The sequence below is a fragment of the Haliotis cracherodii genome, unplaced genomic scaffold, assembly GCF_022045235.1.
Source record: "Haliotis cracherodii isolate W230 unplaced genomic scaffold, xgHalCrac1.p SCAF_17, whole genome shotgun sequence".
NCBI lineage: Eukaryota > Metazoa > Mollusca > Gastropoda > Lepetellida > Haliotidae > Haliotis > Haliotis cracherodii.
Window position 1 is genome coordinate 3,632,834 of NW_027266272.1, and position 135,288 is coordinate 3,768,121.

At 42.2% G+C, this 135,288-nt stretch overlaps 6 protein-coding genes across 6 annotated transcripts in view; 4 read left to right on the forward strand and 2 right to left on the reverse strand.

Moving 5' to 3' along the window:
- The first annotated feature begins 3,023 nt into the window (after positions 1-3,023).
- LOC139464243 (polyunsaturated fatty acid 5-lipoxygenase-like) lies at positions 3,024-9,242 on the forward strand. The gene is made up of 5 exons (XM_071245766.1): positions 3,024-3,082; positions 3,966-4,051; positions 4,674-4,821; positions 6,543-6,645; positions 8,365-9,242. The coding sequence occupies exons 1-5, from the start codon at positions 3,069-3,071 to the stop codon at positions 8,494-8,496; spliced, it is 483 nt and encodes a 160-aa protein (XP_071101867.1). The 5' UTR covers positions 3,024-3,068; the 3' UTR covers positions 8,497-9,242.
- Positions 9,243-15,792: 6,550 nt separating this feature from the next.
- On the forward strand, positions 15,793-18,312 carry LOC139465117 (uncharacterized). The gene has a single exon (XM_071246805.1). It carries the CDS (start codon positions 15,793-15,795, stop codon positions 18,310-18,312), a length of 2,520 nt encoding a protein of 839 aa, XP_071102906.1.
- A 5,927-nt stretch (positions 18,313-24,239) lies between these two features.
- On the reverse strand, positions 24,240-73,733 carry LOC139464244 (uncharacterized). The gene is made up of 5 exons (XM_071245767.1): positions 73,564-73,733; positions 58,512-59,115; positions 28,277-28,363; positions 26,979-27,274; positions 24,240-26,357 (listed from the first exon to the last, which is right to left on the reverse strand). The coding sequence occupies exons 2-4, from the start codon at positions 58,638-58,640 to the stop codon at positions 27,020-27,022; spliced, it is 471 nt and encodes a 156-aa protein (XP_071101868.1). The 5' UTR covers positions 58,641-59,115; positions 73,564-73,733; the 3' UTR covers positions 24,240-26,357; positions 26,979-27,019.
- Positions 73,734-80,561: 6,828 nt separating this feature from the next.
- Positions 80,562-87,538, forward strand: LOC139464245 (INO80 complex subunit C-like). The gene is made up of 5 exons (XM_071245769.1): positions 80,562-80,648; positions 81,538-81,654; positions 82,337-82,445; positions 83,488-83,555; positions 86,943-87,538. Exons 1-5 carry the CDS (start codon positions 80,562-80,564, stop codon positions 87,072-87,074), a joined length of 513 nt encoding a protein of 170 aa, XP_071101870.1. The 3' UTR covers positions 87,075-87,538.
- A 6,989-nt stretch (positions 87,539-94,527) lies between these two features.
- Positions 94,528-116,238, reverse strand: LOC139464840 (uncharacterized transporter HI_0519-like). Its single transcript, XM_071246371.1, is given in 13 exon segments — positions 94,528-97,069; positions 97,739-97,919; positions 99,747-99,926; positions 101,535-101,703; positions 102,950-103,212; positions 103,627-103,788; positions 104,023-104,214; positions 105,638-105,779; positions 106,956-107,185; positions 108,841-108,953; positions 109,713-109,800; positions 109,802-109,907; positions 116,165-116,238. Coding segments are annotated over 12 exon segments (1,962 nt in total). The 5' UTR covers positions 109,892-109,907; positions 116,165-116,238; the 3' UTR covers positions 94,528-96,917.
- Positions 116,239-131,679: 15,441 nt separating this feature from the next.
- The window catches only part of LOC139464841 (ATP-dependent RNA helicase DDX42-like), a 39,312-nt gene continuing 35,703 nt past the window's right edge, over positions 131,680-135,288 (forward strand). Inside the window, exons 1-2 of the mRNA XM_071246372.1 lie at positions 131,680-131,765; positions 133,390-133,610. Of these exons, the coding sequence (XP_071102473.1) occupies positions 131,745-131,765; positions 133,390-133,610 (242 nt within the window). The 5' untranslated portion in view covers positions 131,680-131,744. The remainder of the gene's footprint in view (positions 131,766-133,389; positions 133,611-135,288) is intronic.

The following is a 135,288-nucleotide window of genomic DNA, read 5'->3' on the forward strand; positions in this document are numbered from 1 at the left end:
TGATTATGTTTCGAGAAGATATTACATATGTAAGATAGTTGGCATTGACAGTGCTTATATTTCATTGTGAGTTGTGGCTGAAAGAATATTCTTGGTTCTCGTACATTGACGTCCTTGCTTTAAAGCAGCTTAATTTGGTTCTACATGCCTAGACACGGCCATGTAGCAACATTTGGTGCAGCCTGTCTGCATCAAAGGCAATAAGTGTCGGGGCAATTTGAAACTTGGTATGTTTCTTACCCTGGATTGCACAGTTTATCAATCTAGGCCTTTATTTTTAGATAGTTAGTTTACATAAACAACTAATCTGTCATGCAGACCTTGAAACAGCCCATGCAAGTCTGTTATAGTTGGCAAGTCTAGATTACTGCAGTCTGTAAAGGAAGCAAGTCTCTGGGCATTTTGATTACGTTTTATTGAGATAATTTAAGAGTGTATTTTTTTCTGTAATGTTTTCATTTCAGTGACTTGATGTTCGTAAAAAAATGACAAACAAAAACTTAAATAACTAATACAATGACTTTGGGAGAAGATTTCTAGGTATGACTCATGTCACGAATGAGATGAGTACTAATAGCAGCTTTGAAGACAAGAAGGTTACTGTATGCCAACTGGTGACAGGGATTTATCAAGGATGCTGAACTAAGTGCCCTTGACAGGCAAATTCAGGAAGCATCATTATTTTGTTCAAAGTTGGGATTTTGTTAATGTTCTTATTTTCCTAAATTCTGAGGTATTACAGTGCAGTAATGTATAACTATGCTTCAAAGCCACTTTCTCTTGATTGGTCCTGTTATCATTGAAACATAAGTTACCTCTACAAAGTCATAACATGATTTGGGAATTTTGACTAACATTGACTGGAGACTTGGGTCCTAATATCGGCCTCTGGGCAGATGTGAACGACCCCTGAGTATCTCCTGAGACTACTGGATAGTCGGCCATCAACCCTCATCAACACAGGTTAGGGGGGTTAATGTCCTCAACTTTTGCTGCTAATTTATTGGTGTTTACGAGGATGACAGGTGCTGAAAATAGTGTCCAACCACCGACGTCCTCTTTGAACTTGGTTTTCATTCATTAATAATCAATTGTTTGGGGAGTTTGATTTTTTCGATATATTATTTCCAGCCACCTGCATTGTATTTTTTGTAAAGATTTTGTTAACTAACTAATAAAAGGCCTAACGATGAAAGTCCTTGCCAGGCGTGGTGTTGGTTTATTGTGTTAGCCTCTAGCAAGGCATTTCTGTTCTCCTGGAAGTTGTAGCCTTGCTGTGAGACACAAGGAGTAACTTTCAGTGATGAAGATAAATATCAGCGAAAACTTAAACGTATATGTTGAACTTCCGATGTATCACGTATAGATAAAAGGTCATGATCCAATAAAGAATTATTCATGATAATTTCATCCCTCTTTGTGTGGTGGGCTAGCCATGTGATTAAGGCTGTGGTTTAGCATGTCTTAAACTTGGGTTTAATTCCCGCCGTGAGTACGTCTGAGAACCATTCTGGTATTGCAGGAATGATGCTGAAAGCAGCGTGAGACCCCACTGTCCTCTCATTGGTATATTAAGCCTGGTAGACCCGTGAAGATCTTTCCATGTGACTAGAATACTGTCTATCCGTGAAGCTCCGGGTAGGTCATCAGCAGCCCATGCTTGCCGTTAAAGGCGACTATGCTTGTCGTAAGAGGCGACTAACGGGATCGGCTGGTCAGGCTAGCCGTGTTTAATCAATGTTAACTTAAAAGTAGTGTGCTCCTTATATCTTTGATGAAAAATATGATTTGTTGGTCCAGACTCGATTATTTACAGACCGCCACTCACCTTTTCAAGAAGAGGTACAAAGTGGGAGTTTCGCACATATTAAGGAATGCAGCTCGAAGTCAACACTTCGATTATGTAATGATTATGCGGAACTAAAGGGCTAAAACAAGGACTGGTCGGCTCTGAGACAGTATGCTGTATAAGCACTCACACAATAATAATCTTGAACGCAACGTCAAACCCTATTTCACCCCACCTAATAATCTTATGATTAAAATGTTGCAATTTTCTGAGCACAACGCAAGTGGGTGACAGCGGTGCTTCCATATTGATACTAAAACCTTTGAAACTGTCTTTTTAATGTTTACAATTTGCAGAGACGCTATGTTTGTAGTGAGTCTATTGTAAAAGAAATATTGAAGAGTAACGTCGGCAAATACAAGTCAGAGATGCAATTTATATTGACATTGGACGTTTTAGTGGACCAGTTTCTCCACTTGATACACGTTTGTGCCTATTTTGTGAAAACACTGACAGTTTAGAGGGCGAATTACATTTCTTTATAGACTGCCACATAAATCAGGCTATAAGACATGAACTCTTTTTTAAAGTATATTTTGCCTTTAAATTTTGCAAATCTCTCTTTCGCAGAAAAACGTATTGTATTGATGCAGTGTATCCTATGATCCTGTTAATACTCCCTCCAAAGAGAAACGCACGGGTGAAAATATTTACATTCGTCGTCTTTTCTGAATATTTCTGAACCGAAGAAAATATGTATCTATAAATGTCAAACTGCACGTGATGAAAGTCACAGTGTCTGTTGTCAAATCTGACTAACATAAATGTCACACAAACGTTTAAATGCTCTCAATCATTCAATCACTCTAACCACCAACACCAATATACTTGTCGTACGAGACCACTAAATGGGTCGGTTGGTAATGAGTTCGAGTTTTTTTTGTCATGGTTGAATGGAGATAAACATGTTGTGTTTTTAATGTAGAATTACCTGAAGATTTAACCGCGCTAAATTAATCACTGAAACCTCACTCTGCGCGTTCGGTTCCAAATTTAATTTAGCGGAGTTAAATTTACAGGTAACCTAGTTCTACTTTGAAAACACAGCATGTTTATCTCCTGATTCAGACATTATAAAGCAGAAAGAGAGTCAGCAGGTGAAGTCGTAAAGGTTTTTTAGATAAAAGAACGAAGGCCTGGTTTTATTGGCCACCTGCCTTTTCTCATCCATTCTATTTACCGGGTCAAGTGATATTCACTAAAGTGCAGACAGTATTTAATGGACAACACGTGGTAAGTGACAACTCACACCTCTCAGACTGTTCATATGTCCTCATATTGTCACGGAATATTACTTTCCTTCTGTAAAGTAAGCTCTCTGAATAGAAATATTGTTCGCTACAAGACTGAAGTTAGGGTTTCTAAAACGGATGTCACTACTTGTCACGAAAAAACACATGATTGTAAACCTTAACAAAATGTAGATTTACACTCAACTGACAGTTTGTATTTTGAATGTCTTGATTTTTAATAAATTTTATATTTGGGATAACACTTTCTCAGTAAAGTACAGATTCTTTTGGTTGAGTCCCATCCGGGATTCGAACCCACACTGCCAGACTGAGGCACCTACTCGACAGCACAAAGTCACCGATCTAACCCACACTGCCAGACTGAGGCACCTACTCAACAGCACAAAGTCACCAATCTAACCCACTCAGCCACCAAGGCTTCCACAAAAGTAAAATCGACAGTGGTAGTCTAGAGCACATACTTTGTGAAGTCCTCTGACAAGCGTACAGTTCTATTTAATTATAGATGTTTCCCCTTTTAAACAATACGTCTGCAACAAACAAAATACAATAACAAAAATTAAATATTGATGAAAAGTTTAATTAAAAAGAGACTTTTTTCCACATGTGTCCTTGCAAACTTGGGAAGATTAGAAAATTCATGCTTCGGGTTTTCTTAAATTACATGTATGTCTAAAATTCATTTAGGAAACAGGAACTGCTACCGTCTTAAGGATTCCATGCCATCCTGCGTTCCGTCGTCTAAGTTATCAAAATGCTTTTTGGCATCACATACGTCACCATGAAGTTATTTGTTCCATCGTTTATGTTACCAATAACATTCTTTGGCATCACCTTGGTTACCCTGACATCTTCTGTTCCAGCGTCATGGTTACGATGAGAGTCTTCGTTGTTCTGCTGAGCCTTTGGCTATTAACGGTAGCAGAGAGAAGGCTCATTATTGGAGATAGTAAGGATTTGCTTTGGAGTGTTTCTTCAGTACGATCCTGATAGTAAGGACATGCATGTTCTTTAAATTCCCATTAATAAGAGCGGCACGAGGGAATCGCTCCTCAAAGGCACCACCATTTGCTGTGCAGAGTTGCGTCCCTTTGCATGCAAGGAAACGTTTCCAGATTCGCTCTGATTATGTTTTATGTATGTCAGCACCACACACGTGCTTCTGAGTTTCACCAAAGTGGTAAACGTCTAAGACCTGCATCACGTCATGATATAACTGGAATACTGTTCAAAGCGGCCCTATCCGAGAAGATCCGGATTGGTCTTCAGCAATCCATGCTTCCCGTAAAAGGCGACTATGCTTGTCGTAAGAGGCGACCAACGGGATCGGTCGGTCAGGCTCGCTAACTTCGTTGATACATTTTATCGTATCCCAATTGCATGGATCGATGCTCATGATGTCAATCACTGTATTGTCTGGTCCAGTCTCGATTATTTACAGACCGCCGCCATATACCTGGAATATTTCTGAGTGCGGCGTTAAACAACAAACAAACAAAACAAACATACTCGTAACATGTGATTCCCAGCGTACGGGAAAGTAGGAGTTATAACGAACGTCTTCATTTCAGTGACGAAGTTCCAGGTAACCATAGCGACGGGCAGCATATCTCATGCCGGCACCCACTCCCACGTGTTCTTGGCAATGACAGGGGATGGAGGCGTGACGAATGACCTGAATCTTAATGCAGAAAACAAGCACATGTTCAGACAAGGACAGTTAGTACATTTCAAAATAGCTAGAGCCTATACTGGTCGAAGGAGGCGACACAGTGGATTATGTGGTCAGGCTCGGCAACGTGGTTGATGGTGCGTGTCAGCGTACCCAACTGCGTGGGTCCATGTTGATAGCAATCACTGTTTATTACAAACTGAAGTATTGCAGGTCTGGGCCACATAGCTGGACTATTGCTGAGTGCGTCCTTAAACAATCAGCAATCAGCAAAGTCACCGAGCCAGACGACACGATCTCTTTAGTCGCCTCGAACTACCATACTGGATTTTGACCTACCCTAAGCCGGAATCACCCGAGCCGTGAAGATCTGGGGTAGAATAGATCTTTAGCAAACAATGCTTGTTCTAAAACGCAACTGTGGTTGTCGTAAGAGGCGACTAACGGGATCGGGTGGTCAGGCTCGCTGACTTGGTTGAAGCATGACATCGATCCCAATTGCGTGGATCGATGATCATGATGTCAATCACTGTATTGTCTGGCCCAGACTCGATTATTACCAGACCCCCGTCATAAAGCTGGAATATTGCTGAGTGCGGCGTAAAACAACAAACCAACCAACCGGAATCACCTTGAATCCCAACCGGAACCCGGAATATTCGCAGAGTGTATATAGCTCATTATAACATGGGGTTGTGGTGCAGCCGTGAGATTAAAGCGTTGGTTCACAATTTTATTGAGTGAGTGAGTGAGTGAGTGAGTATGGTTTTACGCCGCTTTTAGCAATATTCCAGCAATATCACGGCGGAGGTCACCAGAAATGGGCTTCACACATTGTACCCATGTCGGGAATCGAACCCGGGTCTTCGACGTGACGAGCGAATGCTTTAACCACTAGGCTACCCGACAGACCCCAATTTTATTGAAATCAGACCTGGTACTCTGACTAATGGCGAGTATGGGGGATTTCAGTCATGTGAAGGCGTGTCAACATTTCGTTCCCCAGGGACATAACATTTTCAGATGAATACAAGTTTAGACCCATTAATAGTAAGAATACAAGTAAGTGACTGGGAGTGTTCATAGAAGTTTGCAATCTTACAGGCACCTGGATCCAGGGTGGTGGAGCAGCTTTGTGAATAAAGCGTTTGCCCGTCGCGCCGGAGACCTGGGTTTGATTCCCATCATCGGTACAATGCATGAAGCCCATTCCTGGTGTCCCACGTCGTGATATTTCTGGGATGTTACTGAAACGACGTAAAACAATACTCACTCAACCACTCACAAGCGGCCCGCAACACAACTCAAATCACTGGTCGATGGTTTTAGGAAACACCACTGGATCGGAGCACGGGGAATCCGACTCGGTGTATGACGCAATCTTTGACATCCACTGTGACCACCCGGTACCCCTTTAGTCGGCTCTTACTAAATACACAGGGTACCGACATCGAATCCTGACCCGGAATGCACAAGTACATTTCGCGTAAAAGGAAAATGTCGCCTACTTGTATCAATCTTGGTTTTGTCTTATATCAATCGTGTGTTCTGTCTTATATCAATCGTGTGTTCTGTCTTATATCAATCATCTGTTCTGTCTTATATCAATCGTGTGTTTTGTCTTATATCAATCGTGTGTTCTGTCTTGTATCAATCGTGTGTTTTGTCTTATATCAATCGTGTGTTCTGTCTTGTATCAATCGTGTGTTCTATCTTGTACAAATCGTGTGTTCTATCTTGTACTGACCGTTTGTTCCGTCCGTTGCAGAGTGGACAAAGTGGAAGTGTTCGCGCCCTCTGTCGGCCACTTACGAAGTATCCGTATCCGCCATGACACTCATGGAGACGACCCCAGCTGGTACATCGAGACGGTAGGGCCTGCATTCAATAATCTCTCGTCATCTGATTGATGGTTATCTCCGAAAACCTCACAGTCCCATGTGTATGTTACACAGTATCAGTACTCATTCTGTGTCGAAACCCTTGGTATGTCGACATAGGTCGTCTGACTTTGCGTACCCAGCAAAGGGACAACGAGTTTGGGACAACGAGTGTCCACTGTGTGAGATATGAGATAATCATTCTCCACTGTGTGAGATGTGAGGTAATTATTGTTTCCTTTATGAGATGTTAGCTAATGATTGTCCACCACATGTGACATGAGATAATGTTTGTCAACGATGTGAGATATGCAATAAAAAATGTCCAATATGTGAGATAATGGTTGCTTGAGAAATGAGATAATGGTAGTCTACAATGTGAGATATGAGATAACAAGAGTTCACTGTGCGAAATATCCGATACCGATTGTCCACTGTGTGAGATCTAATATAACCTGTGACTACTGTGTGAGATCTAAGATAACCTGTGACTACTGTGTGAGATCTAAGATAACCTGTGACTACTGTGTGAGATCTGAGATAACCTGTGACTACTGTGTGAGATCTGAGATAACCTGTGACTACTGTGTGAGATATCCGATACCGATTACCCACTGTGTGAGATCTAATATAACCTGTGACTACTGTGTGAGATCTAAGATAACCCGTGACTACTGTGAGATCTAAGATAACCTGTGACTACTGTGTGAGATCTAAGATAACCCGTGACTACTGTGTGAGATCTAAGATAACCTGTGACTACTGTGTGAGATCTAAGATAACCCGTGACTACTGTGTAGGATCTAAGATAACCTGCGATTACTGTGTGAGATTTAAGATAACCTGTGACTACTGTCTGGAATCTAAGATAACCCGTGACTACTGTGTGAGATGACAGAAAGTCTAAAGAAAGAGCTTAATGGTTGGAATGTACACAATGTATCCGCTTATGCCCGTCTTACCGAAATCTGTGTCATCAATACGCCACATATGTTGACATCATAACGTATAAGGTCACACGTAGAACACGTTATAATTGTAATGAAAAAAACCGATACATATACAATATACTACTACAGATTCACTGTAGTAATAGGAACACATTGGATGGTCCTTCTTTTTTCTAATAGTGTAAATTAATGTATCTTCGTTATGCGCTTACTCCTCGAGATGAGAACCGCCTCCGTGGTCTAGTGGTAGAGCGTCCGCCCGGAGAGCGGAAGGTCCGGGGTTCGATCTCCGGCCGCGTCATACCAAAAGACGATAAAAGATGGTACTTGTTGTTACCCTGTCTGGCGCTCGGCATTAATGGGCTAAAACAAGGACTGATCAGCTCGGAGTCAGTATACTGTGTCCGAGTGGGGTATTCATGTTAAACTGCGGCATGGTACCTCAGTGTGCTAGCATTATTAATCGTCATCAGTCCGGACTAGTACAAGCAGACACACACACACACACACACACACACACGTGATGCACGTCGTTATATAAGTGCAATAATCGCTAAACACCATTTCACCTGACCTCTTCGAGATGAGGACAACAGAGGTATATCTGAAATAATCTCTACCCAAATCCGGACAGGAGTCCATTTAATGTGAACAACCATGCATTATTCTCACAAAACATTTTTTCAATCTTTGTATTCACTAATAGGACAATCGCTATATAAGACAGCTGCTTGAGAAGATGTATGATCTCTGTTGCCAGATCACCATAGAGGATGGGGTTGGCGTGTACGAGTTCCCCTGTCACTGCTGGCTGTCCACGAAGCACGGAAGTGGATCACTGTCGACGACGGTGAAGCTGTATAAATACACACCACTTCCTCACAATGGCTGACCGACCAGAGGGACTAATCAAGACTTCATTGAAATCGACACACTTTTTCTTAAAAAAATCTTATTATGAAGGACACATTCATGTTGATGTAAATATTCACCTACCGCTTACTAAATAATATAATACAGTCAATTATCAAAATTTGGATCCTGTATTGAATTTTGAGGTTTTGCCAGGCAAAAGAAAGTATTTATATACGCATGTTTGATGGTGGCTAAAAATAAAACAGACACGTTATGGTTATTCGATGGTGATGTATTTGATACGGGTATTATAGTTGTGTTTTGGGCCTAAACTTTGTAGTGTTTCGGCGATTGTTTCAGCAAGGTGACGTTTTGATAACATTTGTAATTGTTTGATCAAATCCAATTTACAAGTGTATTTTTTTCTTTTGCACGGCAGTTTGGAAAACGAAATCGATTAACTGATGATATGTCTTGTTAACTGTCCCATAGCAATAGATATGAGAACATCCTCTTAATGGCTACCTCTGCTTCTTGGAATGATGTCCGACTCGGTACTTGCGACCATCGAGAGAAACATGCGGTGTTCTTGTGCCAACGTTTCCGACATTTATCAAATTATATGGATTTCAAAATGTAGATATGTCTCAAAGATCTATGTGATTTAGGTGTATTTGAAAATATATACTAAGTATACACTTATTTCCATGTGGGAACATGTCATGATTGTGTTAAACGTTGATATTATACAGTTGGTGGTTAATAAAGAAATATGTTTGAAGTCGGTGCAAAGTTTATTAAAAAAATATGTTTTGTAATATTTCAAGATAAGATACCACCGAAAGTGGACAGGCACTGAAAGTTGCCAAACATTCATTTGTGTTACTTAAATTTGTCTTCGAATGTGTTTTTTTGATTACCGTAACTTGTCCCCCGACTCCATATATCACAAAGCTTCTACAGCGCAAATACAACCAGGGACCAGTCTATTTAGGGGAGGTAGAGGCTCATTGCGGCGCCTATCGCTTTCATTTCTCAATGATGCGGGGTTGGCAGACAAATGTATCGACTCAACTCCGTGACGCCAATAATGCCAGGTTCATCAGCTGCTTGATAACGGTGTTGGAATCTACACCGAAACACTTGCTTGATAACGGTGTTGGAACCTACACCGAAACACTTGCTTGATAACAGTGTTAGAACCTACACCGAAACACTTGCTTGATAACGGTGTTGGAATCTACACCGAAACACTTGATTGATAACGGTGTTGGAACCTACACCGAAACACTTGCTTGATAGCGGTGTTGGAACCTACACCGAACCACTTGCTTGATAACGGTGTTAGAACCTACACCGAAACACTTGCTCGATAACGGTGTTAGAATCTACCCCGAAACGTCGCTCTTAATTGTAATATAGAAGTTGTTCATCCATAAATTCTTATCCTTACTTAGTAATCCAACTTCTAAACAAGCCAGTTTAGGATATTGGTTTAAAAGTTAAATTGAACATACAGACGACATATTTCTTATATAAGAAAACGCAAAGGCACATGGGTCAAAGAAAAACAATGTCGCTACAACTGTGTTCGTTTGACTTTAATACACAGTGTTGAAATACGAAATACAGTCGGAATATCCGGAAAGTACCAAACGATTGAGGATTTTTTCCTAGAAAGGACATAGTCTTCTAATAACAAATCCAAAACTGATTCTGGCATTAGCTGCTTCCTCTATTGTCTTATCTTTTTTCATCCAGGGTACGTGGGTGGCACAGTCGTCTAAGGCGCCGCAAAAGCCGTGCAGATTGACGTCCTTTAGTCATGCTTCATGATCTGATAATCGTGGGTCGAAACCAAGATTTGCCCTGGTTATGATAACTGGTTTGTCAGCTTCACCATAGGCGAGGTGACATGGCGTTGAACTCTGTGTTCAAAATTATTGAACTCACACAGCGACGATGATGCACCTGTGTGTATGGCTGGTTGTTCTAGACCTTTGTTAATGGTGGCCCACTGAGATACCATGCGGCAGTTTTAACTGACGGAGAGCCGACCAGTCCTTGTGTCATATTCTAAATGGCGCGGTAGAGGCTCGAACAATCGATACCCCACCCCACCCACCCCCTCCACACCCCCACCCACCCACCCATCCACCAACCACCACAACCACACCCAACACCCACCCACCCACCCACACCCAGACAATTTAGCTAAAGGGTCGTGAGGGAGTGATACAACTGACATGCTGTTCAAAGCCGACCAGTCCTTATGTCATATTCTAAATGGCGCGGTAGAGGATCGAACAATCGACCCACTAAAGTACTCACGGAAATGAAAAAAAACTGTTTTTCTCAATTTAAAAATCGACACAAAGTGTTACATAGCTGTAAATACGAAATACCCAAACAACTCGAAAAGTACTAGTATGGATTTGCTAGTTTGATCTCAGTGAACAATACAAAATGTACTTTACAGGAGGTAATTTGTCGGCACTTTCAACATTCAAAAATAAAACTAAGTCCAAATTGACATAGCAGAAACAGACTATAGGCATTATGCACCTGTTCTCACCTGTCGTCAAGGTGTCATAGGTCACCTAGAACTACTTACACCTGGTTATGCCCTGTTTCACAATAGTCTGTCTTATTCACATTTATACACACTTTTACCTGTAAAAAGGCATAAAAACATTTGATACGCTTTTTTTGTGCCACGGCCCAATTAGTACTAATTTAGTTGTTTGAATATTTACATATTTTGTATATTAACTGCATTTATTTAAGATCTGAGGTCGAAAAAAACAGTTTTTTTCATTTCCGTGGGTACTTTCTTTTTTTTATAGTCCCTTTAAACAACAAACAAACACTAAACGTGCCAGAGTTTATCATGACAACCCGGGCCAGCTCATAGTGAAATACATGTTCGTGAACAGAACACACACCTTTAGAAACAAGGCACTGAATAAATATCCATAAATAACTTGACATCGTCGCTTGCCGTCATCTGAGCAGGGGTAGTTGATGCTATTGAGTAACGTAGTTCATGTATTGTTCGCCGACATTCCGACCGCAAGTCGGAAAGATAGGGAATTCCCCCTGACTACTGCGGCAACGCGAACGCTGAAACTGACAGAACGACTGCAGAGGAAATTACACGAAAGCCTTGGGGAATATAAGGTAACGATTTGCTTCCTCCGTCTAGAATTTATCAAAGATTAAAATTGTATGATGTTTGTATTATTATGGTGGAACATTCATTGACTAAGTCGACACTCGTTCAATTGAACAAAAATGATCCAATTCGCCAAATATCCGACAAGGGCGTTTCCAAACTAATTTTACAAACTTTGAAATAGTCTGTCGCACAGTCCCGCTCAGTCCTTTATGTAATTCTATCAGCCGAAATTAAGCAAGTCTAGATTTCCCACATCTCCCATCTTGCTGTGGCTCGTTTTCATGTTATTGTTTGTTTCTGTTAAAATTATATCTGTTCAGAGACGAAGTGTTAGTCTACATGTACCTTTGATGCTGTCTTTTTAGTGTTTACAATTTTCCAAGACGCTATCCGTGTAGCGAGTCCATTTTAAAAAACAATGAAGAGCAACGTCGGCAAATATAAGTCAGTGATGCATAATTATGCATAATATTATATTGACACTAGACTTGACCAGTTACTCCACTTGAAGCTTTTCGTGCCCAATTTGTTTTAAAACTGACAGTGCGGGGATGAATTGTATTTCCTGATGGACTGCCACATATATCAGCATATAAGACATGAACGTTGTTGTTTTTTTAAAATGTACCTTAAGATTCTCGCTTCTGAGGGAAAAAATCTTAATGTATTGATGTAGTGTAATCTATTTCAGCAGCGGTTGACTGGTTGTTTATTTAAAATGTTCACAAGAAGACAGATCAATACAATCTGGGACATGCATCTCTCCCTTTCATAGTGATGATACTTATAAAGTGAACACAAGCCATTCCGCCGATAAGAATGTTAATTACAGTTATGACAAAACTTGCAAATTGCGCTTTTCAACAAATCCATTTTGCTAGCGATAAACATCGCTGAGCTTTAATCCCGTGATTACTACCCGGGTAAGTTACACCATGGTTGTAGTTATCCGGCTAAGTTACACCATGGTTGTAGTTATCCAGGTAAGTTACACTATGGTTGTAGTTATCCAGGTAAGTTACACCATGGTTGTAGTTATCCGGGTAAGTTACACCATGGTTGTAGTTATCCGGGTGAGTTACACCATGGTTGTAGTTATCCGGGTGAGTTACACTATGTTGTAGTTATCCGGGTAAGTTAAACCATGGTTGTAGTTATCCGGGTAAGTTACACTATGGTTGTAGTTATCCGGGTGAGTTACACCATGGTTGTAGTTATCCGGGTACGTTATACCATGGTTTTAGTTATCCAGGTAAGTTACACCATGGTTGTAGTTATCCGGGTACGTTATACCATGGTTGTAGTTATCCAGGTAAGTTACACTATGGTTGTAGTTATCCAGGTAAGTTACACTATGGTTGTAGTTATCCAGGTAAGTTACACCATGGTTGTAGTTATCCAGGTAAGTTACACCATGTTGTAGTTATCCGGGTAAGTTACACCATGTTGTAGTTATCCGGGTAAGTTACACCATGTTGTAGTTATCCGGGTAAGTTACACCATGTTGTAGTTATCCGGGTAAGTTACACTATGGTTGTAGTTATCCAGGTAAGTTACACCATGGTTGTAGTTATCCAGGTAAGTTACACCATGGTTGTAGTTATCCAGGTAAGTTACACCATGGTTGTAGTTATCCGGGTAAGTTACACCATGTTGTAGTTATCCGGGTAAGTTACGCCATGGTTGTAGTTATCCAGGTAAGTTACACCATGGTTGTAGTTATCCGGGTAAGTTACACCATGTTGTAGTTATCCAGGTAAGTTACACCATGGTTGTAGTTATCCGGGTAAGTTACACCGTGGTTGTAGTTATCAAGGTAAGTTACACTATGGTTGTAGTTATCCAGGTAAGTTACACCATGGTTGTAGTTATCCGGGTAAGTTACACCGTGGTTGTAGTTATCCCAGTAAGTTACACCATGGTTGTAGTTATCCGGGTAAGTTACACCGTGGTTGTAGTTATCCGGGTAAGTTACACCATGGTTGTAGTTATACGGGTAAGTTACACAATGGTTGTAGTTATCCGGGTAAGTTACACCATGGTTGTAGTTATCCCAGTAAGTTACACCATGGTTGTAGTTATCCAGGTAAGTTACACCATGGTTGTAGTTATCCGGGTAAGTTACACCATGGTTGTAGTTATCCAGGTAAGTTACACCATGGTTGTAGTTATCCGGGTAAGTTACACCATGGTTGTAGTTATCCAGGTAAGTTACACCATGGTTGTAGTTATCTCAGTAAGTTACACAATGGTTGTAGTTATCCAGGTAAGTTACACCATGGTTATAGTTATCCCAGTAAGTTACACTATGGTTGTAGTTATACGGGTAAGTTACACTATGGTTGTAGTTATCCGGGTAAGTTACACCATGTTGTAGTTATCCGGGTAAGTTACACTATGGTTGTAGTTATCCGGGTAAGTTACACCATGGTTGTAGTTATCAAGGTAAGTTACACCATGGTTGTAGTTATCCGGGTAAGTTACACCATGGTTGTAGTTATCCGGGTAAGTTACACCATGGTTGTAGTTATCCGGGTAAGTTACACCATGGTTGTAGTTACACCATGGTTGTAGTTATCCGGGTAAGTTACACCGTGGTTGTAGTTATCCGGGTAAGTTACACCATGGTTGTAGTTATCCGGGTAAGTTACACCATGTTGTAGTTATCTGGGTACGTTACACCATGGTTGTAGTTATCAGGGTAAGTTACACCATGGTTGTAGTTATCCGGGTAAGTTACACCATGGTTGTAGTTATCCGGGTAAGTTACACCATGGTTGTAGTTATCCGGGTAAGTTACACCATGGTTGTAGTTATCCGGGTAAGTTACACCATGGTTGTAGTTATCCGGGTAAGTTACACCATGGTTGTAGTTATCCGGGTAAGTTACACAATGGTTGTAGTTATCCGAGTAAGTTACACCATGGTTGTAGTTATCCGGGTAAGTTACACCATGGTTATAGTTATCCGGTAAGTTATAACATGGTTGTAGTTATCCGGGTAAGTTACACCATGGTTGTAGTTATCCGGGTAAGTTTCACCATGGTTGTAGTTATCCGGTAAGTTATACCATGGTTGTAGTTATCCGAGTAAGTTACACCATGGTTGTAGTTATCCGAGTAAGTTACACCATGGTTGTAGTTATCCGGGTAAGTTACACCATGGTTATAGTTATCCGGTAAGTTATAACATGGTTGTAGTTATCCGGGTAAGTTACACCATGGTTGTAGTTATCCGGGTAAGTTTCACCATGGTTGTAGTTATCCGGTAAGTTATACCATGGTTGTAGTTATCCGAGTAAGTTACACCATGGTTGTAGTTATCCGTGTAAGTTACACTAAGGTTGTAGTTATCCGGGTGAGTTACACAATGGTTGTAGTTATCCGGGTGAGTTACACCATGGTTATAGTTATCCCAGTAAGTTACACCATGCTTGTAGTTATCCCAGTAAGTTACACCATGCTTGTAGTTATCCGGTAAGTTATACCATGGTTGTAGTTATCCGAGTAAGTTACACCATGGTTGTAGTTATCCGTGTAAGTTACACTAAGGTTGTAGTTATCCGGGTGAGTTACACAATGGTTGTAGTTATCCGGGTGAGTTACACACTGGTTGTAGTTATCCGGGTAAGTTACACCGTGGTTGTAGTTATCCGGTTATGTCGTATAATTTGAACATTGGAACCCTGAATTGCTTCCTTGTCTTGGAGCTAATCCTTCGTGGCCGTCACGCCGAAAGATGTGCATGGAGTTTCATGGTATTGTTTGTTTGTGTGTTTGCTTGTTTGTTTGTTGTTTAATGCCGCTCTCAGCAATATTCAAGCTCTATGATGCGGTCTATAAATAATCGAGTCGGGACAAGACAATCCAGTGATTTACACCATGAGAATCGATCTACGCAATTGGGATACGATGAGATGCATCAACCAAGTCAACGAGCCTGACCACCCGATGTCGTTAGTCGCCGAAGACCAATTCTAACTCGAATCTTCACTGTTGCATTGCACTGAATATAGGTCGAGGGCCAAGTGAGTGTGTTGACATCTACCCAATCCTTTTTACGTATTCGCGTCTGTAAAAGCGTTGTGTTGAAACAATTTAAAAAAAGTTTATTTTAGTGACTCCTTTTTCCATCCATATTTATTTCAGATAAGAAATGCCAACCTTATACCAGGACCTGACTGTTTGGGTTTGCGTGTCGTTGGCGTGGAGTGTAGCGTCAACGTCTGTCACATCGGTAGGCACCATCCCTGCAGCGACCAGCGGCACGCCTTCAGTACTAACCAACAACTCTGAACCTGACACGGCAGATATTCCAGCAAAAACCACGGGAGCGTCGCCTACAACGTCGCAATGCGTCTTCACCGTCGACGATGACAGTGCCGATGACTTCGCTTACCTTGGAAGGTCACACAACCCGAGAGTCGTGTACATGACGATATCGTTGTTGAATACGTCGTTTGCGTCGAAGACAAAGCTTGCCTTCCGACCCTTAGAGTGGATGTGGACATTTGGTACACCATCGGGAGCCGCGGCTTTTCTATCCTGGCCCAGGGATTACAGAGTTCTCTCCCTTGGTATCCTTGACAGCTTCACGGATAGCCTCGCTGTGAAGTTGCATGTGTATCCCCGGAACTGTCGCGTGCATCTTGGCAGTAAGGCGACAACACAGGCCATTAGTGATGCAATTGGTGACATGATAAAAACTACACTCAGTGTCGTGAACGCCGATTACAACCACAGCATTTGGTGCTATCAGGAAATCAAACATAAACTTCCTCTCTCTGACGTCATCGCCAACTCTTTGGGCATCAAGACGAGAATTCTGGTCAACAAGTGCTGCCGATTAAAATTTGACACTGCCACCCGCTTGCGTCCTGCTATTTGCACCGAACCGCCCCGAGAACCGACGTTCACAACGACCTCACTACCCTCCGTACTTGGCGTTATCGGACTTTTTTACTTCCCGATCTGGTTGTGTGCCATGTCCTACAACATGTCCCCAAAGTCCATCCCATCGAGCCAAGCTGACATGGAACGGACCAGCACTCTGGAAATGGACATCTCCCATGACGTCATCTGGCTTTATCAGGGCAAGCGCAGTCCTGTGACGTTCTCGTCAATATTTACCCGGATGTTTCCCCATCTCAAACGTCACCCCCACATGACGTCGCGCATACAACGTTTGTTGTTCATATATCTATCCCCTGCCATCACGTACGTCCGTCTGTATGCTTACTACACAAGTGAATTTCAGTATTTACAGGACAGCATCAAGGCCAACGTTCCTATAGGTTACTCTGCTGTGTTCTTTGGCATGGAGTTGAGTCGACGGAACGTGTTCACAGCCCTAGGGGGTCCGTACGTCCTCCATTGCGTGTATTTCGTCGTAGGAACTCTCCTCTTCTGTTTACCGAGAAACCTGTCCCAGGCCATGTGCAACGTCCTTCACCAGTGTCCCACCAAGATCTGGACCCCCCTGTGGTTAGGCCTGGTGAGAACATCGCGTCTGGGAGGACTCAATTGCTCCAGTGAGGACAACAGCTACAAACTGGTGTCAAGGGTTCTTAAGGCAAACCTATTCCTACTGATCAACATTGAATTCTGGAGCTCTATGTCGAAAGTCCAATATACACGTCTTCAAAATATCTCAGCCAAATTAGACTCTCTACCAGCAGTTGTTAAATATCTATTGATGGTATTTATTTGTACTGTGTATATTGTCGTCTGCTTGGTCGAGACTCTGCTCTGCGTGGTGTATTATGGGATCCCCATTGTGTACTTCTTCACGCTTATCTTGCGAGTGTATATCAAGTTGGTCCTGGAAACATTCAACAGTGTTGGCTGGTTGAACAATTCTAAGAGTCCTGTCGCTAGAGGTCTACGTCTTCTGAGGTTCCCGGCTTCAGTGGCGACAGGTGTGGTTCTCGTGTACACATTGTATACATCCTGTGCCATCTTCATTTCCAGCTTCACCTTCATGTTTGGAGTCATGACCTTCACCTACATCGGGGTCATTGCCTACCCCAACATCGCGTTTGGTTATGTGACCTTCGCCGTCACGTGTCTGTATTATGTATGGAAGACAGTCAGGGACATAGATATTGGTTATATGAACCTCTTTACAAAAACCATAAAAGTGAGTAAAAATCTACAAAAAGAGCATCCCGAAAGTTCTAAAACACCAACTAGGTCGACGAAGATCAGGAAGATGGTGGCAGTCGTGGAAAACGCAGCCATCCCGGAGGAGCACGTGACTAACATGGGTGACAGTTCTGTGCAGGTGCCGTACGTGAGGACTTGTGACAGCCGTCCGGGAGTACCAAAGGATCTGTTTGAGACAGTTATAGAAAAACATCGGCCATTCCGAGTGTGCGTGTTCCTGTCCTTGCTGAAGCTAACAGCCATCTGTCTCCTCATCACTACTACTGTGCATCTGATTCACGACTTCAATACACATCACCACATATCGGTCATCGTCAGTGTCTTGTCATCTCTGATCGTCTGCTCCATTCCTCGCGTGCTTAGCCTCGTTTTGAGCCATGAGGACAGAGCAGCTACGGAAGAGGATTTTTGCAGACGGCTCTCCAAGACAGTGCGAGAATATTGGCGTCAAAAGGACAGGCGGGAGCTGGTGAGCATGTGTTCCTCTGTCAAACAGAAAGTGAGTGAGTGAGTGAGTATGGTTTTACGCCGCTTTTAACAATATTCCAGCAATATCAAGGCGGAGCACACCAGAAATGGGCTTCACACATTGTACCCTTGTCGGGAATCGAACCCGGGTCTTCGGCGTGACGAGCGAATGCTTTAACCCCTAGGCTACCCGACCGCCCCCTATCAAGCAGTGTAACGTGTAACGTCGTGTCATGGAATATAATAATAATCGACACAAATATATTGCTCGTCATCGCCCTCGAACATTAAGGCAGGCGAGGGGCCTGCATACTGAGAAACAAAAGAACAGCTAAATTTCAGGAGATTGTTTAATGTTGTGTTCCGTATACATAGAGATAATTTATATCGACAGGGACGGTGAGGTAGCCTAGTGGTTAAAGCGTTCGCTTATCACGCCGAAGGCCCAGGTTCAATTCCCCACATGGGTACAATGTGTGAAGCTCATTTCTGGTGTTTCCCCGCCGTGATATAGCTGGAATATTGCTAAAAGCGGCGTAAAACCACACTCACTCACTCATATCAACATATGCGTACACTGATTGAATGATAGTATCTGACGTGTTCACTATAGTGTCATTCAAATTCCAGTCCATACAAAATCACTTTCAAACACATGCTATTCTTTGCAAACCAGAAGAGCCCCAAAATCTGAAATCGGCAAAATCATAGTAATTGTTATGAGAATCCATAATATGTGAACTTACTTTTCATAATAAGTATTTTCATCCTATTAATAAATGTTACATGTGTGGAGAGAGGCCTTGAGTATCACTACCTCTATTCACTAATTATATACCCTTGTCAATGTTTACGCTCTGATAAGCACACAGCAAAGAAAAGGGTGATATTATGTATTGTAGCTTGCGTATTTGTCTTTTCAAGCTAGAACATCACAAAGTGATAATTCCCAGATCGGGACTTGGGTGCTATGTCGGCATTGTGTGAATTACAAACGTGTATCGATTTGATTTTGATGGATTTATGTTTAATGTGAAATCCGGTGGATATTATTGCAACATTTGACAATATTTTAAAAAGATTTTTAAGTTGTATTCACTGATACATGCTTATTATTGTGACTAATGTTATGTTTGTTTGAACAAATTGTTGTTAAAATGTTGTGCGATCTCTCTCTGTGTGGATCTGTGGAGACTATGTATTGGTGGTGGTTAAACTGATATATTACCAATAAGATAAAAACATCTTGGTTTACCTTTTGAGTTTTGATCGTAGACCCTTTGCCCACACGAACAATGGAACCGACCTTGACGTATTCCCGGGAGTAATTGTTTACCGTTACATTGCAAAAATGGGAAATTGGAAATTAGGAAAGATGTAGCTGAAGGTCTCCTGACAGCTGGTGCAAGATTAACTTGGTTGAGCTGGCAGTAGTGGATGCCTGGTAACCGACATCTTGCACAATGGAAGAGAAGAGGTGATTTTGATCTGACGAGGAGTCGGTGTTGTACGAAGACAGATACTAGCTGTTGACTTTTGTGAACAGTCAACCTTACGATTTCACGCTCCTCTACGCATGCGTGCAACAGAAGGTCACTGTGGTGGCCCTTACACAGTGATTGGTTGAAATTGTGCGACCTGTGGATACGATTTTCATCATTTGTGAAAATAGCTTCACGGTGAACCAGATCGATTCGGTTCAATGGCCTGTTTGCGAGGCTGCAAACGATGGTTTGGGGATGTAATTTCGAATAATTATAATTATTTCCGAAAGAGCCGAAAGGATGCAACAGGACATGAGGGTGACCCTCCGCCTGACCTTTATCCTGTAATCTTCCTGGAGTTGTGAGCCTCTGAATCCACCCCGACATCGTCTGTATCAACCGCATCACGCATTGCCACCTAGCGCTAAGAAAGAGCTCAAGCTGAACTTGTTAATATAATTGTCATGGTAGAATGGCGATTAACTTAGTGTTTTGAAATTAACGTAAGTATAACGGATTTATAGCTCTAAATTTAATTTCGGTTCGGTTTTAAATCAAATTTAGAGCTATAAATCCGTTATACCACCTCTAATTTCAAACACAGTAAGTTTATCTCCGAGATGTACATACCATCTGCGCCGTCCCTCTCTATTGATGACGACATGTTCAATGTAACTATCCCCAGTAGAGCTCCATTCTCTCTGATGATACGAATGAGTGAGTGAGTGAGTATTGTTTTACGCCGTTCTTAACCATATGCAACAATATTACGGCTGGGGACACCAGAAATGGGCTTCACACTGTACCCATGTCGGGAATCTAACCCGGATCTTCGGCGTGACGAGCGAACGCTTTAACCACTAGAGGCTACCCGACCGCCCCCTATCAAGCAGAAAGTGTAACGTTGTGTCATAGAATATAATTTTAGTAATCGACACAAATATATTGCTCGTCATCGCCACAAGGCTACTCCACCGCCCCTGATACAAATACATACTAATAATAACATACGGTTGGGAGCATACTGAGCGTTGTGTTGTTTAAAATTACATTACCATTCAATCACCCATAAGTCCCGTCGCCCCAACGTTCCACCAAAGGGTCTGACCGCACAGCTGAAATTGAATAAACCCGGATCCATTTCTATGTACTAGATACACGGTACACTTGAAATTAACACTACCCATTTCAATTAACATACAAGGAAGTTACCGCTCTAGTGCCAGCAACGCCCATCATAAATACAGTTTGAATGTTCTTGAAAATAAATATTCTGCCTTGTCTCGCTTGAAGGAAGTGAGTCATCACTATGCTGATCTATGATGTTCAACGTTAACGAAGGGGCCTAACACAACAGGCCTCACACTTAAAGGCCCGACAATACAGGCCTAACCCTGCAGCACTAACACTGCAGGCCTTACACAACAGGCCTCACACAACAGGCCTCACACAACAGGACTCACACAACAGGCCTCACACTTATAGGCCCGACAATATAGGCCTAACCCTGCAGCACTAACACTGCAGGCCTTACACAACAGGCCTCACACTGCAGGCCTCACACAACAGGCCTCAGACAACAGGCCTCACACAACAGGCCTCACACTGCAGGCCTCACACAACAGGCCTCACACTGCAGGCCTCACACAACAGGCCTCACACAACGGGCCTCACACAACATGCATCACACAACAGGCCTAACACAACAGGCCTTACTCTGCAGGCCTAACACTGCAGGCCTCACACAACAGGCCTCACACAACAGGCCTCACAATGCAGGCCTAACACAACAGGCCTTACTCTGCAGGCCTAACACAACAGGGCCCAACACTGCAATCCTAACACTGCAGGCCTAACACTGCAGGCCTAACATAACAGGCCTAACACAACAGGCCTTACTCTGCAGGCCTAACACTGCAGGCCTAACACTGCAGGCCTAACATAACAGGCCTAACACTACAGGCCTTACTCTGCAGGCCTAACACTGCAGGCCTAACACTGCAGGCCTAACATAACAGGCCTAGCACTACAGGCCTAACAGTGAAGGCCTAACATAACAGGCCTAACACAACAGGCCTTACTCTGCAGGCCTAACACAACAGGGCCCAACACTGCAAGCCTAACACAACAGGCCTAACACTGCAGGCCTAACATAACAGGCCTAACACAACAGGCCTTACTCTGCAGGCCTAACACTGCAGGCCTAACATAACAGGCCTAACACTGCAGGCCTCACACAACAGGCCTAACACTGCAGGCCTCACACAACATGCCTCACACAACAGGCCTAACACTGCAGGCCTCACACAACAGGCCTAACATAACAGGTCTAACCCTGCAGGCCTCACACTACAGGCCTAACACTACAGGCCCAACACTAAAGGCCTAACACTACAGGCCTAACACTACAGGCCCAACACTAAAGGCCCGACAATACAGGCCCAACACTGCAGATCTAAAACTGCATACCTAAAACACTATAGGCCTAATATTACAGACTCGATCCTCGTCCGCGGCATACCAAAGACATAAAAAGATGGTACTTGCAGTTTTCCTGCCTGACGCTCGACATTAAGAGGATAAAACTAGGACTGGTCGGCTCGGAGTCAGTATACTGTGTTTGAGTGGGGTATTCATGTTAAACTGTGGCATGGTATCTCAGTGGGCTAGCATTATAAAATTGCATTAGCCAGTAAAAGTAGAAGCAGCAACGCGCACCCATTTTTTACATAGTAATTATGGCAGACACGCTAGAGGCAGAAAACCATTTTGTACTCTAGTTAAATTTACATTGCAGCTACGAGGGCTGGCTGAAAAGTTCTGAGCCTAACTGTGAAAGACCCGTACCAAGCCGATGGTTTTCATTTATTTCTCCACATAGTCCCCTTCCAGGTTTACACACTTTTGCCAGCGATGCTGCAAGGCCTGGATGCCGGTCAAGAAGAAATTTTCTTCAGCCACCCTAAACAAGTCATTCACAGCGGAAATGACGTCATCATTACTAGGAAAATGACGACCGGCTAGATCCTTTTTCATTTTGGGAAACAGGTGGAAGTCTGACGGGGCCAAATCGGGTGAATAAGATGGATGTTCAATGAGTTCGAAGCCACAATCATGGATCGCTGACATGGCAACCACCGATTTGTGAACTGAGCATTGTCTTGGTGGAACGGGACTCCTTTAGTGAGCATTCTCCGTCGCCTAGCTTTGATAGTTTCACACAACTATCTAAGTAGGTCAGCATTATATCTTCCATTGACAGTCTGGCCTTTTTCAAGATAGTCAACCTGCAGAATACCCTTGGAATCCCAAAAGACTGAAGCCATCACCTTTCCAGCAGAAGGAACCGACTTGGCTTTTTGGGGGGCTGGTGATTCCGGATGCTTCCATTGTTTAGACTGAATTTTGGTTTCTGGTTGAAAGTGATGAATCCAGGACCCCCTTGCACAAAACGATCTTAGCGCTAAGTCTATCGTAAGCCTATGTTAAAGTATAGGAGTTACGATCATCTTAGCGCAAAGCTCGTTTTGTGCAAGTGGGTCCAGGTCTCATCCATGGTTACAAATCGGGCCAAAAAATCTGCTTCAAAACGGCATAAATTGTCACGGGACGTCAGGAATCTGACACGTTTCTGATCCGCTGTCAAGAGCTTTTGCACCCATCTTGCAGAAACTTTTGTCATTCCCAACTCGTTGGTGATAATGTGCTGAACCCTCTCATGAGAGATACCCACAACACTGGCAATATGTCGAGTGGTCAATCGTTGATCAGCAATCACCATGTCATGCACCCGGGTAATGTTTTCTGGAATAGTTGCCATTGAAGGGCTTCCTGGACGCGGGTCATCGTCAAGGCTCTCTCTGCCACGCTTGAATTCCGCAGCCCACTTCTTTACAGTGGAAAAGGAAGGGGCAACATCCCCTAAAGTGGAGACCATGTCAGCATGTATCTGTGTGCGAGTTAGCCCTTTCAGTTGCAGGTACTTGATGACTGCCCTATAGCCAGTTTTGTCCATTTCTGGTGATTTTAATGGGTAGGTTCACAAGATGGTCTGATACAAAGACAATAATAACACTACAGTTGCAGTTCTTAAGTATATAATTCATTAAATGATTGTTCTTGTTGGTGGCAAAAGTTTGTTTCAATCCGATTGAGATATCCCAAATAGGCTTAGAGCTTTTCAGCCAGCCCTCGTACATATGCCACACATGCCCCTTCGTCAATGTACACCTGCGTGCATCTATATATATTCGATAACACACAGAAACCTAGCACAATATGTTTATGATTTGTTCCAATAAGAACGATGCGTATTAATGCGTATTATTGGTTGTGTATCCTTGACAAAATGTGTTTGTTTATTTGTTGTTTAACGCCGCGCCCAATGCACGCAATGGGCAGTTCTACAGATCTCTGCCTGCCTCCAACTCACAACAGACGTGGCCAACGCTGCATCAACGACAGGAAGTCAAATAACCTCATTTTAATTTATTCAAGACATATAAACATGCAAAAGTCAAATCATATATATAGTAAAAAAACATGGAAGGTCGATGGACTGCATGGTTTGCACACAAACGTCTGTGCATATACGGACGAATGGTTTGCACACAAACGTCTGTACATATTCGGACGGACTTACACCCACTTCTGGACGGAATGTTACAATCCCCGATCTCCCTGAACAACGTCCATCATTAATATAATGAAAAATACCATTTTTACTTCACCTCAGAACAAAAGCTTCAAGTGGCCTCGTTTCAATTCAGAATATATTCTACTTTTGATAGAAATACAACTAGGCAGTCGTTCACGTGGCAGCCATTGCTTATCGGCAGATTGGGAAACAAATTTTTAAATAAAAAATATCATCATACGCGTGATCGATCTGTGGCCTGATCTGGTCACTGCTCTTTGTAAGTAATAGTGAATAATACATCTAACATCTTATCAGTTATCTTTCGGTATCTTTTGCAATCGTACGTTTGTGACGCGCGAGTTTGCTTTTCGTTCATTAGTAATAGTACTAATCTGGAAGCTGAAAATATTTTTTATGTTCTTGTCGACCACCAACATTGAAATTTTAGGTCAATATGTTTGTAAACGAAGGTCTTACTTTATACAAATACAACATGTACCCTGTCCTACCAAACATACACGTTGCACGTGCAGAACACTCACAGACAATGTACGCATATACCTTGTACAGCTTGTGAAGAAAAACTATTAAAAAATATGTAATAAAGTGCCAGCCGTCTCCCATGAAGATTAGGATGAAAACGTAAAAACTAATAAAGTGTGGCCTCGTAAATCTCATAAGAGAAAAAAATGCATTTGATATCTGACACGTCATCTACAGAGCGACCATTCTGGGAAGAGGGGCTGGGATTTGGTATGGAGACGACACACTGTGTTAGCTACAGACACAAAACGAGATATTTGTTTAGCTAGAAGTATGAGCCCAAATATTAAAAAAAATAATAACACCTTGCAAAAATGTCATTTTTGTGACAGACAATTTTCTTTTCAACAATCTGAAGCATAATTAGGTTTTTCAAGTATTTTGTGGAACGATTTATTGTTCGATAAAATCCCAGGCATCCCAAGTACAGTCAAAGACCGTTGTGTCCACGTGGACGGGACCTTCGTAAATAATTCGAGTTATCCGAGGTGCGACACAACCGAAAAAATGATGAATAAAGAAGAAATACGCAGGGACCAATTTTTTACTTCGAGACAACCGTAAGTTCGACATATCAAAGTTTGACACAACGGTGAATATCACATGATCGGTCCCTTGTTCTATCGAAACGAAATCTATTGAATGTAACATATTCGAGACAACCACACACACACATCTTCACCCAGTCCACACATAGTAGTTATGAAGAAAGTGACATAATACTGATATAGATTCAGACAAATCTGATAGTGGGCGTTTTTCCTGGGTAAGGGCCTGTCATACCCCATTTGATGCCCTGAACTTGGATACGCTGTGTGTATTTCTTCATGGCTCTCAGTTGTGTGGACAATCGTATCTGCCTCTGGCAAGTTGTCGAAGAGTATTAGAAACCATCTACACTTAAGTACACAGAAAGTCTCCGAAACTTTTTAACAAATATTCAGTGTATGTTTTGGTTGGAATAATTGTCTTAATGGAAAGCACTTTACATCGTTTTCATCTGGAAAGATAATCTGGAGTAACAATTCATCAACTGATCATATCTGCAACCATTGGAAAACACTCGCCCCATTCGTCCTCTTTGTTCCAATATATATCCGAATGACAGTAGCTTGCGTTTGAGGACACACTGACACATAGCTGTATCTGTATAATAATGACAAGACAATATACTTCGAAAGTTGACGAAAGGGGGATAACCCATCGGGAATGTTTGTCCAGCTTAAACCAGGACTTGTGTGTTCAGTCTTCAAAAACCACCACCAAGTGATCGCGAGAGTTGTCTCCTTTTGTCCACTTTCACCAGGGAGAACTACAAAGTTCCGGTCGAAGTAATCAGGCATACGTCAAGGGTATGTTGTTGCCGAAGCGATCACTGGTTAATCGCGGTAGAATATCGCATTGCCTTTTACCCTCTTTGTCCTGAAGTTTAAAGAGATGATAGATTGTCAAGACAGGATATCTAAATGCATCTCAAAGAAGGGTAGTAGTTTGGCCAATCTCATTAGAACCAGATCTTAGTTCTCGCTATCGTTAAACAAAGATCTGAGGACATCCAATCAAGGGTCACGTCAGAACGACCTTTCATCCGACCAATCAAAGCGTCGCTTACCAGATCATGAAAGTGACAGTCGGAATAAGCGAGTCTGAAAAGGGGGATTCAAGGAGAGACATCGTGAGCATCGATCCACGCAATTGGGATACGATGACATACATCAACCAAGTCAGTGCCAATTTACACTACCTCACGCGACCCGTGAAGATCCGGGACAGAAGAGGTCTTCAGCAACCCATGCTTACCTAAAAGGCAACTATGCTTATGGTAAGAGGCGACTAGGGTGGCCAGGCTCGCTGACTTGTTTGATGCACGTCATTGTATCCCAATTGCGTGGATCGATGCGCATGGTGTCAACCACTGGATTACCTGGTCCAGACTCAATTCTTTACAGACCGGTGTCAAATAGCTGGGATATTGCTGGGTGCGGCGTTAAACAACAAACAAACAAACAAACAGAACTCATATCGGTATGTGAGTTTACCAACCTGTAAAGTAGCACCATGCAGTTGTTGCTGCCTGTTTACCGTCACTCTAGGCCGACTATGACATCCTCCGCCATGTCGTGCACTACTTGCAGGCTGCTATCCTCACGACTACTGTTGGAACAAGCAGTATCAGTAGATGTCCTGCTTGCTGCGCTGCTGGCAGACCTTCTCGCCCATTTTCTCTCGTCATCATCCGGAACTAAATGAATGGCCTTGACCTCCGTCTCACCATTGCGTCGTTTAGTGCGCAGCTTCTTCTTCATATACCGGAACACCTTCCGCGTGTCTTGGTTCAGCTGTAAAGTCAAATAAACAATGCAGAGTGAGTTGGTTTCAACGTTACTTTGTATTGAACAGATAACGTAATATTGGAGGAATTAACGTCCAAAGTGGGCCAGTTCGACGGTGACAAAACCGGAGCACACGTTGTCATTCTGTGCTGACAGGATATCTGCCCTGGCCTTGAATAAAACACCAGGCCTAAGCTTCCCACGTCACTCCTTCCTAAACCACCCGCAAGGATCCGGGTTAAATCTTTGGCCTTGTCACAAAGTTTAAGAAATTAAGCTTTTTGTCCAACATCGAACTGTTTACCGCTGCCCAAAGAACGTGCGCAGAAATCTTAGTTGTTAACATATTGTACTGATCCATAAATAATTAAGTGATCGAGAAAGTATGTTTTCATGACACTTTGGGCAGTATGAATGAAGGGTCTTCATACACTACTAAGTGATTATTTGAACCTGTGGCAACCCAACGCCTAAACTGTTCTTGAGTACCCTCGTCGAGTACTCGCTTACACCAGGATTACAAAACCATCACCCAGGATCCTGATGCCTGTGAGTTTTTTTTCCGATTGTACAAATCAAACTATACCATATCGCTCACATTCCCAACAAATCTATTTAAAATAGTCATATATTCCAAAATTCCACGATAATTTATGATTCCATTTAGAAGTCGGAAAAAAATGTGAGTACCTTATTTGATTGAAGTACACTTTAAGGCAGTATCCATACCTTTCGAGTATGGGAGGAAATTCGCAAACAGGTGTTTTTGGTGATTTTCAAACGAGGAGTTTTGATGTTACAATGGTTGTGTATCGGGCGGTAGGCACTCTCTCAGATGAATGTGATTTTCAAAAGAGGGAGGTAACAATTTTTAGTTAACATCGTATGTATGTTTTGGGGTGGCAAACTGTCATGTGATTTCGCAAAGGGGGCTGCACATTATAACTTCACAAGGCAGTTGCTGACAGAACAGAAACAGATTTCATCTCCCGACATTCGGGTACTCACACTGCCTGCTACTTCCACGAGCGACTCCCAAGGCGACTTTGTCTCCATTTCCTCACGGGCTCCTTTTCGACTACGTACTGTCTCGCTCTGAAATGAAACACCATCCATCTGAACTACGGAGTAGAATCGAGCCATGACTAGCGACCATTACCCACAGAACCAGATCTCTCCCAGCGTCCCAGCGTTAAGCCGTTAGTTACAGATTATCCGCTTACCGCGGACGAGCTCCTAGTGGCTGTAAGTGAATGTCGCAATGTTCCCAGGTCGATCACCGGAGAATGCCCCAATCAACTATATTGTGACGAGGTAAGATGGGATTAACATATTGAGGAATATTAATATTGAGATTACCGTAATAACGTCGTTACGTATGACCCTTAAGAGAATTATAGGTTCCAGTCAACTAGTTGTCATTTTGTTGATACCCTCCCCACCAACCCCACCCCATCCCCGACACACACACATACACACAAGACCACGCACCTCACATACACGTACACGCGCGCGAACGCACCCACCACGCGCGCGCGCACACGCACACACACACACACACACACACACACACACACACACACACACACACACACACACAAGCACATACACACTCGTAGATAATAGACAAAAGGATAGCCTCGTTGAACCTAGATGGTTATACATACATTTAACACATCTTTGCCACCTAACTCAAGGTGTTTGTATTCAATGAAACGGTGTTAATCTGGACGGTCTCGTATTCAAACCAAATAGTGAAGTGTCCGGACTATAGGACTAAGTATCTTCAGTGAAGAGTTACCTCCCTTTCAGTGGTCACAATAATGTTAACTGAATAAGATGACAACAGTCGACGATGATACGAAACAAATAGATATCTAAACTTACTACGGCAGTAAATACTAAAAGTGGCTTCAGCAGCTATGACAGCTAGGTCGACCGCTTGGTAATAGCGAATCATGTCATGTTAGTCAAACTGACCATGCCATGTCGTCTTCCTCTTGTCTCGTAAGCTTATCATGGCGGCAGGATGGGGCGGTCAATAGTGGGGCGGTTAAGGATGGATTTTAGTCACAATTGTGCACTTTGGGTTAAAAGCACCAAACTTGGCACACTTATACATTGAAACATTCCGAACATTTCTGGATATGGATCCACCTCCGCAGCGCCACCTGGTGGTAGAAAGTCCAAGATGGCCGCCAATATGGTGATGAAAGCCCGAAGTAATGTAGGTCTCAGACGTTTACCACTTCGGTCAAACCCACGAACACGGGTGCTGAAAAACCTAGAAACATAATAGGGGCAAACCGGGATCCGAACCCACAATCCTAGGTTTCTGGCGTGCCCAAGGGACGCGCCTTAGACGACTGGGTCACCCGTGCCCCCTCAAGAACTAAGTTGAAATTTGTTGCAATTTCAAGATACCAAGTTGCTGCCCAGGGCCTAATTTCAACAATGCGATTGTAGAGCGACGGCCGTCGTTAGTCTATGTTTAAGTATAGGTTACGGTGGTCGTATAGCTGAGATCGCATTGTGAAACGAGGCCAAGCTGACAACTCGGAAAGTCCGGATAACTTAAATAAACGAACTTGGGCGCCTAAAATGCCTACCTTCTTGTTATCAGCGATTCCTAAACTGGATGCATTGTGATTATATGTCTATAAGTATCATCATATATATATCATAAGTTCACTCTTGTTACCATGGGAACGGGAATAACACAACACCCGAGGCCACGTTTACTATTGATGATAGACAGTTAACTGTAGTCTCGCCTGCCTTGGCGGAGTTGTTGGGCGATTAGTACCTGGTCTTCATCGCTTGTTGTCAATGCTCACACAAGTTCAGCAGATACTACTTACCTCTAGACATACAACACAAACACAGATCAGACTGATTGTATGATCGTGTGTTGGGCGCAATAGAAATAGCTGCTTTGATGTGATGACTCCATTAATGCGTGCATAATGAGAATGCGTGCGTATCCGAGATCTCAGATAGATGACTTAAACTACATGCGAGGGACATACAACAGACAAGCATATACTAAGAGACTTATATTTTGATAATCATAGTAATAATATATAATAACACACAGTGGAACGATACACAGTCACGATTTAAATTTTTGGTTGTTTGTTTTTGTAACGCCGCACTCGCAATATTCCATTTTATGACGGCGGTCAGTAATGAATCGAATCTGGGACAGACAATCCAGTGACTGATATCAGTTGAACATGGGAACCCTGAATTGCTTCCCTGTCTTGGAGCTAATCCTTCGTGGCCGTCACGCCGAAAGATGTGCATGAAGTTTCATGGTATTGTTTGTTTGTTGTTTAATGCCGCTCTAAGCAATATTCAACCTCTATGATGGCGGTCTGTACATACTCGAGTCTGGACCAGACAATCCAGTGATTTACACCATGAGCATCGATCCACGCAATTTGGATACGATGACATGCACCAACCAAGTCAGCGAGTCTGACCACCCGATCCCGTTAGTCGCCTCTTGCGACAAGAAACCCCGTCACGATTTAAAGCGTGACACACTGTGACAAGGTTAAACAATATCGTTGCATGTGGGGCTAAAACTTCTTGGATAAGGGGGAAGGGGTAGAGATGGTGTGTGCACTTAAAAACCAAAAATGCTAGCACGTAATTCCGGAGACATTTTGCGCTCGGTTCAAAATTAAAATAAAGGGGTATCTACTCTACAGTGGGACTACATCAAATTTCAAAACACAGTAGGTTTATCGCCTAAATAACTAGACGTGTCACGTGTCACGTGTCACTGAATGTGAATTAATAATTAAGTGAGCTGATTGATATTCTGCGCAATGTTAAACCTGAGTCTCGCGTTTGATCTACAATATGTTCAAGAAATAGGAGTATGACCCACACATCAAACACATCTACTTTGCCATTTGGTCAGTGAGATTAAGTAAACATTCTGATGATTATCAACCTCCATTCGATTGTTGGAACTACATTACATATTTTTAGGATATTTCCGCGAAGAGAAACCCTACTTGGTTGTTGTCGATGTTTGTCAGGGTCTACTAGAGACACTTACAATATCATCGTTATATGCCCTTCAAACTAGCAGACTAATTATTCATCAGCGTCTTGGGGACATGACACTGGAATGGTTCCAGACAGCAGGAATGTCTGTGACCGTATCACCTTGTTGGCGTATATGTGCATTCCAGACAGGCCACCGGTTATACCCAGTCACGTGGGTACCCATGTAGGTACTTGAAGGTCGTACATAGTTGCTCACAATATTGATCACTGGATTATGGTCCAGACTCAATTATGTACAGGGTGCCGTTATATAGCTGGGATATTGCTGAGTGTGGCGTTAAACAACAAACAAATAAATTAAACACAAATATATCCGCTATGGTATAGTAAGTGTCACTGATTTAACTCACCTGAACAGCAAACAAACAAAATAAATACAAATATATTCTTAATGGTATATTCAATATCACTGAATTAACTCACCTATGTAAAACGTCCCCACCAACCTTTCACCATAAAGCCATGTAACTGTACTGACTATATGCACGCTCTATTAAAAGCCAGTGCGTGATATTTTGGCACTGTAACCCTCTTCATATTCCTATTCATCAAAGACCCCTCCAAGATTAGCCTGCCTCTTAGTTACCCCCTCCCCTAGGTCAGCTAGGGGTGTACTACCCCCCGGGACGACAGGCACCTGTCCTCCACCACGCTGTAACAATAAAATAGCATATATCACGCGACAAAATAACGATTTCACCCCCTGGTAGTAACCATTATACATTACAGTGACTGATATATTGCTGTATCATGCCAGCGAGTGACATATTGCGATACACCTCACACGACCCGGTATGTCGTGGCAAAGTGCCCGCGAATTACCTCCCCTGAAGCCGGTGTTCACAAGCTCGTATACTCAAGTGTGACCTTTGACACTGAGATCAACTCATAAAGATCAAGTGTTTATTTCACAATCCCTGTACCCCCGAACCACCAATCACATGGGTCATATCTTATCATGATCTGATAGTGTACGATGTGGTGATAGAACGCACATGATAATCCTTTTTCTTGGAGAGACGCTTGGCGTCATACTCCAAACTACCACAGTAGAGAATATAAGCTGCGTCAAAAAAGTATACACTTGAAAATTGGATTTGACCAAGAAATTACAAACATTATCAAAACGGTACTGAGGCTGAAAACAGTCGCCGAAACACTACGATACCCGTATCAAATACATCACCATCGAATAACCATTTTCTCTTCTACATTTTTGTAAAGATTTTTTATTTCCCGTTTCTGTATACATCGTGTAATTCTCTATATAAGCGGTACATGTTACAATACAATACATAGGTATGTTGATACTTAATGTGAGTTCTCTATTCAATATAACATATTTCTGCGGACCAGGGCCCGGTTGGACAAAGCGATCTTAGCGCTGAGACTATCGAAGCCAATGTTAAAGTATTGGAGTTACGATCATCCTAGCGCTAAGATAGTTTTGTGCAAGTTGGCCCAGGTCAGTTTGTCATGATACTTTGAGGTGATTCTTAAAACTCAGACATGCTAAACATTAGTATCTTCATTGAGTGATGACCAGACGGTAACCAACCGTGCCTGGCTACAATTATAATAATAAGCAATGGTTCTAGTTGTTTCGTTGTATTTCTCTTTGAATCTGCTTAAAATGACATCTTGATTCATTTCTACTTTGTAAATAATGTCTTTTGCTATCAAAGGGATGACATTTACTGGATTGTTATGTTTTCCTTTAAATCCAAATATAATATTGTCCCTTGTAAACAACACTTCCTTCCGTTGTACTTCCGACTAACAATTTCTTGTTTGTTTCACTTTTAGCCCCATAAAACATGGGTGTATATTTTTTTTACCCGGCAGTTTATTATGAATTGCCAGTGCACGAGTCGATCTGTTTGTCTTCTCTGTTGTTTAACGCCGCGATCACCATTCTCGATTATCATTTCTGTTACGATAAATATTTTGGATCTATTCGCCACATAGCTTCGTTCAGAGCCCGAATCGAACGGTACGAATAACAGGATGGAGACGTGACGCCCTGGACAATCGAGGATGCCAGCTTTTTTACTGCGATCTGAAAATAATTGAGTCTGAATCAGACAAACCAGTGATTGATACTGTAAGCCTGCCCACCCGATCCCGTTAGTCGCCTCTTACGGCAAGCATAGTCGCCTTTTACGGCAACCATGGGTTGCTGAAGACCTATTCTACCCGGGTCTTCACGGGTCGGTCGGGTGGTAAGGCTCAGAGGCTTGGTTGATTGCATGTCAGTATATTATTAACAGCACGTTGACGTCATTGACTCACACACGGTCTTTGAGACGCGTATTGTATGTACACCTACTTGTGGATATTAAGTGGTGACTATTACCTGTAAAGCACGGTTCGAGTATGAACACTTGTTATTGTTTAATCTGCCATGTCATTGTTGGAGGTGAACACACGTCTCCACAAGAGGATATACAGATGTAAACAATATAGGCAGGTCACTAGTCTAACGCTTCGTCTATGAACAAATTACTTTAAAATGTCTGATTTTTTTTTTATCAGAACCTTTCCTCCTCTGCTGTTTTCGATTCCCTAATGTGGAATCTAGGAAACTAGACTTTGTTTAGTTTGATCTAGATTTGCCCAGGCGTTTAGTAAAAAGATTAAAATATTAATTCAACAGTCATAGCGCAGAACAAGCGGGTTACAGACTCAAGACGATACCTACCTGGAAAAAAGAACAAGCTGTTTATGCTAATAAGGACAAGCACCTCGTATGAGATTGTACACACAACTTAAAATAATGCCACAACAAAGAGAGAACTCAACTATGCACTACATAAGGTCAAACTATCATAAATAATACGAAACAAACAGAATCGCATAACTAACTAAACAAATACCAAATTTATACAAAAATGACGTAGCTTCTGATTCCGCGTCACTACTCTACTGGTGTCTGAGGCAATTTCATAAAAATTAGATCTTAGTTCTTCCTATCGTTAAACAAAGATCTGAGGACATCCAATTAAGGGTCACGTCAGAACGACCTTTCATCCGACCAATCAAAGCGTCGCCTACCAGATCATGAAAGTGACAGTCAGAATGTCTTTTCTAATCATGCAACCTCGAAAAAAACCTCGACTTCTTGTTAATCGTTTCAGTGGTCGGTCAAAGTTCGCGAAAGGTCGTTCTGACGTAACCCGTAATGGGATGTCCTCAGATCTTTGTTTAGCGAGAACTTAGATCTGATTTTAATGAGATTGTGTCTGAGGCGATGTCAACAGTACGTGGAAACTGCCATTGTGAGAGAAAGTAGGAGAATGGTCGAATTGCAAAGGTCAGATAAAGGTCAATATATATGTATAAGTAATATCGAGAAAATAGTGCCCCATACTAACTGCACAATTACCAAAATTCGTGATATTTTGAAGAAATCTGGGAGAGAAAAGGACATAAAAAGTTTCAGTTTTTGGTATGGTTGAGGTATAAGTTCAAATCAAAGTCAAAACTTAAAATATTGAAACAAAACCCGGAACATATACGTTAAGCCCCACGAAACTAACTACACATACCAGATTAGTTCATCACATTTCAACCAAAATTGCCGAGTAATGTCTATACATTTTCCAAATGGATGCAATGGCGGCAGTTATTGAAAATCGGAATCACAGCTCTTGAACAAATTGGGTTATCGTGACTGGGAACAAGCACGTCAAGTTTCAGCGTCTTTGGTCCAGTGGTTCCTGAGAGTATGTGTGCAGCTCGAGCAAATGCAGTTTGAGAGAATGTAGGAGCATGGTCGAAATACAAATGTCAGGTAAAGATCAAAATATAAAATATTGCGAAAATTGGGACGTATGTGTAAAGCCCCAGTTCTATCTACAAATATACCAAATTTCATAATATTATGAACACAACTGGCTGAAAACCTGCCATTAGTTCCGCTTTTCAATATGATCGAACCGCAAAGATCAAAGAAAGGTAAAAAAATAAATATCGGGAAAACTAAACATATTGATATTGAGTCCCACTACTCACAACGCATATTGAAAAACGGATTCTAACCTCTTGAAGAAATTGGTGTGTCAACATTCGTGGGAACAAGCATGTGACGTTTCAGCTTCATTGGTTCATTGGTTTCTGAGGATAACATGTTTACGACGCACAATGGACGACGGAGAAAAGATGATTCCATAAACATAAACTCTTCGTTACCTTTAACGTAATGGATAATTGACATAGGATTATGACGGATTCGCCAAACATCACCTGTCTCTTCCCAACTTTCGCAAACCGTTCACCAGATAGATATTCATGAATATATATATATCGTGTATTTTGATACCATATCATAATTTGAGAAAATATGAAAATATAAATTTATAAACCAAAACATGAATATTTCACATGCGCAAAAAATAACACTTTCTGCCAGGACGACTTCCGGTCTGCCTCAATGGCACTGTAGTTTTCAGAGAAAGATCAACAAGGTCAGCAAGAAGCTACATGGTAAATAGGAGATTTGTATTTTCTTGTCAGATAACATGTTAACCTCATCTTGTGATTTGAAAAGTTTATATTTTCACTCGTAAATGCGCCACTCATGAAAATATCAGCTTGTCGGATGTAATTTGACAGAAATAGACATATATTATCTATATACCCGAATTTGATCCTAAAAGACAACGAATAACTCCCTTATAGGTAACAGACTTGTGAACGAATACCCCTGTCTGGTAAATATCAAAACATAAGTTATTTTTATATAAATAGGTAATATAATATTCATGTTGTAACCCATTTAACGGATTTGATACAAAAGAATCTCATATAAAGAATGTTCAGGTAAAACAACTCACCACACAATCAGTACAAGCAGGTGTTGCCCGGTGAGTGTATTCCCCGACACTGTCCGAGTGACGAGTGAGAGTTGACTATACTGTAGAGATCCGAGTGCCTGGCTACATCCCCCGGGGGATGGGACAATTGTGTGCTGATTGATCCAGCGAGGACCACGAGCGGCGGGGGTGTATCACGTTGTGTATACATAAATGTATACATATAGCAGATAATGGCATTGACATAGTCGACTTGTTCTGGCACGTCACGCACACCACACCACAGATCGATACAATTGTACGCAATACAACCAACGCGAATACCCATTGTTCATATTTTTCAGAAAGCCGGGCTATAACTGTTGCTAATGCTGATTAAATACCACTGTTTCCTCTCCTTAATGGGTAATCAATATGTGTGTTTTGATTTGACTGTATCTAGCACCACCTATCGGCATGACGTCATTCCAGTGCATGGACATGGATGACGTCACAAAATATTCAGCGTGACGTCTTTTATTTCTTACATGAGATGTCACCATTTTGTGCAGCCTTTTTAAGGATTTCAATAATTTGTACAGCCTTTAAAAACAATCACCCGTATTTAAATACTGATGACTCCCCGAATACAATCCGACCACGGCAATGTCGGACAAGTTTGGCATACTCACAAATTTTCACGTCAATTATCTGCACCTTTTCTCCCAAAACCCGTTCGCTCGTCACGCCGAAGACCCGGGTCCGATTCCCGACATGGGTACAATGTGTGAAGCCCATTTCTGGTGTCCCCCGCCGTGATATTGCTAGAATAATTGCTAAAAGCGGCGTAAAACCATATTCACTCACTCACTCTCCCAATACCGATTGTCATATCTCTCCCACTTTTGGGTGCGGTCGTTCGGCCAATTCGTCCATCTGCTGTCCAGCTACATCTAAGAGGAACAACTCAATAGACACTACCCTTTTAAATATCGGGTTGTCCTGTGTACGACGTCATCACGTTGCGAGCGCATGTTAGAATCTCCAGACATGACGTCATGATTGAACAATGTTTTATCGTGAAATAAACTACGCTTCGTTTTCATTGTTCTTTGCTATTTATCGCGTAGCTGTGTTATATTGTCATATAAATGATATAATGTATGTTGTTATCACATGCGATAAACCAATTCGTGAAACTCAGTATCACGATCCGATAAAATAATAATATGCAAACATGGTCACCCCACTTTATCACGTGATTACACATTTTCTAACTTTCTTTGCCTGAAAACCTTAGTGCCATTGAGGTTGACTGAAAGTTGCTCCGATATTATATGTTGTAGTAGTGTCACGTCACGAGGGGTACACGTGGTTTAATGCGTCCCTCGTCGCCTCCGGCTCGTGGCATAAAACCTTACCAAAGATATAAAGTCACTACTTCCTTTGAGTGGAACAGGACTTTTTTCATATCTCCGTGTCAGAAGGATGACATTGGGCTAGCTCTGTCTTACAGCCTAAACACCACCTAATCCCAACACCCTCATAATCTTAACATGTTAACATTTTGAACATGTTTAGAACTTAAAGTCATGTTTAGAATTTAAGCATGTTTAGCGTTTGAATATGTATACGACAAAATGCATACTATTGGGTATTATCCTCATGATATGAACATGTTTAAATAAAGTGCATATCATAGTCAAAAAGTCAAAAATGGATAAGATATATGATATATATTGAAATAAGATGTGCAAATCAGATTCACGGGCACTTGCATAACACATATTATAGCGTCACATTATACGGGTCTTTCGCACATTCAGGCCCTAAACAAACATATTTAGCTGTTAAACACAACCTGTGCATGTTCACGCCTAAACATGTCAAAATTATGGGACAAGGAACGTGTTTAGGTAGCCTTGTATTTCTAAGCACACCTTTTACAGTGTATTTGTATGGTTTCTTCTTAACTTTGTAACTGCCAATTACACTATTGATTTTATAATCAACCTAACTATGTGTGTGGGTTTTTAAAATTGTAATTGAAGTGAAATTCATTTCCAGCAAAATGTTATTGTGAAAACAAACAATCCATTTCTATTCGGGACTCGAGTCGTACATTTTTTCACGTTCTGGTTTAGTGTTTTATAGATTATTTTACACGTAAATAAAAACATTAAACTCCGAACGTCCTGCCATGAACCTGGCTATGCAAGAGGCAGTCAACTGCTTTAGGTTCGTCTTCACTTAACGATATTACCCGTGTTCTGTTGATGGCATGAACTATTCATAGAGGGACACTCTGACTGATGACTCCGTTGCGACTTTCAAATAATTTAACTTTTCCATGAAGAATCGATTTAATTAATTAGTTAGCACTTAGTTAAGGCCACGCACTTGTGGTTAAAACTGAAACAAACAGAGGATGGTTATTCGATGATGAGGAGCGGTGGGGTAGTCTAGTGGGTAAAGCGTTCGCTCGTCACGCTAAAGGCCTGGGTTCGATTCCCGACATGGGTACAAAGTGTGAAGCCCCTTCCTGGTGTCACCCGCCGTGATATTGCTGGAATATTGCTAAAAAGCGGCGTAAAATCCAACTCACTCACTCACTCACTATTCGATGATGATGTATTTAATACGGGTTGTATTTTGGATCTTAGTGAGTGAGTGAGTGAGTGAGTGAGTGAGTATGGTTTTACGCCGCAATATTCTAGCAATATCACGGCGGGGGACACCAGAAATGGGCTTCACACATTGTACCAGTGTCGGGAATCGAACCCGGGTCTTTGGCGTGTCGAGCGAACGCTTTAACCCTTAGGCTACCCGACCGCCCGTTTTGGACCTTGGGTTTGCAGTGTTTAGGCGACAGTTTACAGATAGTAACGTTTTGATAACTTTGCCATTTTTTCAAAATTTCATGTGTATGCATTCTTTTTCCCAGCAGTTTATTTGGAGGTGAGTGATTAAGGAAGAGATTGGTATATGGATTATTAATATTTCATAAGTAAACTCTGGCACACATTTCTAACGAGTCGATCTGGCGCCCCCAGTGGTGACATCCTGAACGACTGATAACAAAGTAAAGACCTATACAAACAAAGCTCGGAGGACATCCCACGTCAGGTCAGAACGACATTTCATCCGACCAATCAGAGCGTCGCTTTACCAGACCATGAAAGTGACAGTCGAAATGGGGTTTTTCTAATCATGCAATCTCGAAATATTTAGCACGGGTATTCTGACCGACGGTTATGGGATTTAAGGCTGAATCCGTACAATCTAGGCCATCTATTAGCCATTCTTCAATCGAGAATTTGTCAAAATATGTTTCGAAGCGTAGTCGCCAATTTGAAACTAGTGCCGTAAAGCACGAGAAAGCTAGTTCTGATTGGCGAATGTAGACTTCTTGTCAGTCATTCCATTGGTCGGTCAAAGTTCGAGAAAGGTCGTTCTGACGTGACCCTTAATGGGATGTCCTCAGATCTTTGTTTAGCGGGAGCGAGAACTCAGATCTGATTCTAATCAAATTAATAATAACGTTGAACGGATGAAGGAATACAGTAACCAGAGAGGACTATCCTGATCACAAGCACAAGCACAAGCACAAGCACGAGCACAAGCACAAGCACACGCACGAGCACAAGCACAAGCACAAGCACAAGAACGAGCACAAGCACACGCACGAGCACAAGCACAAGCACAAGAACAAACACAAGCACAAGAACAAGCACAAGCACAAGCACGAGCACGAGCACAAGCACACGTCCACAAACAATGCTCTTCCTCTGTTGCGGTTCGAATGGGTCACATGCCGTCATTAAATCCTTCTGTTACACTGAATGATGGCACCATAGTTACCCGGAGTCTCCTGAAGTGGATACGGTTCGAAAATCATCGACAACAATCGCGTGTTTAATGGAGCGTTAGCCTACTCTCTTTAGGGATAGGCCATTTAGTACAGGGGGAGGTCAGGTGTTTTGGATGCACTAATGTACTGAAAATAATTATCCTCCCCTTTTGCTTGTCATATTTTTTAATACCATGTCCTTTCACATTTGTTTCATGACCTTGTCCGAAAAGACAAATTGAAGGAAGAGAATTTATGGATGTCAACTTCTTTATTATTTGTTTTGCTTTGTTTGTTGTTTAACGCCCAACTCAGCTAAATTCCAGCTATATGACGGCGGTCTGTAAATAATCGAGTCTGGACCAGACATTCCAGTGATAGACATCATGAGCATCGATCCACGCAATTGGGATACGATGACATGCATCAACCAAGTCAGCGAGCCTGACCACCCGATCCCGTTAGTCGCCTCTTACGACAAATTTTCGGAACACAACGTTTCGGAGTATATGCTTACTCCTTTATCAGGTGAATGTACCTCATAATAAAAAAGTTGACATCCATAAATTTTCTTTCTCATATTAATCGCTTCTAAATGCCTTTCAAAGACTTCACTTTATATTTTATCATAACATGTACAGTTTTTCATGACTCTCCCCAAATATGTGCATTATTTTTTATGACTGGTCTATAGAGACAGGTGCCCCGCCCCTGATTCCCTCTGACCCACCCCACACTGAAATAAATATCCGGCCCCCTTATGCCAGTAATCTGTGTTTAATTGTGTAAACAGCAATCTGAAGTACAGTGCACGGATATCGAACGGATCAAGATGGATTGATGGATTAGTCACAACGCTTGTCGACATAATGCTAATTGAACAAGTGGAGCTTATCCACGACGAGAACATAAAACAACTCAATCTCATTAAAATCAGATCTGTTACTGTGATATGATCCCCCGCTGTGTGAAGATCTGAGGACATTTCCATAGGAGGTCGCGTCACGGTGTACTTTCTGGTCAGCCATTACGGGTAGAGCTCTATGTTCTCGAAGTATTCAGATCAGCATATCTGAATTCTGTAACTCGAAAATGAGCTAAAACGATCTTTTCCGAATGTAGATATTGAAGGTCGCGCTATTATAATGTTGTAGATATTTTATACAGCCGGTCCTTTCTGTGTTCGTTAGAATCTACACCCAGTAAGGTGTACTGTCGAAGGCATATTTTCCCCTGTGTGGGTTTTTTTTTGTTAAAAGCTTACATCTGGTTGGCTCACGCATCCTTCATTCAGATTGAGCGGTAATAGTTAAATAACCTGATTTAAGGGTGTCCCCTGATCTTAACTTCAGACTATAAAAGTCCAGTTTCCACCCTTGCCGGATTAACGAGTTTATGCACAGTCCAATTAAATCGCGTATCGAAATCAACTTCAGGTTCGTAAACAGCCGTGCATGTTTCGGTCGATCGCAGGATTTGCAATGCGAATTGCATATGTACCTTCAGCTTAGCGTCAACAGATATTTTTCAAATCTTTTCATGTTTTTAATCAACCATTTGCAATACTTCGCGAAGTAAGACCCGTTTTATTACAATATAGATCTTTATTATCGATCAGATCGTCTTCATTGGATTGCCGCCATTTTATTTGGAGCAAAGGCAAGAGATATGAGAGGTGAAATCTGATTGGTCAATAGGAGGAACATAAAAGAAAAAACGGCCACTAGTGGCGCTACCATCAAGCCCAGAAATTCCAGCCTAGTTCGGCAAGGGGTGGAAACGGGGCTTTTACAGTCAGTTATCTCTCTTGCCTCGGGAAGATGATTTTAACGCTTAGGTATCGTAGCGAAGAAAAAATACCTGATTTGAATGAGATTGATGAACAACTGAATTTGTTATATTTTCCCTCATAAATGTTCGCACTGACAGTTACCTCCCATGAACATTCCATGACCCTGAAATTCTCGATTCTCTTTCCAATTTCCCAGCAATACCCTGACCTTGAACTTTCCTTGCAGCATGATGACCTTGAACCTTTCGAAAATTTACTGATCGTTGAAGTCCTTGATTGTTTACCGACCTTGAATTTCATTAAAACTCCCCGTCCTTCAATTTCCCAACAATTCCTTGACCTTGTATTTTAAAACAATTCTCTGATCTTGGATATCCCTTGTAACTCTGTTACCACTAAGAACCACGTTTAGACCACTAACAGATAAACCACACAAAGCTGGGTGTGATCTGTATTTTGAAAACACCTACAGTTTGAAATGATAGAAATATACGCTCCGAAGTGCATAGCAACCCTTATAGCAACCAAAGTATCATGAGAGTGATAAACATTTCCACCATCAAATCAAGTGACTGTTCCCTAAGGACACATCAAACGCATGTGGCCTCGCCAAAGTCAGCCCACTGGTGTTCCCCAAAGAGCGATCAGCTACGAAATTAATGGTCCATAACGCATGTGACCTGCCAGCCTCATAATGTCATGTCCTTGCCCTTGGTAGAATAGGGGAGGTAATCAATGTAAAACACTGCAGACAATGGTTCAGCGGCGTCTGGCTCCTGTGCGACATATTGTGTGATAATGGTGTTATAAAATGGACAATTGGCAGACCATCGGTACCTTGTCACGATCCAGCTTTGACTGGGATCCTGTCTCCCTAAATGAATAAATGCTTGGGTTCGATTTCAAAACCGTGGATGACCCAGGTGAACCCAACTTAACCTTGGCTGACCAACTGTTTTACGTCATACGTCGGTTGACCCAAGTTGACCCCACCCACTGAACCCCTGGGGTGACGTATTTAGCAGCCTCCAAGTGACGTCATCAGCAAATCTATATATCTAGTTCCATTTATTGATTCAATCAAGGATATAAGCATGTTAATGAATATACTTAACTAGGTATTGATAGTATAAATGTATTCTGATATGCGTCAGAGAAATTAAACTTTTGATTGTTGATATAAATAAATATATCAATATTTCAGATTTGATGATTATTTTTCATTTCATTTGATGTTCTACGCGTTATTTTGAATTTTCTTGTCGTTACAAATGCATTAATTAGAAAAGGAATAATGGCAGAATTTTCAAGCAATGAAACACTTGTTAATCTCTCATAGTTGCGGCTGTTGTATTTCCCTTCTTAGCAGCCATTTTTATAATCAAGGTTGTACTTGATGCGTTTTATGTTTGGTACTGCCCTAAATTCCCTCAATGAACGCTGGTAACCGAGGTTGAATCGAGTCAACCCTGGTTGCCAGATAAGAAGTAACCCTGGTTGACTGAGGTCACTCACAGTGTACTAACCGAACGCACGCAATGTGAATCTGACCACACATCGATATCGGTTGTACCCCTACTGAGGCACGGCTGGAATCAATACGTTTAGTTTCAATTACAGATCAACAGCTACAATGACAGATGAAATGTGTTATACTACTATTCCACACAGACCACGAATCCCACGAATTGATAAAATTTAGGATTCGTAGTTGAATCGTAATCAGTTCGTGAAATGCTTAACTGATTCGCATATATTCGTAGTTAGTTCTTACAATTCTTGAGCCATCGTGAATTCGTGGCAAACGTTTTGAGCTGTTCAAAGTTTTGGCCACGAACTCCCGATTAAAAAATATCGTAGTTAATTCGTAAAAAAATCGTAATGCATTCTTAGGCATCGTAACTGGATCGTAGAGCGTCACGAATTGAACCAGAATCTTTGCTAAATTTCACGAATCCTCACGAATCCTCACGAATCCTAGAATTTACAAATCGTAGCGATTCGTAGGATTCGAGCTCTGTGTGGAATAGTAGCATTACAGATTCTGGGAACGGATCATACTGCCCGTTGGAACTGTTTGACTTCATGTCAAGACGATGTATGTTGAACACCGTGAAAACAGAAAGATTTGATGTACAGTGGAGTGTATCGGGAATTATCAAACACCCTTCGTATAGTGCGTTCCTGACATAAGCCATGTAGATCACGTGGCGACTATTGAATGTATGTGTATGGTACCACAGACAGAAGGCTCCCTGCTAATTTGTTATTTTTGTTACATAACGCCGATTCCAGCAATATTGCACCTGGAGTCTTTGTTAGGTATTTGGAAGTTGGAGGAACATGAATACGTGACACTTTTGTAAGGATGACGACTCCTTTTACTGTTTGTAACGATGTTACATATGAAGGGACGAGAAGTAGCCCTGAAACGCCGTCACAACGAATAAGGAAATTGTAATCCTTAAAATAAGTGTCATGTGACATTCCAGCTCTATGACAAATGCCTGTAAAAAAATCGAGTCTGCCCCAGACAAACAAATGATTGATATTATGAGCATTGATCCATGCAGCCTGGGTACGATGACACACAGTCTACCAAGTCACCGATCCCGACCACTCGATCCACTGAGCCACCTTCTACAACATGCATGGGTTGCTGAGAATCAAATATTACCTGGAATCCCTGCTGGGCCCTCTTAAGTATCAAACCAACATAGTCCTATGATTGTTTTGTCATCATTTCTTTAACTATGCCATCAAAATCATACAGTATTCTTTTTTCAGATTATACTTTTGTCGACACTTACCGGTACCGTCAGAAGAAACGTACACGCAGGCGTAACGTTCAATGTGGCCGGAAATGACGTCATATGAACATGGCGGACAGTCTCAAGATGAAATGTCCAACGACGTCCAACATTGAATGCACTCTGCATCACATACGGTTGCCGCAAAGATCAGAAATAAACCTTACTTGATTACACGACTATACCACAGTGGTGACTCAGAATGACGTTGCGCATGTTTCTTTATCACGACCCAGCGTTTATAAACATAAAGTAATAAATCTTAATCAATACCGATAAGGAATCTAGGCCACAACGTGCAGATTGGAGCAAAACTATCTATAGTACTTGACTGGGCCTCACTTCCGCCGATTGTTACTGTTTAAAAAAATTTGGGTCAAGTCTGTTTATTGGTAACGCGTACTTGGTAGAAACACTTGATTGCAATATCGTGATAATAATAATGGGATGTTCCTTATAACTGTCTGGATGTATGACCATGATATCATTGAGGGTGTCACCGACCACCGAATCCTACGTACCAAAAGGGGTTGGTAGCGTCATCACTCCTATTAAAGGGCGACTAACGGGTTCGGGTGGTCAGGCTCGCTGACTTGGTTGAAGCATGTCATCGTATTCAAAATGCGTGGATCGATGCTCATGATGTCAATCACTGGATTATCTGGTCCAGACTTATTTACAGACCGACTTCATATAGCTGCGATATTGCTGAGTGCGGCGTTAAACAACAACAAACATCAAAGATAATTCGTATAAAAGTTGTAAAATAGAACGATCTGATATAATAGGCAGTTATAATGAAATACAAGGATAGTATAGAGTAAGGGACCGACCATTTGCTATTCCGGAAAGGGGGGCGGGGGGGGCGGGGGAAGGGAGGTGTGAGGGTGGAAGGGAGGTGAGAGGGGGAGGTGTGTGTGTGTGTGGGGGGGGGGGGGCTGGTCCACTGGAAATGGCATATGTCGTATCTTAATATTGTGGAATTTCATCTTCCATTCTTTTTTTTCTTCAAAATATGTCTTTTTATCAAACGATTATCAATCTGCTTTCATTACATTTGAACCTGAAAAGGCCCCGTCTGGGTCATGACATGGGCGTGTAGACACTGGGTACATATCAGCTGTAGATCAGCTGATTATAACCAGGGCACTGAAACTACTCGCAACAATTCACGTGCAGTCACGTGTACTTGTAATGCATAATCCCAGCGGGGATTCCAGGTTAGAATTGATCCCCCAGCAACCCATGCTTGTCAAACGAGGCGACCTAATCGATCAGGCTCGGTGACTTGGTTGATTGTATGTCATCGTATCCAAAATTCCTGGGTCATAATCCTGCCCATAATATCAACCACTTGTTTGTGGGATTATTTACACGTGGTCCAGATTATTTACACGTCATATAGCTGAAGTGTTCCTGAGTGTGGTTTTAGACAACAAACAAACGTATGCATCAGGTTTTAACATTGTTCATTGAATGTGCCATGGAACAGGGGCGGTGGGGTAGCCTAGTGGTTAAAGCGTTCGCTCATCACATCGAAGGTCGGGGTTCGATTATTTCTGTAACCGCTGTGGTATAGCTTGAATGCTGTTAAAAGCGGCGTAAAATAATACTCACTTACTTTAACCATTCGGAATCTGAGTCGTAGATACAAAAAAACAAGGCGGAAGAACCGATTAATAACTATCTGGTAGTTACAATAACTCGCCAGACCCTGTGTCATGCTAACTATTGACGTTATAATTATCACTGGTGTATTTCCAACAGTTCATGGACAACTGCTGTGCGTCGATAGTTCCCCGATCGTTACACCCGTATTATAACCAGTGCGTTAATCTGCTTGACGTAATAACCCTCTTCCTGGGAACACGGGGATTGAGAAGGCACTGTTGTTTGTTGTTTTTGGTTGCTGGAGATTATTCTGGTCGTTAACAAAACGCAGCAGTATATCACGTATTTGATCTTGAGCGACGTGGCGTACATTGCTGTCGTATTTCCCCACTTTATTACGCCCTGAAACGCGTTGTACTACAGTAAAACTACTTCCACACACAGGTTACGATACCACGTCATATAACACGTACTGTATACTAAAGAACACTCAATTATTCCATATTACTATATAGATTAACTATACAGTAAACTACGGTTATAACGAACTCAAAGGGACCACTAATTTTAGTTCGTTATAACCGTAGTTCGTTACAGGCATATAAACAGCATAACTGCAGCAAATTTTAGGGACCAAAAAATAAGTTCGTTATATCCGTCAGTTCGTTATAAGCATGTTCGTTATAACCGTAGTTTACTGTAGTAATAAGAAAAAAGGCAGACAAATAAAATATACTACTCAAAAGATGTTAAGAACACCCGATTCTTTCATGGCTTTACAGATGAACTATATTAATATAAAAAAAAGGGCGAACACATATTAGATAATAGTCAAAAGAAGTTAAAGAACGCAATTCTTTCATTTTAATATCGTTAATATTATACTCATATCATGACAGATTAACCATAGTAATATGAAAGAATCGGGTGTTCTGTAACTTCTTTTGAGTAGGATATATCAAATAGAGCTTAAAAGCGGATTGTCCTCATTAAATGAAGATCAGATGTTAGTTGTATCGTAGCCATTCGACCATCATCAGTAGTTATAATACATGAAATACGGTACCAATTCAGTGCACCGTATATACTCCGGGGTACGCGCCTAAAAATACGATTGCATTTCGCTTTAAATCTATTTTAAGTTTTACACGATGCTTTCCTCCCATAAATCAATGCGTGAACTTCCGGAGTAGTTGAAGACACGTGACGTGTGATCCGCTGTGTTAGCTTAACTTCCATGGCACCTAATCTACCGTCTCAGGTACAGATAACAATACCCCGACAACAATGTTTTGCTGGGAAGGGGATATAAATTTAGACACATTTGCTAACCGACAACACGATCTTTGTCGTTTATTTACCTCAACCCCTCAATCTCGGACAGAATTGGGAGGAATCCATATTGGTACTGGATGCACAAGTTTCACACGTTCACGTGACTAACATATTAAGCAGCTCAATCGGGCGTCAACGGGATCCTTATATTAATGCATATCACTTATAAATCGTTTAGTTGCTTGCTAGTAACCATACAAAATTAACAATTATCAGAATCTGCATCCCAGCATTGTGAATATTGGAACTGGTTTCGCAAGTTTCATAAGTTCACGTGACTATCACATTACGAAACCCAATATGATCACCCTTGTATTAATGCATATCCATATCAAATGGTTTACGTGATTGCTCTTTGCCATACAAAAACAATTTCGAGCATCTCGTGATTTCCAGGATCTATGTTAGATATTATGAAACGCGGCCCGTGAAGATGCGTATAAGAATAGGTCTTCAGCAACCCATGCTTGCCGTAAGAGGCGACTATGCTTGTCGTAAGATGTGACTAACGGGATCGGGTGGTCAGGCTCGCTGACTTGGTTGAAACATGTAATGGTTTCCTAATTTCGTAGATGGATGCTCATGATGTCAGTCATTGGATTATGGAACGCAATCTGGTGTCATGCGTTGCCCTTATATGAATGAATTTAAATCTTAAATAGCACTTAATACTTAAGACTTGATTAGCCATAAAAACACCTTTCTCAGAATCGGTGTTATGTTGAACTTTAAGATATGGCCCACCCACGCACCGGGACGAGTGACTAATATGATTGATCTGTTTTAGCAAGTCAGCTGCCATATTACAGTGGGAGACATCAATAAAAGCGTCTGTGTTGGCAACATCGCCCCCTATCAGGGTACAAATATAGTTGTGGTGAAGGTAAGTCAATAATACCTTGTAGATAAACCTCTATCCTAATATTGGGTTATACTGAGGGGACATTGAGGCATATATCACTGGGCGGAGTTGCGTCCCTTAGCAGGACAGGATCCGTTGATCGTAGGTTCGAAAGTGTCTGCTTCATTGTGATCCTGGGTTTATCAGTATCACACTAACTACAATGAAATAGAATTTATCAAATACCAAGATGAGTTTTAACAACAGTCTCGCCATGGAATTGTTTCGAAAACGAAAAGAAGTTCCTCGACTATTTGTTTTCTGTTCGGTCCTAAATCCAGCGACCCGTGAAGATTCCGGGGTAGAATAGGTCTTCAGCAACCCATGCTTGCCGTAAAAGGTGACTATGCTTGTCGTAAAAGGCGACTAACGGGATCGGGTGGTCAGGCTAGCTGCCTTTGTTGATGCATGTCATCGATCCCAATTGCGTGGATCGATGCTCATGATGTCAATCACTGGATTGTCTGGTCCAGACTCGATTATTTACAGACCGCCGTCATATAGCTGGAATATTGCTGAGCGCGGCGTTAAGCAACAAACCAACCAACCAAACCTAAATCCAGCATCTAGTATCAGCTGTGTTGACAAAACTAATCGTCTTTATAAAAAGTCCAAACATCAATAAGTCCTGTTGACCTGACTGAGTGAAAATGTCACATCGACGCAGTACTCTGAATCGATTTGACTCCAAGCGATATTTGCTTAATACATGTTCAACAATCGCTAACACCAACACGACTGACACGCTGAAAGTGATTCTGTTCCAACAGACAGGGTTACAAAGCTTACTTTGAAATAATCCACCTGATCTCGCCCTGACCTTGGTGACAATCTACAGTTCAACCCAGTTCAAAGATTCATCGTTCTATCACAGCAGAAAATCTGCTTATACAGTAAGTACATAGGACTTCGAGGGGACCCAAATTTAATTCATGTTTATACAAAGGTCCGGATTAGTGAGATTGTAGGAGATAAAAACATAATGTGAAAACAGGTTGTCGTTGCTCTTGTTGTTATAATTATTGTAAATAGTAGTAGTAGTAGTAGTAGTAGAAGTAGTAGTAGTAGTAGTAGTGATTATTATTATTATTATTATTATTATTATTATTATTATTATTACCAAACCTAAGGCACCGAGAACGATGGGGAGTCGGACAACCTGAGTACTTGGGATCCAAGCGTGACATTTCGAAAGCGAGGTCCGCATATTTGCCATGATTTTCCTCTATCTTGTCAATCACATTAGTGTCAAGAGGGACAGAAATATCAATGATATGAATGATTTCATTGGATTTAACAAAAACGACAAGATCAGGTTTATTGGCCTGGATACGTCTGAGGCTGTATACGGGCCTATTCCAAAGAATTTTGTATTTATCATTTTCCATGACGCCCTCTACATATTCCGGGTCGTACCATGGGTGGACCTCTATGTCAAGACGGCAATAAAACGATCGAACCACGCCCTCATGTCGCTTAAGATACTGTGTCTGTGCCAAAGCTCGTCATCCAATGACAATGTGTTGGACAGTCTCATTAATTCATTACATAATCTACATTTCATATTTACATTTTGATGCAAAATCACACTGACGGTCTCGAGTGGGAAGTGACTGGTCCTGAGCAGCAAACAGAAAGCCTTCTGGTACACATTTCATGCCAGCCGACTTCATCCAAGCGAAGGACTCGCAGGGTTGCTGATCTTCTCAACACACTGCACATAGACTCGATGCAGTGGTCGTTCAGATAGCCTATTATTATTTTTATCATTATTATTATTAAAGTACATACGGGGCCGGATTCGATATATACCATTGTACATGATTAGACTGGGTTCCCTCTCCGTGGCTGCACGACAGTCTGACCATCTGGCGCTCTGCGTGTCCGTAACCCAAGTCGCGTCAATATAACTAGATTATTCCGTGTAGACTTAAATCGCTGTGCCTATAACATTTCCACAAATCTGCGGTCTTATTAACGTGTAGATATAACCGTTCTGTTTACCTAGTGTCGTATCCCCGGCGAATGTTAGCCCGACAATATAACAAGCCTGTGAACATATTTGCTGTACACAAAACTAAGCAGGTGTCTTTACCCTCCCTATCTACGCCAACATTGACGACACGCTACGCCATCGACCCACGTGACGGAACAACCAGGGTTATCGTGAAATCTTCATCCTCAATCATCCAGTGTTTCGTACCTTTATTTAGCGTTACATAAGCTGACGAACAAAAGAACATATCCGCCCATGGTTGACGCTGGCTAAATATGAAACAAATAAAATAATGGTTATTCGATGTGATGTATTTGATAGGGGTATCATACATGTAGTTGCGTTATAGACCTAACGTTGGCAGTGTTTCGGCGACTGTTTCCAGGCTAGTTACGTTTGTACTCGAGTGTATTCTTCTTTTGCACAGATGTTTACAGAGTCATATTCCAAAACTATAATGCATTTCTATAATGCAATCTCATTTGAGATTTAATATCCAAATAATTGTTGGTTTACCATTGAATCCAATGTTTTGTTTGGGCGTCAAAACGTATATTTATTTCTTGAATATTTTCCAACCATCTTGCAAATCATTTCATTTTTAGTACGTATTTACATTCACAAAGAATATGAACAATTGTTTCAGGGTAGATTTAAAACGAACTGCAAAACCATTTGTAGTCAAAATATATTAACTTTATAGTGGAACCATCTAACGTTAACAATTTGTGTACATCTAATAAATCAGATTTACGAGTTTCCCCATCCTCATCTAGTGTATCATGTTTAATATTATTATATCTGCATTCTGTTTTGATATATACCCTGAGGCCATTCGCAAGCATTTCTCATTGAGCCTGATTCGAATGATCCAAGTGATTGTGTTTGTGACGTCACTTCCGATATGGCGGCGAATGGATCCATGTAATTATCATAACATATTCTACCATGGCATTGAAGAATGCTTGTTTCTGCTTGGTAAAAATCAGGTATCTAATTCCATTAGATACCTCAAAACTAACATGCCTTTTCACACACAAACTTTGCCTGTGAAAATATCGAGCTAGCGAGAGCCCATGCATCGACGCATATAACAATGGCTGCTAATTAAATGATGGAAAAGATGGACTTAATCTTTAGTTAGCCTGTCTTAAATTTCACAAAATACAGTAGGTTTATCTCTAAAATGGAGATATGAATAATTAATAATTCTAAAAAATAAGACACATATGAAGGTCAAGAAATAAAATGTACACTTGGGGAAAGTCTTTATAGAATATGACGTGCAATTGGGGAGGATAAACATTTTCAGTACACAGGTGCATCGAAAACCTCGCTGTAATTAATGACCAGTCGACCTGTGAATATCCGGGGTAGAATAGGTCTTCAGTAACCCAGGCTTGCTTGTAAAAGGTGACTATGCTTGTCGTTAAAGGCGACTAACGGGATCGGGTGGTCAGGCTCGCTGACTTGGTTGATGTATGTCATCGATTCCAATTGCGTGGATCGATGCTCATAATGTCACTCACTGGATTGTCTGGTCCAGACTCAATTATTTACAGACCGTCGTCATATAGCTGGAAAATTGCTGAGTGCGGCGTTAAATAACAAACAAACAAACAAATAAACAGTTTATCAGGCGCGCCGTCTTGATGTTGGGGATAGCATAGGTTGCTGGTGACCTGTCGGGAATCCCTACCAGTTAGGCGTGGCAGCCGCTATTACCGTGCGGCGTTAAACAACAAACAAACATGGCCTCAAGAACACATACCTCGAGGTAATTAAAGCGCCATTTTCACAGCAATTCTACAATGTCTACATGAACACAGTTGTAACAATGGCCATTATTCGCCGTGTGTTAGGAGACCAGCAACAATAACCCCTGCTTGTAATGTTATACCTCAGCGTGGTCGGCAGTGTTGCCAGATTATATCAGGGTTCAATTAAACACCGTTATGTCCTTGTGTCACACTGTGTGTGACACCCTCACAGAGAGGGCTGATTGTTGGAATTCCATTATGTTGGTTGTACGTGTAGAAATGCGTATTTTGGACTCTGTTATGCTGTGTGTGTCTATACTGTGAACAAGCGCGTTATTTATGTTGTTGCATTAAGTTACATACATTACCTATATTTTAACTGTATATGTGTAGGGCTCTCTCCTAGGGAGGAGGGGTGTAGGTTTCTACAGAAATTGCTGGAAATATCAATTGCATTCACGTTTACTGACACACAATGATTGGCCAACTGGATGTTCCATATGAGTGATTGAGTTTTGTTTTACGCCGTTTTTAGCAATATTCCAGCAATATCGCGGCGGGTGACGCCAGAAATGGGCTACACATATTGTACTGTGGATTCGTGAAGATCCGGGGTAGAATAGGTCTGCAGCAACCCATGCTTGCCATAAAAAGCGATAATGCTTGTCATAAGAGGCGACTAACGGGATCGGGTGGTCAGGCTAGATGACTTGGTTGATGCATGTCATCGTATCCCAGATGCTCATGATGTCAGTCACAAGATTGTCTGATCCAGACTCGATTATTTACAGAACGCCGTCATATAGGTGGAATATTGATGCGTGCGGCGTTACACAACAAACAAACAAACATTGTACTGTTGGTAATCGAACCTGGGCCTTCGGCGTGACAAGCAAACACATTATCACTTGGCCCACCCACAGCCCCTGTTCCACATGAACAGCTGTGTTGCTATGATACCAAATAAAATGATCGTCTTCTTTCAGAAACCACAAATGTGTGATGTGATGCAGCGACTAATGAGTGAAATAAAAGTATGTGTCAAACTCATTTAAATCAGATCTTAGTTCTCGCTAACGCTAAACAAAAATCTGAGGACATCCCATTACGGGGTCAGGTCAGAACGATCGTGCGCGAACTTTGACCGACCAATGGAGTGACCAGTCAGAAGGCAGCTTTCTCGTGCTTTACGGCACTAATTTCAAAATGGCGACTACGCTTCGAAACATGTTTTGACAAATTCTCGATTACAAATTTGAAACCTGAACAAAAGAACATTCTGGAATGACTAATAGATGGTCTAGATTGTATGGATTCAGTCGTTAAACCTGTAACTATCGTTCGGAATACCGCGTGTTAAAGTTTTCGAGGTTGCATGATTAGAAATCACATTCCGACTGTCACTTTCATAATCTGGTAAGCGACGCTCTGATTGGTCGGATGAAAGGTCGTTCTGACGCGACCCCTAATGGGATGTCTTCAGATCTTTGTTTAGCGGTTGCGAGAACTAAGGTCTGATTTTAATGAGATTGAAGTATGTCTCAAACGGACATCCAAACTTCCAACTCGCGTCCCTCCATCCCTACCCCTCCGATTATTAAATAGTTCGAAAGAGGTAAAGGAGGTTGGCTTGGGGGTAGGGACTCGTGGATTGGGGTGCATGGAGAGCATTTAATTTAAAGTAAAAAATGCCTGATTTCTACACGTAACCTTATAACTAAAAGCACAAACTACACACAGACGAAATTCCTACGCAGTGTAATGCCATTTGGCTCTTCAGATATCATGCATATGGACATTTACAGTCAAACACCGTTGTGTCGAACTTACGGTTGTCTGGAAGTAAAATCATGGTCCTTGCGTATTCCCTCTGTATTTATCAATCTTGGGTATATCGAACACGTATAACTCGAGGTGTGTAAGTAGATCCCTTCAACTTCGACACAACGGTGTTTGACTGTTCTATTTATAGACACGTGGATATGGACGCACAGGAACGGATTTGGATATATGGACACATAGTTATGGACATACATGTATGGACACGTGGATATGTATGTATAGGAATGGGCTGTATGGACACGTGGGTATGTATATATAGGAATGGGCTGTATGGACACGTGGGTATGTATATATAGGAATGGGCTATATGGACACGTGGGTATGTATATATAGGAATGGGCTGTATGGACACGTGGGTATGTATATATAGGAATGGGCTGTGTGGACACGTGGGTATGTATATATAGGAATGGGCTGTATGGACACGTGGGTATGTATATATATAGGAATGGGCTAAATGGACCCGTGGGTATGTATATATAGGAATGGGCTGTATGGACACGTGGGTATGTATATATTGGAATGGGCTGTGTGGACACGTGGGTATGTATATATAGGAATGGGCTGTATAGACACTTGGGTATGTATATATAGGAATGGGCTGTGTGGACACGTGGGTATGTATATATAGGAATGGGCTGTATAGACACTTGGGTATGTATATATAGGAACAGGCTATGTAGACACGTTTGTATGTGTGTATAGGAATGGGCTGTATGGACCCGTGGGTGTGTATATATAGGAATGGGCTGTATGGACACGTAAGAGGCTGTATGACGTAAGAGGCAACTAACGGGATCGGGTGGCCAGGCTAGCTGACTTGGTTGATGCATGACATCGTATCCCAATTGCAAGGATCGGTGCTCATGATATCAATCACTGGATTGTCTAATCCAGACTCGATTTCCTACAGACCGCAGTCATACAGCTGGTATATATTACATAATGCGGCGTTAAACAACAAAGAAAGAAAACAAAACAACCAAAAACAATTATTTGTAGCTTTTCAAAGAGATTCGCTCTTGCAAATGTGATATCTGACTACCCGATCAATTACGTCACCTGTTCCAGGAGAACTGTTCAAGTCAGGAATCCCCATCGAGAGCCTCTCTACGATGCAGGTTACAAGGTGTAAGTTTACATGCTCTTTTCTTGATATAATTAGCGTCTGATTTATTGTTAATGAAGGGCGCAGCTGCTTCTAGGTGAGAACGATATCACACCCTGGACCAGTCAATACATTGCACTGGCAACAACCTAGGGCCAAACAGGCGACATATTGAATGAGAGCAGTAATATTGACGTAATGCACACAGGGAGTCGTGACAGTAAATATTGGGGTTTATGACATTTCCAGATAACTAATCGTAATACTATACAACATGCTAAGTGCAAATACAATTACAAAGTAGGTCTCGCGTGATGTAATGACGTTCGTGTAAACAGCCCGACAACAAGCAGTGTCCTACTCCCGTTACGAGAGTCTATAGAAACGTACCACAATGCTGTACACTTTGATGTAGGAACTTGACACTGGATTCGTGTCTATATTAGCCTACAAACAGTGTCTTTGTTGGTTTGATGTTGTTTAACGCCGCACTCAGCAATATTCTAAACCAGACAATCCAGTGATTGACATCATTAACATCGATCCACGCAGTTGGGATACGATGACATGCATCAACCAAATCTGCGAGCCTGACCACCCGATCCCGTTTGCCGCCTGTTACGACAAGCAGAGTCGCCTTTTCAGCAGGCCTGGGTTATTGAAGGCCTATTCTACCCGGATCTTTACGGGTCTCGAAAAACAGTGTTCCAACCAACCCATCCCATGCCATTTCCCCTTAAACAACACGCCGACAGTAGGGCAGTGAGGTAGAACTGGCATTGTACGTGTCCAGAGCGGGCAACTTGACCAGGTCTATCAAAATGTGGATTACATAATGAAAGGGCTTACAATCGTTATCATACTCGTGGGTTACTTAAGGGAATAATGTTTATTGACATGGTCGCCACTGTCTGGATGCGGTATTACAGATGCGATGTTTGATGTTATGTCACTCGCTCGTAGATGTGGCAAACTTTAGAATTATCTTACGTTTACCTTTCTGATAGTAAAGATTACCTGGCTCTATTCGACATGATATCATAGAGTGAGTATGGTTTTACGCCGCTTTTAGCAATATTCCAGCAATATCACGGCGGGGGACACCAGAAATAGGCTTCACATATTGTACCCATGTCGGGAATCGAACCCGGGTCCTCGGCGTGACGAGGAAATGCTTTAACCATTAGGCTACCCGACCGCCCCCGTCATGATATGAGGCCTGATACGTCCGCCCTTTCCTGCGTCCCTTTATTTAGTTATATATTTATTTACATTTCATTTATGCAGATTGTCAAGGACGTTCTTAAGGGGTAAAGCTCTGATTATTGTCTGGTCAGCTATTACACACACATACGCATGCACGTACACACATACAAACACATGCACGCACGTACACGCATGCACGTACACACATACAAACACATGCACGCACGTACACACATACACACACACGCACGCACGTACACACATACACACACACGCAGACACGTACACACATACACACACACACACGCATACACACACACGCACGCACGTACACACATACACACACACGCATGCACGTATACACGCACGCACGTACACACACACGCACGCACGTACACCCATACACACACGCACGCACGTACACACATACACACACACGTACACACATACACACGCACGCACGTACACACATACACACACACGCATGCACGTACACACATACACACACACGCATGCACGTACACACATACACACGCACGCACGTACACACATACACACAGATGCACGCACGTACACACATACACACACACACACGCACGCACGCACGTACACCCATACACACACACGCACGCACGTACACACATACACACACACGTACACACATACACACACACACACACGCACGCACGTACACACATACACACACACGCAGGCACGAACACACACACATACGCAGGCACGTACACACATACACACACACGCAGGCACGTACACACACACGCACGCACGTACACATACACACACACGTACACACATACACACGCACGCACGTACAAACATACACATACACGCACGCACGTACACATACACACACACACACACACACACACACACGCACGCACGTACAAACAAACACACACACGCACGCACGTACACCCATACACACACACGTACACACATACACACATACACACACACGCACGCACGTACACCCATACACACACACATACACACACAGGCACGCACGTACACCCATACACATTACAATATCTCCTGCAAAAATAAATACATGAGTAAATACAGTAGCCAACCCATGTTCAAAATGGCCTGTTAACCATTAACTGTACAAATATTTGGAAGTGGTCAAATCTGATAAATCATCATGACAAAGCATGTTTTGAGATTGATCGCTTGTGTCTCAGCTGTCTCATTTATATTTGATCGTCAGATACTTGAACAAGGATGGTCAAAACTTGAGTCGGTGACATATCACAACACACCCTTGGGCACGCCAGAAATCTATGATTGTGGGTTCGAATCCCGGTTCCCCCCAATAATGTTTCTCTGTTTGTCAGCACCAAACCCCTGCTCGTGGTTTCACCGAAGTGGTAAACGTCTGAGACCTGCATCACTTCAGGATTTCCTCCCACATTAAGCTGACACGCCGTGATATGACTGGAATACTGTTAAAAGCGCTCACTAACTCACTATCGCGATTCATTGGACCTGGATTGAGGGTATTACGTCAAGTACACAGTGACACGTGTTTTCCTGAGTCGCGACGGGGCGGGGTTCACACACTGTACACATTAGCAGTCGCTAGGAGGCAAGCGTTCAGGTATAACATGTCAGCTGGAAAGTGAACTTGTCACACGGGCACCTTCCTGTGGACCTACCCGAAATGGTATGCCTACCATAGTTGAATTATGTACACCCAACGTGACATATCTACCCGTGAACCTATGCAGCAGCATGTACACACCACGTGACATACCTACCCGTGAACCTACCCGGCAGCATGTACACACAACGTGACATGTCTACCCGTAGCCTACCCGGCACCATGTACACACCACGTGACATACCTACCCGTGAACCTACCCGGCAGCATGTACACACAACGTGACACATCTACCCGTGAACCTACCCAGCAGCATGTACACACAACGTTACATATCTACCCGTAAACCTACCCGGCAGCATGTACACACACCGTGACATTTCTACTCGCTAACCTACCCGGCACCATGTACACACAACGTGACATATCTACCCGTGAACCTACCCGGCAGCATGTACACACAACCTTACATGTCCACCCATAATCTACCCGGCACCATGTACATACAACGTGACATTTCTATCCGTGAACCTACCTTGAGTACAGGAATATCGGGGATGTCATCCTCGCCATCATCCGCAGTAAACCCAGCGGCCAGCCTCCGCGTCGTCATGTCGCACGAAGTGACGGCGTCCTCCACCTTCACACAGGTCGCTTCAGACATACGTCACGTGACTACACCTATCCGTCACGTGTCAATGTTTAGTTCCTTCGATCAGGTGTAATGCTCAATCAAGCATTGACGTTTGAACTCTTGAATCCAAAGCCCTCTTGTATACGCTGACAGTCACATGGAGATCCAAGGATCACCACAAGTTATATGATAGCTAATGTCTTTTTTCTCTTCCTGACGGCGCCACAATTGCTACGATGGAATTGAAAATGTTCTTCTACCCTTGCACCCGCTGTGCACCCGTATGTTGTCAGATACAAAGGGTAACAGACTGATGGGGAAGAATAAACGAGCGTTACAAGGGCTTAATGACGGCGTTGTATTGTATGCCTGTCACGGCAGCGTGGGTTATCTTGTACAGTGTCACCTAGTCCTCCTGTGTCACACTGTCCGGAGATTTGTCACAACTCTTTGGGGATCACGTTTCAAGGTCACTTGGAGTCCCGTTAAAAGCCACAGGAGATTCCTGGGAAAAGAGAATGTTATGAAAACCAGATCATGTTTCTGCAGTATTGATGTGAATGTAACACTGTACACACTGAACCCCTTTAATCCAGACACTTTTCCGCAGTGAAATTGTCCGGAGTATTAAGCGCTCGGATTAACAAATCTTAAGAACGGTACCTTTGTATGAAAACATAGACGTTCCAAGTGGCAATTGTCCGCAGGGGATACGAGGTGAGGTGAGGTGGGGGGATATGAGGTGTAACGGGATTTGACGTTACGATCAAGATTATCGCACGTATAGAGCGACGTGCATGCACGTATGTGTGGCTGCTGGTCCTAGTCCAGACTAGTTTTATAGAGCTAGCCCACTGAGATATCATACCATGGATACCCTACACAGATACATTATGCTGACTCGGAGCCGACCAGTCCTTGTTATTGCCGAGCGTCAGGCAGGGAAACGATTAGTACCACTTTCAACGTATTTTGGTATGACGCGACCGACCACTAGACCACGGTGGCGGTCCTATGATGCGACCGACCACTAGACCACGGTGGCGGTCCTATGATGCGACCGACCACTAGACCACGGTGGCGGTCCTATGATGCGACCGACCACTAGACCACGGTGGCGGTCATATGACGCGACCGGCCACTAGACCACGGTGGCGGTCCTATGACGCGACCGACCACTAGACCACGGTGGCGGTCCTATGACGCGACCGACCACTAGACCACGGTGGCGGTCCTATGATGCGACCGACCACTAGACCACGGTGGCGGTCCTATGACGCGACCGACCACTAGACCACGGTGGCGGTCCTATGACGCGACCGACCACTAGACCACAGAGGCGGTCCTATGACGCGACCGACCACTAGACCACAGAGGCGGTCCTATGACACGACCGACCACTAGACCACAGAGGCGGTCCTATGACACGACCGACCACTAGACCACGGAGGCGGTCCTATGATGCGACCGACCACTAGACCACAGAGGCGGTCCTATGATGCGACCGACCACAAGACCACAGAGGCGGTCCTATGACGCGACCGACCACTAGACCACGGTGGCGGTCCTATGACGCGACCGACCATTAGACCACAGAGGTTGTCCTATGACGCGACCGACCACTAGACCACAGAGGCGGTCCTATGACACGACCGACCACTAGGCCACAGAGGCGGTCCTATGACGCGACCGACCACTAGACCACAGAGGCGGTCCTATGACACGACCGACCACTAGACCACAGAGGTGGTCCTATGACACGACCGACCACTAGACCACGGAGGCGGTCCTATGATGCGACCGACCACTAGACCACAGAGGCGGTCCTATGACGCGACCGACCACTAGACCACAGAGGAGGTCCTATGACACGACCGACCACTAGACCACAGAGGCGGTCCTATGACACGACCGACCACTAGACCACGGAGGCGGTCCTATGATGCGACCGACCACTAGACCACGGAGGCGGTCCTATGATGCGACCGACCACAAGACCACGGAGGCGGTCCTATGACGCGACCGACCACTAGACCACGGTGGCGGTCCTATGACGCGACCGACCACTAGACCACAGAGGTTGTCCTATGACGCGACCGACCACTAGACCACAGAGGCGGTCCTATGACACGACCGACCACTAGGCCACAGAGGCGGTCCTATGACGCGACCGACCACTAGACCACAGAGGAGGTCCTATGACACGCCCGACCACTAGACCACAGAGGTGGTCCTATGACACGACCGACCACTAGACCACGGAGGCGGTCCTATGATGCGACCGACCACTAGACCACAGAGGCGGTCCTATGATGCGACCGACCACAAGACCACGGAGGCGGTCCTATGACGTGACCGACCACTAGACCACAGAGGCGGTCCTATGACGCGACCGACCACTAGACCACGGTGGCGGTCCTATGACGCGACCGACCACTAGACCACAGAGGCGGTCCTATGACGCGACCGACCACTAGACCACAGAGGAGGTCCTATGACACGACCGACCACTAGACCACAGAGGCGGTCCTATGACACGACCGACCACTAGACCACGGAGGCGGTCCTATGATGCGACCGACCACTAGACCACGGAGGCGGTCCTATGATGCGACCGACCACAAGACCACGGAGGCGGTCCTATGACGCGACCGACCACTAGACCACGGTGGCGGTCCTATGACGCGACCGACCACTAGACCACAGAGGTTGTCCTATGACGCGACCGACCACTAGACCACAGAGGCGGTCCTATGACACGACCGACCACTAGGCCACAGAGGCGGTCCTATGACGCGACCGACCACTAGACCACAGAGGAGGTCCTATGACACGCCCGACCACTAGACCACAGAGGTGGTCCTATGACACGACCGACCACTAGACCACGGAGGCGGTCCTATGATGCGACCGACCACTAGACCACAGAGGCGGTCCTATGATGCGACCGACCACAAGACCACGGAGGCGGTCCTATGACGTGACCGACCACTAGACCACAGAGGCGGTCCTATGACGCGACCGACCACTAGACCACGGTGGCGGTCCTATGACGCGACCGACCACTAGACCACAGAGGCGGTCCTATGACGCGACCGACCACTAGACCACAGAGGCGGTCCTATGACACGACCGACCACTAGACCACAGAGGTGGTCCTATGACACGACCGACCACTAGACCACAGAGGCGGTCCTATGATGCGACCGACCACAAGACCACGGAGGCAGTCCTATGACGCAACCGACCACTAGACCACAGAGGCGGTCCTATGACGCGACCGACCACTAGACCACAGAGGCGGTCCTATGACGCGACCGACCACTAGACCACAGAGGCGGTCCTATGACGCGACTTGACCACGGTGGCGGTCCTATGACGCGTCCGACCACTAGACCACAGAGGTTGTCCTATGACGCGACCGACCACTAGACCACAGAGGTGGTCCTATGACGCGACCGACCACTAGACCACAGAGGCGGTCCTTTGACGCGACGGACCACAAGACCACGGAGGCGGTCATATGACGCGACTTGACCATGGTGGCGGTCCTATGACGCGACCGACCACTAGACCACAGAGGCGGTTCTATGACGCGACTTGACCACGGTGGCGGTCCTATGACGCGACCGACCACTAGACCACAGAGGTTGTCCTATGACGCGACCGACCACTAGACCACAGAGGCGGTCCTATGACGCGACCGACCACTAGACCACAGAGGCGGTCATATGACGCGACTTGACCATGGTGGCGGTCCTATGACGCGACCGACCACTAGACCACCGAGGCGGTCCTATGACGCGGCCGACCACTAGACCACAGAGGTTGTCCTATGACGCGACCGACCACTAGACCACAGAGGCGGTCCTATGACACGACCGACCACTAGACCACAGAGGTTGTCCTATGACGCGACCGACCACTAGACCACGGAGGCGGTCCTATGACGCGACCGACCACTAGACCACGGAGGCAGTCCTATGACGCGACCGACCACTAGACCACAGAGGTTGTCCTATGACACGACCGACCACTAGACCACAGAGGCGGTCCTATGATGCGACCGACCACTAGACCACAGAGGCGGTCCTATGATGCGACCGACCACAAGACCACGGAGGCGGTCCTATGACGCGACCGACCACTAGACCACAGAGGCGGTCCTATGACGCGACCGACCACTAGACCACAGAGGAGGTCCTATGACACGACCGACCACTAGACCACAGAGGCGGTCCTATGACACGACCGACCACTAGACCACGGAGGCGGTCCTATGATGCGACCGACCACTAGACCACAGAGGCGGTCCTATGATGCGACCGACCACAAGACCACGGAGGCGGTCCTATGACGCGACCGACCACTAGACCACGGTGGCGGTCCTATGACGCGACCGACCACTAGACCACAGAGGTTGTCCTATGACGCGACCGACCACTATACCACAGAGGCGGTCCTATGACACGACCGACCACTAGGCCACAGAGGCGGTCCTATGACGCGACCGACCACTAGACCACAGAGGCGGTCCTATGACACGCCCGACCACTAGACCACAGAGGTGGTCCTATGACACGACCGACCACTAGACCACGGAGGCGGTCCTATGATGCGACCGACCACTAGACCACAGAGGCGGTCCTATGATGCGACCGACCACAAGACCACGGAGGCGGTCCTATGACGCGACCGACCACTAGACCACAGAGGCGGTCCTATGACGCGACCGACCACTAGACCACGGTGGCGGTCCTATGACGCGACCGACCACTAGACCACAGAGGCGGTCCTATGACGCGACCGACCACTAGACCACAGAGGCGGTCCTATGACACGACCGACCACTAGACCACAGAGGTGGTCCTATGACACGACCGACCACTAGACCACAGAGGCGGTCCTATGATGCGACCGACCACAAGACCACGGAGGCAGTCCTATGACGCAACCGACCACTAGACCACAGAGGCGGTCCTATGACGCGACCGACCACTAGACCACAGAGGCGGTCCTATGACGCGACCGACCACTAGACCACAGAGGCGGTGCTATGACGCGACTTGACCACGGTGGCGGTCCTATGACGCGTCCGACCACTAGACCACAGAGGTTGTCCTATGACGCGACCGACCACTAGACCACAGAGGTGGTCCTATGACGCGACCGACCACTAGACCACAGAGGCGGTCCTTTGACGCGACGGACCACAAGACCACGGAGGCGGTCATATGACGCGACTTGACCATGGTGGCGGTCCTATGACGCGACCGACCACTAGACCACAGAGGCGGTTCTATGACGCGACTTGACCACGGTGGCGGTCCTATGACGCGACCGACCACTAGACCACAGAGGTTGTCCTATCACGCGACCGACCACTAGACCACAGAGGCGGTCCTATGACGCGACCGACCACTAGACCACAGAGGCGGTCATATGACGCGACTTGACCATGGTGGCGGTCCTATGACGCGACCGACCACTAGACCACCGAGGCGGTCCTATGACGCGGCCGACCACTAGACCACAGAGGTTGTCCTATGACGCGACCGACCACTAGACCACAGAGGCGGTCCTATGACACGACCGACCACTAGACCACAGAGGTTGTCCTATGACGCGACCGACCACTAGACCACGGAGGCGGTCCTATGACGCGACCGACCACTAGACCACGGAGGCGGTCCTATGACGCGACCGACCACTAGACCACAGAGGTTGTCCTATGACGCGACCGACCACTAGACCACAGAGGCGGTCCTATGACGCGACCGACCACTAGACCACGGAGGCGGTCCTATGACGCGACCGACCACTAGACCACGGAGGCGGTCCTATGACGCGACCGACCACTAGACCACAGAGGTTGTCCTATGACGCGACCGACCACTAGACCACAGAGGCGGTCCTATGACGCGACCGACCACTAGACCACAGAGGCGGTCCTATGACGCGACGGACCACAAGACCACGGAGGCGGTCATATGACGCGACTTGACCATGGTTGCGGTCCTATGACGCGACCGACCACTAGACCACAGAGGCGGTCCTATGACGCGACCGACCACTAGACCACAGAGGTTGTCCTATGACGCGACCGACCACTAGACCACGGAGGCGGTCCTATGACGCGACCGACCACTAGACCACAGAGGCGGTCCTATGACGCGACCGACTTCACTCTTTTAAGAAAACAACACACAAGCAGATTCGTCAAGTAACATTGTTCTTGTTACCATTACAATGAGTTAACAAATGTTATTCGTGCAAAGGTTGATGATTGGATTTGGTACTTAGTAATTTGTATCTGTATAATGCGAACGAGCGAGGCAATGTATGTAATTACCAGTTTTGAGACTCTGAACTGTACATAGTTGTGCCCTTGTCAATGCGGACGGCTGTTTGAGAAATGGCATGATTAACTGATCTTGGATGTGGGGAATTGTCCAGTTGGGTATGCAAAAGGCGTTCCATTTAGAATTTGTAGGTGTGGCGAGTTTTCCGGAATAACGGGATTTCACTGTATGCTATAATCAGAGCTCTTCCACCCTTCTATACCTGTTTACCTCCGGGATACAAGAGGTACCCAGCACGCCATTACTTGTAATAGGCGACTAAACTGACTCGGGTGGTTTGGCCCGGTGACTCCCGTAGGTCCCTGTGTCCATGCTTTGTTGTATGGTTTGCCCGATCCAGATTCGATTATCAACTTTAACGACATCCCCTGACTCCCCCACTGTACCCCTACCTACGGTGTTCAGATGTGTCGACTGATACTTCCTGGAAGAGATCAGTGCTGACATCAGTTTCTCGTCGATGAACTCTCGTTCTCACTTACAACACAGGTACAGAGCTGAGACGTCAACACGGAGTCCTGACGCTGTGCCGGGAACGACCAGCTAGCGTCTCTCCGGGTATACTTCCTTGTAGGGCAATCAATAGGCAATCAATGATGTTTTTCATGTTGTTTAATGAACTTCATCAATAATCGATTGGAATTGATGAGTAATTTGTTTGCGGACGATAATTATCTTTGTGGCACAGTTTATTTGTATCGGTCAGTTTCCTTGTATCGGTCAGTGTCGTTGTAAAGGTCACTTTCCCTTTAATATGTATAGGTCAGTTTCCTTTAATATGTATAGGTCAGTTTCCTTTAATATGTATAGGTCAGTTTCCTTGTATCTGTCAGTGTCGTTGTAAAGGTCAGTTTCCTTGTATCGGTCAGTGTCGTTGTAAAGGTCACTTTCCCTTTAATATGTATAGGTCAGTTTCCTTTAAGATGTATAGATCAGTTTCCTTTAATATGTATAGGTCAGTTTCCTTGTATAGATAACTTTCCTTGTATAGGTAAGTTTCCTTGTATAGGTAAGTTTCCTGATATATTTGAGTTTCCTTGTATAGGTCAGTCTCATTTAATATGTGTAGGTCAGTTTCCTTGTTAAGGTCAGTGTCGTTGTGAAGGTCAGTTTCCATGCATAGGTAAGTTTCCGTGTATATTCGAATTTCCTTGTATAGGTCAGTCTCCTTTAAGATGTATAGGTAAGTTTCCTCGTGAGAGCAGTTTCCTTATACAGGTCGGTTTCCTTCATGTCATTTTCCTCGTATATGTCAGTTTCCTTCAATAATGTCACTTTCCTTGTATTTGTCACTATCCTTGTATAAGTCAGTTTTCTCGACAAGCAATGTTGAGTGCTGTTAACCTATTTTCAAACAGGGTCCCCGCGAATCAGTAAACTCGACTGAAATAATTTCCTCAGTTTCCTAACACACGTCAGATTCCACGTAAAGAATAATTCATCGTCAAGTTATAATGACTATTCTCAGTTTATTAGCTTTATTTCTAGCCTGACATTTGAGAAAGACTTTGTGAACCAAGTAACCGGATTATACAAAACTATTCAGGGTAAAACCAAGTAATAACACCAGAAACTGTTTCAACTTGATGACGTATGCCGGTACAGTGACACACGAGGTTTTCCGGCAACCACGAGAGCCCTCCCTCATCATGTTGGACCCCTGAAGATCCAGGTTAGAATAGGTCTTCAGCAACCCATGCTTGCTGTAAAAGGCGGTATGCTTGTCGTAAGAGGCGATTAACGGGATCGGGTGGTCAAGCTCGCTGACTTGTCTGATGCATGTCATCGTTTCCCAATTGCTCATGATATCGATCACTGAGATGTCTGATCCAGACCCAATTCTTTACAGACCGCCGTCATATAGCTGGGTATTGCTGAGTTCGGCGTTAAACAACAAACAAACAAACTCATGTCGACCGTCTGAAGAATAGGAACGTTCAATATTGTTAATACGAATCAATATACATGAGTATGCTAATGCACCACTCCATCAATATCACTCAACACGGGTGCGATGGAGTCGCGAAAGGATCCGGATCCGGTGTCAAAAGGATCGCGATGGAGTCGCGAAAGGATCCGGATCCGGCGTCAAAAGGATCGCGACAGAGGGAACGTAGTAATGTAAAAAATAATATTAAAAAGGGAACGAAAGAAAGTAGTATTTTACGGCTTTTTTAGGAATAGTTGTACAGTAAAACGACTGGGGCAGATATTCTATCCATGTCCGAACCAAACCTGGGCATGCAGCGTGAAGAGCGAACGATAACGGTATCGGTCGCCTCTGCGGAGTTTCACGGTCTAAGTAGGTTATCTCCATGTACGCTCCAACAATAACGTGCAGGCTTGATTAACTGAGGTAGAACCATTCGACTAATGAATAAACAAATGTTAACTATGTTGATATGATCCTTGTATCTGTATTCAACCAATAAATCTATCTTGATCGGGTCCCGTGTATAATGTATGAGAGGCCAGGGGGTATCGTCGTTCTATAGCGTGGTATCGTATTGTAAATATCTACGGAATCTTTGATACCGTCTTATTTAGCGTGATCTATAAATTAAACATAACTGTATCCTAATGAACATCAGACTACAAACAGGCTGATTCTGGCTCTTCAGAATGACAATTTCAATGGGTGAGTTGGGTCAACGCCGCTTTAAATAGTGTTCCAGTTATTACACTGAACGAATAAAATGGTGGAGGTCGAAAACGTTTATGACCCTGGAGCACGGGAAAGATCTGACTGATCCATGACCAGCAGATCCTGGTGGGTCAAGGGGACACAACTTCGTGCCTTGCACCATTTGGCCGCCCGTGTTCCCCACATGTCAAGCTTGCCGTAAATGGCTCCTATAATTGTTGTAAAAGGCAACTATGCTTATGGTAAGACGCGACTAACGGGATCGGGTGGTCAGGCTCGCTGACTTGGTTGATGCATGTCATCGAATCCCAATTGCGTGGATCGATGCTCATGATGTCAACCACTGGATTGTCTGGTCCAATCTCGATTATTTACAGACCGCCGTCATATAGCTGGAATATTGCTGGGTTGGCGTTAAACAAAAAATCAATTTTATGAGTAATAACTTTACAGGGTTCCCGCATACAGACTTAAGTGCACTTTGTTGTTGTTCGTGACAACTAATAAGGCATTGATTTTTACTTACGGAGACACCGAGCGCAGACTGTCAATTGCATAATGAAATCTGCCATGTCTCGAAAAATTGAGTAATTTTGACTCCAAGAGATTGAGAAATAGGGATGGGGTGCCACAGGAGAGTGTGGAGTGGCGGAGGGGAGTGCATCCACACACGTGTACTAATAATATCATCCTACAAGTGTAAGTCGTGGATTGGTCAGCATCCAGCAAACAATTTATTTTGTGTTAAACCGAGGGCACAATTTCTGTATTCTATGGAAGATATGTCCCAATAACACCCAATAACCCTTGGACTAGTCACGCCAAGGCGAGCATGTCGACCTTTTCATGACAATGATACATTGACACTTATGATTTTTTAATGCCTTAAATTGATTTCAACTCGTCCCAAGTTTTAAAGTAATTGACACCTTTGTACGAACGCATGTTTCCCACACAACTTTATTTCCGACATCAATACTGAGACAAAGCTGCTCCAGCAGTGTGGCTTTGCTTGACTGACGTGTGTGTACAACTGTATCGTGGAGGTGTCCAGTGTCTGTCTTCCTGCCATACTTATACAGAGTCCATGTACTCCCCGACTGTCCTCGGGATAAAGTGAGTGAGTGATCGAGTGAGTGAGTGAGTGAGTGAGTGAGTGATCGAGTGAGTGATCGAGTGAGTGAGTGAGTGAGTGAGTGAGTGAGTGGGTGGGTGGGTGAGTGAGTGAGTGAGTGAGTGAGTGAGTGAGTGAGTGAGTGAGTGAGTGAGTGAGTGAGTGAGTGAGTGAGTTGGTGTGTGACTGAGCTACATTACGAGTGAGTGAGTGAGTGAGTGAAAGAGTATGGTTTTACTCAGCTTTAGCAGTATTACAGCAACATCACGGCGGGTGACACCAGAAATGGGCTTCACACATAGTACCCATATCGGGAAACGAACCCGGGTCTTCGGCGTGACGAGCTTTACATATAACCACTAGGCTACCCGACCGCGCCTCCACATTACAAAGTGGAGACACTGGAAAAAACATTCTGTAGGAGGTATAAACCATATTTTCATTAAGCATGTCCTAATAACGTGGTGCCGTTAACTCAAAACAGAAATGAAACACAGAAAGTTGTATTTCGTTATCAAGACCAGTAATAACTGTAACAGATGTGGAGTGTCGGAAACAATACAACATTATTATTTTCACTGCCCAACTGTCCATCCATTTTGGGTCAGTTTTTTTTATTAAATGGATGAAAGTGAAAAAAATTGATAGGATATTTGAAAATTACAGAGATACGGTATTATTTGGCGCGAAAAAGAGTGTGTCCACCGACGAAACAATACTCAATTATGGTCTACGTACGGCCAAATATAATGTGATAAATGTAAAATTCTTGAAAAGATTTGTACATTTAATAACAACAATAAGGAGTTAGTGTTTCATATACAAATTATTAGAAAAAAATCAGAAAATGGACCATGTAATGAAGAGCGAATGTCAGAAGCTCTGCTCAAATAATGTCTACTAAGCCTGCACATACTACGACCCGTTATGCTGGCCACGTGGTCACGTGCAGACATGTGCCCTGAAACATCGTGGCATCTATATTTTTACACAAACAAAAAATATCGTGATGTTGAGGCCATACAGAAGATCGGTCATAATAGTTGTGGACTGTGTGACGGATGTCTATGCTATGCGTGTAGGTGAGGTGAAATGGGGTTTAACGTCGCGTCCAAGATTATTGCACTCATATAGCGACGTGCTTGTACGTGTGTGTGTTTGTGTGGCTGCTTGTACTAGTCCGGACTGATGCCGATTTATAGTGCTAGCTCACTGAGATACCATGCCGCAGTTTAACATGCCACACGTGTAACTGCGAAATCATTCCTAATGAATATAGAGTTCATTTATTCTTCATGATGCTTATTTACTCTTTAAATTCAACTTATATTTGGTTAATGTAGAAACCACGTTTACCATAAAAATAATATTGTTGTTAATGGTAGAAATTTCCCCCCAACAAACATAATGACAATAACACTTATCAAAAGAAGTTAAAGAACATCTGATTCTTTCACATTGTGGACCCGTGAAGACCGGGTAGAAAAGGTCTTCAGCAACCCATGCTTGACGTAAGGCGGCTGTGCTTGTCGTAAGAGGCGACTAAAGGGATCGGGTGGTCAGGCTCACAAAACTATTCAGGGTAAAACCAAGTAAAAACACCAGAAACTGTTTCAACTTGATGACGTATGCCGGTGCAGTGGCACACGAGGTTTTCCGGCAACCACTAGAACCCTCCCTCATCATGTTGGACCCCTGAAGATCCAGGTTAGAATAGGTCTTCAGCAACCCATGACTTGCTGTAAAAGGCGGCATGCTTGTCGTAAGAGGCGATTAACGGGATCGGGTGGTCAGGCTCGCTGACTTGGTAGATGCATGTCATCGATCCCAATTGCGTTGATCGATGCTAATGATGTCAATCACTGGATTGTCTGGTCCAGATTCAATTCTTTACAGACCGCCGTCATATAGCTGGACTATTGCTGAGTGCGGCGTTAAACAACAAACAATCATATTGCTGTAGATTCGGGTGGCCTTTACTTCATTTGGGTAGTATATATACTTGTACTCAAATGCAAACGAACTGTGATCATATTAATTTACTGATAACTGAAAGTAAATTATAACATGAAATGAACTAACTCGGTTATAACGAACTCAAAGGGACCACTAATTTTAGTTCGTTATACCAGTTGTTCGTTATAAGCATTTATGCATCATATACACAGAATGACCGGTACAAAAAAAGGTTTGTTATATCCGTCAGTTCTTTTTAAGCGTGTCGTTATAAACGTAGTTTATTTATATTGTTTAATGACATTGATAAGTTTACTACTGTGTACACAAGTACCACAATAAACCACCGCCGTCATATTTCTGGAATGTTGCTGAGTGCGGCGTTACACAGCAAACACAGTTAACTCCTACAGACCCGACAGACAAGTGCCGACAAGTGTACTGGCGTGAAAAATATGTTCACAAGTCAAATTGTATTTTGGGACTACATGAAAATGCCACCAGTAAGGTTAGACAAACGCTTAGTCTCTGAAAATATGTAATTTTGATAGAAATAAAGAACTCGATTTACAGTAAAGTACGGTTATAACGAACTCAAAGGGACTACTAATTTTAGTTCGTTATAACCGCAGTTCGTTATAAGCATATATACAGCATAACTACAGCAACTAGTCGGGACCAAAAGCTAAGTTCGTTATATCCGTAAGTTCGTTATAAGCGTGTTCGTTATAACCGTAGTTTACTGAATTGAATTGAAAAGGAGACCCAGTGAGGTGGGAGATCTTGCTTGACAACGGTATAAGAATCTATACTGAACATCGCCTATACAGTAATTAAAGACGTTGTCATCCATGAATTGCGTCCACTTTGTCATCCGTCAACTTCTATGTGATGCCTATCAAACAATTCAAGATGGGAGATCACGAACCTGAACATGAGGAAAATCTAGACTTGCTTCGTTTAGGGCTTTGGCGTTTCAGAAATGGCTGGGCGGAAGGAAAAATATGGTTCAGGGATTGTGAGACCAACTACAACAAGATGTTTGGTTATTTATATTGTCATTGGGAAGATATCATGTAAACTACAGGACAAAAGAAAGTTTACACCCATGTTTGATGGTGGTTAAAAATGAAACCAACAAGAAATGGTTATTCGATGTATTTGAAACAACATGGGAGGCTGAAGGCCAGGTCTACCCCGGGTCTTCACGGGTTAGTAAGTGAGTGAGTGAGTATGGTTTTACGCCGCTTTTAGCAATGTTTTACGCCGCTTTTAGCAATGTTTTACGTGGCTTTTAGCAATATTCCAGCAATATCAAGGCGTGGGACACCAGAAATGGGCTTCACACATTGTACCCATGTCGGGAATCGAACCCGGGTCTTCGGCGTGACGCGCGAACGCTTGAACCAGTAGGCTACCCGACCACTCCTTCACGGGTCAGACTACAGAACTTTTGAGGAAGGTGTTAAGGGTATTGCAACGGCGGTGAGAGGATCTACATAAACAATACAGTATAGAAATAGGAAGTATGTCATAGTTATTCAGAGCTGCGGTTAGTGTGCTGTGTGTGGTTCTGTGTTATTTACACTTTTATATGAAGATAGAAATATATCTCACGGATATCTTGTACAATTCCATTAAGGAATCGACTGAGTGTTGATTTACGCCGCACTCTTCGCAGCAATATTGCAGATATATCACGCCAGCAACTAAACGATCGAATCTTGACCAGACAAGCCATGATCACAAATCACTCTTACGGCAAGCCAACCTTTTTTATACAGGTTACTTCGTACAAATTCCACCACGGAGTATGAGTGAGTGAGTGAGTGAGCCGCTTTTAGCAATATTCCAGCAATATTGAATCTTCCCGAGGCAGGGATGTAATCTGACTATAAAGGTCAGATTAAACCCTTGCCGAACTAGGCTGGAATTCCGGAGTAACATTTTGTCTGGACGCGTGGAGCAGTGTTTCAGTTTATCAGGCGACCCGTGAAGATCCGGGGTAGAATAGGTCTTCAGCAACCCATGCCTGCCGTAAAAGGCGATTAACGGGATCGACTGGTCAGGCTGACTTAGTTGATGCATGTCATCGTATCCAAATTACGTGGATCGATGCTAATGATGTCAATCACTGGATTGTCTGGTCCAGACTCGATTATTACAGACCACCGTCATATAGCTTGAATATAGCTGAGTGCGGCGTAAAACAACAAACAGTGTATCAGGCGTGCCGGCTTCATGTTGGGGATAGCATAGGTTGCTGGGGACCTATCGGCAATCCCTAGCGGCTAGGGGTGGCAGTCGTTATTATCGGAGGTGGAAGGGGGTCTATGACAAGAAAAAAGTATACCTATCCCATGAACATGAACGTGGTACCCGCGTGACATTTTTCTGAGTGATTACAATGTTATCCTATTCCCCATGACATTGGAACATGTGCATCTGTGTCGTGGAAATAAATACTGAAATGCAAACCCTTCATCACCATCTTACACTCTCATTGTGACTGATCACGAATGTATGTTTGCTAATGAAAAATGATTTATCACCAAATACAAAGTCGGAGTCGAACACTATCACCCACCACTGATACAGTAAACCCCGAAATTCCAATTACATGTGGTTCGAAAACCCGTCTTCATGACAATTCATTAAAGAAGTTCAAAAATGTGAAATCCGACAAATCGCATCCTCTAATATAGAAATATAATCTAAACTGTAGAGCCCCCCCCCCCCCCCCCCCCCCCCCCCTCCGCCCCATGTTTCGTTTTTAAAGAGCAAAACCAGCGCATCCCCACATATCCACCCCACCCCCACACATACCCTCCCCACCACACCCCTGTATAACCTATAGACCACTATAGCTAAACTTACCTTGTTGCCATACGCGCGTTATTTTCCTCCCCGAGAACACAAATCTAATCAGTCGGTATGGATATAGTCTTCACTGACTCCAAGAGATCACGTTATGTTCGCGTTGTCCATGCCGTGATTTACAGCTGCACAATGTTCTGTGACCTAAACGGTATGTTTCCACAGTCAATGACAAGTCTCCCTTGCCCAACTCACTCGCTCTGCAATACACACCTGTCAGTCAAACGAACAAGCACCTGTCAATCACGACCAAATCTCGAACGCTGTTGGTTCTTACTGCGCTGGTGTGGAGAGTCGCCTACCGCTGTCGGCGTATATGAAGCGTAACACACCTTGATCACTAATATCCCCTGATATCCCAGTGGTCAAGCCTGGTCATTTAACGTGATTTGCAAAACAACAGCTAGAACGCGTGCGGAATTAATTCAGCGTGTGTTATACCACAGTTCAATATCTGTCAATGTGACTTTCATGACAAAGCTTTATTGTGTCAAGATCATGTAATCTGGGCCATTTACACAGAATACCCCCATCGGAGTTTCCACCCGGAACCTGAATAAACAACGTTAATTAACAGCTTAATATATATGTATCAAAGGGAGATAACTGGTGTATGATATAACATATACCCGATCCTCTTTAGTTTACTATTTCTGATTGGTTATTGCAACAACAAAAAATTAGAAATCTATAAAAAAAAAATTAAAAAAATAATATCTAAGGGAGGTAACAATTGAGAGGCTGAATGCCCATGTTCAGTATAGTCTTGGTTTCAGGTTACTGCTACATCTGACCAAAGCTTTTATGGAATATACATGTTCAGGGTTGTAACTCTAAGCATATGTACTGACCCCCATAGCCCTTAATCGGTTTTACGTTTTGCTCGTGGCTCAGGGTGAGGGTGTCTCTCGGTTAGTTTGAAGTCTGTCGTCATGACAACCAAACAACAAACAGTTGCACCTCCACAAGAAATTGTCGGATCACTGACGAGTGTTGGGCTTATATCAGTGAGACGTATCACGGGAGAGAAATGAAGCATGGCTACATCCCACGGCCTATCATACTCTGTGCGCCACTTACGCAATTCCCCATACTTAATACTACACTGCGTTACTCACACAAGTAAATCATACTTAACTTACTCCACGTAAATATATCGTGTATGTTTGACCTCTTTCGGCATTCGAACAATGATCTTCGTAAAGGTGGCAGACTTGGGTGCACTTCAATAACGACCATAAAACGACACTGCGATGTGATTTTTTCAAAAATATAGAACTGTGAACATTATCTTAACATCCAGAATATGTTTACTAGTTTCATATAATATGCCATGTCTAGGAAATAGTTGTAAAATCTGCATTTTTCCTATCATCATTATTTTATTGAGGATGGCGCTCCTAGATTTTCCTTGTTTGTTGTTTAACGCCGCTCTCAGCAGTATTTAGCTACATGGCGGTGGTCTGTAAATAATCGAGTCTGGACCAGACAATTCAGTGACTGATATCATGAGTATCGACCTACACAACTGGGATACAATGACATACATCAACCAAGTCAGCGATACTGACCACCCGATCCCGTTAGTAGTAGTAGTAATAGTAGTAGTAGTAGTAGTAGTAGTAGTAGTAGTAGTAGTAGTAGTAGTAGTAGTAAGGATGGCGGTCTTAGAGTAGTAGTGTTTTCTTTTTTCATATTATTAATGTCATTATTATTTTTGTTATTATTATTGTTGTTGTTGTTGATCGTTAATATAATCATTTTTTAAAATGAATTGTGGTGTTTTAATGTTACTATAACAAGTATTCAGTGCGTGTTTGTCTGTTTAACGTCACACTCAACAATATTCCAGCTATATGACGGCATCAGTGCGTGTTTGTCTGTCTAACGTCACACTCAACAATATTCCAGCTATAGGACGGCATCAGTGCGTGTTTGTCTGTTTAACGCCACACTCAACAATATTCCAGCTATATGACGGCATCAGTGCGTGTTTGTCTGTCTAACGCCACTCAACAATATTCCAGCTATATGACGGCATCAGTGCGTGTTTGTCTGTTAAACGCCACACTCAACAATATTCCAGCTATATGACGGCATGAGTGCGTGTTTGTCTGTCTAACGCCACTCAACAATATTCCAGCTATATGACGGCATCAGTGCGTGTTTGTCTGTCTAACGCCACTCAACAATATTCCGGCTATATGACGGCATCAGTGCGTGTTTGTCTGTCTAACGCAACTCAACAATATTCCGGCTATATGACGGCATCAGTGCGTGTTTGTCTGTCTAACGCCACTCAACAATATTCCGGCTATATGACGGCATCAGTGCGTGTTTGTCTGTCTAACGCAACTCAACAATATTCCGGCTATATGACGGCATCAGTGCGTGTTTGTCTGTCTAACGCAACTCAACAATATTCCAGCTATATGACGGCATCAGTGCGTGTTTGTCTGTCTAACGCCAAGCACTCAACACTATTCCAGCTATATGACGGCATCAGTGCGTGTTTGTCTGTCTAACGCCACACTCAACACTATTCCAGCTATATGACGGCATCAGTGCGTGTTTGTCTGTCTAACGCCACTAAACAATATTCCAGCTATGTGACGGCATCAGTGCGTGTTTGTCTGTTTAACGCCACTCAACAATATTCCAGCTATATGACGGCATCAGTGCGTGTTTGTCTGTCTAACGCCACACTCAACAATATTCCAGCTATATGACGGCATCAGTGCATGTATAAGTACCGACTTATAATAGCAGCTACCGGCAGTATTTGATATGCGTAATAAACATGAACTTGTTATGAATAACGATCTACATATGACTGGAGTGTTTAGCCTTCTCTTCAGTTCAAAGAAGTTGTTTACATGCTCGATATGCGTTGTATATTTCACCATACTAAGACTTTAACAATGTCCTCTCATAGTCATCAGTAGTGAAAATAGAATTCACTTCCTACAACTTATAAGTTAAAGGTTCCAACATGTGTCAAGTCAACACAACATAATCTCTTTGAAGAATTGTACTCGATCTTCTTAACGCTGCGTCAACAAGTATATTTACATCACCCAAGCACCCTCTCCGTATTGACAGCAAACTAAATTGCGCTAGGAGCGGCAAGTGGGAATACAACGTCTTTATCGGGTGTTGTATATCCAACTATACACAGGACAATGGGCATGCATGTGTTGCGCTTATCAACATAAACTGTAGCTAGTCTAACACACAGCTTACAAATATAGATATACGTATAAGGTTAAATATAAAAAAGGAACAATGGATCCCTCGAGTATTAAGGAATGAGTGAGTAGAGTTTTACGCCGCTTTGGGAATATTTCAGCTCGCACTGACTGACTGACTGATATAGAAGATTTAACGTGCGCTTTCCGACTGTAGCGTATTTCGCACACGTGAGCTCGCACTGCGATTGGACACCAGAAATGGGCTTCGCGTATTTAACCCACGTGGGAATCGAACCCGGGTCTTCGGCGTGACGAGCGAACGCTTCACCCACCCATCTACTAAACCGACCCCTCGGAGTATTAATGAAACCTCAAGTTGAGAATGAGAATGAGTTGCTGAGTTGAGAACTGGTGAGAATGGATATAATATGGAATTATAAACTATGTTTGATATGTTTTACACGTGCACCTGTCACTCACGTGTAAAGTACATTCTGTTCAGTCAATACAATCGGGCATAGGATGGTGTATATGTGTTCATCCGCAATGTCTAATCATGATAGCGTTCTTCATTTCAGTTAAAACACATCTGTGACGGCATTCTATTGTTTGAACGCTCCATTATTTTTCAGGAATGGAGAGTTGCTTGTCAACTGTACATTATCTTGAAGCAGCGTTTGAATGTTTCAAATATTTTCAACTACAGAATATTTTGTCAAAGTGTAAAAGTAGGGATGAGTTTTAAGTAGGGGAATATCTTCGTAACTCTCCATTCCTTAAAAATAATGGGCCTCGGCCCCTGCGGGGCCTCTGCTCCATTATTTTTAAGGAATGGAGAGTTACTCGGACATTCCCCTCTACGTAAGTACGCGACTGTACAGAATAACAGTATGTAGGTGAAGACGAATGGCGACAGACCGAAAGGAGATGGATGGATGCAGGATGAACGAACGAACGAACGAACGAATGAATAATTATTATGTTAATTGTGTTGTTCTAGAACGAATGCTTGGTTTATCCTAATTGTTCAACGAGGAATACAGCTAACGGCAACAAAAGTCTCTGTGGCTCGGTGATATTTGAAACTGATTGTCAAGGCGAACCAACAAATTGTTAACTTTACATAAAATTCAATACAATTAATAATAAATAAAATTGCCTGAGCGTAACAAGGCGCTCTGACAGCATTGGTCCACTGCGCCCTGGTCGATAACGAAACTGATACAACAGACAGCACTGAACCGGAATGTCAGACACAAACGAAGTTACCGACTGAAGCGCTGCAGTACTCTGTGCAGAGTTATGTCCCTTGGGCGTGCAAGAAAGATCGTGCTTCGAATACCAGATCTGCACTGGCAATACTTCTTGGTTTGTCATGTAATCAATGACATGTAATGTATGAATTTTCGAATATTAATGATAAACATGCATATACAGGACATCAGGGACAGAACAGAAATACGCAACCGGTACACAACCTATATAGTCACATGATGAACTTGAATTGGACGAGACCCGTGAAGATCTAGGGTAGAATAGGTCTCCAGCAACCCATGCTTGCCGTAAAAGGCGACTTTGATTGTCGTAAGAGGCGACTAACGGGATCGGTTCGTCGGGCTCGCTGACTTGGTTGATGCATGCCATCGTATCCCAATTGCGTGGATCGATGCTCATGATGTCAATCACTGGACTGTGGTCCAGAATCGATTATTTACAGACCGCTGTCATACAGCTTGAATATTGTTGAGTGCCGCGTTAAACAACAACAACAAACTGGACCAGGATCACAGCTGGCACCGAGGGCCCGTGGTTTAGCATCTCCTCTTCCAGCTCTCCTCGGAGGAATGACGTCCATCACCAGTGCCATCTTACAGCTTTCACAACGTTCAACATTTTGTTTGGTCCCAGAAGAAAATGAGTTATTATTCCGTTATATACGTTCAAATAAAATTCCACTCTTACGTACACCGCCAGTCGTACTTCACACGGACATAACATGATTTGGCGTTTTGAATGCAAATTCCGATGAAAACATATTTGAATGCATTTTGGTGATATTTACAAGATGATCAAATAAAATTTATTTACGTTATAAGGTTGCTTACAAAATCTTCTCAGAAAGTAGACTGCATCTACAGGTGTGTATCCATGGCAGCGCCACATCTATTTCCACTCTCCTACCCAGAGTTCTTTGCGGCCGGCAGCCAGCGTAGTACCACTAGGCCGGCATGTGATCTATTCCAACCAGTAGTAACGCTGGAAGTTAGTCACGTGACAGACATGTCCAGGAACCTTCCTGAGAAATGACCTGAAACTTCTTGGCTTCTATCGACACTGTTTCCTTGATGTACTCTTCTCAGTGTCTTTCACTGTAAATATAAGAGATGAAGTTTATTAAACTGTGCTTTGCCTAATTAATGTATCGTACTTTACAGTTACTGCCTATACTTCACATACAAACTGCAAATCGAATTTTATATCAACCGGAATAAGGAAGGCTGTACGAGCTCAGGGGACATATTGAATTATTTGTTTTTCGTTTTTCGAGTGATGCACATATAACTCAAATGCAAAATTTTAAAATATGTTTCTGATTAAGTGAAGACTGAAATATTTGTCGGCCGGGTAAATATTGACCCTATGGTAAGAGTTTGGCTACTCTGGGCTTTTCATTACTGAAATGAGTAACATTAGACGGGGACAAATGAAATACTCTCTTTAATGAATTTTTAATTCCACAGTTGTTTTTTTTAAAAATGTAACGTCGGTAGATCCGTAAGTGCAAACAGTTTCATCAAGTATCAGGTTTTCCAGTATTTGCCAAGCTACAGACTAGTATTTATGGAGTATGAAAATTATGTAATGTGGTTTAAGTGATGTATTTATGAAAAAAGACAGGATATACCACTCCTTCTACACTCTCCGTGCATGCATTTACACAGAACACATGTAACATCATGTTACAATTTCGTTTCGGGGTTTTGATTGGACTATGCATAGACTCGTTAGTCCAGCTAAAATATGTAACTCCATAATTCCAGCGTAGTTCGGCAAGGATGGAAACTGGACTTTTAAAGTCAAGTAATTCCCCTGCCTCTGAAAGATGAATCGAAATCGACTATGAGAATTTATGAAAGGTTTTAGGGACAACAGAGCTTGAAATTTGGCGTTTTTCTGTGTAGTCGACTGTGATCTGATATCTTTTGCGCTACGATTGTCTGTTTGACGCCACAATTGTGGCTTGTCTAATTTTGTTAAGGGCCGCTCGCTTCATTTTGGCCTACGGACCAGCTGGCCAATATATGCGCGTAAACTACACTGATGTAAAAAACAAAACAATGTTAGATCATAAAAACAGACATCATACTTCTTTAAAGGATATAATTGGTGTTTCCTAAATTCTGATAGAACGCCTTCTCAAAACATTGGGCATGCCGCTGTACTCAACATCTCCGCAAACCCTAAAGAGTTCGCGATTACTATAAACATCAGAAGCGGGTCCATGAATTTAAAAAGGGTGGTTGGGGCGGTGCACATAATACGCACCGGTGCAGTTGACATGTAATTCATAAGGTGTTTGAAAAGGGTGCGTTGAAGTTTTTAGGATATCTTTGATTTCATGTCGATTAAATTCAGTCACTCTAATTATATTCTTAGTTAAGCACAGGGTCGTGAAACTAATAATAACAACAACAAACAAATTTACAGACGAGGCCGAAGTGTATTTCTACACGTATGCCTCTCCAAAGATAAATAACCAAGGGCGGGTAACCCTTTTTGGTTTTGAATTACCTCCCTTATTCCATCATGGCGTCGACCGGCAAATCCAGAAAATCTCGAAGTAAAAATTCGAGCCCAGGCGCGACTCCATCTAAAAAGAAACGACCGGGAACAGTGAGACATTTTACACGTAGAAGTTGTTTGGTTTCGCTTTATGACCACGATAGTGAAACACAATGAACTATCGTAGTAATGATTGCATTTGGCTCGCACTGATCATAACTTAGCCTCCTTTCAAAGTTTCAACTTTCATTGCGAATGAACCTCCGCAAATAATCCCTCAGTCACACGTTTTAGTATTGGTGTTGCTACGGTGTAAGCAGAAAGCAGTCTAAATGGTGAACTTGCTTAATAACTAGCATAGATATTTATTCGATTGTAGAAAGTTGGCAACAATGCAGTTTACCGGGCGCAGCTTACCATAGCGCTCTCACTGCCGACTGTGTATTTCGCTCAAACTTACATTAAGTTAATCAGTTAATATTTCATTCATTTTGTGTGATTGTGTATTGTAGTCAAATGATACCTCGGCATTTATCGCCTCGATTTTTAGGCTTGGACGAAATATATGCATGAGAAATCTGTCAGCTTAGATTCTTATCAAAAACAAACTGAATTAAGTTATTGATGCATTGTTTAAATAATGTGATAAACTTTACTTTCATATTTATCAATGTTTATAAACAGTAGGATTACACCTTTCAAAGGGTGTATGGCATGTAGTAGCAAAGATGTTTAACAAGCTGTTTTCTGTCTCTGGAAACACGGTGTGATAGCAGTAAAGCTTCTGGTTGCCTGGTTGTGTTTCGTAATATATATGTATACAGCAAGAGTCTCCTTGCTTCAGCTCTAAAGTTTGGGCCTACAGTTTTTCCACTGGATCTTCTGTTTTTTAAATGTGCTGGCCCTTAAGACTCTCAGTTTTCTCTGCTGAGTTTCAGACACTGCTCACAACTGCCACTGTTCCTTGCTATGTCACCACAAGATGTTTCTTTTCTCACAGCCTGGTATTGTGCAGGAGGGAGAGTTGCCTGTTGAGCTGGAGTTGTCTGTCCCTGCCCCTATAATAGATGAGACGCCAGAGAGAGCACCAGCTGTATTCAAAGACCCCAACTTCATTGTAAGTGGGCAAAGACCCGAAAGCAACGTTCTTTGAAAGTATGATGCAGTGCGGATAGAAAATCTGTCAGTGAATGTTGAAACAGGCTGTTACCTGTATGATCATACATTTTGAAGAAAAAGCATTACAAACTTTGCATTAAACTAGAAAGACTAAAAAAAAAAAAAAGTCTTGGTTCACAGGCACCGCACGCATCATCATAAAGTCTGCCATACGCGCAGCTTTTATTTCCATTTTCAAAACAATGAAAAAAAATCAAACACTTAAAAACAATATGACACACAGTTACTTCCCTTTACATCTCGTCTTATGGTCATGGCGACAACAGGAGTTTGTATGCTTGTTATGTAGGGAGGCCCTTTCCCAGGTTGATGGTACACAACTGTTTTGTTTTTTTATACTAGTTTGAACAACACGCTTTATTTTCAAAATTCATTGCCTGAGAACAATTCTTAAATTTTTTAAGCCAAAAATTGTACTTTTTAATTGTTGTTTTGTGAAAACTATGAGTATGAACATGATGAATTCTAAATTTGTAGAGCATGTAATATAAAGAAATAAACACAATTTGTGGAATGATACGGAATGAGGCATATTAATATCAAGGTTCATCTTGGAATCTTTTCGGTTTTGTTACCATTAAGTGACTGACAATCACAGAGTTATGTCCCTTTTGTCCCAGCATTCCAGTAAAGGCGCTGCAGGGAACAAGAAGACACGCATCTGGAAGAACCTCAAACAGATCATAGCAGCTGAACGCTCGTTACCATGGCAGCCAAATGATGTCACATGTAAGTTTGGTGTAACATTCAAAGATATCAATCAATAAATAAGACAACACTGTTTTCCAAGAAGGTCATGCGGGTTCTAAGCACCTCAAGCTTTTGTCTCAATTGTACAGAGTGAGTAGTCTTTGTTATATTGCAGGACTGGGATATACTGTCTTGATATGTGTTGTTATTGACAGGTCGTTTACAAAGAATTTCAGTTGAGTGAGTGAGTGAGTTTGGTTTTATGCCGCTTTTAGCAATATTCCAGCAATATCACGGCGGGGGACACCAGAAATGGGCTTCCCACATTGTACCCATGTCGGGAATCGAACCCGGGTCTTCGGCGTGACGAGCGAACGCTTTAACCACTAGGCTACCCGACCGCATCAATTTCAGTTGAAAGCATGAGTTTTGATATTCATTAAAATCAGATCTTTCACTCATGATTAATTACCTCTCTGGCGGACACTCCGCAGAATAACATTATTTTGAGAAACTTCTCAGCTTCCTGAGGCAAGAGAGTTAACTGACAGTTTCCACCCTTGCCGTATTAGGCTGGAAATATGGAGTTCTATTTTGGCTGTACACCGTCTTCTGGAGGCAAGGGAGTTAACTGAATAAGGAGTCAATGCATAGTCCAATCAAAATCGCGTAACGAAAGCGACATCTGGTTCGTAAACTGTCGTGCAGATTTTGGTCGATTGCAGGATTTGTAAAGCTTGTGTAACGTCAACTTGGATTCAATAGCTATTTTCCAAATCCTTTCATGTTTCTAATCAAGGTGCTGACGTGATTTGATGCACTTCGTTAAGTAATACCTATATTTTCTACAAAATAGATCTTCATTATCGATCTGATCGTCTTGACTGGGCACCGCAATTTTATTTGAAGTGAATGCAAGTGATATGAGAGGTGGAACCTGATTGGTCAGTTTTATGGACATAGAAGGGACGCTATCAACCCAGAAATTCCAGCCCAGATGGAAACTGGACGTTACAGTCAGTTACCTCCCTTGCTGTGGGAAGATGGTAACTCCTTGATAGAAAAGCATTTTACATTACAGATGGTGGAATAGATGCTCCACCCTCCTTTAAACCAGCTAAGAAATACTCCGACCTATCAGGCCTGCAGGTAAGTTATCAAATACACAAACATCATTCAGATTTACTTTCTCCTGTGAAACAGTTCGCAGTTAGGGACATGTGAAGATCCAGGGTAGAATAAGTCTTCAGTGACCCATTCTTGCCATAAAAGGCGACTATGGTTGTCGTAAGAGGCGACTAACAGGATTGGGTGGTCAGGTTGACTTGGTTGATGCATGTCATATTCCAATTGCGTTGATCAATGCTCATGATGTCAATCACTGGATTGTCTGGGCAAGACCTACATCATATATGAGGAATATTGCTGAGTGCGGGTTTAAACGACAAAATTATTGGGAGGCCATAGGTAGCCCAGTCGTCTAACGTAACAAATTAGAGTGCGGATAACAGTCTAATAGCATGAACTTGACTCTTAGCATAATTTTCAATAGATTTTGTGGTTAGTTTATGACTATTGTTATTATTTGTGACTATTATTTGCTAAGCTTACTAGACCGAACAGAATTTTACTAGTCTCGGGCTTCGGTCTCGTGGCTAATATCTCAGATTGCGGTAAATGTAACTGCAGTTATCAGTCGTTGCTGTTGTAATCAGTGGATATGTTGGATAACAAAAGAAAGGGGTAAGATGTCTACAGGTATAGTTTGGAATCACTAAAACAAAACGTCATAATCGTTCAGTGTACTAAAGCAGAAATATGGTGCCTAAATTTGCTGTGCAGAGTTACGTAACTTAGCTGTGCCAGGATCCTTAGTGTGTTCTCGTCTTTGAATCCCAGATCCCCTTTGGATAATGTTTCTAGGTTTGTCAGCACCTGCCATGCTCTTGGGTGTCACCAAGTGGTAAACGTCTAATACCTGCATCACTTTGGGCTTTCCTATAGAGTTGATAGGGGGCATTGGTGGCCCAGTTGTCGAAGGTGCCGCGAATTCGCTGGGCAGAGTTGCTTCCCTTGGGCACTCCAGAAACCTATGATTGTGGGTTCGAATACCGGTTCACCCTGATTATGTCTCAGGTTTGTCAGCACCATATCCGTGCTTGTGGGTTTCAACGAAGTGATAAACGTCTTAGACATGCATCACTTCAGGCTTTCCACTCACATTATAGATGACACGCCATGGTGTAACTGGAATACTGTTAAAAGCCGTGTTAAATCCAACTCACTCACTCACTGTAGAGTTGATATAACGAAACTACTGAAATTAGCGAACTACTGAAATAAACACCTGCCAGTAGGCCTGTAGATCTCATGTCGGGCCCAAAGTTTCAAAGTTGTATGGGTCCTTATAGCCTACAGCAAATTTATGTGTCTATTTACTAGTATTTATATGTACAAATAAGCTGCAGTTTTTTAAATGAGGTCCTGAAGAGTTTCATCATGGCCTGAGGGGGAAGCTTGGCATTTCTTATTATTTCAAACACTGGTTCAAAGTGGGAGTGACCCGTGAAGATTCCGGGGTAGAATAGGTCTTCAGCAACCCATGCTTGCCGTAAAAGGCGACTAACGGGATCGGGTGGTCAGACTCGCTGATGTGGTTGACGCATGTCATCGATCCCAATCGTGTGGATCGATGCTCATGATATCAATCACCAGATTGTCTGGTCCAGACTGCCGTCATATAGCTGGAATATTGCTGAGTGCGGTGTTAAACAAAAACCAACCAATCAAAGTGGGAGTAAACCAGATTCACTCACACCTGTAAAAAGGGGCTGCATTATTGCTGATGATCTGGGAGGATTTACTTGGTTTGAGAGACACCCACAAAGCAATGGATGTTACATTGTAAAAAAATATTATTCTAGCCATAAAGGATAGCCTTTCAAGAACAAATTATTATTCTCTGTATCTTCTGCTGTGATTATGCTGCTATGTACAGCTGTCAATCCTGCATTCACTATTTTAATAATAATGATAATATAGAGGATAAATATAGGATATTCCACATGTCTCGTGAAATATCATGTTTCTCTCATCTCTCCCTTGTCATGAGATGAGAGGAACATGATATTTCACGGAACATGTGGAATATTCTATTAATTATTTACTTATTGTGTAGGTGTTTACAGGAAAATAGAATTATTTCAATACATATGTAAAACCTTTAAATGTAAATTCTCCCTACCTAACAAACACAGGGACGGTTCACCACGCTATGTATTTGTGACTTGAAAAGTAGTTCTGTTTTTGCAAAATCTTAAACAATCTAAACAAAAGTATCAAAAAATATTTAGGGTCACGAAAATTCTATATATTCATATATTTAGATATGATTATATACAAAGTCAACTTAAACAAACAATTGTCTTTAAAACAAGGAGACTGCTGTTGGAAGCAAAAGAATACACACTGGTCAAGTAACTTAGCTTTGCGAAATGAACAGTCTCACAGTTTATAACGAATCATTTTCGAGAGAATGGCAAAAAGTGATATTAACTCCATAAATGACCATCTGTCATTATTTTTGCCTTGTCATAAAGGGACGTCAACTGTTTGTGTACACTTATCATGCCTATGATAAAGCAAGACAATTTAAGGGGAGGTAACTCTTATGTGACAATAGTTCTGTCAAAGTGTTATGTTCTGTGCAGTGATATATCAAGTGTTATGTTCACTGCAGTGAAATATCAAGTGTTATGTTCTCTGAAGTGAAATATCAAGTGTTATGTTCACTACAGTGAAATATCAAGTGTTATGTTCACTGCAGTGAAATATCAAGTGTTATGTTCACTGCAGTGAAATATCAAGTGTTATGTTCACTGCAGTGAAATATCAAGTGTTATGTTCACTGCAGTGAAATATCAAGTGTTATGTTCACTGCAGTGAAATATCAAGTGTTATGTTCACTGCAGTGAAATATCAAGTGTTATGTTCACTGCAGTGAAATATCAAGTGTTATGTTCACCGCAATGAAATATCAAGTGTTATGTTCACTGCTGTGAAATATCAAGTGTTATGTTCACCGCAATGAAATATCAAGTGTTATGTTCACTGCAGTGAAATATCAAGTGTTATGTTCTCTGCAGTGAAATATCAAGTGTTATGTTCACTGCATTGACGATGTCACTTTTCTCAACTTCAGAAACTCAATCTTCACACTGAATAGGGGCGGTCGGGTAGCTTAGTGGTTAAAGCGTTCGCTCGTCATGCCGAAGACCCAGGTTTCGATTCCCAAAATGGGTACAATGTGTGAAGTCCATTTCTGGTGTCTAGTTGTTAAAGCGTTCGCTCGTCACGCCAAAGACCCAAGTTCAATTCCCGACATAGGTACAATGTGTGATGTCCATTTCTGGTGTCCCCCGCCGTGATATTGATGGAATATTGCTAAAAGCAGCGTAAAACCTCACTCACTCACTCTTCACTCACTCAATTCACACTGAATAATAACACTGGTTTATGTCACGCATCATGTTGCAGGCTCCGTACACAGACCCTCAGACCAAGATGAGGTATGCTACGACTGAGGAGTTTACGAGAGCAAGGATGTTGCCGAGTGATCTCGTTACCGGATACCTAGCGCTGCGGAAAGCCAACCCACCAGTACCATGATAAACATACATGTGATGGATGTTCTGATGTGTTGGGATCTAACAGGGTCAGGACTGTGTCAGTGACAAGACTATCAGTACATTATTCCATGAGGAGAGAATACTCCCCTGGGTCTGCAGGGGCCACAATGGCAGCCGAGGGGGGATTAGATGGCTGCCTCTCTGTTGTCTCCATGGGAACATTGCTGATTGACAGGACATGGGGCTGCTTACTGGTAGTCATGAATCGTGATATGATGCATGTTGTTAGTTATGGTGATATGATACAAGATGCTTTGAATAGAGTCTTATTACTTTCTCCGTAATGAAATATTTATTATATTTTCATCCTCCTCGTCTCACTACAAATCGCCCAATGGCACATCATTGTTCCTAAGTTCCTACAGATGAAGAAAATTAGTGAATGTGTTGACTTCATGATCATGAGCATACTGCTTCATAGTCAGACCAAACAATCAGGCGTCATGAAAGGCAACCCTGAGCCTGACCACCCGATCCCATAAGTTGCCTCTTAAGACAAGCATAGTTGCCTTTTACGGCAAGCATGGGTTGCTGAAGACCTATTCTACCCCAGATCTTCATGGGGAGACAAGCATGGGTTGCTGAAGACCTATTCTAGCCTGGATCTTCATGGGGAGATAAGCATGGGATACTGAAGATCTATTCTACTCTGGATCTTCACGGGGAGACAAGCATGGGTTACTGACGACCTATTCTGTGCATGACGTTAAAACCCATTTCACCTAACCTGACGAGGGTCTGATTCCGATTTATAGTGCGAGCCCACTGAGATACCATGCCACAGTTTTACACGGATATTCCACTCAGACACAGTAACCCCACTCCGAGTCGACCAACCCTTGTTTTAGCCCCTTTATGCAGAGCGCCAGACAGGGTAACAAGTACCTACTTTTAACGTCTTTTGGTTTGACGTGGATGGGATTGACCTCGGACCTTCATCTCTCCGGGCAGTATACTGTGTCTGAGTAAGGTATTCATGTTAAACTGCGGCATGGTATCTCAGTGACCTAGCACTATAAATCGGCATCAGTCCGGATGAAGACAAGCGGCCACACAAACACACACATGTACATGCACATCGATATATAAGTGCAATAATCTTGGACGCGATGTCAAACCCCATTTCACCTCACCTCAACTCACCATATCACATACAAGGACATGTGGCAGCTTTGGTATTTAATGAATATTTTGTATGTTTTGAACATTGTGATTGTATTTTTTGTACAATAATAAACATGTTAGCTCTGATACTTATTCTGTCATTTTGGTAGGTCAGTGTACGGAGGGAATTGTAGAAGGGAGTTGAGTTGTGATATATAAAAGTGATATTACTCAGAGTTTTTTCTTGTAGATGGGAAGCTTTTATTGAACACAGCAGTGGGTTATAATGAAAGATCTGCTCAGCACCATACCTGTAATTGTTGGTTGCACCAATCTGGTTCTCGCTGTTACTGTTCCACCAGCTGACACACTGTCAGATAATTCAAATTAGAATTACGATACACCTCCCTCACTTATCAACATAAAAGATAGATACACAATAAATTCCAAAGAATAATGAAGCAGGGTTTATTGCACAATAAAACATTGTTCTATCATGACACATCAAGAGAGTTAACTGACTTTGAAAGTCCAGTTTCAACCCTTGCCAAACTAGGCTGGAATTACTGTGCTCGATCGTAGTGCCACTAGTGGCTATTACCAGTTATGTACCTTCTAAGCCTCTCCTATGAACCAATCAGATTCCACCTCTCGTATTACTTGCGTTTGCTTCACACAAAATGGTGGCGCCCAGTCAGGACGATCTGATCGATAATCAAGATCTATATTGTGATAACTTGCATTGCGAAATGCATCAAATCATGTGAGCATCTTGATTAAACACATAAAAAGATTTGGAAAATATCTGCTGTTGGTGGTGCACATGCTTTGCAAATCCTGCAATCGATCAAAATCTGCACGACAGTTTACGAACCGGATTTTGATTTCAGTGCGCAATTTTGATTGGACCGTGCATAGACTCGTTAGTCCAGCCAAAATGTAACTCCATAATACCAGCCTAGTTTGGCAAGGGTGGAAACTGGACTTTTATAGTCAGTTAACTTTCTTGCCTCAGGTAGATGGCCTGACATCATTTCTGGAAATTTGAACATGCTCACACAACTTGAAGACGTCATAAATTGGATGACATTATTTTTTTAAGGGGAAGTGGCTATGTTGAGTTGTTCCCCATAGATGTAACTTTGAAACGTAGATGTATCGCAATGGCCGAATGTTCGCATCCAAAAGTGGGAGAGATGTGACATTCAGTCTTGGGAGAACAGGTTCTGATAATGGATGTGAAAATTGTGATAATATGCCGGGAGGACCAGATTTACCCCCATCCCTTTTTCAGAAATCCGACATTGCCGCGATCAGATTCTATTCAGGGAATAGTCATAACTTAAATACGGGTAAATATTTTTAAAGCATTTACTTTCAACTGACATTCTTAAAGAGGCTGTATGTAATGTTGATAGCTCCTATAAAAATTAAACGACTTGTGGTCGTTGTTTATCGTACAATAAAACACTGCAGGGAGAATTGCCTTGGGGGGCACAGCAGCCCTCATGGTATATTCCCCCCTGCAGTGTATTATTATCAACCATTTTGATTTAAACAAACTTGCCTGGTTAATTTAAGCTTATTCTGCTAGTATTATGCAATGAGGTTTATTAGTTTGTTTCGGGTATGCATTGAGTAGTTGCAAATCTTTGTAAAGATTACTTTTTGAAAACTGATACCGCCTTTTTACATGAATCGGTGTAAATTTGCAACTAGAGGATACAAAGATGATCTGACATCCCAAATTAAGACGTAATTCAAAGCATTTAGAACTCAACTCACACACTGCAATCATCAATTGCCTTCCAAACAATACAGAGGCCACACATTTTCTATTTTACGTTTCCTGGGCCCACTGCCCCTATTGAAAAGCAGCCAGTTGAAGAAATAAATTACACATGTAACATATATTTTCATTTTGTCTCTCCCTACAGACCTCTTATACAATACAAAATGTTATGATTTTATATAAATTCCATGTCTATCAGTGATTCAGGCGGCCACCTTAGTTTTAACTCCACATCAGAATGACTTCCATACAAATTGATAATTAACATTTATTTTAGTTTTTACTTTGACCGACCTGGTGTGGAAAAACTAGAATAAATCAGTGAAACCCAATTTAAAAAGTGTGGCCTAAATAAAGTGATTGGCTGACAAAGCAATTTCTTCCTTCATTTGTTTCCTTAAAGCAAAATGAAAATAGGCCATGACAACTATAAACAAACCAGTGGTTATCATATTTTACATATTTACTTGATTATTTTACACTGTATGCACATCTGTTCTTAGTGAGTGAGTGAGCGAGTGAGTGGTTTTAATCCGCTTTTGGCAATATTCCAGTAATATCATGGCGGAGGACAACAGACATGGGCTTGACACATTGTATCCATATGGGGAATTGAACCTGGGTCTTCGGGGTGACGAGCGACAGCATTAACCACCAGACAACCCAAACGTCCATATCTGTTTTTGCAGATGCGTGAAGATCCGAGGTAGTATAGGTCTTCAGCAACCCATGCTTGCCATAAAAGGCGACTGTGCTTGTCATAAGAGGTGAATAACGGATCGGCTGGTCAGGCTTACTGACTTGGTTGACGCATGTCATCGTATCCCAATTTCGTGGATGGATGCTCATGATGTCAATCACTGGAGTGTCTGGTCTCGATTATTTTCAGACCGCCGTCATATAGCTGGAACATTGCTGAGTATGGCGTAAAACAACAAACAAACAACTGTTTTTACATTTACGACTCCATAAATACAAAAACATATTAAAGGCAATTTCTAAATGAGTCAGGTGGACCACAGTAAATCTGCTGAATCAGGACAATAAAACGAGGGAAAACACAAGGTAGAATTAACAGCTTTATTTTGTGCACACAAAAAGGTTTGTACAAACGACTGCAGAGAGAAATATTACATGACATGACAGTTTCTGTATACTGGATTTCATTTGTAGGTTATGTCAGAACACAGGAAACATCTATCTGTAATGTCACCTCACCTGGGAGGGGGGAGAAAGAGAGCAAATGGACCAATATTAATATGAAATAACAAACATAAAAAATTTCAACAGGGTAGTGTAAGTTGACACACACAAACAGAAATGATTACGCAGGCAAGCAAAAGAAGCTAAGCTCACATTCCAATATTCATACTCTCAATTCCTGCAGGACAAACAACAAAGAAGGGAACTTTTTTGAAAATTAGTTACTATATCAAGTCTTGCAAGTATGTTCTACCTGCATATGACCACTGTACAAAGACATACAGTACTTAAACAAAATAACACCCAATTTTGTCATGCCATGGCTTTGTCTTTAATTTCAGTTAAGCACTATACATTAATTGGACATGTAGCTTGTGTAAGGTCATAAAATCAATTATTAGATATTTACTCCCACCTCCCTCACTGCCAAACACTTCTGAATGTTCCCAAGTATCTACAGACAAGAAAAGTTATGAGTTTCCTTCTCTCTTCGCTTGATGACATTCCTATCTAACTACTTGTCTGGATGTGAATCCACTGAAAAGTAATGCACACAAGTGCTTTACACATTTCTTGAAAATAACAATAAAATATCTCCCCATCTCATTTTTTTTAAATCTATATCAAAGACGACTAGATCTGCAGCCTCACTAACTGAAACTATCAAGAATTTCTGAGCTACTATTTCCTAAGGTCATAAACATAGCCCACACATATTGTCGTATAATACCATCCACTGTATAAGGGAGAACTTATTTCATCAGATCAGAAACTTTGTATGACATAATATCATGGCCTTGTTCACATGACGTATACATGTACCTGTATAAGTCCATGGAATGCTGTATGTTTGTGGTGGCTAGTTCGTGTGACAAGGTAGTCGTGTTAATTTCCGTCACTGGCATAACAGGCAGATATCTTTTGACATGCTACATACCATAAAAAACATTATCAGATGGCAAGATAGGTATAATACTAAATTATTTTTCATTTTATTCGTATTTGAAATGCACATTTTGAAATGAGTGTCACTTCAGAAACAACATTCACCCCTTGAGATTTCAACTCCAAGACATTGTATGCCCATGTTACATATTAAAAACAAAATAAAACAATTTATTATCAATAACAGTTTGGATCATCGATATGGCTTGTTTTTGAGACAATATATGCCCAATTTACATGTTAAAAAACATGTTAATTGATTAACTATCAATAATAATGTTGATCAGCAATATGGCTTGTTTTTGAGGCATTATATGCCCATTTTACATGTTAAAAAAACATGTTAATTGATTAACTCTCCGTAATAATGTGGATCAGCGATATGGCTTGTTTTTGAGACAATATATGCCCATTTTACATGTTAAAAAACATGTTAATTGATTAACTATCCGTAATAATGTGGATCAACGATATGGCTTGTGAGATAATGATATGCATTCTGATTAAAGATACATAAAAACATGAAAATGTCTCATGTTATGGAGTATGGAAATAATTTGAATAAAACATGGCTCCCTTCCTTCGATGAAATGCATGATGAAATATTGCACATCAAGTTGAATAGAAAACATGGCTCCCTTCCTTCGATGAAACACAGGACAGAATTGATCTTCTGCACATTGACAAAATACCATCAATTCTAAAAATGATGTCATTCTAATACTACAAAGCAAATAAATTAAATAATACTAAATAACCTTGTACATCATGTCCACAATCCATTATACAAAATACTCTCCAAATATATCGGTGTTGTTAAATCTGCATTGTATCTCACAGTTGCATCATCAACAGTGTAACAGCATAACAAAAAGTGCTATGTAAAAAGCGAAGCTTGGCCAAATGGATTTGTTTCTTGGGCACAAAAGTGTCACTTCTCATTGTTGTTTTTTTGTTTGTTTGTTTAACGCCACTCAGCTATATTCCAACTACATGACGGCGGTCTGTAAATAATCGAGTCTGGACATGACAATCCAGTGATTGACATCATGAGCATTAATCTACGCAATTGGAATACGATGACATGCATCAACCAAGTCAGCGAGTCTGACCACCTAATCTCGTTAGTCGCCTTTTACAACAAGCATGGGTTGCTCAAGACCTATTCTACCCTGGAATCTTCACGCAAACCTGGAACACTAACTATTTACTGTTGGCAGTGTTTTCACTACTCATTTTCACTTATAATTAGTGTGGTGTAAGATTTATTAAAGAATACATTTAAGGTAAGAATCGATACATTTTACTTAGTTTGCGTTGTGTTCAATACTTGTATGGAGAGGTAAAAAATTGAGATCCTCCTAATGCATCGGTGTATTGTCCCACCATTGGACGACGTATCTTCATGGACATAGAAGGCACACCTTGGTGTGTTGAAACTATATCGACTGTCTAAACACTGATACAATACAGGTACAATACAAGTATAATACAAGAATAATACAAGTTTAAAGGTAATCCAACATGGAGCAATGGCACAAGCGCTATGTACAATAATGAGACATTTCAATAAAATAAAACGAGAACAAAATAATGTGTGCTGCCAGGTTATGAAAGAATACAGTCCATTGATGGAACACAAAATATGTTTAAATAATAATGTTGTCACTCGTGTCCCAGACTCAGGAGAATTGGATAGAAATACACGTAGGACTGAACACCATTTAAAAAATAACAAGTATTTGTCACAGAGTGACGAAATATCCCCCGCCTGTACACCATAGTACCAAATATGAAGACAATCCAGCGATTAGTTCTTGAGATATTGTGGCAACACCGTTTTCCAACTCCAAAAACAGATTTGCCTGCTGTGACCTTGAAAATGGGGTCAAGGTCACCAAATCTGACAGGTGTATGCGGTGTCTGTATATACACTATAGTTCCAAATATGAAGACAATCCAACGATTAGTTCTTGAGATATCGCGGCAACACTGTTTTCTAACTCCAAAAGCAGATTTGCCTGCTGTGACCTTGAAAATGGGGTCAAGGTCACCAAAACCGACTGGTGTCTGCGGAGTCTGTATATACACCATAGTTCCAAATATGAAGACATTCCAGAGATTAGTTCTTGAGATATTGCGGCAACACCGTTTTCCAACTCCAAAAGCAGATATGCCTGCTGTGACCTTGAAAATGGGGTCAAGGTTACCAAAACCGACTGGTGTCTGCGGAGTCTGTATATACACCATAGTTCCAAATATGAAGACAATCCAGTGTTTAGTTCTTGAGATATCGCGGCAACAAACAGGTGGGACGTACAGACGGACGTACGGACGGTCGTGAATACTATATCCCCCGCTTCGCGCTTTCGCGCGGCGGGGGATAAAAATAATGTAAAAGTGATGCCCGGCCAGTATGTTCCCTTATTTCTTCAGTATATACGATAAACTATTTGTTCCGACAATAGGAAACGAATGAGATTTCTCTGGAGATCTTCATGATAGGGTAGGGCTGATTCAACAGGTAGCTCAACCTTGGGTAACGCAGTAAGTGAATATGTCCCTTTAGGCAATGCTCAACACAGGGTGAGCGGGACAGCAGAAATGGTCAGATGAAGACTAGTGTCATCATGGTACTGTGAGTGAGTGAGTTGGGTTTAACGCCGCATTTAACAGTATTCCAGTTATATCGCGGCGTGTCAGCTTAATGTGGGAGGAAAGCCCCAAGTGATGCAGGTCTCAGACATGAACCACATCATAGTACTGCTGGCAGAAATGGTCAGATGAAGGCTATTGACATGGTTATACTGGGCAGTAGGAGACATAGCTTATTCTCACAAAACAATCTCAATGGTCGTAGTACTTTCTGTGCTACTGTTTCAGAATACACGAGTGATGAGGAACTTTCCTTATAAATCTTGACTTCATGGATAAGCTGTTGTAGACTAGATATATTTGCATTTCAACACTCAAAATTGAACATGAAAATAAAATAATTACAATATCAAGCAGAGAGGATATCCTCAAAATAAAGTTCCTAGAACTATTGGGATCTAAAAAAAGTAAACATTAATACATTGAGGGTATGACACTTTATCCCCAAACAACTCAAAATCCATAACAAGTGATTATTCATTTATTGCTGTATATGTAATAATTATGCTGATTATGCTGATGCCTGTATCAATGCCTGGGTCATGACTGTAAGTTGTGAAATAAATGTGTCTCCAAAAGAATGCAACCGCTGGCCCCAAGCCACAAATGCGACTCAATATGAATGCGACTATCAATTATGCCATCAGAGTGACCGATATGACATAAGATACAGTATCTTGTAATTTGATCCAGTGTTACACTCCGAGCACCAGTATACAAGCCAGCTGTCGCACACAGCTGTTGCTGACTCAGCACATCTGACAGTTACGTGGTCATTAAATAGTACCACAAGAAGGGAACTCAATATTCATTCTTACTGGCACCTGGTTACGAAACATAACGATTACTCTGACAATAGCACTGATAAGGAGCCGAGTACTAAAGTACTCACGGAAATGAAAAAACAACAACTGTTTTTTCGACCTCAGACTTTAAATAAATGCAGTTAATATACAAAATATGTAAATATTCAAACAACTAAATTGGTACTAATTGGGCTGTGGCACAAATACAGTGTATCAAAAGTTTTTATGCCTTTTTACACGTAAAAGTGTGTAAAAATGTGAATAAAACAGACTATTGTGAAACAGGGCATAACCAGGTGTAAGTAGATCAAGGTGACCTATGACACCTTGACGACAGGTGAGAACAAGTGCATAATGCCTATAGTCTGTTTCTGCTATGTCAATTTGGACTTAGTTTTATTTTTGAATGTTGAAATTGCCGACAAATGACCTCCTGTAAAGTACATTTTGTATTGTTCACTGAGATCAAACTAGCAAATCCAGACTAGTACTTTTCGAGTTGTTTTGTTATTTCGTATTTACAGCTACGTAACACTTTGTGTCGATTTTTAAATTGAGCAAAACAGGTTTTTTCCATTTCCGGGAGTACTTTAACTATTATTTCGGTGTATTTATGCTTGCTTGTCACATGTTACTATACATTATGTTGAAGGACAAGACAGGTATAACTTACAAGTCTTAGTTAGGATTTTGATTAAAAAATATTTGGAAGCACAAAGAAGGTGTGTTATTATAATTATTATGGACTTGTAGCACTAGTATTGCAATGGAGGTTACAATGAGATCCTTCGCCCATGGAATACAGTCCCCTTGCAAAATAGAAGGAGCTATATTCATGAATATATATAACCAATCCATAACAATGTATAATACGACCTTGTCTGTAGTTCTTACCAAATTAAGTGGGCTTATTTTTTGTATAATGTAAAGGACATGTTTCAAATATACTACTCAAAAGAAGTTCAAGAACACCTGATTCTTTCATATGACAAGTTATTGTCATGAGAGATTAACTATAGTAATATGAAAATTGGGTATTCTTTGACTTTCTTTTGAGTAGTATACTTTTTATACATTAGGATGCAAAATACCTTGAATGCCTCACAAAACTAAGAGGGCTCATTTTATTGAAAATTTAGAGGAATTTCATTATTGGCCACAAACTCCTTGAATACATTAAATGCTTTGTTTGTGGTCCCTATCAAGACATCATCCTTTACAAACACACATCACACGTTTCAAACACACACCTCTTTCATTTCATCCAAAGGAACCAATTTGGCAGTCACAGACACTTTATATTGGTTCCCTGGCAACACTAAGATAGTGTCATGTTGAACACCATGGGTATAGTGTCATTCAGCACGGAATATGATGTGTCGTTGAGGACGGAGTTCGATGTGATGTTGATCGCCGTTGCGTTGTTGATGCAGGGGTTGGATGATGCGGAGTGGTCTGCCATCAGTAGACCTGGACAGAGAGGAAAACATCCATGTACATGTCGAAAACATTATTTAACGTTTGTGAAAAAACAACAACTTGATTTGCAGTTCAGTTGTAGGGACTGGTCACTTTGTTTCTTTGTTGTTTTACGCCGCACTCAGCAATATTCCAGCTATATGACCAGGGCCTGTAAATAATCGAGTCTGGACCAGACAATCCAATGATTGGCATCATGAGCAACTGGGATACGATGACATGCATCAACCAGGTCAGCGAGCCTGACCACCCGATCCCGTTAGTCTCCTAGTCGCCTTTTACGGCACACATGGGGTGCTGAAGACCTATTCTTTCCCGAATCTTCACGGGTCGATTGGTCATTAATTACAGGGATGGGTGGTTCAGAGGTTTTTGATGCACTAGTGTACTGAAAATGTTTATCCTCCCCAATTGCACGTCATATTTTTAGAAGACTTTCCCCAAGTGTACATTTTATTTCATGACCTTCATATGTGTCTATTTGTTAGAATCCGACCCTAAAGACATATGTGATGATGACCCTCTCCTGATACCTTCTGCAAAAACAAATAGTTGAAATATATCTTCTTAGCAGCTAGGGTAACTACGGTTTAAGCCTCTTTTGTGAACCTGACAGTTGAACACACAGGCTGCTCGGCCAATCAGCCCAACTGTACATACCTGCTATGGAAGCTGTCATGAGACATGCCACAATTCCTCCAAACAGTGCACGGATGACAATCTGGGCCAAGTCTTTCACACGTTTGGGTGCCATTGGTCCAAGGCCACCCAGCTGGATGCCGATTGAGCTCAGGTTGGAGAAACCACACAGTGCGTACGTGGCGATAATCTCAGACCGCCGCTGGTGACAAATCAAAATATACCATACAATCAAAGATAAGTAACACACACACACAAAAACACACACACACGCACACAGACACACAGACACACACACGACAAGATTTACTTATTTTCATTTGAGGGGTCGGGGGTCAATTGACAATATACTCGTGTCCTTGATGTGAATGATATTATGTATTTTCAAAAGGGGAATCGAACCCCTTTTGAGTGTCTTAAGAATCTACAATACACTTTCTTGGACATTATATGAGGTCAATACCTGTTTTGATGGACCCCAAAATAAGCAATATTGACAAAATGATTGATTTACACATCTTCCCGAGGCAAGGGAGTTAACACAACTACAATTATAGTTGCCACCCTTGTCCAACTAGAATGGAATTTTGTGGCTCAATCGTAGCGCCACCAGTGGCTATTGCATGTTGTGTCCCTTCTATGTCCCACCTACTGACCAATCAGATTCCACACCCAATATCACTTGCAGTTGCTTCAAACAAAATGTTAGTGCCTAGTGAAGATGACCTGATCAATAATCAAGATCAAGATAAAGATTCTGGAAAATAAGTTGACGGTACACATGCTTTGCAAATCCTGCAATCAACCAATATCTACACTGCAGTTTACTAACCAGATCTTGATTTCGTACGTGATTTTGATTGGACTCGTTAGTCCAGCCAAAATATAACTCCAATATTCCAACCAAAAGCAAGGGTGGAAACTGGACTTTTACAGTAAGTTACTCCCTTGCCTCAAGAAGAAGGGTTTTACACTGCTTTTAGCACTATAACCTGCAATATATCGACAGGGAACACCAAAAACGGGTTTCACAGATTGTACCCATGTGGGAATTGAACCCAGGCCAGCGGTGCGACAAGTGAATACTTTAACCACTAGGCTATCCAATCGCCCCCAATATTGACAGAGGACAAAGCACATGATGCTATTGCTTTTTTCGGGTTGATAAAAACAAGTATTGACCGCATATAAAGAACATGATTTACATGATTTATTATGAAATATAGAGACAAAGGCAGATTCAATATTTCAGTATACATTAGCTACAATAATGTTAGTTGGTTCCAACAAATAGAGAAATCTGAATGACTTAGGTTTGGGGGAATACCATTTCTAGGTAATTCCCATTCTATCATAAATAACACAGGTCACTACCGTAATTAGTCTGACCTGACACAGAGTCAATATGTGACTACTTCTAGGCCAATGAACGTGAAAATACTTTGCATTACTTAATGATGTTAGGGGTGAAACGATACAGCAAGATCATGACACGATACGTATTGCAATACAAATATTTACTTCAAATCTTGTGGAAATTCCTTGACTATAAATATTTCAGAGCAGGTTTAAAAGGAAAAGCTAGCTGTAGACACATGTTCATAGCGGCTTTTCTTAGTAGAGAACTTGAAAAAACAAATTATGACGCAAGTGTTTTGTCTTGTATCGATACAGAAAAAAATAGTTTCATGTATCGGATAATCACATGAACATTCACGATGCACCAGTGTATCATTTCGTCCCTGAATAATGTGGACTACCGTATTCGACGTACACTAGACTTTTTATTCGCGTATAACACGCACTCGTGTGTTATATGCACCCTTAATTATGGGCGAATAAATTCTGCAAAAATATATTTGTCGTATATAAACATTTCAGGCTGTCAGCATCAACCACAAAATTTATCCTTTAACTCCTTATAGAGAGCCCCTTATTTCTAATTTTGAGAGCGCCCTGGGCACTTATTATGTCAAATACGGTATTTTGCTGTTATCTTGATTAAAATCTTTAGTTGAGAAACACTTACGGAGATGGTGGTTTCATCCTTGCATTCTTCACGGTTGGTGATGAACTTGGCTAGCTCCTTATAGGCCACAAACTCATTGAGGAAAGTCTTGATGCCGACTAGTTCGCCGACCACCCCTGCGTCCTTCCACTCCACTCCCATCAGGTACGCCACGGGCATAAACACATAGGAGCAGATTTTCTGGAGCAAAAGGAAGTTATACAACTTATATGGTTTGGGAAAATTAAAATTTATTGTTCTTCTTAGTTCTTTTTTAAAGAGGAATTTTTCAAAATAACTTTCTGCTTGAAAGAGCCAGGCACGGTAGCTCAAGTTTCCTGTTGATCTAACAGAGCCATATATGATGTTCCGCCTGAATGTTTCTTTGCTTGTTTGTTTGTTTGTTTGTTTGTTTGTTGTGTAACGCCGCACTCAGCAATATTTCAGTATATGGCGTCAGTCTGTCAATTCCCATGTGTTTATCCACTTTGCTTGTGAAGTTTATTTATCCCGGGCTTCATTTACTAAACATTACTCCATTAATGTACCCATCTCTAAATATATTAAACTTTCTTGAATTAATGTTGTCTGTGAAAACCAATGTATTAATGTTCTTAACAGCTGACATATTCCACTCAAGCAAGGTTAGAAATGTAAGTCATGTGACATAAACAATTCAAACAAGTCAAAGGATTGACTCTGTATTTTTTTCGGTTCATTGAGGTATGAATCAAAAACCCGACATGCAAGCTCTATGAATCCACATGGCCAGATTCTAACATTAGTTCCCTGAGAACGCAGAGACACAGTTGGAAAAATGCTAGTTAGAAATGAAACCTAAGACTTGAAAGTTAGGAAACCGAGGCGAGTATAAAAAAAATCAGGCGAGCGAGTTTCATTCCTTCTTGGCCTTCGGACTCTAAGGGTTGTTTGGACAATGAATATGCTGTGCATGACAATACACGTGAGCAGAAAGGGAATTCCCTCAATTGTAATATTGGGATTCCCAAACATTTTCGCCTTGGTGGGCTAGGCTTAATTTTTTACATTCATTGGGAAATAAATGCAATAAGCAATAACACGTGACCAATTCAGCTAATCAGAATGCAGGAATCCAATTCCAACAATTGGGCTGTGACAAGACCAGATTCACTACCCAGGTCACATGTCCAGTTGAGAACTGTTTCACCCAACCCCCTATTAACTCACACTACCCACATACACGTTGGGTACAAAATGTCTGATTGGGATTGTTTTACTGGAGTGAGTGAGTGAGTTGGGTTTTACGCCGCTTTTAACAGTATTCCAGTTATATCACGGCGTGTCAGCTTAATGTGGGAGGAAAGCCCGAAGTGATGCAGGTCTCAGACATTTACCACTTCGGTGAAACCCACGAGCACGGGTATGGTGCTGACAAACCTAGAAACATAATCGGGGCGAACCGGGATTCGAGCCCACAATCATAGGTTTCTGGCGTGCCCAAGGGACTCAACTCTGCACAGCGAATCGCGGCGCCTAAGACGACTGGGCCACCTGTGCCCCCTTGTTTTACTGGAACCATGGCTAAAACTATTTAGATAGTCAGAAGTAAGATGTGCATAGTCAGAAAGCAATGTGTACATTAGCAGCTTGTAGTGTAACCATGGTGTTTTATTGTTATAGTCATTATTAATATATCACGTGAATAACCACGGTTGTGGGAGTCCCTTGGGTACCCAGGTCCTACTCAGGGCCCACCCGACACCCGAGTGCTTGAGTTACCCCATCCCAGCTTTAACCCACACAGATCAGCAATAAACATGTCCTCACCTCAAACGAGAGCTGTGGGAAGCAGACGAAGGCCCCAAACCAGGACAGGACTGCATTGACGAAGGCAAGCAGAGCCAAGAAGGCGATGAGGTTGGCGGCGATGTTGGCAACGAGGCAGATGGAGGAGGATGCCCCAGCAGCTGCAGCCTCAAGGAAGTTGCGAGGTTTGCTGGAAATACAAGTGTGAGCGAGTTGGGATCTATGTGTGGTAGTTTACTATTTGAGGCTTTATCATGGCGTGGTAGTTCTCTAGTTAAGGCTTTATCATGGCGTGGTAGTTTTCTAGTCAAGGCTTTATCATGGCATGGTAGTTCTCTAGTCAAGACTTTATCATGGCGTGGTAGTTCTCTAGTCAAGGCTTTATCATGGCGTGGTAGTTTTCTAGTTAAGGCTTTATCATGGCGTGGTAGTTCTCTAGTCAAGGCTTTATCATGGCGTGGTAGTTTTCTAGTCAAGGCTTTATCATGGCGTGGTAGTTCTCTAGTCAAGGCTTTATCATGGCGTGGTAGTTCTCTAGTCAAGGCTTTATCATGGCGTGGTAGTTCTCTAGTCAAGGCTTTATCATGGCGTGGTAGTTTTCTAGTCAAGGCTTTATCATGGCGTGGTAGTTCTCTAGTTAAGGCTTTATCATGGCGTGGTAGTTCTCTAGTCAAGGCTTTATCATGGCGTGGTAGTTCTCTAGTCAAGGCTTTATCATGGCATGGTAGTTCTCTAGTCAAGGGTTTATCATGGCGTGGTAGTTCTCTAGTCAAGGCTTTATCATGGCGTGATAGTTTTCTAGTCAAGGCTTTATCATGGCGTGGTAGTTCTTTAGTCAAGGCTTTATCATGGCGTGGTAGTTTTCTAGTCAAGGATTTATCATGGCATGGTAGTTCTCTAGTCAAGGCTTTATCATGGCGTGGTAGTTCTCTAGTCAAGGCTTTATCATGGCATGGTAGTTCTCTAGTCAAGGCTTTATCATGGCATGGTAGTTCTCTAGTCAAGGCTTTAACATGGCGTGGTAGTTCTCTAGTCAAGGCTTTATCATGGCGTGGTAGTTCTCTAGTCAAGGCTTTAACATGGCGTGGTAGTTCTCTAGTCAAGGCTTTATCATGGCGTGGTAGTTCTCTAGTCAAGGCTTTATCATGGTGTGGTAGTTTTCTAGTCAAGGCTTTATCATGGCGTGGTAGTTCTCTAGTCAAGGCTTTATCATGGCGTGGTAGTTTTCTAGTCAAGGCTTTATCATGGCGTGGTAGTTCTCTAGTCAAGGCTTTGTCATGGCGTGGTAGTTTTCTAGTCAAGGCTTTATCATGGCGTGATAGTTTTCTAGTCAAGGCTTTATCATGGCGTGGTAGTTCTTTAGTCAAGGCTTTATCATGGCGTGGCAGTTCTCAAGTCAAGGCCATATCACAGGTACTGGAGTTGGGTCTACTCACTTGTCATCGTCCTCTTGCTCCAAGTCATCGATGTCCTCCAGCTTGCTAGTCTCTGTCTCTGGATGGAGCAGTTTGGACACGGCCAGGGCACAGGGGGCGTTCATCACACTCGCACACAACAGGTGTTCTGCAGGAACACCAAACGACACATAGGCAGCCAGCACACCCCCAGCAATAGTGGCAAAACCTCCCACCATGACGGCGTGCAGCTCCGAACGAGTCATCACGTTCAGGTACGGTCTGATTAAGATGGGAGCCTCCGTCTAGAAAAGACATTAATGGTGAAGAACAAAAGTTAGATATTTTCATTGTAAACAAAAGCAGGGTTTTATGCGACAGACAGATGTGCGTCAAGTATGGATGGAGAAAAACATATATATATAGCGCGTCCCGAGGGACGCACAATAATATTCATCATTCCTACGCACAACAGGAGCATGGGTTATGGGTGTCCGTCATTTCATCCATCAAACATGGACACTGTCCACATGATCCTTCATTCATTCCAGGCTCTAAAGAAATGACTTACAGTTCACTACACTACACCATTTATATATATAAAGGACCCGCACATTTCCAGTAAAGACCCTTTAAATTTATTATTGGGGGTCCCCTAGTCCTCCACTTTTGTAAGACAAGGTAAACCCTGCAAAACAATGGACAGATGATTTGCTAACCTGGCCGACGAAGATGTTGCCAGCAGCACACAGACTCTCTGCAGCTGTTGTACCCAGCAGGCTCTTCATCACGAAGGCGATGTTGCCGATGATGAACTGCATGGTGCCGAGGTAGTACAGGATGGAGATGAAGCAGCTGAAGAAGATGATCACCGGAAGCACCTGTAACCATGGAAACAGAAGTTATATATAATCGTTTAGGTTGCTGAAGACCTCTTCTACCCCGGCTCTTCAGGGGTCACTTGTGGAAACTGCCACAGAATAGCTTCAGGGAGAAACCAAAGGACACATTTCTTTTAAACTATTGTAAGAAGTGCTGATCTCAAAGCCAAGCAAACTATTCGATACAAATTGTAAACATGATATCAGAGTATGACATGAAGTGGGTGGACTTACCTTCATAGCAAAGATGTGGTCAGTGTATTTATCTCCGAAGACAAATTTGGAACCGAAATCGGTAAATGCCAGGAACTTCTGAATCTCCTTCCCAAGAAAGTAGAACACCCTGTAGCCGATATCCCACTTCAGGATTAGCACAGCAAAGTAAAACTGAAGTGTGAACCCGCCGAGCACCGGCCGCCATCGCACCTGAAACCAGCAGCCATTAACAGATGAAGATAACTTACTGGATCGTCACCAAGGATTTGTGAAGCACTGCAGTCAGTAATATGACAATGTAGGTATCTATCTTGGATTCCAGACTAAGTGCCCTTGGCTTGGGACAATAAGGAGATATACCAAGTCGATGATCAGGAAATCATTAACTCCTATGGTAGCCAACATTGAGAAAGTTTGTTTGTTGTTGAACGCTGCCACTCAGCAATACTCCAGCTATATGACTTTGAGTAAACAGTGGGAGTGTCGTGTGTCAGTGGGTGGGTGAGCACTTGGTTGGCGTGTGACTGGTTGGTCAGTGGGTGGGTGAGCACTTGGTTGGCGTGTGACTGGTTGGTCAGTGGGTGGGTGAGCACTTGGTTGGCGTGTGACTGGTTGGTCAGTGGGTGGGTGAGCACTTGGTTGGCGTGTGACTGGTTGGTCAGTGGGTGGGTGAGCACTTGGTTGGTGTGTGACTGGTTGGTCAGTGGGTGGGTGAGCGCTTGGTTGGCGTGTGACTGGTTGGTCAGTGGGTGGGTGAGCACTTGGTTGGTGTGTGACTGGTTGGTCAGTGGGTGGGTGAGCACTTGGTTGGTGTGTGACTGGTTGGTCAGTGGGTGGGTGAGCGCTTGGTTGGTGTGTGACTGGTTGGTCAGTGGGTGGGTGAGCACTAGGTTGGTGTGTGACTGGTTGGTCAGTGGGTGGGTGAGCACTTGGTTGGTGTGTGACTGGTTGTCAGTGGGTGTGTGAGCAGCTGCTTGGCGTGTGACTGGTCAGTGGAAGTGGGAGTGGGCGTGGGAGTGGAAGTGAGGGTGCGTGTGGGTGTGGGTGTGGGTGTCTGACTGGTCAGTGGCTGTGTAAGTGGGAGTGGTTATGGGTGTGGGTGTGGGTGTGGGAGAGGTGGTTGTAGGGTGGGTGGTTGTGACCGGTTGGTCAGTGTGTGGGAGTGGGAGTGGGAGTGGGTGTGGGTGTGGGTGTGGGTGTGGGTGTGGGTGTGGGTGTGGGAGAGGTGGTTGTAGGGTGGGTGGTTGTGACCGGTTGGTCAGTGTGTGGGAGTGGGAGTGGGAGTGGGTGTGGGTGTGGGTGTGGGTGTGGGTGTGGGTGTGGGAGAGGTGGTTGTAGGGTGGGTGGTTGTGACCGGTTGGTCAGTGTGTGGGGGTGGGAGTGGGAGTGGGAGTGGGAGTGGGTGTGGGTGTGGGTGGGGGTGTGGGTGTGGGAGAGGTGGTTGTAGGGTGGGTGGTTGTGACCGGTTGGTCAGTGTGTGGGGGTGGGAGTGGGTGTGGGTGTGGGTGTGGGTGTGGGTGTGGGAGAGGTGGTTGTAGGGTGGGTGGTTGTGACCGGTTGGTCAGTGTGTGGGGGTGGGAGTGGTTGTAGGGTGGGCGATGACTAAACCAGTGGTCAGAGGGCAAGATGTTACCTGTGTGGGGCTGGAGGACAAGAGAAAGAGGACGATGATGAAGGTGATGATGCCGGCGAGGGACACCAGGTTGCTAGGGACCTCCCACACGGTGTAGACGATGAGGGCAAGCATGCCACCATACACCAAGAACAAAGCAACCCTGAAACAGTCACAGTTCAATACTAACATGATAAATTATCTCAAAATGTCACCCATGCAGCGTTTGAAATTGGCACTAGTCTTTGCAAAAATGCCCAATAGTAAAGGTATCTTAAGCATTGTTAAGGACTAAAAGAAATTTGCCTTTTTTATGGATTTTACAATACATTATAATTATAAGGACTAGTGGACTAAAACCGTTAGTTTCTACCGCTGTCATGAAGTAATAAGTGTTGAAAATCACTGAAAAAAAACTGAGTCAATAACTTAACATAAGGCAACTTATAATTGATAGTCGAATAATTTGTCATCTCAAATACTAAAATATGATGACGTCGTCGCTGGAAACCAGACTTTCGAAACAAGTGCTGAAGTGAACTGACAAGATGATATAGATGAGCCCTGACACCAGCAGCATGATCAGCAGACATGTTACACGCTTGTAGTGTGTCGTAAACATCAATGGTACAATGCTCTAATACTTTAATCAACAAGTATATGTCATTTGGTCATGCAAGGCTTTTCAAGCCATTTTTGTGATTTTCATGACTTTTCAATTTTGACACTAAAAATCAAGGCTTTTCAAGAGGGACCTTAAAATTTAAGACTTTTCCAAGCCTGTGCGAACCTTGTTCTCTATCTATGGCATATTCAGACCAATATTTTCAATCTTAAAGAAGTGTGTATGAACAGTAGCCATGCTTGTAGTCTTATTTGTCAACACAGTAGCCATGCTTGAAGTCTTATTTGTCAAAACAGTAGCCATGCTTGTAGTCTTATTTGTCAACACAGTAGCCATGCTTGTAGTCTTATTTGTCTACACCGTAGCCATACTTGTAGTCTTATTTGTCAACACAGTAGACATGCTTGTAGTCTCATTTGTCAACACAGTAGCCATGCTTGTGGTCTTATTTGTCAGCACAGTACCAATGCTTGTAAGCAACTACAATCAGAACACTTTTTAATAACTTTCCTCCCACACTAAGCTGACATTCTATGGAACTGATAACCAATACTATTCAAACTGGCATTAAACCCAACACACTCACATAAGGTGCATCCTAATTCAAACCCCTTTGAACTTGTGGGATCAGAGCTTAAAAAAACATTTTTCAAACCTTTTAGTGTGAGAGGTTACTTTTCTGTTAACAGAACAGATGTGCATGTAACGACTTACCATTTTAGAATGTGCCATTTACTCTTGATGGCAGACTGAATGACTTTCATGAACTTTCTAATGTTGTCACCAAACATGTTGTTGATGTATCTGAAGACGATGAAGACTAGAGCGATGATGGTGACAACGATGAGAGGGACAGCGCTGGTCTCGCATTGACGGGTGGCGTGCAGGTACAGTGCATATATGAAGTAGGCCAGGTAGGCGACTGCCAGTACAACCAGTAGGCCCTGTAAGGGGAGACAAATCAGTTAGGGGAAGGGAGACAACTCATGATGCATCTCTCTAGCAGATTATTTTAGCAGATTTACTGTTTTCACCAATAAGCACCCCATTGGCTTAAAAATCAGGTTTTCAGAAATTGAGCAGTAGTGAGCAAACCTCTTTGGTTGGTTGGTTGGTTTGTTGATTAACATCGCACTCAGCAATATTCCAGCTATATGGCGGCGGTCTGTAAATAATCAAGTCTGGACCAGACAATCCAGTGATTAATATCATGAGCATCGATCCACGCAATTGGGATCGATGACATAAATGAACCAAGTCAGCGAGTCTGACCACCCGATCCCATAAGTCACCTTTTACGACAAGCATAGCCGCCTTTTACATCATTGGTCAGTGTCTTCAAACCCTGGCACCACAGTATACTTTGCAGCCATCAAGGGAGACAACTGCTCAGAGACTACATATTGCCTCACAGTAGCCATGCTTGTAGTCTCACTTGTCAACACAGTAGCCATGGGATCGATGACATGCATCAACCAAGTCAGTGAGTCTGACCACCCGATCCCGTTTGTCGCAATTCACGACAAGCATAGTCGCCTTTTACGGCAAGCATGGGTTGCTGAAGACCTATTCTACCCCGGAATCTTCACGGTCGCAAACATCTTTGATAATAGTTACAAGTCAGTTATACACCCCTTATAAGCTGCTTAGGATTTTTAAGCAAAAGATCTGTAATATACACAAGAAAATATGGACTGTTGTGTAAACTTTAGGTCTTTGTCGGGGACCTGATACGGTCGTACAGATTGGTCTAGTGTGGGCAGGGGCGCTTCCTGGAGTTGGGCACCGTGGACAGTAAATACAGTATTGCCATTGGTTGATTTACTTTCATTGGGGTTGTGTAAAAAAACTTGTGTCTGATCTAATATGCCAATACTTTTCAACTTGGTATGGCTGCCATCCAAAAGAATACACCACAGCAAACACTACGGCTGCAACGAATACACCGCGAGAGGAATACGATTCGTATCACAAATATAGGGTAACGAATATGAAGAGCAATTCATGAATACAATAACAAGTCAGCAGTTGATGTATTATTTGTTGTAATCAGTGAAACAATAACAACATAAATTATTTGACATGGTTTGTTAATTATTAATATATCATACATTTATATACTGCACTTATCCAGGAATGCGACTATGACCAATGACCACAATACTATCAAATTAAATATTATGAGAGTGTTGTCTTTAGAAGACATCTATGTATATAATATGTTCTTATGGATATTTTTAAGTACAGGGTATGTAAATGCACATGACTGCATATTAATAGATATTCATTTGGGCCACGAATAATGAATTCAATTCATGAATGGATACGGTTCGATTCACCGAATATGCGAGTGAATCGTAACAGCCCTAGTAAACACATGTTGGAACAAAAATACAGTACTCTACTTGAAATGAAAACAAAAGGTAAAAACAACAACGTAATCCAAATTATTCTGAAGCCGACTGACAAAATATAGTTTGGTATTTCTCCTGTCAACGGTCCCGATATACAGGGACCAGTGTCTGTAATTCACAGGTTCTTTTTTATACAGGATGAGGACGAGGATTTTAGTTTTAACAATCAACCCTCATGCACTCACTTTCATGAAGATCTTCTGTTTCTCCTTGAAGAAGTCCTCCATCTTGGAGTGGAGGAGTGTCAGGTTGGAGATGAGGCTGCTGGAGCCCGAGTCCACGCTGGCCGAGGACGAACCTGCACAACACAAAGCTCCACTTTATCAGATGTCATCACTGTGATTGATCAACGATCATGGGTGTGCGAGCCACTTTCAACATGTTCAACAGTGTTCAACAGAACTAAATTTATATAACGGCGTGTTAGCCTGATGTGAGAGGAAGACCGGAGTGATGCAGGTCTTAGGCTGGTGCTGGCGCTGACAATCCAGAAACATGATCAGTGAGGACAGGTGAGCTGTTCCTCAAAGTGATCTTAGCGCTACGATGATCGTAAACCTATGTTAAAGTATTGGACTTACGATCACCTAAGTGCCAAGATCGCTTTGTGGAACGGGGCCCAGGACTCCATCCCCAAATGAACCAAGTCAGCGAGTCTGACCACCCGATCCCATAAGTCACCTTTTACGACAAGCATAGTCGCCTTTTACATCATTGGTCAGTATCTTCAAACCCTGGCACCACAGTCTTCTTTGTAGCCATCAAGGGAGACAACTGCTCAGAGACTACATATTGCCTCACAGTAGCCATGCTTGTAGTCTCACTTGTCAACACAGTAGCCATGCCTGTAGTCTTATCTGTCAACACAGTAGCCACGCAATTGGGATCGATGACATGAATCAACCAAGTCAGCGAGTCTGACCACCTGATCCCGTTAGTCGCATGGGTTGCTGAAGACCTAATTTGATGTCTTAAACCATAAGATTTGATTTTAAATCTGCCCCATGCTTAGATTGGATTCTTATCTTAGAATCCCAGGAGCAGCGGTGACACTTACTCTGTGTATCCTCAATGGCTATCTTGACAGATTCGGAGCCTTTCATGGGTGTTGACGTCAGCGTTGTTTCCTTGTAGGTGGGGGGGGTAGTCATCAGTGATGAAGCCGAGAGCTGAATCATCGTGCGTGTTCATCAGTGGCTTCATAGATTCACTGGTTGCCGAGTGGTTCATGGCCATCTTTTCTTCCTCAGCTCTGAAACATACAATGTGTGCTTACTTAGTTCCAGAACTGGCTGGTTTTGTTAGGCAGAAATCTGTTCTAACCATGTTTAGTACAACATGATCTGCAGAAGGACAACGCTAAAGATAACCTTTTGAGCATACGAGTTTTTACTCTTGGGTTTCTATTTTAATTGCGGTATTACATTTTTCATTGGGTAGCCAATATTTTTTCACTCATCTATTCATCACCCTATTGGGTTTTTCCCAAAATAAGAGGTCATTTTAAGTATTAAAAAAAAGGAAATATTGTTTTAGATGTATATAACTGTTCCAAATATATAGGCTCGTAATAAGCTCCTTTGTACGCATGCTGGAAAAGCTTCATGGGTATTTACCATGTTTTTATACATTTGAGTTTTTCATTTAATGCATGCGTTTCGGTACACAAGTTAATTGAAAGTACAGTAGGACATGGATATAACGAACACGGATAGAGCGAACAAACAGATACAACGAACTGTTAAAAATCCCCGATTGATCTCCAATATAATATCATATAAAATTTGCGTATATAATGAACTCTCTACAGCGAACTAACAGATACAGCGAATTGATATCTGATCACCGACAAGCCAATCTATCACTATTTAGTGACGTGTATAGCGAACAGAGAAATCTCACTCAGTGTCAAGTGTCACTGACAACTAGTTGTACGCAATCAGCAGTGAATCAACCCAATGGCGCCGAATCAATACAATGAGCGGTGACGGATCAACCTTGTTAAATATGCATTGTGTTAATCTTACCTGTACATGTAATATTGTCTGTAAAATATTATGTCTGTCACTGGAAAATCTGTGTTCTGTCTTATCCAAGATGGCGGACGTTTCCGAGCAAAAACGTGTATAACGAACAACGGATATAACATTGTGTATAACGAACTGATTTCTCTGGTCCCTTGCAGTTCGTTATATCCGTGTTCTACTGTAATTGGATTTTGAATATATGGGGAGGGGGGGCTATTTTACGCAAATAGGCTGCTGAATAATTTGTCAGTGTAAAACCCGAGCTTATTAAAAATGTAAGCACGAGCCATGCGTTACCACGCTATAACCAAGTTATAGGTTTATTGAAAGGCACAAAGCGAAGAAACGCTGTACTTGAGATTTGCGTTCGGTATCGTGACGTGTCGTTAAATGGGCCCACGTTTATCGTATAGTGGTTCAAGTATCGCGATGCATCGGAATATCGGTGTATCGTTCCATCCTTAGATGGCAACTACTAATGTTTTATTTTGACATGTTTGTGCATATGTTGAGAAACGTACCTGTAATATCTACATATTGGTTTCCCAAATATATGGCAAATCATCTTGTAGATGTCCATGTTTTAAGTAAAATTCAATCTGTACTAATTCGCCTGCATATTTCCAGAAGCTGTATGTAGAAAGCTTGCAGTGCTAGGTGGTAACAAATCAATGATGTTGAAACACTACAGATCCAGTATTTCAAGTTATGGCAACCATGATAATAGACGCCAAAAACAGGTGAGCAGCCCTACGTGAACACAACCTGCTTACAGTACAAGGATAAAACAAAGTGCATCACAGAACACTCAAAAAGATGTTGAAGAGCGGCTTTTGGAATTTAAGCGCACCAACAGAGTGAGTGAGTATGGTTTTACGCCGCTTTTAGCATTATTCCAGCAATATCACGACGGGGGTCACCAGCAATGGGCTTCACTCATTGTGCCCATGTCGGGAATCAAACCTGGGTCTTCAGCGTGACGAACGAACGCTTTTACCACTAGGCTACCCGACCGCCCCTGCACCAACAAGAAGAAAATGTTTCAAAGAAAGAAAGAAATCAAAAAAAAAATCAGCCCATTGAGCTTATTCTCCTATTTATCATTTTCCTGCGTTTGTCCAGTTTATCATATTTACATTTCTCGATATAAATGTGATTTGTAAGTTGCCATTATTATTATTATTATTATATACCACAGGTATCCAGATACTGGTATCTTCTCAAATGCAATTCTATTTGTTCCCCAACCAGTGGATCTGTTTTCATTCCAGTTATCATTTTCAACTCCTTGGGGAGTATACAAGCCAAAGCTGCCGCCTAGGGGCGCTAGGATATTTTTTACATCCACCTCACATATCGGGTACCCATTCCCTGCTGGGTGAACAGAGGCACATTTGAACTAAGTCACTTGCTCAGGGTGACACCACACGTTTTGACACGTTTTGGGTGTATGTACGTATTCGTGTGTCCACTATCTCGTCATCTACCATCGGACGAGTGGGTTCGATGGTGCACAGGGTGTATGTACTGTACACTAGTGACAACACTGTTGGTGATCCCAAGGCAGAATAACAACTCGGTCACAAGCGGGATACGCCCTCAGCACCTGGGGCTTGCTAGCCCGACGCTTTCAACTGTGCGTCACTTTAATAAACAGAATTGGAACCCTGAAGTCACTGATGGTTCTACTTACCGACAGGGAGTACCTCACCCACAGCAATGCTGTACTGACACAGGGGACCACCATGTACACCAGCTGCCCAGTGTCAGAGTCAAGTATCTCAGTGCGTGTGGGTGGCACAGCTGTCACAAAACCCTTTTAATCCAAACCTAACTGGTGTATTAATAACAAAGCGACAACAATTACATTATTCATATATTATTATTATTATTTATATTATGTTTATATTATTTACATATTTTACCAGATATTTATCTAGACCTGCTCAGAGGCCGATATTCGTCCCCATATATGCATCAAATTTGAACCGGTGTAAGTGCAGTAATCTTGAATGTTAAAACTTAAATGTACTCATTCTACCTCACCCAACTTGAGTACAGAAACGCATGCATTAAATGAAAAACTCAAATTATAAAATCATCACGTGTAAATACCCAATGAAGCATGCGTACAAAGGAGCTAATTTCTGAAACACAATTATGAGCAAATTTACTTTGCGATTATGACACAAATGATGAAACTTTAACAAATACACAAATGATGAAGCTATAACTAAATATGATACAGTATATTCCTAATTTTCCAATTAGAATGGAAAACAAAGAATTTAAGAGATCTCATTTTCAGGTCAATTGCTGTCATGAATAGGGTCTTTCATCATGCAATGGTAAGGTCGGTCTTGCTCTGAGTACAACTCCACCACTGGGGACATTATCATGATTATTCATGAACATGAGGTGAAGTGAAATGGGGTTTAACATCTCGTCCAAGATAATTGCACTTATATAGCGACGTGCATGTACGTGTGTGTGTTTGAGTGGCTGCTTGTACTAGACCGGACTGATGCTGATTTATAGTGCCAGCTCACTGAGATACCATGCCGCAGTTTAACATGAATACCCCACTCAGACACAGTATACTGACTCCGAGCTGACCAGTCCTTGTTTTAGCCCCTTAATGCCGAGCGCCAGACAGGGAAACAACAAGTACCATCTTTTAACGTCTTTTGGTAGGATGTAGCCGGGGATCGAACCCCGGACCTTCCGCTCTCTGGACGGACGCTCTACCACTAGACCACGGAGGCTGTCTTCATGAACATGATCCAAATACAATTTGTGTAGTCTTATAAACTGACAGGCAAAAGAAAGTATACACTTGAAAAATTAGATTTATCAAATTACAAATATTATCAAAATGTTACTCGGTTGAAGAACAGTAGCCGAAACACTGCAAACTTAACGTCAAAAACACCACGATGATACCTGTATCAAACATATCGCCATCGAATAGACATTTCTTGTTTGTTTCATTTTTAGCCACCATCAAACATAGGTGTATCCTTTCTTTGTCACCTGCAGTTTAGTCTATTTGAAGCCTCACAACAGTTTTTCCAGACTTGGTATTATAACAGGACATTATTTTATTTCTGTGAAGTAAACAATAAAATACATTACTTAAACTAAAAAGTTAAAACGGAACTGACAATATTGTAAGGCAGGCTTATATATGACTCATCAATGTTCCAGCCATATGACGACCACATGTAAATAAACAAGTCAGGACCAGACAATCAAGTGATTGATATTTTAAACAATGACAGTGCAGCAAGGCACGATGACACTCTATGAACAATCAATTTTGGTCCATTTTGTCGCCAGCATAGGTTGCTGGGGTATATATTGTAACCTAGAATCCCCAATGGGAGTTGGGGTCATGTATACAGTGACAAAACAAGGACAATAATTATTTTCCTGAAAAATTCAATTCGTCATATGAACAAGAATTGAAACTAGCTTTGGGTTAAGGCAATTCTTTCTTTACAATTCACCAACAACACATTTGTTTGTTGTTTAACACCGCACTCAGCAACAATCCAGCTCAATGACGGTGGTCTATAAATAAGATAGTTTCTTTTGGTCTCAAAGTGAGATTGCATGTAAATTAAACTACATTTCTGTGCTGCAGATGCACTTGCACAAACAAAAGAGATTCCACTGAACATTCATCATCAATTCTTGGGCCAGTACTAGAATTCTATTTAATTTGTATCATTTTCCTGCAATTTCGAATTTAATTAACATCACTCCTTAAAACATAATTTTAAAATAATGTTTAAATAAGTTAAAGGTAATTTTAAAATAATTTTAAAAAAAGCATGTAAAGCATGTAAAGCATATATCCATATTGAAAACATGGTAACATCTACTGTTTGTAAACAGGATAGTAATATTTATATAGATAATTACATATATATGATCAATTGTGTTGAATTGTGTTGTGTTGAGTACTTCCATATATTTCAAGTACGTAACAATATTCGAGAATGAAAACGATTCTCTCTTTGGTGTTTTACAAACACTGGACCCGTGTCCAGTCACCAGATCACAGTAGAACAGACATGCATGCATCCGGCACAACACGTGTCGAGGGCTCGAAGATCTGCAGAGCAGTTTTAATTTACCTTAAATTAATAACGGAAGTTACGGAATCTTTATTGATGTGTGCGTTTTCTAAAAAAAATCATATTACTGCTTGATAAAATACCCTTTCGTAATACCGTTTGGATTTTGCTTGTTACTTGGTATCACTTATGTCGATACATATCCTGTCAAAACACGTGGGCAATCGACTAGGCCTAATCAATACTGGTAATCGTGACACTATCACTTCGGGGAAAATGTATTCTATACGGTAAATCTGTTAAATTATAGCTTAAAAACTACTCACCAACCCTTTGATTAAGAAGATAACAGCCCGGTGAAAGATGAGGGATCCACGAGGGGACGAATCCGTAGTTTTTAGTGGGCTTCGTGTGTAACTACACACATGAATGAAAATGTCTGCACGCGATGACCGCAGATGCGCGCCGATTGGTCAATAAGGTAGGATTGTCCCACGCGCTGTTCGCCGCCAAAAATACTATTTCCGTGTTTTTTTTCGTGCTCTTTGTCCAAACGTTCACTGACCAAGAATGGTTGATACAGTTTAATTTCTTCCCGGGTATAGGTAAATTCATAAACACAAACTGGCAAGGAGGACAGATCGCTTGACGCTCAAGGAAGCAGGACATTGCGTCATCAATATACGCAGTGCATTTGTTTACGTACGTCGGGTGAGATGTTTTGCAACGTGCAGAAACCGATATTTATATATATATCTCCGCGAAATAAATGTGAAAAAGAACAGTGAAAAGGTCAGAAAAATACCATGAATGGACACGAGTAGATTCGTTATTCAAGTTCCTAGGTCTATATAGGCCTATAACCCTGGATACACTAGGATAGATTGAAATTTGTACGATATGATCAAAAACAATTGTTGTATATTAATTCAGTATTTCCATGTAACTATTCGGTTAAAAGGAAAACATTGAGTTACATTTTGACGTGCAAACAAACATACAACTATTTTCGTATAAATTATGGTTATCATGATTTGAATATAGTTTCTATTCACCTATATGTGGGCACTGATCAGTAAATGGCGCCAAGCAGATATTGATATACCACTACAAACTATAAATCACACAAATCATAGTACGAATGATCAATCTCATAATATATATAATATCTTTTTAACAAGATAAACTAAATAAACACATCGATATTTTAGCAAATGAAGGTTTTAGAGGAAAGTATTGATGTAGCATTGTGTCAGTACTTTGTCTGAAACGGATGAGAATATTATTACAAAAATAAGCTTGAGGTTCCAAAAACGACCAATATTAAAGTGCACATGCAAAAAGAGTTTCTGTCAACTCTTTCTCATTCAAAACCGTAACCAAGAACTTGACAAACTTACAGATCCCAGAATTATTTCTGTACCGCCAAGACAGCTTGCCGCTCCTCTAATGTGTGTACTGTTGTCCAAATTTGCCGCCAAGTTGCGCGCGACCTCTTTCGGGTTATAGCTAAAAGTCTGACGAAAAAAAAACGAAATTGGACTACAGGTATACTATATATTTAATATTTATTTTAGTAAGTAAGAAATAAATAGATATTTTATAGATATTTCATATATATTTAGCCTTTCTGCCATGAAAATATCAACAAATATACATACTGACAGATTTGACACGCTAATAACTCGCCTACTTTATTACTCAGTAGATTGTGTTCATTAACAGTTATTCGTTACGCAACGTGCCATGCAGGGCCACGTACTGTTTAAACTTCACGGGTCATGGAGAAGCGCTGTTATTGTGGCAGGGATAAGGGGTGTCACAATAACTCTCTTTCATGTCCCTGGACAATGGTCAGTGGTTGAATGACCATGTGGTGACCGGGTGCGATTAGAATGGAAATTGACCCTATGATATTCGCGTGTGTGCACAGGACCATGTAACTACTACTGATGGGCGGATACAGCTTTTTTGAAGGGGGGGGGGGGGTGGGGGGGGGGGGGGGGTTACGTGGGCTCTCCGGCCGAAGTGTATTTCGCACACGGGCCCGGCCGAAAAGGGCCAAAAAGTTGTTTGGCAATCCAGTAGGGGTGTTTTAGTGGTTGTTTATTTAGAATTTTGGAAACTTTGAGATTTGGAAAAAATGCCAAGAGGTTTGGGGGGACCTGAGTATGGAAGTTTGATAGTTTGATTATGTAGTTATGTAGTTTGGTTTTGGTAGTTTATTGGGGTTTTGATTCAGTATACGCCTAATTTAAGGCTTTGAATTTTTCTATTTTATTTTGTGGGTTTATGGTTAATGATTGCTTCTAGAGTATCTATTCATTGTCTTTGGTGGTAATTTATACAGAAATAAAGATTTTTTTCGAAATAAAAAGGGTGGGTATGCAAATTTCAACTTAGTATCTTGAAATTTCAAGTTGTATCGAAAAAAATAAAATAACAAATGGCCGTAAAAGGCTTCCGTATTTTTAGCATCGCCCTGACAAAACGTATTGAGATACACGTATTCAACAATTTGGTCATTCGTACACTGAAGTTGAATTAAGTTATATCTTTATTCAACCATATGAAAAATTAGAAGGACTGGATGCACAGTCAGAAAGAAATGCGAACATTAGTGACTTGTAATGTAACCATAGAGTTCTAGATATTTTTTGTTATTAAACAATATTTCACGTGACTAACCACGGGTCCGGGTAGTCCTGTGGGTACCCGGGTCCTATCCAGTACCAAAGTTACCCGTCCCAGCCCTAATAGAAGCCACTTTCATCTGTAACGTTAATTCAGTTATGATTCAGAAGTGGACTGACCCATACATGTGGCGTCACTACCCATGCATATTCCTCCCTCGTTCCTTACCGTGATCCACATTATCCTAACAGTGTTCTCTACCACACTTTTCTGTCACCAAAAATATCCATCATCATCATGACGCATGACACTGTGCCAATGACATCGGTATCACCCGTAAGCGTCCGTAGATTAAAGTCACGAGACACCACGCCAACATGTGACCTTCGTAAGTCTCCGTCACCTATTCGACCCTTTTCGTTTCGATGCTCATGATATCAATCACTGTATTGTCAGGTCCAGACTCGATTATTTACAGACCGCCGTCATATAGCTGGAATATTGCTGAGTGCGGAGTTAAACAACCAACAAACCATCCAGTTCACGCACAAACTGTTTCAAAGATTGTGTTTCGAAGACTGGTAGTTTTGGTCCGTTGATGCCGTTTGTATATTAGTGGATGCCAGTTGAACGTGAAAGGGGTCCAAATGGACACAAAAATGGAAAAGTACGAGTACCGAGCAGTCATTAAGTTTTGACTTCAGAGAAAAAGTACTTCCCAAAATAATCATGACCACATGTCACAAGTGTTTGGGGATAAGTGCAGTTGGGCAGTTATGTTTTAGGATTGGAGAACAAGCCTTGTTGGTGACCCTCGGTCTAGACGTCCCTCAACTTAGAAAAAAGGAGGTAGAAAAAACTTACACTGTCAGATAGACGTATTACCACTGCTGAACTTGAGGAAGACGCAGGTCTAACCCATGGATCAATTTGAACTATTATTCATGAGCATTTCACAGATGAATAAGATATCTGCTCGTTGTGTGCCAACGTTTCTAAATTCTGATCTAAGACAAAAAGCTCTGACACTGCAGGAGAAAATTTAGAGCTAATCCAGGAGGATTTCGTCAAATTCAAAAAGAGATTAGTAACGAGTGATGAAACATGGGTCTGCCGATATGATCCCGAGTGAAAACGTCAATCCATGGAATGGCACCATTCCACTTCTCTGGCACGCAATTAATTCAAGTCCTCAAGATCAGTTAAGAAAGTTATGGCCACTGTATTCTGGGATGCAAAGATTACTTAGAAAGTCAAAAGAGGATTACTGGTGCCAACCATGCTGAATTTCTTCATCGCCTGAGAGATTCTATCAAAGAAAAGCGACGAGGAAAGCTGACTGCTGGAGTTCTCGGATTTCATGACAATGCCTCTTCTCACACCTCTCGACTTGCAAAGGCTGCTGTGCGACATTGAGAGTTCGAAAAGCTTCCCCTCCCTCCATACTCGCCAGACCTGGCACCAAGTGATTTCCACCTGTTTCCTAAACTGAAAGCTAGAACACCTATGACGACAACGATGACCTCAATGCTGCCGTGAATGGGTTTTTCAGGGTGGCTTCAAAACACTCCATTCCCGACTGGAATTGAAAAGCTTCACTGTTGATATGAGAAGTGTATTTAAAAGCAGGGAGATTATGTTGAAAAATAACATTAAAAACACTTTCATAATTGTTGGTTTTTGTGTTAGGCTTAGAACTTTCTGGCCAGCCATCGTAGCTAGATTTAGTGAAAGAGAAAAATACGAAAATATGAATTACCTGGATTAAATTATTGTTAAAAACATTTTCTTTCATATCATTTTTTAATAAATGCTACCTTAGAGCACGGAGTAAGGCCCGTAAGTCTGTAAAATATTAACTTACGACACCGATTTTCAATCTCATTAAAATCAGATCCTAGTTCTCGCTACCGCTGAACAAAGATCTGAGGACATCCCATTGCGGGTCATGTCAGAACGACCTTCCATCTGACCAAGTTAGAATGTGATTTTCGATCGTGTAACCTCGAAAAAAATCACACACCGGGTTTTCCGAACGACAGATATGGGCTTTATGACTGTATTCATACAATCTAGACCACCCATTATCCATTCCAGGACATTCTGTTGTTCAGTTTTTAATTTTTCAATCGAATATATGTCAGAATATGTTTCGAAGCGCGGTCGCCAGTTTGAAATTCGTACCGTAAAAGTCGATTAAGCTGTCTTCTGATTGGCTATTGTCGACTTCTTGTTAGTCATTCCATTGGTCGGTCAAAGTTCGCGAAAGGTCGGTCTGACATGACCCGTAATGGGATGTCCTCAGATCTTTGTTTAGCGGTTACGAGGACCAAGATCTGATTTAAACGAGGTTGCACCGATTTTCGAACTCAAATAGTTTTTGAGAAAATTGGTCCCTATTGAAAACTTTTTCAATAATCAAAACGATATCACAAACAATGCAAACATTTTGTCATTCAGAAATCGATTATTTCTAAATTTTGTGTAATTACTAATACTGTTTATGTTATTAATTCGACCATTTGAGATTCTAATGTGCATGGCTTAAATATTAAAAAGGCTGTTTATATTTTGACAGCTTTCTCACTGTAAAACAATAGGCTTACTCAACAATATACCCAAATTGTTTTGAAATATCACGCCTTCAAACAGATGAAAAGCACATGTCGACATGGCAAAAATTAGAAGCTGCGCCAAATTCTAACAGTGTTAGCCAAGCGATAAACGGTCTCTTTTATTCGCTGTGGACATTTTCCCAATCGTTTTGTACTGGATCTTTGTTTCTCGTTCAGATCGGTTCTGTTAAAGATAATATCATTACTTAGAAACCGAAAACCATATGTGTATCAGTTATACGTCCACAACATTAGTTCAACTGTTTGACGTGATGTCATCCACGTCACAACCCGCGCGGTCAAACCACGCGCACCTGTCTATCAGAGGGAAATCACCGACCGTCTGTTAGCCTACACCATGGACCCTAAATAAGTATTAAGTGTCCATGCCTACACAAATAAAACTGCAAATTGTGAGATCATTGAACGTAAAAAACCCAACCAAACACACATTTACTCATAGCTGATACTACAGATAACATGTCAAATGAAAGTTAAAACCTGCGATAAATTATCAAACGATGATCGAGAGTACACTCGGCATCAATATTGTAAATGTAAAATCAATTAGATCTCGTGGCCAAAATACCATGTTACCTATATATTACTACAAAAATCGTTGTTATCGTTATTAAAAACAGAGGTGCCGTTTTCGCCCGACTCATAGTAGCCGTTTTCGCCAAATGCGGTGCCGTTTTCGCCAGAGAAATCGGTGACGTTTTGCTGAGGTGCCGTTTTAGCCTGCACCCGGCCATATTGCAGAATGTTTCAAAAACGAACCCTATCGTGTTACGATAATATATTCCATTTTCTGAGGAGATTTATAATGAGTATTTGATAAAAAATATATATCTACATAATTAGATATCAGTTATCTTGTACAATCACAGCATGTTTCACGTACACCAAGCACACGGAAAATACTATTTCAGCAAACCAATCATAGCGCCATTATCACAGTTTCAATAAAAGGAAATACAAATAGACATCGAACTTGACAGCACATCGTATCCATGAGCGCTTAACCGAAATACAAAAGGTACTGGTGTCATCATTTAAGAAGTGATGTTGATGTTTTCAAAAGTTGTATTATGTTTGTATCGCGTGTACCATCAACAGAAACTTGGGCCGAGGTACCATATGTCAAATCGACCTTGACACAATTTGTTTACAATATGGCGTCAACTCGAGTTTAGATGTCTTGATGCCGGGGTAAATCCGGGTTGGAATAGGTCTTCAGCAACCCATGCTTGCCGTAAAAGGCGACTATGCTTGCCGTAAAAGGCGACTAAGGGGGTCGGGTAGTCAGGCTCGCTGACTTGGTTGATACATGTCATCGTAACCCAATTGCTTTCGATTGGTGCTCATGATGTCAGTCACTTGATTGTCTGGTCCAGATTCGATTATTTACAGACCGCCGTCATGTAGCTGGATTGTTGCTGAGTTGTAAACAACAACAAAAACAAACAGAAAAATATGTCATGGCCAAACTTTTGAAAACTCCTCTTGCGACAAAATGTGAAAAATGTTAGGCAAATGCATTTACAGTTTTATCAGTCAGGTAGTGACTCTTAGTCATTTCATATAAAAAAGCAACAGTTATTTGACGAAACGGGCGAGCATGCAGGACAACTGGAAGACAAGAAATCATGGCAAGGCTATGATGCGAACGCGCCTTGTCGATCACTTCGTCGATAATGACCAATCGGTTGGTGTATACGAATGACGATAGTCAATGTTATTTTGTCATATTGTCGTATCAGCAGGTTAATGATGGTCATATCATTTGTACGGCAAGGGACTGCATGACGGCCATGCATGGTTAACCTAGCATGCACACAAAACTAGTTAACTGAAAACCGAACTATATACTATATATGTTTGTTGATATACTACCATTGTTCATTTGACAATAGCAAATATTTTATGTATGTTCACGGTTCATTGTGCTGTGACTGTAAGCACTGACTTGACTAAATATACCCCGACGTCTCTCGTGACCAACGTTTTGTTAAAAGCCAATTAAGGGCACATGAAAAATATTTTTCAAAGCGGCGTTTTCCCAGCCCACTCACTCACACATTCGCATAACCATACAATTATGAATTAATGAATTTCTTTATTTCATCCAGAGTTAAATCCGAAGATTTTACATTGGCAAATACATTATTTACAATACATCAATTAGATTACTTGACTATATGCAAATGAAATTATGTTATACATTGACATGAATAAACAATTTACAATGTACATTTTGCGAGCAGTATGGTATAAGTGTCTAGTAGATATACACAAGGTATTTCTTCTTTATCGTACAAGACTGGTAATAATTCCCATCCATAAAAGCTTGTCGATAAAATCATTCTCTTTCACGCAACTGGGTGGAGATCGGAATTGTTAAGACCAAGTGATCGTTTTCTTGCTTTTGCAACACGTCATGATTCTTTCTTTACAGGATAGAATACTGTTTATGATTATTCCGCCATATTCGACAGAGTCAGAGGAGTCAATTGTTGCATCGCCAAGCTTGTAGCTTACTTTATTATGAAGTTTGCATGTTTTGCAGAATACAAGTGATTTTCTGTTAGAGGCATTATAGGCGAGTCTCCATTTGTTGGCATATAAACGAACTGATTCAAGTAAAGACTGTAGGCCCCGAGGGGTAGTTGACAAGAGTGTTTTGTGATCGACCAATAAAACACAGGGTGTACAGATTCCATAAACAGAGGCCATCGTTTGCTTTTCTTAGTTCACGTATAAGATCTTTTATGAAAACGAGAAAGAACCATGCTGACATAACTTGACCTTGCCCAACACCTTGTTTAATGGGAAACTCATCAGATCTTTCTCCGTTGTAGGATGTGAAAACACAGCTATCTGTATATCTATTAAAAAGTAGGTTCCATAATGTACTCTCCACACCAAGGTCATGTAATTTGACAAATAGACCTTCGTGCCAAATACGATCGAAATACATTATCTAAAAATGCAGCAAACACCTGCGATTCTCTTTCCAGGTAGAAATTAGCAGATTCTAAAACTGTGAATACAGACATCATTGCGCCATGTTATTTTCTGAAACCAAATTGTAAGACATTGTATGTGTATATTTTTCAATTCTACTTAAAATGATTTTCTCTAGGAGTTTAGATAGACACGATGTAAGAGTTATGCCCCTGTAGTTACGTGGATCATGTTTGTCGTTTTTGCCTTTATATATAGGTATCATCATACCTTTTCTGAAGGCACATGGATAATACTGGGATGCAAGTATTTGATTGAACAGGTGTTTGAGTGTTACAAAAAGCGCCTCTCCTTCAAATGTTAGATGCTCATTTGTGATACCATCAAGTCCTGGAGACATGTTTCTTTTAAGGTTGTGTATATGTGACCTTATTTTTGAGACTTGGATTTGTGTATACAAGATATCACCTAGTGGATCATGATGATGACGGCTTTCTTCTATAATATATGACTTTTGGATACAATGGTGCGTTTAAAGTTTTCGTCAAAAGAGTGGTGAGGTTTTGCCAAGTCTGAATAATAGTCACCCCACAGTTTACATATACTCAACAACAAAAGTTCCCGTGACACCAATATTTTAGTGTATTTTTCAAACAACTAAAGTTTGGTTTTCAATATTGTAGTACATGTATGGAATGAAGTCACAAAAACGCAACTGCTACAGAAAAGCATGCATTCCATGCAAAAGTTGACTTTTATGCAAGCCCCATGCATTTCACTGCCTAAGAATGGGTATAAAAACGTGTGCGTTAACGGGATTCCATATGCATTGCTTAGCATCGTGCTGACAACAACCACTCAGAAAAACAACAAAATTACGCAATTATTCAACGTTACGAAATGCCACGCCTGTCCGAAAATGAGCGTCTGCGAGCCATTGGTATGCTTGAAGCAGAATCGAATCAACGTGATATTGCAAGACAATTTAACGTCCATAGAAACACCATTTGGTGTTTATGGTAACGTTGGCAACAGACAAATGCAGCCAGAGACCATCCTCGGGGTGGCAGGCCACGCGTAGCCAATAATCGACAAGACAACTGGATTCGAACAACACACCTACGATAGCGATTCCAGTCAGCAACAGCGAGTGCAAGAAGCATCCCTGGCCTTCGACGAATATCTTCACAAATCGTACGTCGCCTCCTCAGATGTGCAGGGATTTTCCCATTTTGACAGGAAACCACTGTCAAGCACGTGTACAGTGATGCAGACAGCGTCTACGCTGGACGGCCATGCAGTGGGGACAAGTTCTATTCACTGACGAGTCTCGTTTTCACCTCAGCCACAGCGATGGACGGATTCGAGTGTACCGACGTCGAGGTGAACGTTACGTCAATCATTGTGTCATGGAAGAAGATCGGTTCGGGGGCGGCAGCGTTATGGTATGGTTGGTATTACAGCAAGACAGAGGACCCGTTTGATAGTGGTAGAGGGAAATCTCAATGGACACCGCTACCGCGACGAGATCATCGGCCCTGTTGTTCTACCGTTTTTGCGTCGTCATGGCCCAGGCATTACCTTTCAACATGAAAACGCCCGGCCTCATATTGCTCGTTCAGGATTCTCTTCAACAAAACAACGTGAATGTCATCCCCTGGCGGGCTGTGTTGCATAAGTTATGAGTTACACTGACTAGGTGCCTATGATCTATTGCGCTTTGGAGTAGTTTATCACGAGGAGACATATGTATTCGGTGGATATCAGCATTCAGATCACCTAATATGATAGTGTCACTTTGGTCACTTAAAGTATCATACATGTCAATGAGTTCATCTAATGCATTTACATACACTGAATGTAAGACGTTAGTTGAGGGGAGACGGCAACATATGACGAAGACATCAAAATAACCCTCAACATTAATAGTAGCAACTACACAAAAATGAGAGTTAGAAAGAACGATATTTTGTTGTTTCTTGGTTTGTTGTTTAACGCCGCACTCAGCAGTATTCCAGTTATATGACGGCGGTCTGTAAATAATCGATTCTGGACCAGACAATCCAGTGATTGCCATCCACGCAATTGGGATACGATGACATGCATCAACCAAGTCAGCGAACCTGACCACCCGATCCCGTTAGTCGCCTCTTACGACAAGCATAGTCTCCTTTTACGGCAAGCATGGTTTGCTGAAGACCTATTCTACCCCGGATCTTCACGGATGGCAATATGCTTACCCTTATATTCGTGGAATCGAATTCCAGATTTGCGCTTTCTGTGTTTCTAGCTTCGCCAACACTAACACGTCGTCGTGGGTTTCACTAAAGTACCAAATTACCTTTCTCACTTCAGGCTTTCCACACACATCAAGCTGACACCCCACACAAATGAAATAATGACTAGAAGCCTCAAACCAAACGCATTCGATTATTCACCGTGAATATCTTTGGTTCCATATACATTTATGTTCATATCATACAATGCACTAATAGAACATTAATCATACCATGCGTGTTCTATCAACGTGCGTAACGGTATACTGATAGACCAGAAATAATCAAACATTCCTTCGCTTTAGGTCCACGATGATTTTCCTGAAGAGTTTTTTTATTTACAGTACAGATTAGGCTATGTCCTGAGTTAGGTTATGCAGTGCATTCGGTGCAGTTGAATATATACTACTCACCATTTGAAAGGGATAATGAGATATCAGACTAATTAAATATAGACTAGATATATTATGAGGATCGTTTTTTGTGTTTCATGGAAAGATATCCCTATCAAAAGTGGAATAGTATACAAGGGGGACGGGGGTAAAAAACTAACCAAGACGCTGGTTTAATAGGAAAAGTACATACGCCTCGCTGTGTGTGGGGTGGGTGGGGTGGGTGGAGTGTATGTAAGGGCCGGGGGGGTGGGGTGGGTGGATGAGGGTGTGTGTGGATAAGTGTATATTCAATGATAAATATAAAACATCGGGATCCAGTGGTCACATTATTTAAGGCATTTCTAATATTCAAAGAAGCTAAAATGTTTAGAGTGAGTGAGTATGGTTTTACGCCGCTTTTAGCAATATTCCAGCAATATTACGGCGGGGGACACCAGAAAGGGGCTTTACACATTGTACCCATGTCGGGAATCATGGGAACCCGGGTCTTCGGCGTGAAGAGCGAACGCTTTAACCACTAGGCTACCCGTCCGCCCCTTAAAATGCTTAAACATTTTTTTAACCGTATTTAAAAGTTATATTCAAGAACTCTATGTTTCAAGTATTAAAGCACTGTGTGAGTCGCCCTTGTACGTGATATATGTTAGTGGGGCCTTGCCTTGCAATGAACTACTCAAACAATGTACTAGTTCACTTTGTTATGGCCCATAATTGAAAGTAAGTCAGCCTTAGAACCTTTTGACCAGCCATCGTAATGTTGGACGGGGGTACGGACGGCCCAGTCGTCTAAGGCGCCGCGATTTGAGTTGCGTCCCTTGATTGTGGGTTCGAATCCCGGTTCGCCCCGATTATGTTTCTATGTTTGTCAGCACCTTACCCGTGCTCGTGGGTTTCACCGAAGTGGTAAACGTCTGAGACCTGGATCACTTCGGGCTTTCCTCCCACATTAAGCTGACACGTCGTGGTTTAACTGGAATACTGTTAAAAGCGGCGTAAAACCCAACTCACTCACTCACTCGTAATGTTGGACACACTCCATCATGTTTATGAATCACCTAAATATTATTTGAGCGCGTTCATGGCCCTGTTAGGAGCAAGTATAGATAGGTCTGATAAATAGAGTACTATGTTCGTATGGAGCCCCCAGTGAGGAGAAGGGTTTACAAGAGAGTCTGACAGTACGTGACGTCACAGGAGCACCACCCTCCACCCTCACGATGAGAAACATTTGTTTGTTACGTCCGGTGGGTATTTTTGTGATTTGAATATTGGCGTTTCAATTTGGATACGTGAATATCAGAACTACGGTGTTTCACCATATTGTGAATAATCATGGAAGTCACACAAGAGGAAAGTCAGAAAACGCGGTAAGGAAACTCCTAAAGCCAAGACACCTGAAGACTTGGAAGAATGGTTCCCTCTGTCAATCCAGAGCCTACAGCCGAAGCTGCTACCCAATCCGCTTCAGCTGTTTATCAACGGTTTCCTGCGATTCCCCCATTTAATGGTGAAAGGTATGGCAAGGACCGCCATATGATGTTTGGAGGTATCGTGTGTCTACTCAATCTCATTAAAAGCAGATCTAAGTTCTCGCTGCCGCAAAACAAATCTGATTTTAATGTTGGTTGGTTGGTTTGTTGTTTAACGCCGCACTCAGCAATATTCCAACTATACGACTGCGGTCTGTAAATATTCAAGTCTGGACCAGACAATACAGTGATTAATATCATGAGCATCGATCCATGCAATTGGGATCGATGACATGCATCAACCAAGTGAGCGAGCCTGACCACCCGATCCCGTTAGTCGCCTTTAACGACAAGCATAGTCACCTTTTACTGTAAGCATGGGTTGCTGAAGACCTATTCTACCCCGGAATCTTCACAGGTCTCTGATTTTAATGAGATTGGTGTCTACTGGAATCCAAGAGCTACCCATGGATGTCAAGGCTCGGGCTATCAGGGATTCACTGAAGGGAGATGCCGCCAAGATAGCTGTGAACATGAGGCCTGGAAGTGATACATCCGCACTCCTGAGGAAATTGAAGATTATATTTGATCAGCTTTGCCCAGTCAAGTAAACCCACCACAGCCACTGCAAGGTGTGCCAGGGAGCAGCAACTCTGGCTGTGACGAGTCCACATTAACTACCCGGGAATCCGACACCCTATTACCCGACCCATCACGGGTGCCAACTGCAGGTCTCAAGAGCTGGGAACAAAATGTGTGATTGGGAATTGTTTTGCCGCAGCCCTGGCCAAAACTATTTAGATATATGTATCAAGCCATGAGAAGTTGTCTGAAGCGTTATCTTTACTCAAACATATACAAATCAAAAGGAATGTGTGTATCGTCAGAAAGAAATGCGAACATTAGCGACATGTAGTTTAACCACTACAAAATATCACATGACCGACCACGGGTCGGATAGTCCTGTGGGTACCCGGCTCCTTCTCAGGACCCTAACGACCCGAGTACCCGAGTTACCCGTCCTAGCCCTACAGCAGCAACCTCCTGCGTAGACGGAGGAAATGGATGGCCAAGCATACAACAGAGGCAGCTGGAATCAAACAGGCAATTACAGCAGTAGAGGTCTTACAAGATCGTGGTAGGGGAATAGACCAAGACAACAAGCACGTCCATGGACATTATAACTGGACAAGCCACCCAGGTCGTGGTCAATCGCAAGCAATGTATGATTCCCAGTGGAATACTCAATAAAATTATTTATGGCACTTCAGCCTTGAGAATGAACCAAGTAAATTCATGCCAGAGTGACAATACACCAAGACATACGGGATAGACTTACACAAGCCTACGATCTTGCTTCTAAAGCTGTGAATAAATCTGAAGCAAGACAGAAAGAGACTTATGACGTCAAAGCTAGAGCAGGATGGGGATGGGAGATCAGGTTCTGGTGAAAATAGTAGCATTTGACGGCAAGCACAAGATCGCTGATGAATGGGAAGAGGACGTCTATGTCGTTCTTATACAACCAAACCCAGCTATCCCAGGAAGGAAAATGGAGAAGGGAAGATAAGGACACTCCATAGGAATCTGTTACTTCCTATTGGTTCTTTACAAGTCCAAGACACATCTATACCAGTTTTAAGATCAAAGCCAATTTGTCAAGTCCTCATTCTGGAGCATCTGACGAATAGCCCACCAAGGAGAGGTCAGATGATGATGATGATGATGATGATGATGATGATGATGATGATGACACAATTGTACCTTTGACCCATCCAGACCTTTCAGTTTCAGTTGGTACACCAGCTGAAGGCGAGGTTGAAGTGGATATAGGACCTGAGTCTGGACCAGACAATCCAGTGATTGATATCATGAGCATCGATCCACGCAATTGGGAACGATGACATGCATCAACCAAGTCAGCGAGCCTGACCACCCGATCCCGTTAGACTCCTTTTACGACAAGCATAGTCACCTTTTACGGCAAGCATGGGTTGCTGAAGACCTATTCTACCCCGGAATGTAGGCTAATGTGCAATACTGTATATGTGGAAGGGTTGGCCGCTATTCAGGTCGAAGCTAGGTCACGCTCCCCTGACACCTCCATGGTATGCCTTTGTTAACGTCTAATTCATCTTCATATGCCAAGATGTAAATGTCTTATTGTGGGGGTGCGGTCGGGTAGCCTATCGGTTAAAGCGTTCGCTCGTCACGCCGAAGACCCGGGTTCGATTCCCGATATGGGTACAATGTGTGAAGCCCATTTCTGGTGTCCCCCGCCTTGATATTGCTGGAATATTGCTACAAGCGGCGTTAAACCATATTTATTCACTCACTCATATTATGTGTGTGTGTGTGTGTGCGTGCGAATCAATCAAAAATGATTGGTCGTCTATCAGTAATGTTCAGCTTGTAGGTAATATATAGCTGTTTGTTTATGAGTTAACGTGATTAACTTATTATGCAATTATAATGCTCATAGATCATATATGCATATGCAGTGACTTGACAATGAGATTTTAATTGTCCTTCATGTATGTATATATATATATATATATATATATATATGTGTGTGTGTGTGTGTGTGTGTGTGTGTGTGTGTTGGGGTGGGGTGGGATGGGGTGGGGTGGGGGGGGGGGGAGGTAGAAGGATGTGTGTTTAGGTGTTCTTATTACATATTGTGTCATGTCATGGCGACACTATCGACGAGAGCCAAGCAGTTTAAAAACAAGTACCATCGTTCACGTATTTTGATATCACGTGGCAAGTGGATCGAAACCCCGACCTTCCGCTCTCCGGGCAGACGCCCCATTTACTCCAGACCACGAAGACGGCGCTGGTTATGTTAGAGGCAACCGTGACTCAATAATCTACATGTGGGCCGAGAACGGCACCGTCTGAATTAGTGGGGTTTCATTGTATACAGTGCTGCCTGCTTTTCGGTCCCACGCGGCAATTAAGTCGTTTTAATGTTTTACTAATATCATTAATTCGTTCGATAATACCAGTAGAGCCGTGAAGATCCAGGGTAGAATAGGTCTGGCTTCAGCAACCAATGCTTGCGATAAGTGGCGACCAACGGGATCGGGTGGTCAGGCTCGCTGACTTTGTTAATGCATGTCATCGTAGATAGATGCTTATGATGTCAATCACTCGATTGTCTGGTCCAGATTCGATTATTTACAGACCGCCGCCATATAGCTGGAATATTGCTGAGTGCGGCGTTTGACAACAAACAAACATGATACCAGTTACTGTTTAATATCATGAAATTAATCCATAATATCTTTTAACAAGGTATATTAAAGTAGTTATTGGTGTCATAAATATAAATTATGATATCATGGATTGGATTACCATAAAATTCATCGAACATTACTGATGTCAATGTGTAATTTATTTCATGAACTCATTAATGCAGTCAGGATATTTATTCATATACATTATGTACATACATTCATGTTACAATATTTACAAATGTCATAAATAGATTTCAATTTATTATTTAATAATACCTATCTCATGAAAAGAATCAATGAAGCTGCTTTGTACAAAGAGAAATGAATTTCACTGAAGCAAATATTATTTGTCCCGCATGCATGAAGCAGGCATGCCTCATATATACAAACTAATAATAAGCCCACGGCGATATTTGATAATATATTGGCTAGTGAACAATCCCAATTAGCACCCCTTCCGATTGACCAGTGTACACAAGACTTAATTATTTATTCGTGCATAATACGCAATCGTGTGTTATATGCACCATTAAGTATGGGCATTTAAATTCTGGAAAATATATCTGTCGTGTATAATACTTTATATATATTTTCTTTCGTATCATATTAGGCTGTCAGCATAAACCACAATATTAACGATCTTTCAACTGTTTTTTATAACAAAACTCTATTCTAATAAGAGCCCCCTTTTTCTAATTTTGAGAGCGCCCGCGGCGCTTATTACGTCGAATACGGTATTATTGTTTCCGCGAAGATGCATAAATATATGGCGCTAAACCATGCCATATTTTTTTCAAATGACCCTGTGCACCGTAGGTTTAAATTTCACATTTATATTTCACATTTCATTAGACTTTTCTAAAATGTGGCTTAATTTATTGTTATTAATACAATAAAGGAAAACACTTCGTTTCCAAGATCAGGAATGAAATTTTAAATGACGTCTTCTGTATTAATAATCAATATCATAATTAACTGAAAATATATTTGTATTGTGAATGCTATTCCACAGTAAATTTGCCCAAAGTTACCTTCCATCCTTCTGTATTAAAATAAGACGTGTCAGTGTGTTAATATGTTATGTTCACAACAGTGTGATTTCTTCATCTTACTATAGTATTAGAATGGATGTTTATCAACAATGAGAAACAAACACACACGCGCAAGTGTGAGCGTGTCGCCTTGCATTCATAAACTCACATGCAATACTGCTGTAATTAGAGAGTGTTCGGAGTTTCCAAAACTCAGAGCACCGCTGTTATCCATCATGTATCATCTCAGCGAATGCTACGACTGAAAATGGAGTTTTAATCAAGGGAAGTAACTGTTATGCATCGTCGTTTTGAGATCTTTGTTGATGTGTGGATTTCTGACTCTTTTCTTCGATGGCTGATAAAATAAGCGGGGTATGATAAGCTATTTTAGTTTGCACCTCACATCTCTAATAAATAGCTATATTTGTGTTCATGTCGTGGTATTTATTATCGTTAATTCGATAAATGTAGCCTATACATCGAAGAAACATGCAAGCTTCTTGGAATTTGAAATCCGACTCTTACATTTAGTCTCAAATAAAAACCTATTTCCTTATCACATGTCCAGCTGAGAGGTTAAGACCACTTGTAATGGCACGATATCTCTGTTCAACGGAGAACCTAGGCGTAATGTCAAAACGGCTTTAATCCAAATCTAAAGGGGGGGGGGGGGGGGGGGGGGGGGGGCACAAACAGAGAATCTATATTTGGATATGTTGTGAGAGTTCCCTCATTTTGAATGCCTGTTGCACGCTCTCAACGCACATGTCGCTGTTTTATTCACAAGAAAACACAGAAACTGGAAGAGCCCGTTGCTTTCTCCATGTTGTACTAGTTGTATTACATATTCGTGTCGTTTGGAAATTAGCTGTTGTTCTTTTAATGTATTACTGGCAATTAATAGTTCTGCTGATTTGATGTTAAATGAAATTGATTTTTGAAAAATATTTAGCTTTTGATAAATTTTAGCTCCAAGGGAATTGTGTAAAAATGATATTTGCATTAAAACTAAACTCAGATTCTGTCTTGTTCACTGTAGCAAATTTGAGATTTGCCACAAAAGTTGTTTGTATTTTTATACTTTGTTTGACAGTTACCAGCACCCTGATCAACGAACAAATTCAGTTAACTCCATTTCTTCGCTATCATGGTGTCCAGGTTATTGATTCATGCCATGTGAAGATGTGACGAATATGATCGAATGACTTGGTTGAGGCATGTCATTGTATCCCAATAGTGTAGACCGACATCATATTGCTGGAGTATTGTTAGTGTGATGTTAAACAACAAACAAACAAAACAAGTGATACATAACATGTATATAGATTTAACCCAACTCCATATTCATGACAGTGCCAGTTTGGAATTCTGTTAGTAAGCAGCAAGACTGTTATTAATTCTAGAATTAATGGTAATACTTCCTGACCTTAATCTTCAAAGGGGGCATGGGTGGCCCAGTCGCCTGAGGCGCTGGAATTCGCTGAGCAGAGTTGCGTCCCTTGGGCATGCCAGAAACCTATGATTGTGGGTTGAATCCCGGTTCGCCCCAATTATGTTTCTAGGTTTGTCAGCACCATACCCGTGGTCATGGGTTTCACCCAAGTGGTAAATGTCTGAGACCTGCATCACTTCGGGCTTTCCTCCCACATTAAGCTGACATGCCGTGATATAACTGGAATAATGTTAAGAGCGGCGTTAAACTCACTCACTCACTGAATCTTCAAAACATAACTTTCTGCTTCTAAGTTTTTTTCAAACCATGACACATCGTTAGCTTTAGAAATAAGTCCAAAAGCTTTAGAAATAAGTCCAAAGGCAAACTTTTTAATACCATCCTGAGTTATCTAGTGTAGTAGATCTCAATTCTATCATGAAAAATTCCATTCTATCATGTAAAGGTCTTAAAATGGACATATTTTGTGTACCATATTTTGTATGAACTGTGTAATATACAGTGAATGAAAATATGGTTCATCTCTCAATTAAATTGCAACAGGGTGGTGAACGGATGTTTCACAAGGGAGGTGATGGCAAGCCCAGAGGATTTGGGTTTGGAGGATTTGCCCTAGGAAAGAAGGAAGATGGGGGACAGCCCAAGGCTCTCTCCGGGTTTGCCGGAGTGCCAGGAATGGCCGGGAACTCCAGCACCTACATGCCCGGCCGAACACTGGGCTACCACATGAACCTGGGGAAGAAGAGGGTCAAGAGTGAAGAAGAGTAAGTGACCTTGACATTATCATTATCGGAAATACTCCGAAACATTGTGTTGAGATTCTTTAGAGCTATTATTTTGGGTATTCCTTAACTGAATCACAGGTAGGTCACAGGAGCAAGAGGCACGGTCAACCCAGTAGTCTCAGGTGCCTCTCCTATCAGCTTGTGTTGTGTCCTCCCCAGGGAGTTGAAAAATCAGTTTTAATGCACAGCAATATTTTTAAGTATTTTTAGAAAATTTCTTATAAAAAATATTTTCTTGATATATTTTTTTCAATAGGGGCCCAGTTGGACTAAAGCGCAACAATTCACTGTGCGGAGTTGTGTCCCTTGGGCACACAAGAAACCCCTGATTATGTGTTTAGGTTCGTCAGCACCATACACATGCTCAGGGGATTCACAAAAGTGGTAAACACCTGTGACGTTCATCACTTTGGACTTTCCTCCCACATTAAACTGACATGGCGTGATATAACTGGAATACTGTTCAAAGCGGGTTCAACCCAACTCACTCACAGGAGCAAATGTTGTGTTAATCTGATTGCTATTTCTGCCTTATTTTACAAGCCTGTTACATAAGATACCGTTAATCTCTGTTTATAAAAAATGATTGTGTCACAGTAAATACAACTGAAATATAGATTAAGTCAATCATTCGATGCTATTGAACATTGTGTGCTCAGTTCTCACTACCAAAAAATATCTCCCAAAATATTCATGATCCCCACTGTTTTTTGTTCAGTATAGTGTTTGACTGCTGTTTATTGATAAGACAGCAATTTCTCCTGATACTAGAACTGAAGAATGGACGCTATGCATTATATTCAAGTACATGCACAAGACAATATGTCAAGGTACAAAACCCAATCTCAAATAGCTGTGCTGACTTACTTCCCTTGGACACGCCAGAAACCTATGATTGTGGGTTCGAATCGCGGGCTGGTTCGCCCTGATTATGTTTCTAGGTTTGTCATCACCATACCCGTGCTTGTGGGTTTCACCGAAGTGGTAAACGTCTAAGACCGGCATCACTTCGGGCTTTCCTCCAACATCAAGCTGACACGCCGTGATATAACTGGAATACTGTTAAAAGCGGCGTTAAACCCAACTCGCTCACTCCCGAGAAAAACCTGGATAAAAGCCTAGTTTCTACCCTTGCCACATCAAGGCCACTTATCTTGGCTCGACCATGGTGCCACCTCACATAGATCATGAAAACACGTGATGAAAACGTGATATCCAATCAGATCACTGTTCTTATCTTGTATAGCTTCACAAAGATGGTGGACCCGTGGAGATCGGGCATAGAATAGGTCTTCTGCAACCCATGCTTGCCATAAAAGGCGACTATGCTAATCGATAGAGGCGAATAACAGGATTGGGTGGTCAGACTCGCTGACTTGGTTGATGTATGTCATCGTATCCCAATTGCGTGGATCGATTCTTATGATGTCAATCACAGGATTATTTACAGACTGCTGGAATATTGCTGCAGCGTTAAACAACAGGAAAACAAACAAAACAAAGATGGTGACTACCATAGGTGACGACCTAGTAAATCAGACAACAAAAAAACTCGCAAATTCATCCCTGACGCAAAAACATAGGCAATCGTTTGGGCAAAGATGAAAACGATATTCATGTCAACAAAGACAGGCAGCAGTAAATCACTTTCATCTGC

Excerpts from the sequence above, each read along its gene's own strand:
- LOC139464245 (XM_071245769.1), top strand. The coding sequence starts at position 80,562 with ATGGCGTCGACCGGCAAATCCAGAAAATCTCGAAGTAAAAATTCGAGC. Across the intron at positions 80,649-81,537 it reads AAAAGAAACGACCGGGAACA|CCTGGTATTGTGCAGGAGGG; the intron begins GTGAGACATTTT and ends CTTTTCTCACAG. Across the intron at positions 83,556-86,942 it reads CCGACCTATCAGGCCTGCAG|GCTCCGTACACAGACCCTCA; the intron begins GTAAGTTATCAA and ends ATCATGTTGCAG.
- LOC139464244 (XM_071245767.1), bottom strand. The coding sequence starts at position 58,640 with ATGTCTGAAGCGACCTGTGTGAAGGTGGAGGACGCCGTCACTTCGTGC. Across the intron at positions 28,364-58,511 it reads CCGATATTCCTGTACTCAAG|AGCGAGACAGTACGTAGTCG; the intron begins GTAGGTTCACGG and ends GTTTCATTTCAG. Across the intron at positions 27,275-28,276 it reads TCGTGGAAGTAGCAGGCAGT|CTGAACCAAGACACGCGGAA; the intron begins GTGAGTACCCGA and ends TTGACTTTACAG.
- LOC139465117 (XM_071246805.1), top strand. The coding sequence starts at position 15,793 with ATGCCAACCTTATACCAGGACCTGACTGTTTGGGTTTGCGTGTCGTTG.
- LOC139464243 (XM_071245766.1), top strand. Across the intron at positions 4,052-4,673 it reads AAGGCTCATTATTGGAGATA|TGACGAAGTTCCAGGTAACC; the intron begins GTAAGGATTTGC and ends TCTTCATTTCAG. Across the intron at positions 4,822-6,542 it reads CACATGTTCAGACAAGGACA|AGTGGACAAAGTGGAAGTGT; the intron begins GTTAGTACATTT and ends CGTCCGTTGCAG.